This window comes from Salvelinus namaycush, chromosome 4, assembly GCF_016432855.1.
Source record: "Salvelinus namaycush isolate Seneca chromosome 4, SaNama_1.0, whole genome shotgun sequence".
Lineage (NCBI taxonomy): Eukaryota > Metazoa > Chordata > Actinopteri > Salmoniformes > Salmonidae > Salvelinus > Salvelinus namaycush.
In genome coordinates, this window is record NC_052310.1 from 7,068,063 (window position 1) to 7,198,982 (window position 130,920).

Genomic DNA, 130,920 nt, shown 5'->3' on the forward strand with positions numbered 1-130,920 from the left:
GGAACACGGAACAAAGAGAGAATGGGTATGGAAAGAAGATAGGTGGTAAGTGTAGGTAAATTGGACGAGGACAGGAGGTGACTGAAATATTTAGGTGACCACGACCTGTTTACATCACATTACACTATAAAAACATGTTGCAGGCATTGTGTCACTTAGTCAGGGTTGTTTTCTTTAAAAATAACCGGGTTGGGTTGTTGATGATGTGTGACCCAGCGGGTCAGATCAGAAGACTGGAGCCGTAGTTTAGAAGGGGTGTGGCTTTTAGGACATTATTTTTGGCCACCCGTGATAGAAAATATAATTCTGGTTATTCTGTTCTGTTCTTATCACGTTTGTGGCTTTACTAGTGTATAAGTCCCTTAAGAGCTTTAGAGCATATCGTAATTTTGGGATAGATGCCACTTTGTTACAATATGTAAATAGTAACGTTATTAATTTAGTTTAAGAATATGTAATGTGGAAAAATATTAAAGGAGCATTTTAATTTGCACTGTACAAACTTGAAAAGGATAAGTCAACCCAGCATGAAAGGGGATAAAACCACCGAACTGATTCCAACAACCCAACATGTGGAATGAATCATGCAACCCAGACTCAAAAACAAAAACAGCACGTGTTCTATCTAATATTTACCCAACGCTGGGTTACCAAATAACCCAAATCGGTTTGTTTTTAACCCATTGATTTTTTTAGAATGTACCTGGCAGTGATGCAGAGAGGGAACAGCAGGCTACCTGGTTACACATTCACTTCAATTCACTCCTGATGCCTTTCTTCTCAAAGATCAATTATAGGATCAAAAACACACATTTCCTACAACTACATTCATAAACAGTCACCCGTTCTTGCCAGGTAAGTTACTGAGGGGACAACTTGGTCAATAAATATTCTCTGAAACAGTAGGGATTCACCCTAATATAAATACACATAAATAAAGTTACTCCCAACCTCATAACATGCTAGTTTAATAACCATGGAAAATAGAACACTCCAATTGAATTTACAGGATTCTCTCTAAACAGGAAGTAACTGTATCGTACCTCACGTAACCTACGGATCAACGTTAGGGACACCCCGGCTCTCCCCAAACACAAAGATATGAATTTCAAAACCACAAACACTTACTCTGTCAACACAAAGACTTGAACTCATTCTAATTCTGAAGCTCTCACACAATCAACTAAATTGCTCAGAATTCAAAGTCTCTTTGGGATGAAAATGAACCAGGCCTATTGACTCAGCCATGACTGAGGTGAATATAAACATGAGTAATGAACACCAACAGGTAATACCATATCAGCCGATTATTTCCTGTGTGTGTGTGTGTACGGGTGTGTATGGGTGTGTATGTGTACACGTGCGTGTGTATCTTACCCTTCACTGTCATCTCTTGCTAGTGTTCCTGGTGATCATCAGAGCAGCCCAGAACTGAGTGAAGGACAGTTGTGTCTGCAGATGAACCCTCTGATGTTCCACTGGATAGTGGCAGTTGCCCAGGTATGAAAAAGGACTGTTTCTTCTACATTGATAAAGCTTGATGATAAAGTTACTGGTCCCCTTTCCCATGTCAAACACTTGGATTAATTATTAAGGGACAAGGTGACATCACCTTAACTCTCATTTTAATACACCAATGGTGAAACATTGTTTCCATATGTGAACTGTGTGTCTTTATTGCAAACCATGTGAAGGGATGACGTGAGTAATGGGGAACCAATCACTTGTCTCCACAGTGTCTGTGCGTCAGTCACCTCCTCCTAGGGGGAGATTGTTCTCTCCCCTAGTTCAAGGTGGAAACTAAGTGACAACAAATGTCCTAACTTCTTAGTGCTGAACAAAACAAGTTATTTCTATTTTGGGCCCAAGGTCTGGCACAGGATGTGTGGGGTTGGGGTTTGGAACCATTGTACGTCATATCTGAAGTTGCACCAATCCTGACCTATCCTGAGATAGCTTCTGGGTTATATACTAACTCCACTCAGGGGGCTCTCACTCAACCACCTGCGGGGGAGGGGCGACCAGCCTCCTTGTTATAACCAGCCTCCTCATAATAAGTATTTTAATAAAAGTAATACCTTGATTGATTGTTAATTTTGCCTCTCCTCATTATTGATTAATAAGGGTAGAATTTCTACCACATTCTTGGCGAGCTTGCCAGGAGGTGTAACTCCACCCGCTGACCGTTCCTGAGGACCTGGGTAAAACTGTGCACAGAAGCCTCCAAATTGAGACCACAGGGAAGCTGCACTCCTGAGGAGGAGCAGACTGAGACCTGCCTAAGGATCCAACAGGAAGACGGGGCGGGTGGATACCACCTCCGAACATAGCATCGAAGGAGAGGTGATATTGGTTAATTTAATCAGTAGGGTCAAGAAAATAATAATATATACACTGCTCAAAAAAATAAAGGGAACACTTAAACAACACAATGTAACTCCAAGTCAATCACACTTCTGTGAAATCAAACTGTCCACTTAGGAAGCAACACTGATTGACAATAAATGTCACATGCTGTTGTGCAAATGGAATAGACAACAGGTGGAAATTATAGGCATTTAGCAAGACACCCCCAATAAAGGAGTGGTTCTGCAGGTGGTGACCACAGACCACTTCTCAGTTCCTATGCTTCCTGGCTGATGTTTTGGTCACTTTTGAATGCTGGCGGTGCTTTCACTCTAGTGGTAGCATGAGACGGAGTCTACAACCCACACAAGTGGCTCAGGTAGTGCAGCTCATCCAGGATGGCACATCAATGCGAGCTGTGGCAAGAAGGTTTGCTGTGTCTGTCAGCATAGTGTCCAGAGCATGGAGGCACTACCAGGAGACAGGCCAGTACATCAGGAGATGTGGAGGAGGCCGTAGGAGGGCAACAACCCAGCAGCAGGACCGCTACCTCCGCCTTTGTGCAAGGAGGAGCAGGAGGAGCACTGCCAGAGCCCTGCAAAATGACCTCCAGCAGGCCACAAAAGTGCATGTGTCTGCTCAAACGGTCAGAAACAGACTCCATGAGGGTGGTATGAGGGCCCGACGTCCACAGGTGGGGGTTGTGCTTACAGCCCAACACCGTGCAGGACGTTTGGCATTTGCCAGAGAACACCAAGACTGGCAAATTCGCCACTGGCGCCCTGTGCTCTTCACAGATGAAAGCAGGTTCACACTGAGCACATGTGACAGACGTGACAGAGTCTGGAGACGCCGTGGAGAACGTTCTGCTGCCTGCAACATCCTCCAGCATGACCGGTTTGGTGGTGGGTCAGTCATGGTGTGGGGTGGCATTTCTTTGGGGGCCGCACAGCCCTCCATGTGCTCGCCAGAGGTAGCCTGACTGCCATTAGGTACCGAGATGAGATCCTCAGACCCCTTGTGAGACCATATGCTGGTGCGGTTGGCCCTGGGTTCCTCCTAATGCAAGACAATGCTAGACCTCATGTGGCTGGAGTGTGTCAGCAGTTCCTGCAAGAGGAAGGCATTGATGCTATGGACTGGCCCGCCCGTTCCCCAGACCTGAATCCAATTGAGCACATCTGGGACATCATGTCTCGCTCCATCCACCAACGCCACGTTGCACCACAGACTGTCCAGGAGTTGGTGGATGCTTTAGTCCAGGTCTGGGAGGAGATCCCTCAGGAGACCATCCGCCACCTCATCAGGAGCATGCCCAGGCGTTGTAGGGAGGTCATACAGGCACGTGGAGGCCACACACACTACTGAGCCTCATTTTGACTTGTTTTAAGGACATTACATCAAAGTTGGATCAGCCTGTAGTGTGGTTTTCCACTTTAATTTTGAGTGTGACTCCAAATCCAGACCTCCATGGGTTGATAAATTTGATTTCCATTGATAATTTTTGTGTGATTTTGTTGTCAGCACATTCAACTATGTAAAGAAAAAAGTATTTAATAAAAATATTTCATTCATTCAGATCTAGGATGTGTTATTTTAGTGTTCCCTTTATTTTTTTGAGCAGTGTATATATTTTTTTGAGGGTACGTTCGGGGCGAGGTCTTCCTTAAGAGGGCCACAGTTGACGTAACTAGCAAGACTGAGTTGAATTGATAAGAGTGTTTAAGTGAGGTATCCTTGGACATAATTGTTAATTAACCAGTTGTGGGGAACCAAAATTTCAGCTCCGTGGTACTGATTTGATCACTGTAGGATCTGGTGAGGTGGTGTGGAGTGAAGGACCAGAGCGTGAGTGCACTCGGCTTGGCGAAGCTCATTGAACGAGGGACCAGAGTACAAATGACAGAGAGCTAAACATTTGTCTCGGTGAAGCTCAATTTATGAATGTAATTAAACAAAATGTTTTGTTGTAAATGAGGTAAACAGGCATGCCCTGGGTTACTATTGGTAGATGTCGTTGTGAGAATTTTGATCTTTATGGAACTTCACCTGAAGTAGAGGTTAGGGAATACAAGGTACAATTTGATTTTTGGGACTGTGTTACATAATTAGATAGGAACACGGGTACTCTGTAGGCAGTTTTGCATATTTGGGTAAATATAAAAGGAGTTGTACCACAGTGGTTGCAATAGGTAACATTCCCGTGTGGAGACAACATCCCGTTCTGGGACTATTGATTAGGCAATACTCTGAGGGTAATATTGGAAACCCTTTACAAGTGACCAGGATTTTGAAATCTCAAAACAGCGCTAACCAGTTTTCCTCGTCTGCCTCATTCGCCTGTGTGATTGTGTTCCTATGTGTGTGTGAATGTGATATGAGAGTTGTGTGAGTGTACAAATAAGTGTTCATCTGAAGTTTCTATAATAACATACAGAAATTAGCAGAATAATAGATTGAAATGTGTGATTTAAATTTGGGTAATACGTTTCGATATATAGCGTTATCCTGGGGTTCCGTCCCCATCACTGCCCATCACAGAATATCATGGGGTAGGGGAAAGTCTATAATTCTGGAAGTCTACAGTTGATGGATTCTGCTGGGAGTGTTTGCAGAGCTGCCGTGAAGCAAGGGGGAATCGTTGAAAATGCACATGGAGTCATTCATTAATATGAGTACCTAAGATTCTAAAGTAATGTATAATCCATGAAAATGTGGAAATGTGACAAATTGTATGTGTGTGTAATCGATTACTAGAGATTTGATGAAGTAATGATGGAACTAAATGATGAATAATATACTAACTTGCGCACCCAGACAGACGTATGGTGGGAAAATAGTTAATACAAGTTTTTTCTGAGTTGGTTCCGTTTATGGATCATTTGATATAAGGTTGAAGCATTATATGACTGTCTAAATACTTATGGGATTTTTTCCGTCCAGGTAATACATTTAGAGAAACTGCCCTTAATGCCTGAAAAATGTATTTTTTTGCAGTAAGAGATGAGTTGCTATATTTATTTTAATAAATCCTTTTCCCATACAGTTACAGTGAATTAAGATGGAATCTCGATGTATACGTCATACAAAGCCAAATTAGGGTTTGCATCAAACTAATTATCTTTGCGGAGCTACTGTGACGTAGTAAAGTAATAGAAATATGTAGCATGAGAAAAGATGATCTGCTTTTATTACAAGGCGCAAGATCTGGTTTTGAGTCAATGGATGTCGATTTCATTTGTTTGGCTGCTATGATAGATCCCGTTTGCGCATGTGGAAATCTCTGTTAAGAAACACTTGACTGGACTTTCAGGCTATTTTCTGGTAAATTGTGTCGGTATTATATGTCAGATGTTAAGACAACAGACCGTTATAATTGGATTACCTACGGGATTTGATTGTCATTTCAATAGCATTGGGCCTATGTTACTGACTGTTTCTGATTGTGATTTCAACTATTGCCATGTTTTTTTTTCTTAGAAAGTTATAGCAGCCATTGATTTGTTTTCAGAAATAAACTGGACGATTTTGCTGCATGCTTAGTTCAATTTTGAACGACCCTTTAATCGCCTGATAATATTAACGATATGGATATGAACTGAATATTTGCTTGTTAAAAAACAATTTGCAAGTGTTTGTTTTATTACCTGTAGCCTGATCCCAAGCGACAGTTACATCTAATGAATATTAATAATAGCGGATAGGCAATTGCGATTGATCTGTGACCATGATCATAGTTGATAACTAAATATGGGTATTCATTATTGCATGATGACAAGGCTACAACAACAATGGATTGATGTTGTGGACAGAAAGAGGCTCTATCATTGTGAACTATTGGCTCCCATCGGAATGTATTTTCCCCCCTTATGAATTTGCCGGATGTATTTTATTTAGCACATTACCGTAGAGCTCCACTATGCCCACGGTGCTGTCCATCAAAAATCATAATCCGTCGACCTCTAATAGAGATTGCATCATCTGTGGATCTCCTAGGGCGGTATGCAAATTGGAGTGGGTCTAGGGTTTCTGGGATAATGGTGTTGATTTGAGCCATGACCAGCCTTTCAAAGCACTTCATGGCTACAGACATGAGTGCTACAGGTCGGTAGTCATTTAGGCAGGTTACCTTGTTGTTCTTTGGCACAGGGACTATGGTGGTGTGCTTGAAACAAGTTGGTATTACAGACTCGGTCAGGGACGAAAATGTCAGTGAAAACACTTGCCAGTTGGTCAGCGCATGCTCGGAGTACACATCCTTGTAATATGTCTGGCCCTGCAGTCTTGTGAATGTTGACTGGTTTAAAGGTCTTACTCACATCGGCTACAGAGAGCGTGCTCACACAGTCGTCTGGAACAGCTGATGCTCTCATGCATGCTTCAGTGTTGCTTGCCTCGTAGCAAGCATATAAGTAATTTAGCTCGTCTGGTAGGCTCGTAACATTAGGAGTTACAGGGACTTCAACAGTTTGCTCCTCCGGTTATTTACATGGAAATGCAAAGAAAATAAAGGCTTTTCAAATTATGAATTTTCCTCCCATCATTTAACAACAGTGTCTTTGTCAGGGTAAGCAAGCAATTGTTTGTATATATTGGGTGTTAAATAACGAGTGGCAGTTGTTTCTAATCCCCGTTTTGTTGAGGCGGCTCTCGAGCATGTCCTGAGCAGGTTACCCCAGACTCCTCTCCCATCCTGGCCTGGTCCCCATCCACTGTCCACTTGGTCAGCTTCTCCACTATCTGTTAGGGCAGGAGGGTATCCTGAGGGTAGGGCAGGCTGGGACGGTGGTGGGGTTTTGTATCATGATAATATATCTGCTATGATCACGATAATTGCTACATTGTGATAATGGCTTTCTCTTGATAACTGAGTGAGCCGTATACATAACCAGGCTGAGAGGTTTCCTGTGAGCCATTATCATGATAAAAATTAAACAATCAAATTCATTAATCATCTGTAACCTTTAACACTTGAGGGTGAGGTCTGGTTCCAGCAGGCTGTACTGGCTGGGCTGGTTGTGTTGGCAGGATTCCATTGGCCTTGCCCATGTCCAAGGCCAGCTTGTTTATTCTGGGGAGCACGATGGTGGCTGGTGGGGATCCAGAGACTCTGCTCTTCTTGCTGGCCAGGCTGGTATTACTAGCCACACACATGGTCATCCTGTGTTTGAGCAGGTGGCTCCCTCCCTCTGCTTGATGGCTTGGAGAGTGAGCCAGTGGGAGACACCAATGGCCTGGGCCACTGCTCAGTTTACTACTCAGGTTGAACCCTTTGGGTGTCTTCCCCCTGATCCAGCCCGAGACATGTCGTAGAGTCATCATGCCTTTCCTACAAGCGATGAGACGGTCCGTGGGTTTGGCTGAGACTGCATCTGTAGACCTGGCTGTAGCTGCTTCCTCTCTAGGCTTTGCCAGCAGCTTACTGGTCCTGTATCGAAAAGACGCCATCTTGACTCTGCCCAGGACCGGGCCAATGTTTTTCCTGTTCAGGCCAATGTTTCCTTCACCATATTGTTGCTCCTTTCACTCGTCCCTGTTCTCCTTTGCCAGACAGGCTTTGAGGTCAATTATTTTTGCTTTCAGCAGCATCATCCGTGATGGGACTTTAGGGCCTTTGGATGTAGCTGAGGTAGCCTCATCCTCCTGCGTCTCCACTGGGGAAGAAGCATTGTTGTCTTTGTCACCTTTCAGAGTCTGGGCTCCTTCCTCTGCTCCACTGGCTTTCAGTTTCCCTTTCTCTCTAATTTAATGGGTTTCTATTGTCACAGGTTTGTCAGCCATCTTGGATTTCAGACCCCTGCTGGGTTGTCAAACTGAGTGGGGAGCCAGGCCCAGCCAATCTGATTGAGTTAACCCACAAAACAGCTTTATTACATAAATGTTTAGATAGATAACTTAATAGACAATTGCACCAGGTCAACCAGAGTCAGTCAGCATTAGGACAGAGTTTGACCTTTGACACCCTGAGCACCACTTGACACACAGGCCATAGGTCAGATCAAGTTTAGCTACTGAACCCATTAGCTACAGGATCACAAAAGTACCATCATAGTTCCTGTACTGTGTAGTGTATTAGCACACAACATAAGACTTGCTACGATTAACTACCAAAGACAAAAATTATTTCAGGTTTTTGTTATTCGGGTATGTTAAAGATTTTAATAATAATTTATAACATTGCAAAAAAAATAAAAACACCCTGCGTGGTTATGTTTGATCTCAGCTTGAAGTCACACTAGCTGTAGATGGACCTAAATGATGTGCCACCTCTATAGGTATTCAGGTGTCGCTGGTGAACGAGGAAGTGGAACGGTGAGAACAGGTGTGTAGAGATTGACAATAGGTGATGACAGACAAGGGAGAGACGGAGGGATGGATAGAATGAAAGAGTAGTGCCTTCTCTTGGAAAGAGATATCATCTGTGCTCTGGAATGCACAGGCTAAGCTCTCCTATTTCTTGCTTCCTTTTCCTCCCCCTCTTCTTCACAGTAAATTCACATCACCTTTTTTTTTCCAGTTGAAGAGCATTATATCTCATCTACAAAACATGCTGAAAATGTTTCACTTATGGAGCAGGTAATTGTGTCAACATTATAAAACAGCATTTGATTGGCTACATGAGTAAACAAATATGCTCTAAACAGCACATTCTGGCAGAACATTATAGTTTATATGGGCCAAGATGCTTTCTGTCATGTTTGAGCTAACTATACATTCTCCCTTCCACCACCATTAGAGAGTGAACGGTATGTTCTTTGAAGGCAGTCCTTATAGGAGATGTTACGTTTCAGCAAAGCGATGGTGACCCAGCCAATCAGTGCTGGTCAATAGTTGATCATTAAAACGCTTGGCTGTGCTTGTATGACAACCGATCCCTACTTTATCCACTTCACCGGCCAGCACCAAACTCACCAGGCTCAGGGTATACCCCCAGGCCATGGCCATCAGATCAGTACCTTGTTGTGAATGTGCCGATTGAGGGGAAGAGAGTCAGAGCAAGGCTTGAATCAGCAACTCTAATGTTCAATCAAGCAGTCAATAAAGTCCAACTTCATAGAAAGGAACAGACATGAACTCTTGTGAAAAAAAACTTGTATTCATTTTCCAGCAGGACATTATGTAGTGTGAAAGTTAGCAATCCAAAAATTAGGGTTCTCATACTCGACCATTCACTACAAAAATATATTCTAGAGACCATAAAAATGCTAAAATACCCAGCATTTCGGAGAAACAGTACCAAAATATTTCCTTGTAAGATCCGACTATAGCAGCCAACCCCCATTAACAAAACAGGCCCAACTGCAGGCCTAGAATCATCATATAGTACATATATATATATATTAAACATTTGACTACAATATCTTAAAATTACATTCCTAAATTACATTATTCAATGCTGTGTTCAAAACAAAGACGTTTAACATGATAAAAATGTAAAACCCTCATAGAAAGTTGTTCCCCTTCCCATTGTGTGCTACACGGTAGTGGACAAGTACCTACGACTATAACTTATAACTGGTTATTACACCTTAACGAGCGGACGGTAGGGGAGGCAAGGAGGGAGGTCAGTTAGCAAAAAAAAAAGCGCTTGGGGAGACATTTACGGCACAGTGGTCTTTCACGACTAGTCTGGTAGTCAGATCAGTTTCTGAGGTTGGCTAAAGCAGGAACAGGGCCCGTTTACACAAGGAATGCCGATCTAAGATCTGTCCATATAATCTTATAAACCTAAACTGATCATCACTCGTACTCAGAGGCTTTGTGGACACGGGCTCTTTTTCTGACTGCCAGGCTGACGTTCTAGGATTAGGTCTGGTTTAAAATGAACTGTTCCGATTCCACAGATACTCAGTGTTTCTCTCTCTCGCCCCAAACAATGTCTTGTCAGCATTAGCAACAAACTACCATGTCAAACAGGTCACTTTTTAAATATTCTTGTTGTTTTCTTGTACAGTTTCCCCCCCCCATCCATCTAGATTGTAGGTCGAATCAAAACAAAAATACTAAAATCACAGGTCAAATTAAAATCACAAATAAAATATGAATAAAAACAAGTCCATTCTTCCTCCCTATATCTCCCCGTCTCCAACCGTGTCTCTCTAGGAGACGAAGGCAAGCGAGGACGTGCCGAGGCAGGGTTGGGATTGGACAAAACAGAGTTCCACAGGTCAGCTTGGGTTCAAATGGTGAAAGGCTGAAGGTCGGAAGGCCGTGAATGGGGTCGGGATGAGGAGAGAGTGGGTGGGTGAGCGAGTAGGGTGTGTTAAATGCAATTATGGCTTGTATGTGAAGGTGTGTGAACTGTGATTGGCTTTGGACAAGCGCGTCAGCGGAATGACCATATCATGACCACTGTGTTGCAGGTGTAGAGGTACCAAGTGTAGGAGGGTATTACAGTACAGTGGTTGGTCTCTAGGCACAGCCGGTGGACCCCCTCTCCATCGCTCTTCTCTCTATATGGGCTCAAATCACACCCTAGTCCTCATACACTACACCACTCGCCCTATATGGGCTTGGTAAAAAGCAGTGCACTACTTGGGGAATAGAGTGCAATTTGGGGCACAGGCAGTGAGTCTTTTTGGGTTAGGGGTGAGGTTTCAGTCTCTGGGGGCTAGGGGTCATGGTTCAGGGGTCAGTAGTGGCAGTATTAGTAGTGTTGGCGTAGTTTGCTAGGCAGACTCCATGATGTCTCATGACCAGGAAGGACTGGCTCAGTCTGAGAGAGAGAGAGAGAACAAGAGATGAGCAAAACAAATGAACAGGGTCAATGCCATCGTCATAACAAATCATCATCATCATCATCATCACCATTGTGATATTCATCATACTGATCCAGACCAGGGTCCAAATACAGATCCAGACCAGGGTCCAAATACCATTTCAGACCAGTGTCCAAATACCATTTCAGACCAGTGTCCAAATATCTCAGTTACTTTGACATAAATTCAAAGTAGGCATTCATTGGCTGAATATTTTAGTGCATTTGGAAATACACTTGGAAAAATGTGAAAACTAAAATACATCGACTAAAATACACTCCCATGCACTAAACCTAGGTAATTGAAAATATACTAAAATATAAACGCAATTTATAAAGTGTTGGTCCCATGTTTCATGAGCTGAAATAAAATATCCCAGAATTGTTCCATATGCAAAATAAGCCTTTTTCATTAAAATTCTGTGCACAAATTTGTTTACATCCCTGTTAGTCAGTATTTCTCCTTTGCCAAGATAATCCATCCACCTGACAGGTGTGGCATATGAACAAGCTGATTAAACAGCATGATGATTACACAGGTGCACCTTGTGATAGACAATAAAAAGCCACTAAAATGTGCAGTTGTCACAACACAATGCCACAGATGTCTTGAGGGAATGTGCAATTGGCATGCTGACTGCAGGAATGTCCACCAGAAATGTTGCCAGACAATTGAATGTTAATTTCTCTACACTGAGCAGCTTCAAAGTCGTTTTAGAGAATTTGGCAGTATGTCCAACCGGCCTCATAACCACACCAGTCCAGGACCTCCACATCTGGGTTCTTACCCTGTGGGATGATGAGACCAACCACCCAGACAGCTGATGAAACTAAGGAGTATTTCTGTAAGCAATAAAGCCCGTTTGTGGGGGAAAACTAATTCTGATTAGCCCGGCCCACCAAGGCCCAACTATAAGCGGTGCCCCTGCCCTGTCATGTGAAATCCATAGATTAGGGTCTAATTTATTTATTTCAAGTGACTGATGTCCTTTATATGAACTGTAACTCAGTAAAAGCTTAACTGTTGCGTTGATATTCTTGTTCGGTATAGTTCTAGGTGTGATTAAATGGTCTTCCTTTCTGCAGACTGGGACAAGTATTGCAGCTTTCATGTGATCTCTGTCTGGTCATGTTTTCATTCATCTCGGTTAACCCAGAACTAAAAGCGTGCGTAATTTGGTCAGATGCTTAGTTATATTTAGGTAGTGTCTGTCAATGAGAGATTACGTTTTCATAAACTCCCTCCCACTGTAGGCTGGCTACATTCATTTAAATGGACTGTTATCCTAGTGGGTCTGTCACAGTCGAGGCCACGGGGCCAGGTTCACAGTGAGGTCACTATAAAATATACATTCAAAATGCTCACTAAAGTACTGCACTGGACCTTTACTAGTCCTGTATTAGAGGACTGACAGCATTCTAACACTGGACCTTCACTAGTCCTGTATTAGAGGACTGACACAGCTGTCTGTAACACTGGGCCTTCACTAGTCCTGTATTAGAGGACTGATATAGCTGTCTGTAACACTGCTTTACTAGTCCTGTATTAGAGGACTGATATAGCTGTCTGTAACACTGCTTTACTAGTCCTGTATTAGAGGACTGACATAGCTGTCTGTAACACTGCTTTACTAGTCCTGTATTAGAGGACTGACATAGCTGTCTGTAACACTGCTTTACTAGTCCTGTATTAGAGGACTGACATAGCTGTCTGTAACACTGCTTTACTAGTCTTGTATTAGAGGACCGACATAGCTGTCTGTAACACTGCTTTACTAGTCCTGTATTAGAGGACTGATATAGCAGTCTGTAACACTGCTTTACTAGTCCTGTATTAGAGGACCGACATAGCTGTCTGTAACACTGCTTTACTAGTCCTGTATTAGAGGACTGACATAGCTGTCTGTAACACTGCTTTACTAGTCCTGTATTAGAGGACCGACATAGCTGTCTAACACGGGCAGAAAATATTATAATATTTGAACCCGGTTCTTTACTGATCATATCAAACTCACCTCCATTGGTCAGCACCTTCCCTCCAGCGAGAGCACTCTTCACATTGTTCTCCAGGAACGTCCTGTAGCAAACACATGAGTACCAACAAAACACATTGGAAGGAGCAGCTAGCCTAGCACTTTAGAGCATTGGGCCAGTAACCTAAAGGTCGCTGGTTCGAATCTCTGAGCTGACTTGGTGAAAGATCTGTCTGTGCCCTTGAGAAAGGCACTTAAATCCTAATTGCTCCTGTAAATCGCTCTGGATAAGAGCATCTGCTAAATGACTCAAATGTACAGTACCAGTCAAAAGTTTGGACACCTACAAAGCTGTCATCGAGGCAAACGGTGGCCACCTTGAAGAATCTCAAATATATTATGATTTGTTTAGCACTTTTTTGGTTACAACATGATTCCATGTGTGTTATTTCATAGTTTCGATGTCTTCACTATTATTCTACAATGTAGAAAATAGTCAAAATAAAGAAAAACCCTGGAATGAGTAGGAGTTGTAAAACTTTTGACTGGTACTGTCAATGTAAAATGTAACGGCTTGTCATGAACACTTGGCTTTCGGGACGAATACTCACGGCTGGTATCCTTCTAGAGATTTCTGGATCTCCTGAAGCACCGCTGTAAGGAACGAACAGGTCAGACCACAGACACACAATGACGATTGACAGTTGCCATGAGTTAAGTTGGTTATGATGAAACGTGCGGTAGGGTGGTCGTGGGTTGCTATGTAACAGACAGAGTTGACAGTTAAAGTCGACACACTTGAATGCGGTTCAGCTGGTGAGATCATGGCAGTAGCAAACATGAAGGTTGCTGGTTCAATCCCCCGCAGTGATCACATCCTAAAACATTGCTGTTGGTTATGGTTATGTTCTGCAGGCTACTCACTCTCGTCATTCAGCAAAGCATGCTCCATCACACGTCTAGCAGAGCCCTCTGTAAACAAACAGCACCACGCAGTCAGCACATCAAGACACGCAGATCGACAACCAGTGTGTGTGTGTGTGTACAAACTGTCATCTTAAACACACATGCAGCAAGCTGATCAAGACACAGAACAAACAGACAGGCTGACAGCCTAACGGAAACCTTCCTACTGTTAGGCACAGACACATGCGCGATGCAGTACTAGTGACATAACTACAGCTAACATTATACTGTAGTTTACATCTTACCCACGTCATCGGTGGCCCGCGTGGAATTTCTGGAATGACAGAAAAAACACAGTTCAGTAAAAAAGTGAAAAGGTTAGTTGAGTGAAAAAGTCAGTCAGAAAACACTGCTTCCAAAAGACGATAGGTAATACCACTAAAGAGAAGCAGTGGGAGTGTACCTGTGCGCCACAGACGGCCCGTCAGGCTGCGCCCGAGGCAGGGTGGTGCTGGGTGTCTGGGAGGGCACCTCCACTAGAGACCTGGGCTCCACCACACAGCGAGCGGACAGAGAGAAACGCTCAAACTCAGACGGAGAGATCAGGTAGAAACCTGGAGAGGAGAAAGAAGCTGAACACATGAAACGGAAAATGCTTGTGAGGTCAAATGGTTGTCTCTCTCTCGTCCTACCCTGTCCGTGTTTGGTGAAGACACAGGATGCGATGCCGCTGACGTCCTCTCTGCGGATACAGGGGTACTGGACCTGCAATTTCACCCCCGGCAACGACACCACGTGGAGGTCTCCCTGATTGGTCAGGACGGTGAGGCCGCTCTCACCATAGTCCTCCGAGCGGCTGCTGCCGAACCAGGCCACGCCCACCCTGCGCACGCGCGAACCATCGATGGCGGTGAGCTTTAACTTCATCTTAGCGCTCACCTTGGGCAGGGTGAACACCTGGAAACAGACAAACATTACATATTCATTTAAAAGTCTTGGAGGACAAAACATTCCGCGGTTCTTTCTCAACCTGTGGCCAAATAAAGTCTCCCCATCAGATGAGTGTGAGTGGGTAAGATGTGTGTGTGTTCTCACCTTAAACTGTTCCTCGGATATGACCAGTAGCTGGTGGCAGCCCTGCATGTCAGCTGAGCGGGCCAGGTCATGTGCCACCTCCAGGGGCTCAGGCAGAGGGGAACCGTGGCCGTCCAACACCACGATGCCCACTACTGGAGCACGGTGCATCAGCTGGATCTCCTTAGCTGAGAGAGAGATGGACGAGAGGAGAGGGTCGAAGGAGGAACGAGGGAGAGAGATGGACGAAGGAGGCACGCGGGAGAGAGATGGACGAGAGGAGAGGTTCGAAGGAGGCACGCGGGAGAGAGATGGACGAGAGGAGAGGTTCGAAGGAGGCACGCGGGAGAGAGATGGACGAGAGGAAAGGTTCGAAGGAGGCACGCGGGAGAGAGATGGACGAGAGGAGAGGTTCGAAGGAGGCACGCGGGAGAGAGATGGACGAGAGGAGAGGTTCGAAGGAGGCACGCGGGAGAGAGATGGACGAGAGGAGAGGTTCAAAGGAGGCACGCGGGAGAGAGATGGACGAGAGGAGAGGTTCGAAGGAGGCACGCGGGAGAGAGATGGACGAGAGGAGAGGTTCGAAGGAGGCACGCGGGAGAGAGATGGACGAGAGGAGAGGTTCGAAGGAGGCACGAGGGAGAGAGATGGACGAGAGGAGAGCTTCGAAGGAGGCACGAGGGAGAGAGATGGACGAGAGGAGAGCTTCGAAGGAGGCACGCGGGAGAGAGATGGACGAGAGGAGAGGTTCGAAGGAGGCACGAGGGAGAGAGATGGACGAGAGGAGAGGTTCGAAGGAGGCACGAGGGAGAGAGATGGACGAAGGAGGAACGCGGGAGAGAGATGGACGAGAGGAGAGGTTCGAAGGAGGCACGCGGGAGAGAGATGGACGAAGGAGGCACGCGGGAGAGAGATGGACGAGAGGAGAGGTTCGAAGGAGGCACGCGGGAGAGAGATGGACGAGAGGAGAGGTTCGAAGGAGGCACGAGGGAGAGAGATGGACGAGAGGAGAGGTTCGAAGGAGGCACGAGGGAGAGAGATGGACGAGAGGAGAGGTTCGAAGGAGGCACGCGGGAGAGAGATGGACGAAGGAGGCACGCGGGAGAGAGATGGACGAGAGGAGAGGTTCGAAGGAGGCACGCGGGAGAGAGGTGGACGAGAGGAGAGGTTCGAAGGAGGCACGAGGGAGAGAGGTGGACGAGAGGAGAGGTTCGAAGGAGGCACGCGGGAGAGAGATGGACGAGAGGAGAGGTTCGAAGGAGGCACGCGGGAGAGAGATGGACGAGAGGAGAGGTTCGAAGGAGGCACGCGGGAGAGAGATGGACGAGAGGAGAGGTTCGAAGGAGGCACGCGGGAGAGAGATGGACGAGAGGAGAGGTTCGAAGGAGGCACGCGGGAGAGAGATGGACGAGAGGAGAGGTTCGAAGGAGGCACGCGGGAGAGAGATGGACGAGAGGAGAGGTTCGAAGGAGGCACGCGGGAGAGAGATGGACGAGAGGAGAGGTTCGAAGGAGGCACGAGGGAGAGAGATGGACGAGAGGAGAGCTTCGAAGGAGGCACGAGGGAGAGAGATGGACGAGAGGAGAGCTTCGAAGGAGGCACGAGGGAGAGAGATGGACGAGAGGAGAGCTTCGAAGGAGGCACGCGGGAGAGAGATGGACGAGAGGAGAGGTTCGAAGGAGGCACGAGGGGAGAGAGATGGACGAAGGAGGCACGCGGGAGAGAGATGGACGAGAGGAGAGGTTCGAAGGAGGCACGCGGGAGAGAGATGGATGAAGGAGGCACGCGGGAGAGAGATGGACGAGAGGAGAGGTTCGAAGGAGGCACGCGGGAGAGAGATGGACGAAGGAGGCACGCGGGAGAGAGATGGACGAGAGGAGAGGTTCGAAGGAGGCACGAGGGAGAGAGATGGACGAGAGGAGAGGTTCGAAGGAGGCACGCGGGAGAGAGATGGACGAGAGGAGAGGTTCGAAGGAGGCACGCGGGAGAGAGATGGACGAAGGAGGCACGAGGGAGAGAGATGGACGGGAGGAGAGGTTCGAAGGAGGCACGCGGGAGAGAGATGGACGAAGGAGGCACGCGGGAGAGAGATGGACGAGAGGAGAGGTTCGAAGGAGGCACGCGGGAGAGAGATGGACGAGAGGAGAGGTTCGAAGGAGGCACGAGGGAGAGAGGTGGACGAGAGGAGAGGTTCGAAGGAGGCACGAGGGAGAGAGATGGACGAGAGGAGAGGTTCGAAGGAGGCACGCGGGAGAGAGATGGACGAAGGAGGCACGCGGGAGAGAGATGGACGAGAGGAGAGGTTCGAAGGAGGCACGCGGGAGAGAGATGGACGAGAGGAGAGGGTCGAAGGAGGCACGCGGGAGAGAGGTGGACGAGAGGAGAGGTTCGAAGGAGGCACGAGGGAGAGAGGTGGACGAGAGGAGAGGTTCGAAGGAGGCACGCGGGAGAGAGATGGACGAGAGGAGAGGTTCGAAGGAGGCACGCGGGAGAGAGATGGACGAGAGGAGAGCTTCGAAGGAGGCACGCGGGAGAGAGATGGACGAGAGGAGAGGTTCGAAGGAGGCACGCGGGAGAGAGATGGACGAGAGGAGAGGTTCGAAGGAGGCACGCGGGAGAGAGATGGACGAGAGGAGAGGTTCGAAGGAGGCACGCGGGAGAGAGATGGACGAGAGGAGAGGTTCGAAGGAGGCACAAGGGAGAGAGATGGACGAGAGGAGAGCTTCGAAGGAGGCACGAGGGAGAGAGATGGACGAGAGGAGAGCTTCGAAGGAGGCACGCGGGAGAGAGATGGACGAGAGGAGAGGTTCGAAGGAGGCACGAGGGGAGAGAGATGGACGAAGGAGGCACGCGGGAGAGAGATGGACGAGAGGAGAGGTTCGAAGGAGGCACGCGGGAGAGAGATGGATGAAGGAGGCACGCGGGAGAGAGATGGACGAGAGGAGAGGTTCGAAGGAGGCACGCGGGAGAGAGATGGACGAAGGAGGCACGCAGGAGAGAGATGGACGAGAGGAGAGGTTCGAAGGAGGCACGAGGGAGAGAGATGGACGAGAGGAGAGGTTCGAAGGAGGCACGCGGGAGAGAGATGGACGAGAGGAGAGGTTCGAAGGAGGCACGCGGGAGAGAGATGGACGAAGGAGGCACGAGGGAGAGAGATGGACGGGAGGAGAGGTTCGAAGGAGGCACGCGGGAGAGAGATGGACGAAGGAGGCACGCGGGAGAGAGATGGACGAGAGGAGAGGTTCGAAGGAGGCACGCGGGAGAGAGGTGGACGAGAGGAGAGGGTCGAAGGAGGCACGAGGGAGAGAGGTGGACGAGAGGAGAGGTTCGAAGGAGGCACGAGGGAGAGAGGTGGACGAGAGGAGAGGTTCGAAGGAGGCACGAGGGAGAGAGGTGGACGAGAGGAGAGGTTCGAAGGAGGCACGCGGGAGAGAGGTGGACGAGAGGAGAGGTTCGAAGGAGGCACGCGGGAGAGAGGTGGACGAGAGGAGAGGTTCGACGGAGGCACGCGGGAGAGAGGTGGACGAGAGGAGAGGTTCGACGGAGGCACGCGGGAGAGAGGTGGACGAGAGGAGAGGTTCGACGGAGGCACGCGGGAGAGAGGTGGACGAGAGGAGAGGGTCGACGGAGGCACGAGAGGAGAGGGTCGACGGAGGCACGAGAGGAGAGGGTCGACGGAGGCACGAGAGGAGAGGGTCGACGGAGGCACGAGAGGAGAGGGTCGACGGAGACACGAGAGGAGAGGGTCGACGGAGGCACGAGAGGAGAGGGTCGACGGAGGCACGAGAGGAGAGGGTCGACGGAGGCACGAGAGGAGAGATGAACGAGAGGGTCGAAGGAGGCACGAGAGGAGAGGGTCGAAGGAGGCACGAGGGAGAGATGAACGAGAGGGTCGAAGGAGGCACGAGGGAGAGAGATGAACGAGAGGGTCGAAGGAGGCACGAGGGAGAGAGATAGACGAGAGGAGAAAAGGGCATGGCTAAAAATGCATGCTCTCACCAGGGTGGGCGGAGACGGGGTCCTCTGCTCTGCGTTCCACAGGCGGTAGGCGGAGCTGGTAGGCTAATACCGAGCCCCCATTGGTCCCTGCCCAGAGAGAGGGCGTGTGATGGGAGCCTATAGGAGGAGAGAGGAATGAGCAATATGAGACATCACAAACATTAAATACCTCAAGGTCTGTGTGTGTGTATATGTATGTGTATGTGTGTGTGTGTGTGTGTCTTACTGTCTGAGAGGAAGGTGTCAGCGAAGTACAGCGTGCGAACGAGGCCGGTGAAGGAGTCGTCTGAGGATCGAGCCTCTATCTTTCTCTGAACAGGAGCTAACTCCATCTCTGCTAGCTCAGCCTCCAGACGAGCATTGGCCTCCTGCACCTAGACACAGAGACAGACAGAGAGACAGACAGACAGAGAGACAGACACACAGAGACAGACACACAGACAGACAGACAGACACAGAGACAGACACAGAGACAGACACAGACACACAGAGACAGACACAGAGACAGACACAGAGACAGACACAGAGACAGACACAGAGACAGAGACAGAGACAGAGACAGAGACAGACACAGAGAGACACAGAGAGACACAGACAGACACAGACAGACACAGAGACAGACACAGAGACAGACACAGAGACAGACACAGAGACAGACACAGAGACAGACACAGAGACAGACACAGAGACAGACACAGAGACAGAGACAGACACAGAGACAGACACAGAGACAGACAGAGAGACAGAGGAGCCTGTTTCAGACACTTCCTGGTCTTCAACAACTCTGATCTTTAGGAACTTGGTTCAATAAGGATTCATGCAGTCATGTTTTTTTTATTTTTGTTGTTGTTTACCTTAGCAGCGCTGTTGACGTGGTGTTTGCGTAAAGACACTCGGCTGCGTCTGATCCTCCTGAAGGACTGACGGAGAGACTTCTTAATGCTCTTTACTCTGGACAGAGGCCCTTCCATAGCCAGCTGGTCACTGGGGTTCAGAGTACACCTACAGGAGAGGGTTAACACACAGTAGTCTATATCCCACCTCTGCTACCTGCCGTTATATGGAAGACAGACAGGCAGAAAGATGCAGAAACACTCTTACCTGACGAGGACGGTGTTTTTCTGCTGGTAGTCGTAGAGTCCGAAGCCGTGGCTGGTCCCGAAGGTCACTAGTTTCCACTCAGAGTGCAGGGTGAGGGCGGTGACCACGGCCGGAGGCTGACACTGGACCAGGGCAAAGGGCTGGAATCCTGGGGGGAACATCACCGGCTCCTCCTTCACCTCCAGACGCGTGTGGCCCTGATAGGGACAGATGTGTAACGTTCTATAACGTTTCTGTAACCCAATGTATTGATCACTCATTGTCTTTATGCTCAATGAAATCCAATTAAATCAAAGATTGTTATAACGTAATGATGTTTACCTTCCAGCGGAAGCCCTCCTGTCCCTGTAACAGGTCAGCTACCGTGGCTTCCACCGTCTGTTCCGCTGCCTCATCATTCAGCTCTAACACCAGGATCTACAGAGGGAGAGGTCAGACAGACAGTCACTGTTCTGTTGTTAATGACAGATAGAGAAGACTTCCCCCTGATGATCCAGTGCTCTATAAAGGATGGGAGACCACTTTCATTAGTTATCATATTACATTATAGGAGAGCTATGCAGACATGCAGACTGGGTCAGGAAAATGGGTCCTTCACTGAATGTGTGACTGTCCGTGAGCCAAATAGCCCCAGGAAAAGATTGGCATGGGGAACGAAGACCTAGTGCCAAAGAAAGTTGGAAATGAAGACAACAGCAGCAGTAATGCCCACATATGGCCACCAGAGGGAGTAGTGGTTGGTTTTCCCCTGGTCAACTCACCTGTCCAGCGGTGCCAGCTACAGTCAGGTAACCGCTGTATTTACACAGGTGGATCTTCTGAACGCCCAGGCGAGGGTCGTCACTGTACGGGTCAAAACAACCCACCTGGGGGGGACAAAAAGAGGCAAGAGGGACATATTTAATACATCATCTCAGGGTGTAATTCAGCTGGTTATTCAGTACACACATTTCCTCTAACAAACACACCTTCCTACAGGGACACCATTATGTTATTACACACACATCAGAAGGGTGGTAACTCTGGTTATTTATATATACACCCCCCCCACCTTTCTGAAAGGTGGCCACTCTCCCTCCGTGCCCTGGTTCATGTTGTCATTGGGTTCTGCGTCAGTGAGGAACACCCCTGCCGTGCTCAGCTTGTACATGGGGTACAGACAGACTCCTGACGCATCCCAGAATCGGACCGTACCGTCCTCGTGCCTGGGAGAGAGGGAGGGAGGATATTAGGACACGTTTGTGAGGATTAACAACCAGAGAAACAACATGACTTTGCTTCTACACCTGCATTACTAGCTGTTTGGGGTTTTAGGCTGGGTTTCTGTACAGCACTTCGAGATATTAGCTGATGTACGAAGGGCTATATAAAATAAAATTGATTGATTGATTGATTGACTTTAACCCTTTGAAACCCTGTTCCAGGTCTCCACATAGCAACATTTAACATTGATCCTAACTTGTATTGAAAAGAAACTGATGAGCTGTGAATGTCCACTGACCCTGTGAGAAGTAGGTCTCGCTGAGGAGCGTCGGGAGACAGGTTCTGTCCTCCTGTTATAGGCCACGGCTAGACAGAGGGAGAGAGAAGGGACGGGGGGGAAGAAAGCGGATGAAAAGAGAAGGAGAGAGAGAAGGGACGGGGGGGAGAAAGAGGATGAGAGAGTTCAGTCAATTTGAGCTCCAATTCAGACTGATTTTCTGCTCAGGTGTTTGCATGGGTGCCTGTGTGTGTGGTGCAGGAACTTGCTTGAGCAGTGTGTGTGTGTCACCTACCTTCTTAGAGTAGTGTGTGTTCTGCAGTGCTCCGGCAGACAGGACCCTCTCCCACAGCTTCAGGGGTATAGCAGAGACATGGTGGGAGCAGGTGATGGCCGAGCAGTGGAGAGGGACCAGGTACGGAGTCTGGATGACTGGCCACCCTTCAGTCTGAAGATCTATCACTACCAACTCCTCTTCTACTAAGACCACCAACGCACTGGGGTCGCCTGGACAGAGGGAGAGGGGTTAGACTGGGTGTGTGTGTGTGTGTGTGTGTGTGTGTGTGTCTGTGTGTATCCCCCTGCCTTTCTACCTGTATGGTCTGGTCCGTCTCTGATGACGAAGAAGTCGATGATTCTGGAGGTGAAGTCCAGAGCCACGTGTGTTTTACTGTGGATCACACTGATACAGTGTCTGTCTCCGTAGCTGGCCCGGGGCATGCCGCCACTGAGGAACAGGAACGGAGGCCTGGACACGGAGAAGACCAGATCTTTACACTTGGATTCATGTGGAACAGGTTGACGCAGCGAGAGGAAGGGGACACAGACAAAGGAAAGAAACTCACCCTTGTTCAGTAGGGAGCTGGATGATTTTAGAGATGGCCTTACAGGGGAAGTGGCCTACACAGGAGAGACAAACCGTCCAATCAATCAACTAACCCCTTCAGCATTCAACCAATACCGTCCTCACCCCCGTCGCTGTGTTCTGTGAGGTTCAACAGAGAGGAACAGGACATTGACTTGTGATGCTCCCTTACCGTACGGTACTTCGGACTTCTCCTGTTCGCTCTGTGTCCCCTCCCCGGCCACCATCCAGCGACAGTAGCTCCCGTCGCTATGGGAACTGAGAACATGGCCGCCGTCCTCCGTCCACCACACGCTCTCTAGTTGCTAGAGAGACACACAGCCAAACAGGAAGTCAGGTCCAGAGCCCTCGAGACCCAGACACCAACACAGAGACTCACACTGTACCTGAGTAGCGGGGATGTGTTTGACGGCTGATTGGCGCTCCAGGTCCCAGATGACCATCATGCCTCGTCCGTAGCCAATCAGAACCTGGCGTGGGTTGACAGGATTCTCCTGTAAGGACTCGACATGCTCCAAGCTCCTACGACCTCCATAGTCCTCTGGTAAACTACAGAGGGAGGGAACGACAGGGTTGGGTTTTAGCATCATTATGGGTAGCCTAGTGGTTAGAGCGTTGGACTAGTAACCGAAAGGTTGCTGGATCGAATCCCCGAGCTGACAAGGTAAAAATCTGTCGTTCTGCCCCTGAACAAGGCAGTTAACCCACTGTTCCCCAGGTAGGCCGTCATTGTAAATAATAATTTGTTCTTAACTGAATTGTCTAGTTAAATAAAAGGTTAAATAAAAACATTAAATGGATCAACTATGGTTGTGTACGTGTGTGAGAGAGAATGTCTGGGAGGTATTCACATTAATCAACAGCAGATCTGTTTAGGGGACAAATATTTCCAACTCAGAGAGCCAATAAAAAGGCTGTGTATGTGTGTGTACCTGTTGGTGACATTCTCCAGGCTAATGTTCCTCTCCTCTAGTTCTCTGAAGCCCGGTACCTCCACCACGAACACGTGTCCCCCCTCTGTTCCCAGAAACAACAGGTCCCCAGAGGAGTGGGTCAGCACCGCCGTCACACGAGTCACACTGGGAGGAGCCCTGACGGAGGGAACGAGAGATGGGTACAGTTAACAGGTTGAATCTGTCAAAGACCAAGTTAAAATAGTCTTGAGGTTGAGGCCTTAAAAAAAAGAATTAAAAAAAGTGTATACAGTAGAAGATATAAGAAATAGTAATGTAAAATAAGATATTTAAAGCTACTCCCTCAAATACACAATGGAGAGGCTACGGTATGATAAAACAATGAAAGCCAAATGACCTGCTCTAAAGCGCAGGAGTATGAAGAACAATGTTGTTATAATGGGACTAAAGGAGGATGAAACAAAAGCGATCAGTCGACGGAGGAACAAGTCAAGGAGTTCATGAAACACAAACTCAAGATGACAGACAGGTGGATAGAACTGGCTGACCGTTTGAGTGGCAGAGGGGAGGGAAGGCCCAGTCCCATAGTAGCTATGCTAACTCACTACCAAACGAAGAGAGCCTCGTTTCAACAGGGTAGGGAGCTGAAGAACACACCCCCTTCTCTATTAATGAACAATTTCCCCATGAAATAGTGGAGACGACGACGTGCCCAGTACCCCACTTTAAAAAGGCTCCGAGCAGAGAAGCAGAATGTTCATGGAGTGGTCGATAAACTGTAGGTAAACAACCAAATGTTCATGGAGTGGTCGATAAACTGTAGGTAAACAACCAAATGTTCAAAGACAGGAAGATTCCAACGTGGCTGTGAGTGGCATCTACATCCTGTTGAAGTAGTGCCCCATAAAACACTACCACATTACAATCATGGATTCATTTTTACAAATGTTTTACATTTATATGCATGGACTTGTTTTATTAATGCATTACGGAACCATGGACTTTACAATGAGGTTGGACATATGGGAAAGCGAATTGAGCATGACGGACTTGTTAAAATGTTATTTAGGCAATACGTAACTTTGGACTATATGGACTTAAAAATGTGATTTTGATTCAGGGAAAGCAAAGAAGGGCAAGGCTGACTTTTATAATTAAATGAATTTATAGATTGCACAGGCAGTATATTAGAAATACCAAGGTTGTTTTTTTGGTTTGATATGGCCTAATTGTAGAGATTGGATATATTATGATTATATTATGGCCATTTTTGGCAGATGTGAATCGGAACTAAAATAATTTAAGATAATGTAATAAATATAAAGCATCCCGAGTGGCGCAGCGGTTTAAGGCACTGCGTTGCGAGAGCCTTCACTACACACCCGGGTTTGATCCCAGCTGTATCCTTTTATGGCTAGTGTGATGCGTAACATTTTTACTGGCAATCATTATTGGCTGTTAGAATGGATGTTCCTTTTTGTTGGAATATAACAGGACATAATAAGGATATGAAATATGTCTCTCTGTTGATAGGCAGCGTGCAGGTGATGGACAAAGAACTCTTAATTTTCTCTAATATTTTAGAACAATCGGATCCAGAGAACTGTGCAGGTCGGGCTGACGTGCTTATAGCCAATCGGATCCAGAGAACTGTGCAGGTCGGGCTGACGTGCTTCTAGCCAATCGGATCCAGAGAACTGTGCAGGTCGGGCTGACGTGCTTCTAGCCAATCAGATCCAGAGAACTGTGCAGGTCAGGCTGACGTGCTTATAGCCAATCGGATCCAGAGAACTGTGCAGGTCGGGCTGACGTGCTTATAGCCAATCGGATCCAGAGAACTGTGCAGGTCGGGCTGACGTGCTTCTAGCCAATCAGATCCAGAGAACTGTGCAGGTCGGGCTGACGTGCTTCTAGCCAATCGGATCCAGAGAACTGTGCAGGTCGGGCTGACGTGCTTCTAGCCAATCGGATCCAGAGAACTGTGCAGGTCAGGCTGACGTGCTTATAGCCTTGCCTCTGATTTTCTTAATATGAGCATGAACCTACAATATTGTGCTGTTATTATTTCTAATATAATCTCATTATTTTACTGACTTACCCATCTTATTTGGTTAGTTCTCTTAAAAAGCACCATCAGATATGCAATAGACGTACAGGGCTTTGAACGTGTGAGTGAAGGGTGGCAGTATTGAATGACGTGATCACGGGACTGCCCATATTTCCCTCTGGCCTACGCCAATTGGCAGCCAAGGGTTTGCCTTAGGACGCAAAGGTGCGTCATGATTCAAGGAGATGGTCCGATGGTCTTATTGACAACAAACCTAGATTTTTTTTTTTTTAAACACTTGATTCAACATGGAGTTTTTCAATTTAAATTATTATACAAAATGCTTGCCACCAACAGAATGCTGTATATGCTTTCGGAAAGTATTCAGACCTCTTGACTTGTTACAGGCTTATTCTTTAAAAAAAATCTTCAATCTACACACAATACCCCAATATTAAAAACAAAAATACCTTATTTACATAAGTATTCAGACCCTTTGCTATGAGACTTGAAATTAAGCTCAGGTGCATCCTGTTTCCATTGATCATCCTTGAGATTTGAATGAAATGCACCTGTGGTAAATTCAATTGATTGGACATGATTTGGAAAGGCACACACCTGTCTATAAAAAGGTCCCATAGTTGACAGTGCATGTCAGAGCAAAAATCTAGCTAAGATGTCGAAGGAATTGTCCGTAGAGCTTCAGGGACTAGTCTGAATGTCCTTGAGTGGCCCAGCCAGAGCCTGGACTTGAACCCGATCGAACATCTCTGAAGATACCTACAAATACCTGTGCAGCAACACTCCCCATCCAACCTGAGAGCTTGAGAGGATCTGCAGACAAGAATGGGAAAAACTCCCCAAATACAGGTGTGCCAAGCTTGTAGCATCATACCCAAGAAGACTTGAAGCACCTTTGGCAGTGATTAAAGCCTCAACAAAGTACTGAGTAAAGGGTCTGAATACTTAAGTAAATGTGATATTTCCATTTATTTTTTATAAATTTGCAAAAAAAACAATTTCTGCTTTGTCATTACGGGGTATTGTGTGTAGAATGATAAGGAGAAAAAAAAAACTTAATACATTTTAGAATAAGGCTGTAACCTAACAAAATGGGGAAAAAGTCAAAGGGTCTGAATATTTTCAGAATGCACTGTATATGGGGCATACAACAATCTCAGCTCTGTAGATTTTGCTGATAAGAGACAGAATCACGAGATTATTTATTCTGGTATTGCTTGTATGTAGCTTGTTTCTGGTCACAGGTTCAGGAATGGTATTAAAAAAAACCCCACTACATTCAATTAAAATTAACCTTACTAATAGCAGTGTCGGGCGATTGTCTAAATCAATCAATAATACCTGTAGGAAAGGTTTTCATCTTTAGCTCAGTCTGTGGATACGATTAAAAAGGCTCCAAACTCATGCTAAACATCAAGGAACAATTGAAATATATGGCACATGGAAACCAAACGAGGTCTATGGTGATAGGTGGGACGGGCTGAGAGGTGGGATTAAAGAGCTCATGTTCGGTAGAGTATTATTGTGCTGTGATTGCTATATAGAAAAAGTAACACGTATGTAAAAATGGACGTATATGTAGCAGAAAAGCATTACAAACTAAAACAGGTGTGTCCTCCGAAGACGTCGGGGTGGTGGATGGGTTAGTTAAACTAAAAATAGACTATTTAAGGTGCATACGTGTTTGTCATTGAACGTGTGCATGTCACCATTTTCAATCCGAGTTCTGTGCCTCTCAGTGCGTCTCTTACCATGGCGATCCAACGAGTGTGAGAGAGAAATCAAGTCAGGAAGTGGTGGGGTGTATGTAGTGTGTGTCTCACCCCGGGGGTCCAGTAAGTGTGAAGCGTCCTATCTCCAGCAGCTCAGAGACTCCTTGGTGAGCTCTGAGGGTCCACATGTGGAGACTGTTGTCATCCAACAGAGTGACCAAGTCAACCTATTCAACACAGACCAACCAGGGACGTTGGCCACAGCTTTACTACTAACATTTCCTGCAATGTCAATAGGACCAGTAATGGGAGCACACAGCTATCACATACAGAACATTTTATAGAACTTTAAAAAGTTAGGAGCACAATATAAAGCCTAGGAGCACCAGAATAGCTGTGTAATTGATTGATTTAGCATAATCAGGCCTATATGAATTCTAGTAACTTTTGAAGCAAGTTGTGCTATAAAGACATTTGATTATTAGAAAAAGCTGAAATGTTGAAAGAAAAACCAGTCAATGATATGAGTCATCTGTGGAATATCGGTTTCTACATCCGTACTACCTAGTGACAAGCATGACATTGAACATTCTACACCGTCTCAAGTTAGTGAGTGACGACATGCAAGAGATCAGTCATTCATACCTATGATCATTGATCTCCTAAAATAAGATATGCCCTTTCCTTTCTGTCTGTGATGTTTAGATGTACTGGTAAAGTTACCAGGAAGTTAGCTAGCTAGCTAACAACAATGCTTAAAGTACAGCAGGAAAATACTTTTGAGGTCTGGGGAAGAAAATATTTTTTGGGGAGGGTATAGTTGCCCCATTAATTAAAAAGAAAATATGGCAACTCAAGAGCCTGGAGTTTGGCTGGCAGTGTTTCTGTACTGCATGTACAATAGCAGAGTTAGCAAAACAAAAGACCACCCGATTGAAACAAATCATCACGATATCATATCATTCTGCCAGGTAAGCCAACGTTGCAGTTCTAATTTGGAAAGTTTTCTGGGAACGCCTTTAGAAATGACTGGCTGGCTACACTAAGTCGTAGACAGAGGGATTCCCATGCCGTCACGTCTTCATAAAGTTACAAGAAATACAAACATCACCGATGCCTTCTTTAATATTCTTTACATGTACGCTTTTTTCTCCAGGGCACTCAAACAACGGCCCAGTGAAAACTATTACTATCTGGGAGATCTCTCTTCCTGGTCGACACTGGTGCTCCTAAAATAAAATGTCAGGTCGCATAGAAAGTGATTTTTTTCAGTAACAGGTGTGAATGGAGGATGAGATAAGGGGTTGCCACAGCACTCTTCAGGCCTGTACAGTAGGTGTGTGTGTGGAGCAGACACTCACCTGCTGTGGTAAGAAGTGGACCTGTGTGACGGCAGCGTTCTCATCATGTAGACCCATGAACTCTACACCTGGAGCCCCATAACTGACCTCGGGTTAAAGAACACACACACGAAACATGCCCCCCCCCACACACATACACCTGAAACATGCCCCCCCCCACACACACCTGAAACATGCCCCCCCCCCCCCCCCCCCCACACACCTGAAACATGCCCCCCCCCCCCCACACACCTGAAACATGCCCCCCCCCCCACACACCTGAAACATGCCCCCCCCCCACACACCTGAAACATGCCCCCCCCCCACACACCTGAAACATGCCCCCCCCCACACACCTGAAACATGCCCCCCCCCCACACATACACCTGAAACATGCCCCCCCCACACACATACACCTGAAACATGCCCCCCCCACACACATACACCTGAAACATGCCCCCCCCACACACATACACCTGAAACATGCCCCCCCCACACACATACACCTGAAACATGCCCCCCCCACACACATACACCTGAAGCATGCCCCCCCCCACACACACACACACCTGAAGCATGCCCCCCCCACACACACACCTGAAGCATGCCCCCCCCACACACACACCTGAAGCATGCCCCCCCCACACACACACCTGAAGCATAACCCCCCCCCCCACACACACACCTGAAGCATGCCACCCCACACACACACCTGAAGCATGCCACCCCACACACACACCTGAAGCATGCCACCCCACACACACACCTGAAGCATGCCACCCCACACACACACCTGAAGCATGCCACCCCACACACACACCTGAAGCATGCCACCCCACACACACACCTGAAGCATGCCACCCCACACACACACCTGAAGCATGCCACCCCACACACACACCTGAAGCATGCCACCCCACACACACACCTGAAGCATGCCACCCCACACACACACCTGAAGCATGCCACCCCACACACACACCTGAAGCATGCCCCCACACACACACCTGAAGCATGCCCCCACACACACACCTGAAGCATGCCCCCCCCCCCCCATACACACACACACACCTGAAGCATGCCCCCCCCCCCATACACACCTGAAGCATTCATACTTACACACGTGTTTCCTTTACTACACTGTATTGAAAGGGTCCACATGCATCTACAGAAAGAGATGGGCTGTTCTGGCTGCCCTGCCATTGGCTAATATTACATTTATTCATAGAATTTGTTTTGTGTTAGAACCGAACAATGTGCCCCATTGTGTGACTGGAGAGTTATAATGACGGGTTATCGTAGGGAATGAATGGGGATAGCGTGCCGACTGGTTCTACACGGTCAATGAGCACGATTGTGTCAGATGAATCAAAACGCACTAAAAACAGAGACACAGAAACACACCATTGTGCCTGTCTGGTACAGTCAGGGCTGAGCAATAGCCTGGAAAAATAACTCCACACAAATACACACTAACCACAGACAGCTAAAGCAGAGGGTAACGGAGACAAACTGGGTCAAAAATGTTGACGCTTAAATGTTGCACTCTTACACAGCCAGCCAGCCAGCCAGCCAGCCAGCCAGCCAGCCAGCCAGCCAGCCAGCCAGCCAGCAAGCCAGCCAGCCAGCCAGCCAGCAAGCCAGCCAGCAAGCCAGCCAGCAAGCCAGCACTCTCCCTCTGAGTGTCTATTGAAGGATACAGTTTGATGGCGCCGGAGCGTGTGCCGATGGCCAGGAGCTGTAGACTGGGACTGAAGACCAGAGCACTGGGCTGGTGGGGAAAACCATGTTCCACCGTCTATGGGGGAGAGGGAGAGAGGGGGGGAGAGAGAGAGGGGTGAGAGAAGAGAAAGGAGAGAAAAAAAGGGGGAAATAGCAAGAAAGAGGAGAGAAAATTAGAGGGGGAGAGAGAGGAAAGCGAGGAGAGGGAGAGAGAAATCTATTGGGTGAAATACCATCACAGCAGAAAGATGTGACCTGTTGCCAGAGAAGAGCAACCACCATTTTATATACAAGTCATATTTATGTTTAGTTATTTCCCCTTTTGTACTTCAACTATTTGCACATTGTTACAACACTGTATATAGCCAGTATATGACAATAGAAATGTCTATTCCTTTTACATTTTTGTGAGTGTAATCTTTACTGGTTATTTAGGATTGTTTATTTCACTTGCTTAGGCAATGTTAACATATGTTTCCCATGTAAATATAGCCCTTTGAATTGAGAGAAGTTATAGAAACTGGCAGGACAAATCAACTGACAATTGTCTGGAATTGGGACCATAATCTGATCTCTGATCTCTACAATAAGGTTGACTCTGTTCCGGCTCTTACCTTGTTGAACCCATAGAGCTCCTGTTTGATCCGATCTCTGTGGGACTCCTGTCCATGTCTCCTAAACCTCTTCATTCTCACTGGAATCTGAGGAGCACACAGGCTCAACCACTACACCGCTACAGAGGGAAGGCAGAGTGAGAGGGACAGAGGGAGAGAGGGAAGGCAGAGTGAGAGGGACAGAGATTAGAGGTATAAAGGGAAGTATAATAGCCTAGCAAACAACAGTCTCCACTCCCCATCTGAGGAACGTGGACGAGAGATAAAGAGAACATAACACTTCCTGGAGGGAAAAAAAGTAACTAAGGAAACAGCAACGAGGAAGTGAAGACTAACAGCTGGGGCTCCTGGAAAAACATGGCTCAGGTGGTGTGTGTAGGCCACTGACAGAGATGAGAGAAAGGAATTCCACAGGCGGAGCATGGCCTACTCTCCTGATCGCTCTGTGGTCCACACACACACACACACACCGCCTCCTACACTGCCTGAGGGGGAAGGGCTAGACACAGACAAGAGCTAGGGGTCAGGGAGAGACCATTGTTCTGCAACACACAGACATTGACGAAAACACCTGTCACACAGACAAGAGGTTTCATCAGATAGAAAGAGGGAAAAACATTTGATGATTAACATTTGCAGAACGTTTAGGGCGTAACGAACCATGACCCGATCACAACCCTTTGAAAGTAAAACTCCTGTAGACAGTTTAAACCGCTGGACCTCATTGTGCCGGGAAGATGAAGAAAGAGTATTGACAGCTTTCTCTTAATCTCGACACATACCACTACATTTCCTAAGCCCCATGGCGTGAAGGAGAGAGGCTTTACGCACAGGTTGGTCAGACAATACTTCAGAGGTCTAATGTCTTCGTCTAGTGGTCTGACTGAACTCAATCCAGGGCTCTAATGTCTTCGTCTAGTGGTCTGACTGAACTCAACCCAGGGGTCTAATGTCTTCGTCTAGTGGTCTGACTGAACTCAACCCAGGGGTCTAATGTCTTCGTCTAGTAGTCTGACTGAACTCAACCCAGGGGTCTAAGGCTCAGAGAGTCTAGTGGTCTGACTGAACTCAACCCAGTGGTCTAAGGCTCAGAGAGTCTAGTGGTCTGACTGAACTCAACCCAGTGGTCTAAGGTTCAGGGAGTCTAGTGGTCTGACTGAACTCAACCCAGTGGTCTAATGTCTTCATCTAGTGGTCTGACTGAACTCAACCCAGGGGTCTAATGTCTTCGTCTAGTAGTCTGACTGAACTCAACCCAGTGGTCTAAGGCTCAGAGAGTCTAGTAGTCTGACTGAACTCAACCCAGTGGTCTAAGGCTCAGAGAGTCTAGTGGTCTGACTGAACTCAACCTCAAAGCTGTGTCTCCCTGGGTGACGACAAGAATGTCCCCCTCAAAAGACCCATAAAAAAAACCTACACAAAACAGGCTAGTGTTTCAGGTCTGTATGACGATCAAGTTTTTTTTTTTTTTTTTTTTTTTTTTTAAATGGGAAAACTAGACTTACAGAAAAATGACAAATGATAATATTGTAGACCGGGATTAAAGTTATTTTCCGTCTTGGCCGACTCAGCCGTCTCATTTTGAGTCGAGACGAGAGACATACTTTTGATATTATTAACACCCTGATATCAGCTGCAGAACGCTGTTAGTCATTAGGCGTGTGAGGGATTATGGGGTAGTGCAGGCCTGACTCACGCCCTCACTAAGTAAACTTCCTCATTTGGATCCGGCAGACGCAGTGGGATGAAGAAGTGGTGCGTAGTAAGGATTTGGGGAGGCTAAACTGAGCCGAGATCTGGATCAAAGAAATAGGCTACATTGATTCATTTGAATAGAAGAGAGGCGATGCTTTAACATGGAATGACTATGATTCCATGTTACATTTTGTGTAGAATTTGCAAGGACCACGTGCGTTCTAGTTCTACCGGCTATTGTGTTCCTCTGTGTGTTCTCCAGTAGAGCAGCAGGGCCAGCAGGATGTCCTAACGTAGGCTGGGTGGAAAAGCAGGACCTTGGTTTCAGCATATGACCACCACCTTGGTCAGTCACCCCCTAAAGCGGTGCTTAGGCTGATGCCAACAGACTCAAGGGAGGACATACCCTACATCACCAGAAGAAACACTCGCCAACTACGTGGTGAATAACTTTAGGCTTTCAACCAGTGTGACGGCAAGGCCTACCCAGTAATTAAACACTAGGCTCCCGTTGGAGCAGAGCAGTCGGTGCCGTTTAAGATGAGGACCATTCTTATTTTTATGACCATGGCAGCATATTACAGCAAATTCCATTCACTTAACGTCAATAGGTTCAGGCTACTACATGATACTAGATTTTCCCTATACCCACCATGAGGTTCCTACAACCTAGCCTATGGAAGGGGGGTGTATTGAAGTCAATGTACCCAGAGGACAGAAGCTAGCTGTCCTCCGGCTACACCATGGTGCTTCCCTACAGAGTGCTGTTGAGGCTACTGTAGATCATTGCAAAACAGTGTGTTGAGTATAGTTTTATCTAAAAGGGATAGCTTTCAAACATTTCCCTATTTTTATGAAATTCACTGAGGATGAGTCCTCCCCTTCCTCCTCTGATGAGCGTCCATTGGAACAGAGTAATGTTCCGAACGGTCAATTCTGCCTCTTTCTCCCACAGCTTTTTTACAGTAGGGTGGGAAAATGTGGCAAACTGAAAATGAGTGACTTCTTCAAGGCTACAGTATAGATACAGGAATCATGTGCACGTAAGTCACACATGACATATCCCAACAGACCTACACTTCCACTCACATCACTGTAGACAGTATTCGGGCCGTCAGGGGGAAGTATCTGTTCCTTACAAGGTCAGGGCCAGACACTAAGTAGGAAACATCCCCGTTGTCAGTGAGTGGACAACAAAGCCATTCTATTAGACTAACAGTGAAATCAGACATGGATTTTCCCAGGAATTCCTGATGGACAGTGCAAATGGAAATGCGTTGAGAAATAGGTACACAGACAGGCGTGTCACATCGTCACACACAGAGCAACTCTGCCAGGGCTGCTAAGCATTTAGTCACTATTTGATTATCATCATCAGCGTTGTAGAAGAGCAAGGCAGGGTTCTCCAGACGGGGGGGGGGGGGGTACACTGCCTGCCCTCCAGGACATCTACAGCCTCCGGTGTCACAGGAAGACCAAGAAGATCATCAGCCACCTGAGCCACGGCCTGTTCACCCTGCTACCCTCTTGAAGGAGAGACAGTACAGGTGCATCAAAGCTGGGACCGAGAGACTTCAGCTTCTATCACCAGGCCATCAGACTGTTAAACAGTCCCCTCTAGCTGGCCTCTGCACAGTACCCTGCCCTGAACCTTAGAGACTACTTTGCCCTATGTACATAGTTATTGAACACTGGTCACCCGTTTACATACCATTTCACCCAATGTACTTGTATATACTGTATTCTAGTCATGGCTCATCCTATATAAACTGATTTTTGTATTTTTCTGGATTGTGTGTGTAGTTTTTTTTTACTGCACCGTTGGAGCTTGAAACTAGTATTGTGCTGCACCAAAACAACATCTGCAAATGCGTACGTGACCAATAAACTGTCATAATAAATTCACACCAATGTCAATAAAGCTTCATAGTCTTGTACATCCTTGACCAACAATGAGAGCAGCGTTGTTTTAAAGAGAGACTGTCCCTAACAAGCAACGTTTTGAAAACAGCCTGGGGGCATCGATATTAATGTTATTCGAGTCACATTTTACTACAAAGTGTAAATAGGATAATTTTGGTCGTAGTCTCACCCCCCCCCCCCAAAATAAATTGAGATTTGCGAGATCATTAGAAGAAGAAAAACATGGTGTCACAGAATGAAGGGTACCGCAACCGTTTTCCTTGGGTTGGGTTTATTTCAATCCTGCCCACAGCTGGCAGCATGGAAATCACCACAAATTCAGAGTGCAGCTGCACACGACCTGATCGTAATACCCATGGTCAATTTGGTTTGACATTCAATATCCCTATGGGGCTCGTTAGGGACCATCAATAAATTACACAATGCACGAGACAATTCCCTTAACCTAAAACCAACTATAAAAATTGGGGCCAAGCTTCCTGCCATTCAGGACCTATATACTAGGGGGTGTCAGAGAAAGTCAAAAAAAATTGTCAGACTCCAGTCACCCAAGTCATAGACTGTTCTCTCTGCTACCGCACGGCAAGCGGTACCAGAGTGCCAAGTCTGGGACCAAAAGGCTCCTTAACAGCTTCTACCCCCAAGCCATAAGACTGCTGAACAATTAATCAAATGGCCACCGGACTATTTACATTAAGACACCACCACATCAACACCATCTCAAAGTAGCCAAGTCAAAATCCATGGATATTTTATATCAACTTTCTTTTGAAATACCTAAATGGACCGTAAATGAACTCAGTACAAACCATCACCCTCATGAACTTAAGGAAATCCCAAATATCATGAATATATTGGAACTAGTGGATATATGGAGGCTTAAATATTCTGACCTAGTTGAATATACAGTCGTGGCCAAAAATATTGGCACCCTTGCACTTTTTTCAAATAATGCACTATTTCTTCCAGAAATCTATTGAAATTAAAACATATTTTGATATCCACATATGCATGTCTTCGGTATGCAGTTGAACAAAAAAAATAAAAAGTGAATAATTTACTAAAGCTTAGCTAATTCCACAAAGAAATCCTAAAATGGCCAGGACAATATTATTGGCACCTTCTAGAAGTAGTTTGAAAGAATTATATTTCAAGCAGGTGATTCTCATTTACTTTGGAATTGAACTCACCTGTGGTAAGTTGCAGGTGCCTGCAATATAAAAATCACTCATTCAACCAGTTTGAAAAGGGGAAAAGAACTCATTCTCCTGATTTGTGTCACTGTGTGTACCGCAATGAGCATGGAGAAAATTCTCTAGGTCAGACTCAAGACTGTCCATGCTTGGTCCAATCTCAAGGCTACAAGTCCATCTCCAGAGACCTTGGTGCTCCTGTTTCCACCATACATAATGTTATCAACAAGGTTAAGGCCCATGCCACTGTAGCCAGCCTCACTGGATGTGGCCCAAAGAGAAAACTTGATGGAAGAATGCAGTGAAGGATTGTTCATATGGTGGAGAAAGCACCTCAGTCAACTGCCACACAGATTCAAGCTGACCTTCAGACACAAGGTATGCCAGTTTCAAATCGCACCATCCATCGCCAACTCAATGAAAGGGGGTTATATGGTAGAAGACCCAGGAGGACCCCACTACTGACAGAGACATAAGTCCTAACTGCAATTTCAAAATCCTTCTGGGAGTATGTCCTGTGGACAGCCCAAATTAGAGTTTTTTGGTAAAACACACCATCTCTATGTTTACAGAAAACAAAATGAAGCTTTCAAAGAAAATAACACCTTCCCTAGAGTCAAACATGGAGGTTCAGTGATGTTTTGGGGTTGCTTTGCTGCCTTTGGCACTGAGTACCTTGAACTTGTGCATGGCATCATGAAATCAGGTGAATACCAAGGTATTGTGGAACGCAATGTCAGACCCAGTGTCAGAAAGCTGGGTCTCCGTCGAAGGTCATGAGTCTTCCAGCAGGACAATGACCTCAAACACACTTCAAAAAGCACCCAGGAACGGCTCAAGACAAAACACTGGACTGTTCAGCATTGAGCCCAGATCTAAATCCCATTGAAAACTTGTGGAGAGATCTGAAAACAGCAGTTAGGAGAAGGAACCCTTCTAATCTGGGAGAACTAGAGCAGAAGAGGAGTGGGCCAAACTGCCAGTACAGAGGTGCAGGAAGCTCATTGATGGTTTTGGGAAGCACTTGATTGCAGTTATTTTGACCAAAGGCTGTGCTACCAAATATTTAGTCTAGGGTGTCAATTGTCAATGCTATGTTTATTTTCTGATTTAAATGGACATATTAAGTTCTGAATCAAAAAGATTCTGTAATATTAACAGCGAAATAAAGAATTGTGGAGACCAAAAACACTGTTCAATTTCAACTTATTTTTTGGGAAAAGTGTGAGTTACTTGAAAAAAGTAATAAATATTTTTGGCCACGACTGTACATGGAGGCTCAATCAAGCTCGTCATCTTGACTACTTTTAAGTCATTCTCGCTGGCACTAAAAGTTTAAAAAGTGTTGATAGGGAACCGAATGTGGACGGACAATCAAATAATTGGCATATACATTACTCTTACAGAATGTCCACGTAGACGACGGTATTGGAAATTGAAGCCTATTGGACGATAACTTGTTTTTAAGCAGGATAAACAGAATAAATTATAAATGACTCCCCCCCCCCACATAATAGGTACAGCAGATACCCCAATCATATGGGCCTAGAGAACATACAATTCAATCATTTTTTAAACAAAAGCCATTTTAGGTCAAAAGAGTTCATATTCACAAAGGAAATAGATGGACTAATGGTACAGATAGATAGCAATACAAAACTACCAGGAGGCACAGAATATGTTAGGAGGAAAAATTTAAAGAAATGAAGGAACTTATTCAAGAAAGATCCAAGTGTAATATCTTATTAAAAAAAATAAAGTGAACTGGATGGAATATGGGGAAAATACAACAAATATTTTTTTTATCTTCAACATAGAAATGCTACCAAAAAGTATTTAATAAAACTTGTTACAAATGGCGGAGTCACCCATGCGTCACCAAACAATAGTTTGAAAGAGGCAGCAAAGTACTTAGAGCATATGTTTTTGCTTCAGCCTCCTCCATTAGCCAAAGTTAAATTGTTTAATAGAAGAAAGAAAATCCTTACAATGTAAAATTAACAGCTGTACAGAAAGACTCATGTGAAGGCCAAATTACAGAGGAGAAACTTCTTGATGCAAATAAAGCTTTTAAGTCCATAAACTCCAGGCCTGGATGGCATACCAGTACAGGTATATCAAACCTTTTTTGATGTACTCAGACGACCATTATTAGGATGTTTTAACCACTCCTATAAAAATGGTAGATTATCAGATATTGGAGGCACCTTAAACTTTAGTGTTGTGATAAAAAAAGCTAAATGCATAGCGCATATATTAATAATTTAAAAAAAGGTATTGTTGGATATTATTCATCCTAAAATCGGAGTTAAAAATAGTTTTTTTTTTTTTTTACATAGACGATACATTGGAGATAATATAAGACAATAACTGGAAAAATAGAACACTGAAATATCTGGGAAACCAGGCCTGGTATTCATAGCTGGCTTTGAAAAGGCTTTTGATAAAGTAGATCTGGAATTTATATATTAATGTCTGGAATATTTCAATTGGAGAGTTTATACAATGGGTTCAAGTTATGAATAGTAACCCTAGGTGTAAAATTGTAAATAATGGCTACTTCTCAGAAAGTATTAGCCTGTCAAGAGGAGTAAAACAAGGTGGTCCACTATCGATCGGCATATCTATTTATTATGGCCATTGAAATGTAACCTATTAAAAAATCTGATCCAACAATAATATCAAGGGGCTAGAAATCCAGGGCTTAAACAAAAAGGTGTCATTGTACGCTGATGATTCATGTTCTTTTAAATCCACAATTTAGATCCTGCCACAGCCTCAGAGGATCGAGACCATTTTAGTGATAATGTCTCACCCCATGTTCAAGAATGGTCCTTTTCCCTTTATTCAGATTACAACCTCTCACTTTCGGTTATTTGAAAATCTCTAGTTTTTAAATAAGCCATAGAAAGTTTATTAGTAATTTGACAGTCCCTAACTAGCCCCAGAGAGGCTATCCATTGTCAAACCAACTTTGCCATGGTCCCACATCAGCCAGCTGAAGCTAATTGGCGAAAGAAGTTTGCTTCAAGACCTAGTTAGGCTGTTAACGAGTTATCCAGAAGGGTGGGTGACTGTACTGTTCTGGCAGAGTGTATTTTCAAACACTTGTGAACACACCCACATTAAACCACCCTCCAAAGTTATGGCCATGGCCGCTGTACTTCTTAATGACCAAACCCAAAAACGAGGCCAAATCAGGAAGTTCAGCCCCCCACTCTTAAAGGGGGGCTGAACTTCCTGATTTGGCCTCGTTTTTGGGCTTGGTCATTAAGAAGTAATGACCAAGTGCAGGTGATATTGCTGCATCTTATGACTCTTTGGGTTGGGCAGAATGCTTATTTTCATATCGGAGCAGCATGTGTAGAGTCTGCAGTCACTAGGGCAACGGGCCTGCCTTATCTGCTTGGAGAAGATGGGGGGGAAGCAGACAGGCGGAGAACAGAGAGAAAAACTAAAGATCAAGATAGGAGTGGCAGCTGTACAGACAAGTCATCCAAAGGGCTTTGAACTTCTCAAACACGGCGGAAAGCCAACAATATGGTGCCGTCACCTTATTAATTCATCCGCATACTTAGATAACGAGCAAGTTCAACTTAGGGAACGCTGAATTCTGCATTTTTCCACGCAGGAAACAAAGAACGTAATAGAAATATCTTGCAGCGTTTTATTAACGCAGATCTAAAATGGTTCTTATGGTAATTTCTGCTCGGCATCACTCATTTTGTGCTTCAGTTTCACTTCACTCGGATGACAATTAACGAACGTGCATTCTAACAGCAGACAGTGCTGACTGGTGTGTAGCTACTTTTCTCTTGGTGTAGCCAAGACGCAAGATTAACTTGAAGCAAAACAATAGGAAATGTAGTTCACTACATTCCTTCTATGGTAAACATACGAAACATGACGGTAATGCATTGTTTTTTGAAAAACATACCTTGCTTTTTCATTTACTTGTGTGGCTGCTAGCCAAATAGTGTTGCACTTCTTTTAACTGATGAATTCTGCTGTTTTCTGCCAAATGTGTCTCAATGTATTTTCTGTGAAGGCAAACTATAGTTGGACGTCCATGATCACGCTATTGAAGCAAAATAAAAAATCTTTCCTTTCAATATAAAAAGCGACTCATCAATACACAGCTGGACTCACCTGCTCCCGCTTTCTCCCGTTGTGCAATTTACAAACACATGACTGGCTCAACTTCAAATAAAGTGACAGGTGAAATGAAGAACGCGATCTGCTTTCTCTAACATATTGCGCAAGTTGATTGCAGGTATTTACTTAAAGTAGCAACAAATATTCAAATGTATTGAGAAACGTCAAATAAATTGATTCAATGGTACTGAATACCATTTATTTTTATTTTTTTTAAACCTTTTTTTAACTAGGAAAGTCAGTTAAGAACAAATTCTTATATTCATTGACGGCCTAGGAACAGTTGCCTTGTTCAGGGGCAGAACGACAGATTTTTACCTCGTGAATTCGGGGATTCGACCTTGCAACCTTTCAGTTACAAGTCCAACGCTCTAACCACTAGGCTACCTGCCGCGGTATACACGGAACACCGCCCAAGCCTAATGACTAAGACAAAATTAATATTAAATTCTTCTGAAATACTTGGTTACGGGGAAATCACACCCATTCTTGGTTAGTTCGCAATCCCTCAAAACGTGACATCAAATTCCCAGCATTCTATCAACTTGAACCATCAGACAGGTGAGAGATGTCAGAGGGAGAAAAAAATACACACTAACGTGTCTGGACAGGGCACCAACACTGCCCGTAAACTAGGCTAAATAACATACTACTACTACTAGAGCCCCGTCTTGAAAACAACATAGCTGGCATTCTGCTTCAGACCAAGTTGCCAGGAAATGCCTGCCATCTTAAATATTCTACTTATATTCTTATGCAATCGCCAGCTATGTCAGGGCTTTAAATTTAAAATATCCTACTAATATGTTACTTCCATGGAACAGTCTCATGAGTCAAAACAAATAGTTGATCAAACCAGAAGAGGGAAATTATGTCCCTTGTTATAAGTGTGGCTAGAAAACTAAAATGAGCCACACACACACACACACACACACACACACACACACACACACACACACACAACCTGTCTGACAAGTGCAGGAATCAACAATACAGTCGAGGTGAATTACCTGTGTTGGCAAGAAAACACCTCTCCCGTCCTCCTCCCAATCCCTTCCCTCGCTCACAGCATAAAGGAGGTGCTCTCCCTCAGTGTCAGTTACCCTCTCCTGACCCCTCTTCTCGAAGAAAGAGGGGGGCTTTTAGAGTCTCACTGACCCTTATAAAAATGTAGTCACGCTTCTTGGTGAAATTGCAAATAGACTCTTAACCGTCGGCCTGAGAAGCCAGAAGAGCGCAGGGCGGAACATTTAGTCGGCCTGCATGAGCATTACATCCAAACATCAGAGAGAGAAAGGGGAAGGCAGCTGCCTGTGTGAAGCGAGTACAGTCTGAACCATAGTCCCTCATTGCAGGGCTATTCTTAGTGATGACTCGACTCCCACTCACTCACTTCACAGTCAGCATGAACTGATGTGGCCTGCATGTTCCAATACGGTAGAAACATATTGCCTTGGTTGAGGTAGAGTAGGCCTAATCACTGATCTGACGAGGTTGAATAGGTGAAACCAACAACGCCATGAGAACCTTTATTTCAAGGGTAACTGGATCAAGGAACAATGCGTTCACTGGGACCCTGTACCACAGCAGTGAGAGGCTGCTCTTCTCGCCGTGTCAGTCTAAGGACAGAAACAAGATAATGTCTGGGTGTGGTCGGCAGGAAGTCAGACAGCGCCGCTCAACCCCTCTTTCCGGTAATCACAGTTCACAAATTGGCCATGTTGCGGTATGGTGACAATGCTACTAGCTGTATTAATGCTCATAACCTACTGTGTGGAGTAGAGTGCACACTGACATTATCATCCCCTTGAGGGATGTTTGATGGTGTTATAATGCATCAAGCGAAGCGTTTCAACAGACTGGGTAGCGTAGGCCTACAGAGTCTTGACTATAGACAGAGGAATTACAGTCCTCCCAACCAAAGAATACGTTACCTTGTCTAGTTGCTCATCTTTTACAGTTGGCCTACTTTCTGACGCTTTAGTTCGCTACCTAGAATGGCACCTAGAGGCTTTAGTAAAACAAGGGAGGTATGTTCACAGCAACTCTACTTCCTCTCATGTCTCACTGGCTAACCACAGACAACTTCTCCTGCGAGGTAAACGGTTCCACATTGGCAAACAGGAGTCAGCCTAACTAGGACAGTCTACGGTATGTGGGCTTAACCAGCCACCGACAGAACATAGGACTTTCAACCTGAGTTTCCCCAACCGCACAAGGGCAACAGGCCCTCATAGGTTTACAAGCTAAAACATGACCCTATCAAGCCTGTGTGGTAAGGGAGTGCGCCTAGGCCACTCGACACAGGCTTGATAGGGTCATGTTTTAGCTTGTAAACCTATGAGGGCCTGTTGTTGCCCTTGTGCGGTTGGGGAAACTCAGGTTGAAAGTTTAAGTTAGACAGGTGAGATTTGGAGAATTTGTTTGGAGAATGAAAGTGGTCACTGGTTCGTCAGTTGCTCATTGTTTTGTAAACTTGCTGTATCTGTCCATCATTTTATGCTTTCCTGTCATTCAACACTTGGCTAAGTAGTAAGCACCCATATCGTGGTCTATAGAGCTACTCTAATGAAAACAAACAGCCATAGAGATTCGATCTCTAGGTTTCCTTGGCTTTCCTTATCAAGACTGATCTACATTTTGTGAGAGGCGGTTGTTTTGATTGGAGAGTTAGCCTCATTTCAGGTCGAAGTTTATCATGTCCCAACAGCTGTGGTATGCTGGGAACAAAGGGGTGTTGTTTGGCTAGCACAGCTGCAGGTGGGAATGAAGGAGTGGGCAGTGCCAGTGGACTGTCTGTCCTTTAGTGGTAGCCTGTCTGTCCTAGTCTTTTTTCCCCATGCATAGAAACCTATAGAAGCTAAATTATTTAGGCGGGGGGGGGGGGGGGGGGCAATAGAGCAAGGTGAGGAGTGAGGTACACCATGTCGTAGTGGTAGGAAAACACTGGCATGTCCAAAGGAACAGCAAGCTTGACTCATTGAGTAAATAGTTGACACCTGTAAAACCCATTAAAAAAAAATAGAAATGAGTGCAAATTAATTACTGCATATTTGCATAGGTTTAATAGAACTGCAAACAGATGACAGGCAGTTGACAGACTGACTCACTGTCCTATGAATACAATCGTAGGTATTCTCACTGTTACCAGAGCCAAGAATAAAGTGACGGTCATGTTTGAACCAAAACAGTCCTATGGTATGGACATTGGTCTTGAGGGCAAGATTGTTGTAATTTTGGTCATGAATTAATCCAAGTCACAACTCCATGCCCCCCCCCCCTCCCAAAACAGACAATTACTCATTGATGAAACCCTACTCTAACGGCGACTCAAAACTATCTCAACCTGTGAGCCGGAGAGACACGCCTTGCTCCTTAGTCCCTACCAACTCCTACTCTTTCCTTAAAATACATTTAAAAAACAAGATCAGCTTTAAAAATATCTTTGTCAGTTCTTCCCTCATGATACAAAATCAGTTATTAGCATAATTTCTAGTTACTTTTTAAACTAGATTCATATCATACATCACATTCACATATACAGTACCAGTCAAAAGTTGACACCTAGTCATTAAAGGGTTTTTATTTTGACAATTTTTTACATTGCAAAATAATAGTGAAGACATCAAAACTATGAAATAACACATATGGAATCATGTAGTAACCAAAAAAAGTGTTAAACAAAACATCTATAAAATAGCCCTAACACAGCCTGGAAGTGTGTTGGTTGGTCATTGTCCTGTTGAAAAACAAATGACAGTCCCACTAAACACAAACCAGATGGGATGGCATGTCACTGTGGGAGCAATGCTGGTTAAGTGTGCCTTTAAATTCTAAATAATTCACTGACAGTGTCACCAGCAAAGCACCATCACACCTCCTCCACACTTCATGGTGGGAACCACACATGTGGAGATCATCCGTTCACCTACTCTGCATCTCACAAAGACACGGCGGTTGAAACCCAAAATCTCAAATTTGGACTAATCAGACCAAAGGACAGATTTCCACTGGTCTATGATTTCCATTGCTCATGTTTCTTGCCCAAGCAAGTCTCTTCTTATTGGTGTCCTTTAGTAGTGGTTTCTTTGCAGCAATTCAACCATGAAGGCCTGATTCACACAGTCTCCTCTGAACAATTGATGTTGTGATATGTCTGTTATTTGAACTCTGTGAAGCATTTATTTGGGCTGCAATCTGAGGTGCAGGTAACTAATGAACTTATCCTCTGCAGCAGATTTAACTCGGTCTTCCCTTCCTGTGGTGGTCCTCATGAGAGCCAGTTTCATCATGGCGCTGGATGGTTTTTGCGACTGCATTAGAAGAAACTTTCAAAATTAGGCTTGGATCACAGTCAGCGTTCCAATTCATTACAAAGGTGTTCGATGGGGTTGAGGTCAGGGCTCTGTGCAGGTCAATCAAGTTCTTCCACACCAATTTCGACAATCCCTTTCTGTATGGAGCTCGCTTTGTGCACGAGGACACTGTCATGCTGAAACAGGAAATGGCCTTCCCCAACCTGTTGCCACAAAGTTGGAAGCACAGAATCATCTAGAATGTCATTGCATGCTGTAGCGTTAAGATTTTCCTTCACTGTAACTAAGGGGCCTCGCTCAAACCATGAAAAACAGCCCTAAACCATTATTCCTCCTCCAAACTTTACAGTTGTCACTATGCATTCGGGCAGGTAGGGTTCTCCTGGCATCTGCAAAACCCAGAGTTGTCCGTTGGAATGACAGATGGTGAAGTGCAATTCATCACTCCAGAGAAGGCATTTCTACTGCGCCAGAGTCCAAATGGCAGTGAGCTTAACACCACTCCAGCCGACATTTGGCATTGCGCATGGTGATCTTAGGCTTGTGTGCGGCTGCTCGGCCATGGAAACCCATTTCATGAAGCTCCTGCTGAACAGTTATTGTGCCGATGTTGCTTCTAGAGGCAGTTTGGAACTTGGTCGTGAGTGTTGCAACCGAGGACAGACAATATTTACACGCTACAGCACTCGGTGGTCCCGTTCTGTGAGCTTGTGTGGCCTACCACTTCGCAGCTGAGTTGTTCTTGCTCCAAGACATTTCCACTTCACAATAACAGTGCTTACAGTTGACTGGGGAAGCTCTAGCAGGGCAGACATTTTACAAACTGACTTGTTGGAAAGGTCACATCCTAGGACAGTATCACGTTGAAATTCACAACTCTTCAGTAAGGCCAGTCTACTGTCAATGTTTCTATATTGAGATTGCAAGGATGTGTGCTTGATTGTATACACCTGTCAGCAACGGAAATAGACGAATCCACTGCTTTGAAGGGGTTTCCACATACTTGTGTGTATGTATATATAGCTATATATTAAATCAAAAGTCAAGAACTTCCCATCAGCAAGCTGACTAAACGTGAATTGTTTGTGATGGCGAGTTTGTTTAGTTATTTCACTAGCCAATTAAACTCAAAGGCACGATTTAGCCCATCGTAAACCGTGGAGTTGAGTTTAGTCGGCTACTAACTAGTTATTTCACCAACTTGTGCAGCAAATAAGTTAGATGGCCAATTTGCTTGTTAGCCAACAGCTGCTTGTTTCAGTCCCTTGTATATAAAAGTAAAGATTATGATTTCATATGCGTTTAAGGTTTACAGACCCTTTCCTTCCTGGACATTGAATGGAATTAATGGCTTGGCAGCGGTTAACCAACAACACTCAAGCTAACCTAGCTAAAGTTAGTTAGCCAGCTAGTTAACCATTCATCACATGATGCTAGTTGGCAAATCAAGAGAACGTGACTTACTAGCTAGCTAGTTTAACCAGCTAGTTAGCATGTACCCGTGTTATCCGAGTCCCTTAGCTACAATATATACGTTGACTTAAACTCAAACAGTAGCTGGCAATTCATCTTTCCCATCATATTTTGATAACATAACTAGCTGTCTAGTTAGTTATTTGGCTAGCTAACGACAGGCTACATCACCTGTAGAAGCGACACTCCTCTTTTGCTCGGGCCCTTCGAAACTCACCTTACTCCGAACGTGTCCACTATGCTTTCACCCGCTAATTCACAACGCTTGGTCGGCGTCCAGTTGCCACGTCTCGACTTCCCTAATCAATAAAAAACCGAATCAGAATCCAAAGCACGTCGTCGGCTTGTCTTGAAATACGTTAACTCAGATCCTGTGTTTGTTTGGTAGCTATTCCACTTTTCTTTCCTTAGCCCAGCCAAGGCAGCCTCGATGTTTCCTGACGATGCCCCTGACCCACAGAGTGCAACTTGACTGGCTAGCCTCCTCTGAGTAACTCCTCCTTTCACCTCCCCTTCCGGGATACGAATCAGCAGGGGAGGGGGGCATGAGCAAAGAAATAGGTTTGGCTCCAAATGTAATATAAAAAAAAAAGAAATTTCCCCAAATACATTTTCGGATGTTGCATGAAGTTATAAGGTCTCAAACTCATTCTGAAGTTTAGAAGATTGTTTATTTTTGTAGATTTGCCTTATTTATAGTGGAACAATCATCCTATATTTATGGCACTTTTCTAATTGTACAAAACAACATTATTACAGTCTTTCAGATGCAACCACAAGAGATGATACTTTACTTGATTTAGTGCTTGGCAATTACTAGCTGTATTAATATCATGATAGTTTAAGGCACTCTGAAGAAAAGTCTTACAATAGATTGCTTTACCTGCTCATTTCGCCCCCACAGGATTGATTAAACATTGCTACATAAGCAAACAAAATATCATAGAAAAATCAATAGGAATGTGTTTTTTTTTTTTTTTGCGATGAAGTTGTACATAATGGAAAAATGTAGTGTTTGCTCTTCATAGACTCATGACCCGAGCTCCTTGTGAGGGAGTTGTGATGTAGAAAGTTGGGGATCCACTGTATCGCTCCTGTAGAGAGAAATCCAAAGCTAATGAGTTAATTGATTTGCTTTTGAGTTCATTCAAAATACTGAAAACAGTAATGTAAGGATAAAAGTGAGGCCATCATCACCCTATTGCTTGCACATACATGTTTCCTTCAGGATCTGCAAACAAAGCTGCATTGGGGACTGAGTAGATGGATAAGAGGAAGAGACTAGCTGTTTTCCAACCAGGCATCTTTCCTCTTCCATACTAATATTTTCCTCACATACTTCCTCCTTCCTCCGTTCTAAAATTACACATCACATCCCCCTTCCTCCTACAGTACAGTACTGACAAAATGTCAGTACAGACGCCCTATCCCATCTGGACAAGAGGAATACCTAGTTGAGAATGCTGTTCATTGACTACAGCTCAGCATTCAACACCATAGTACCCTCCAAGCTCATCATTAAGCTCGAGGCCCTGGGTCTGAACCCCGCCCTGTATAAGTGGGTCCTGACCTTCCTGATGGGCCGCCCCCAGGTGGTGAAGGTAGGAAACAACATCTCCACTTCGCTGATCCTCAACACTGGGGCCCCACAAGGGTGCGTGCTCAGCATGCATGCCTCCAACTCAATTATCAAGTTTGCAGACGACACAACAGTAGTAGGCCTGACTACCAACAATGACGAGACAGCCTACAGGGAGGAGGTGAGGGCCCTGAGTGTGTGGTGCAAGGAAAATAACCTCTTACTCAACGTCAACAAAACAAAGGAGCTGATCGTGGACTTCAGGAAACAGCAGAGGGAGCACCCCCCTATCCACATCGAAGGGACAGCAGTGGAGAAGTTGGAAAACTTGAAGTTCCTCGGCGTACACATCACGGACAAACTGAAATCGTCCACCCACACAGCCAGTGCGGGGAAGAAGGCGCAAAAGCGCCTCAGGAGGCTGAAGAAATGTGGCTTGGCACCTAAAACCCTCAAACTTTTACAGATGAACAATTGAGAGCATCCTGTTGGGCTGTATCACCGCCTGGTACGGCAACTGCACCGCCCGCAACCGCAGGGCTCTCCAGAGGGAGGTGCGGTCTGCCCAACGCATCACTAGGGGCAAACTACCTGCCCTCCAGGAAGGCCAAAAAGATGTCACAGGAAGGCCAAAAAGATCATCAAGGACAACAACCACCCGAGCCACTGCCTGTTCACCCCGCTATCATCTAGAAGGCGAGATCAGTACAGGTGCATCATAGCTGGGACCAACAGACTGAAAAACAGCTTCTATCTCAAGGCCATCAGACTGTTAAATAGCAATCACTAGCACATTAGAGGCTGCTGCCCTTTATACAGTTGAAGTCGGAAGTTTACATACACCTTAGCCAAATACATTTATACACACCTTTTCACAATTGCTGACTTTTAATCCATGTAAAAAATCCCTGTCTTAGGTCAGTTAGGATCACCACTTTATTTTAAGAATGTGAAATGTCAGAATAATAGTAGAGAGAATGATTTATTTCAGCTTTGATATCTTTCATCACATTCTCAATGGGTCAGAAGTTTACATACACTCAATTGGTATTTGGTAGCATTGCCTTTAAATTGTTTAACTTGGGTCAAATGTTTCGGGTAGCCTTCCACAAGCTTCCCACAATAAGTTGGTCAATTTTGGCCCATTCCTCTTGACAAAGCTGGTGTAACTGAGTCAGGTTTGTAGGCCTCCTTGCTCGCACACGCTTTTTCAGTTCTCCCCACAAAATTTCTATGGGATTGAGGTCAGGGCTTTGTGAAGGCCATTCTAATACCTTGACTTTGTTGTCCTTAAGCCATTTTGCCACAACTTTGGAAGTATGCTTAGGGTCATTGTCCATTTGGAAAAGACATTTGCAACCAAGCTTTAACTTTCTGACTGATGTCTTGAGATGTTGCTTCAATATATCCACATAATTTTCCATCCTCATGATGTCATCTATTTTGTGAAGTGCACATGTCCCTCCTGCAGCAAAGCACCCTCATAACATGATACTGCAACCCACGTGCTTCCCGGTTGGGATGGTGTTCTTTGGCTTGCAAGCCTCCCCCTTTTTCCTCCAAACATAACAATGGTCATTATGGCCAAACGGTTCTATTTTTGTTTCATCAAACCAGAGGATATTTCTCCAAAAGTACGAACTTTGTCCCCATGTGCAGTTGCAAACTGTAGTCTGGCTTTTTAATGGGGGTGTTGGAGCAGTGGCTTCTTCCTTGCTGGGCGGCCTTTCAGATTATGTCGATATAGAACTCGTTTTACTGTGGATATAGATACTCGTGCACCTGTTTCCTCCAGCATCTTCACAAGGTCCTTTGCTGTTGTTCTGGGATTGACTTGCAGTTTTCGCACCAAGTACGTTCCTCTCTAGGAGACAGAACGCGTCTCCTTCCTGAGCGGTATGATGGCTGCGTGGTCCCATGATGTTTATACTTGCATACTATTGTTTGTACAGATGAATGTGGTACCTTCAGGCGTTTGGAAATTGCTCCCAAGGATGAACCAGACTTGTGGAGGTCTACAATTCTTTTTCTGAGGTCTTGGCTGATTTCTTTTGATTTTCCCATGATGTCAAGCAAAGAGGCACTGAGTTTGAAGGTAGGCCTCGAAATACATCCACAGGTACACCTCCAATTGACTCAAATGATGTCAATTAGCCTATCAGAAGCTTCTTAAGCCATCATTTTCTGGAATTTTCCAAGCTGTTTAAAGGCACAGTCAACTTAGTGTATGTAAACTTCTGACCCACTGGAATTGTGATACGGTGAAATAATCTGTCTGTAAACAACTGTTGGAAAAATTACTTGTGTCATGCACAAAGTAGATGTCCTAAATGACTTGCCAAAACTATGGTTTGTTAAAAAGAAATTTGTGGAGTGGTTGAAAACAAGTTTTAATGACTCCAACCCAAGTTCAACTACAGAGACTTGAAATCACTGGCCACTTTAATAATGGAACACTAGTCACTTTAATAATGTTTACATATTTAGCATTACTCATCTCATATGTATATACTGTATTCTATTCTACTGTATCTCAGTCTGTCGCGCCGACATTGCTCGTCCAAATATTGATATATTCTTTATTCTTTTACTTTAGATTTATGTGTATTGTTGTGAATTTCTTAGATATTACTTGTTAGATCTTACTGCACTGTTGGAGCTAGAAACACAAGTATTTCGCTACACCCGGAATAACATCTGCTAAACACGTATGTGACCAATAACATCTGATAAATATGTTTATGTGACCAATACCATCTGATAAATATGTGTATGTGACCAATACCATCTGATAAATATGTGTATGTGACCAATACCATCTGATAAATATGTGTATGTGACCAATACCATCTGATAAATATGTGTATGTGACCAATACCATCTGATAAATATGTGTATGTGACCAATACCATCTGATAAATATGTGTATGTGACCAATACCATCTGATAAATATGTGTATGTGACCAATACCATCTGATAAATATGTGTATGTGACCAATACCATCTGATAAATATGTGTATGTGACCAATACCATCTGATAAATATGTGTATGTGACCAATACCATCTGATAAATATGTGTATGTGACCAATACCATCTGATAAATATGTGTATGTGACCAATACCATCTGATAAATATGTGTATGTGACCAATACCATCTGATAAATATGTGTATGTGACCCATAACATCTGCTACAAATGTGTATGTGACCCATAACACGTGTATGTGACCCATAACATCTGCTAAACACGTGTATGTGACCCATAACATCTGCTAAACACGTGTATGTGACCAATAACATCTGCTAAATATGTGTATGTGACCAATAACATTTGATTTGAGGAACTTGAACCAGTCTGACTGATAGGGGGTTCAGGGAGAAATACCTTTTCATTTAGTAGTGTTTATTAAATTGATGAGCTGAAAACATATCTACAGACGGGTCAGTTTATTACACTGTTACACTGTTTTACAAAACAGTACCAACAAATGTACTCTGTGGAATGGTCGGATCACCCCTCCTACCAACGCAGCACACTCTCTCACAGACAATCCACAAACTAACACACCCTGTCTCCGTCTCTCTCTTTAAGAAATGCACTGATCATCAACAGGATGAGCAGACAACCATTCCTTATTGTTGGGGACAGGGTCTATTCTGTAAAACCAGATGAAGGCCTACCCTACAGTTTAGAACAGACTCCACAGCAGGGCTACTGAGGTCAGAGTTCGTTAGAGGGTTCAGATGGCAGGATCAGTCTCAGCTTCACATCAAAGAGAGGATTGTAAACATTATAGATCGACCTTTCCAATGTTAGTAAAGTCTGTTAGTTATAGACCATTCATAAGCAGTAATTTTCAGTAGATTGGAAACAATATAGGGTGACCTTTGTTATTCTAGTAAGTCTATGACTGGTGGTTCAGTGGTGAGCTGGAATGAGCTATATCACTACCGTACAAGCTGTAGAGTACGGCAGTTCAAAATGTCCATGGGGTCAGGGGTCACTGAGTCGACCCTAAAACCCTCCGCCAGAGACATCGTCAGCAGCTCCTCCACAAACCCGCGCATGTCTTTGACCTCACAGGGGCTGCGGCGCGGGATGATGACATCACAGAGGTCCCCAGAGTGGGTCTGTGTGGCCCAAGAGTCCGAGACGACGAGTCCTCGGTACTGCTGTTTCTCATACTGGTCCTGGGGAAGTTCGTCTGGCCGGGGAACCCACTCCAGTTTGAGCCGGTTGTGGCGCTGGTCACTGGGGAGGGGGGAGGTAGGACCCTGGGTGGTACGGTAGGAGAAACGCTCACAGAGGAGAACCAGAAAGGCACGCCAGGTACAGAAGATTTCGGCGGTGAGGATGCGCACTGAGCATGTGCGGAGTTCATAGTTCTCGGGAGCACGGCGTAGGTTGAAGTGTAGCACACGCACCTGAAATGAGAACGACAGGTTGATGCTGAAGTGCTAATGTGGAGGCACACCCACGTTCCACATTAACCAACCCACATGCACACACGCATGCTTACACTACAACGCTAGCAAACACGCAAATAAATACACACACACACCTGGCAGTCCACATCCACCAGCAGCATGGCTCCTCTGGGTGCGTCTCTCAGGCTGAGCGGTCCGGCCTCGACGCGCCGCCGTATCTCATCCAGTAGGGGGCGTATCTGGAAGAAATCTGCCTCCCTCCTCAGCAGCCTCATCTCAGAGAACCCCTCCGGCAGATCCAGGGAGCTGGAACGCAGGAAGTTCAGGATATAGCGGAAAACTTTCCCATCGCGGTCGATGAACACATTTCCCCGTTTGTCCCGGAGCGTGGAGATCTGTCCGGTGAACATAGCCCCCAGCATGGAGTCTTGGTAGCGTGTCAGAGTGTCCAGGGTCGTGGTGTAGATCTCCCCGCCAACGTTGAGAGACACAGGGTCCGACAGGGAGTTACTGTTGCTGTCCGGGGAGTTTAGGTTCAGCATCCTCAGGCACTGAGACGACCTCTGCTCAGGTTAGAACACTCTGGATTGGAAGTGGTGGAACTCTTGTGGAACACTCCTGTTTTTGTCTCTTTCTATGGAATGCAGTGCTGTTTCAAGTGTCTTTTGTATCCTGAAGACACTTTCGTTTCAGAGGTGGAAGGTCGAATCTGTATCTGGGATATGAGCGACTCACAAAAAGACCCAAGAATGATGAGAAGACAAAAAGATCTGAAAATATAGTCTCAGTGGGTCTGGAAGCTGGATCTGTAAAAAGCCGGTGTTCTGCGCAGGTCGATTTTATCTATCAGTAGTTCTGTTTCTTCATGGTCTTGTGCTGTTTAGGATTCCTGTCAGTGAGCCGAGGCCTGGCTAGTTGCATAAGGCTGTTTGTTTCAGAGCTGCTGGCAGCGGGAGACGGGAGAGAAGGACAGCGAGGCGACCGGACTCGAATGCTAATAAAGGGACGCTGCTAGCTTTTATTCTCCTGCCGTAACCCATACTCAGTGCTCTCACACACACAGACAGGGGTGCGTGCACAAACACACACACACACACACACTCTCTCTCTCAGGGCTGTCCGGGCAAGACACAGCCCAGGGACCGAGCAGTTTGTCTTAAAGTGACAGAAGAGATTCTAAAAGCACTTTTATCCACAGTGATTAGTTTGGGCAAGCTTGTCACCATGTCCCCTTCACACAGTGTGTGTGTCAAATAAAATGTTATTGGTCACATACTCATATTTAGCAGATGTTATTGCGGGTGTAGCGAAATGCTTGTGTTCCTAGCTCCAACAGTGCAGTAGTATCTAACAATTCACCTGCCGTGTGTGTGTGTGTGTGTTCTTCCTCACCTGTATGTTCTGCATGGTCCTGTCTATGGCTTCAGCCTGCAGTAGTGTGACAGTACATCCTCCAAACCCTCCCCCTGTCATCCTGCTGCCAAACACACCCTCCACCTCCATGGCTGCAGACACCAGCTCATCCAGCTCCTTGCAGCTCACTTCAAACAAGTCCCTGACAGTAGGGAACACATTACCGAGGGATGCATTTCTATCATGGTTTTCATGCATTAAAAAAATATTCGGGACATTAATACATTGACTGCATTGAGGATTTCTTTGAGGGTGGTCTCTATTCACCTGAGTGAGTTGTGGCTTTCCACCATGAGTTTGCCAAACTCTTTGTATTCCCCTTTCTTCAGGGACTCTGCTGCCTGGGCCGTCCGCGCTATCTCCTCGATTACATGACGAGCCCTTCGATAGGTCTCATTGTCCAATCGGCTCTTAGCATCTGGAACAATGGGGGGGATCACAAGAAATATCAGGACACAATGATTGTATTAGACTAGAACATCCTCTCGTTCTTACCCTCCAGGTCCTTCAGTGTGGCATCTCTCAGGCTGGCCTTTTCCAAGATGGCAGCTGCCTCCTCACACTGTCGTCGTCTGCTAGGGTACTCGCTGCCCGTCAGAGAATGCTTCACGTTCGAGTTACTGATGAGGATGACAAGGCCTGGGTCTGACAGAGGGACAGGAGTGGCCTCCAGGGACCTGGGCGGACAACAGCAGCGTATTACACAGTAAAAAGACAGTAACAATCCTTTTAAGTACAGTGTTAGCATTACTTTACCATGAGCCTATAGCCTTTAGCATTAGCCATAACACTTGAGCCTATAACCAGGCCTGTTACCTGCAGTCTATGAGTAGTGCATGAGCCTCCCTGCCCAGCACGGAGACAAACTGGTCCATGATGCCGCAGGGCACACCTGCATGGGTGTGTTCTGCCTTCTGGCACGCCACTGCCTTCGCCACCTTGTCCCCGTCATCTGAGGAGGGTAGTGGGATGGCATTATGACATGTAGCCTCACTCACAGACTATTGGATGTCACCCAAATATAGTCCACTCACCTGGCTTGAGCTGCTGTAGGAATGTGTACATGGCTACCTCTAGAGAGGCTGAGCTGGACAGACCGCCCCCTAGAGGGACACTACTGGCTATCACTGCCCTGAACCCTGGGACTGGAGGAGCTGAAGGGAGGGATGGGGAGAGAGAGCGGACGGAGAGAGACAGAGAGATAGAGATATAGAGCGGGGGAAACAGAGAGAGAGAGGGGGGAGACAGAGAGTGAGAGGTATAGAGAGGGAGAGAGAGAGAGAGGGGGGAGACAGAGTGAAAGATATATATAGAGAGAGGGGGGAGACAGAGAGTGAGAGAAAGGGGGGAGAGAGAGAGACAGAGAGTGACACAACACATCACATTTCAACAGGACTCATGATGTGACACATGAGGTATTGCTTTCCATTCACCTCTGTAGTGCTGCACCACTCCTTTGACATAATTGGCCCAGCTGGGTTTCCCAGGAGACAGAGGAGCCTTGTCATTGGGCAAGTCAAAGTCCACTCTCCTGGGCTCCTCCACATCTTTAGCAGCAGTAATGATGGAGGCACTCTGGCCAGAGGTCCTACTGCCAACCACCACCGTCACCATGGGCAGAGCCTGGCACAAGGATGAAAGAGATACCGCATTGGAGATATGTGACTGACTGATGAGTGCTTCTGGGCTGGGGATCTGTAAAACCATGTTCACTAAATAGTACCCGCAAAACACCACTGTTGACGTTGAGACTGAAGAGGCGACTCTGGGATGCTGGCCTTCTAGGTAGAGTTGCAAAGAAAAAGTAATATCTCAGACTGGCCAATAAAAATAAAAGAGTAAGATGGGCAAGAGAACACAGACACTGAACAGAGGAACTCTGCCTAGAAGGCCAGCATCCCGGGTACAATTTAATGAAGCTGCCAGTTTAGGACTTGTGAGGCGTCTGTTTCTCAAACTAGACACTAATGTACTTGTCCTCTTGCTCAGTTGTGCACCGGGGCCTCACTGCTCTTTCTATTCTAGTTAGAGCCAGTTTGCGCTGTTCTATGAAGGGAGTAGTACACAGCATTGTACGAGATCTTCAGTTTCTTGGCAATTTCTCACATGGAATAGCCTTCATTTCTCAGAACAAGAATAGACTGACATGTTTCAGAAGAAAGTTCTTTGTTTCTGGCCATTTTGAGCCTGTAATCGAACCCACAAATGCTGATGCTCCCGATACTCAACTAGTCTAAAAAAGGCCAGTTTTATTGCTTCTTAAATCAGCACAACCGTTTTCAGCTGTGCTAACATAATTGCAAAAGGGTTTCTAATGATCAATTAGCCTTTTAAAATGATAAACTTGAATTAGCTAACACAACTTGCCATTGGAACACAGGAGTAATGGTTGCTGATAATGGGCCTCTCTACGCCTATGTAGATATTCCATTAAACAATCAGCCGTTTCCAGCTACAATAGTCATTTACAACATTAACAATGTCTACACTGTATTTTTGATCAATTTGATGTTATTTTCATGGATATTTTTTTTTCTTTACTTTCAAAAACAAGGACATTTCTAAGTGACCCCAAACTTCTGAACTGTAGTGTCCATCTCCAATGTCTCCTTTGCTTCTGGGCTGGGGATCTGTAAAGCCTGTAAATGTACATCTCCAATGTCTCCTGACCTACATACAATGACCCTGTACTAATCAAATAATAACCACAAACAGTACCAGTCAAAAGTGTGGACACACCACCTCATTTAAGGTTTTTTCTTTATTTTTTACATTGTAGAATAATAGTGTAGACATCAAAACTATGAAATAACACATATTATGGAATCATGTAGTAAACTAAAAAAAGTGATAAGCTAATCAACATATATTTGAGATTCTTCAAAGTAGCCACCCTTTGCCTTGATGACCGCTTTGCAAACTCTTGGCATTCTCTCAACCACCTTCATGAGGTAGTCACCTGGAATGCATTTCAATTAACACATGTGCCTTGTTAAATGTTAATTTGTGAAATGTCTTTCCTTCTTAATGCATTTGAGCCAATCAGTTGTATTGTGACAAGGTAGGGGTGGTATACAGAAGATAGCCCTATTTGGTAAAAGACCAAGTCCATATTATGGCAAGAACAGCTCAAATAAGCAAAGAGAAGCGACAGTCCATCATTACTGAAAGACATGAAGGTCAGTCAATCCGGAACATTTCAAGATCTTTTAAAGTTTCTTCAAGTGCAGTCGCAAAAACCATCAAGTGCTATGATGAAACTGGTTCTCATGAGGACCGCCACAGGAAAGAAAGACCCAGAGTTACCTCTGCTGCAGAGGATAAGTTCATTAGAGTTACCAGCCTCAGATTGCAACCTAAATAAAGTTCAAGTAACATCTCAAAACTGTTTAGAGGACACTGCATGAATCAGGCCTTTATGGTCAGATTGCTGCAAAGAAACCACTACTATAGGACACCAAAGAAGAGAATTGATTGGGCCAAGAAACACGAGCAATGGACATTAGATCGGTGGAAATCTGTCCTTTGGTCTGATGAGTCCAAATTTGAGATGGTTGGTTCCAACCGCGTTGTCTTTGTGAGATGCAGAGTAGGTAGACGGATAATCTCATGTGTGGTTACCACCGTGATGCATGGAGGAGGAGGAGGTGTGATGTTTTGGGGGTGCTTTGCTGGTGACACTGTCTGTGATTTATTTAGAATTCAAGGCACACTTAACCAGCATGGCTACCACAGCATTCTGCAGCGATATGCAATCCCATCTGGTTTGCGCTTGAGCCTGCCTGCCCAGCACAAACTATCATTTGTTTTTCAACAGGACTACGACCCAAAACACACCTCCAGGCTGTGTAAGAGCTATTTGACCAAGGAGAGTGATGGAGTGCTGCATCAGATGACCTGAACTCCACAATCACCTGACCTCAACCCATTTGAGATGGTTTGGGATGATGCATCCAACAAGTGCTCAGCATATGTGGGAACTCCTTTAAGACTGTTGGAAAAGTATTCCTCATGAAGCTGGTTGAGAGACTGCCAAGAGTGTCATCAAGACAAAGGGTGGCTACTTTGAAGAATCTCAAATATATTTTGATTTGTTTAACACTTTTTTGGTTACTACATGATTCCCTATGTGTTATGTCATTGTTTTGACGTGTTCACTAATAGTCTACAATGTAGAATAATAAAATAAAAAAAATGAAGAAATTAAAGAAAAACCCATGAATGATTAGGTGTATCCAAACTTTTGACTGGTACTGTACTTCAGCTGTCAATGCAAATGGCAGGGATTTCATGAATCTGTGCACCCAGTGTGTACTGGACTATATAAGTGACACTTTACAGTCCTAAATAAACAACCATTGATATCATAAACACAACTTTCATGACATTATTACCATAGGGAGGACGAATCCTTGGTTGTAGTCGATGTGCTCCCCTATCAGGTTGACCCTGCCTGGGGCACACACTGCCACCTGTGGACCATCTCCCCCGAAGCTCTGCTCGTACACACGTCGAGCCTCGGCAACCAACTCGGACACACTCGGGACTGGACTGGCCATGAATGGAGCAGACGAGTAGAGTAGACAAATCACGAATTCAGAGTCCAAAATCCAGCAGCAGCACTTTGTAATCTTCAACCATTAGAATCTTACGTGAGGTTCTAAGTTTGAGATACCGTTTGAATCACGATAAATAATAGTGTATTACAAGTTTTAAAAACGAATAAACCTTTCTTGGAGTTGGATTAACGTTACAATAAGATTGTGATAAAATGACATGTGTCAGCTGACTCACTTCCTGAATTGGGCTGGTTTGTTTTTACCCTACGATTGGCTTAGAAAGGTCACATGACACTGTCAGCTGCGTCCCTTCCCTAAAACCAATGTACAAGGAAATAGACAACGTTTCATTGAAATGACTAGTAAACGTCTATAATACAAAATACATTGGACAAGGGTGGATTTTTTTCCGGTGAAATAGATTGTGACAAACAGCGCATGGAAACGCTTTTTATGTACAAATATTTTAATGAATAATCATCATGTCGAAGTCATTGGACTCACGTAATGCTATGTTAAATTGTTCTCGCTACAACCATCCCTTTTTATGTAGAATGCGCATATCTTTTTGTGCTAATGTTATACTTTTCGCTTAAAAATGTTTCAACTAGTGGATGAAATCTAGCCATTGATAAATAACAGGCCCAGTACTGTAAACTTTTGCAGTGGTGTAAATCTAGTACTCAAAACTTCCGTTGTGAAAAAAGCTGGGGGATTAGCTCAAATGGTAGAGCGCTCGCTTAGCATGCGAGAGGTAGCGGGATCGATGCCCGCATCCTCCAATACTTTTCGCAGCAACTCCCGAGATATTAAAGGCAACGTGTATACATATCCAATATTTGTGTAGTGAATATTTATTATCCAATACAATGCATGTTCAACACGTTTCCATGCCTTCCCTCGATCTCTCAGTAGAGGGCGGTATGTTCTCATCCAACTAGAGATAACTGTCAAAATAAAGGAAACACTTGAGTAAATGAGGGATAAAAAGCATATTGTCACTGCACTCTATACTCCTCTGTAAATTGGTCATCTCTGTATACACGTCACAAGACCCACTGGTTGATGCTTATTTATAAAACCCTCTTAGGCCTCACTCCCCCCTATCTGAGATATCTACTGCAGCCCTCATCCTCAGCATACAACACCCGTTCTGCCAGTCGCATTCTGTTAAAGGTCCCCAAAGTACACACATCCCTGGTCCTTCTCTTTTCAGTTTGGTGCAGCTAGCGACTGGAACGAGCTGCAACAAACACTCAAACTGGACAGTTTTATATCAATCTCTTCATTCAAAGACTCAATCATGGACACTCTTACTGACAGTTGTGAATCCTTTGCGTGATGTATTGTTGTCTCTACCTTCTTGACCTTTGTGCTGTTTGACTGTGCCCAATAATGTTTGTACCATGTTTTGTTGCTACCATGTTGTTGTTATGTTGTGTTGCTACCATGTTGTGTTGTCATGTGTTGCTGCCTTGCTATGTTGTTGTCTTAGGTCTCTCTTTATGTAGTGTTGTGTTGTCTCTCTTTATGTAGTGTTGTGGTGTCTCTCTTGTCTTGATGTGTGTTTTGTCCTATATTTATATTTTTAAATCCAGGCCCGGCCCCGCAGGAGGCCTTTTGCCTTTTGGTAAGCCGTCATTGTAAATAAGAATTTGTTCTTAACTGACTTGCCTAGTTAAATAAAGGTTAAATAAATAAAATAAATATTGAAAGCAGGTGCTTCCACATAGGTGTGGTTCCTTAATTAAGTAATTAAAACATAACAACACCATGCTTGGGGTCATGCATAAAACTGGCTACAATGGCTAGAAGAAGCGATCTCAGTGATTTTGAAAGAGGGGTCTCAACGGAGCATAGGGGGTTTAAGTAAAAATACTTTAAAGTACTACTTAAGTTGTTATTGGGGGTATCTGTACTTTAAAGTACTACTTCAGTTGTTATTGGGGGTATCTGTACTTTAAAGTACTACTTCAGTTGTTATTGGGGGTATCTGTACTTTAAAGTACTACTTCAGTTGTTATTGGGGGTATCTGTACTTTAAAGTACTACTTCAGTTGTTATTGGGGGTATCTGTACTTTAAAGTACTACTTCAGTTGTTATTGGGGGTATCTGTACTTTAAAGTACTACTTCAGTTGTTATTGGGGGTATCTGTACTTTAAAGTACTACTTCAGTTGTTATTGGGGGTATCTGTACTTTAAAGTACTACTTAAGTTGTTATTGGGGGTATCTGTACTTTAAAGTACTACTTAAGTTGTTATTGGGGGTATCTGTACTTTAAAGTACTACTTAAGTTGTTATTGGGGGTATCTGTACTTTACTTTACGATTTATATTTTTGACAATTTTTACTTCACTACATTCCTAAAGACACGTATGTACTTTTTACTTCATACAATTTTCCTGACACTCAAAAGTACTCGTTACATTATGAATGGCTAGAATGACAGGAAAATGGTCCAATTCACGCACGTATCAAGAGAACATCCCTGGTCATCCCTATTGCCTCTGATCTGGCGGACTCACTAAACACACATGCTTTGTTTGTCTGTGTTGGATTGTGCCCCTGGATATCCGTGAATAAAAAAACAAGAAAATGTTGCCAACTGTAGAGCCTGTGCAATTTCAACCAGTGTTGATCATTCAGGCCAATATCAAGTGTATTTTTTTTATTATAAACAATGACCAACCCTTCAAAGATGTATGATTTAAAGTCGGAAGTTATTGCACAAAATAAACAAATAATATAAATTCAAGGAGATGGAGAAAAGGAGAGAGAAGGGAGGAGAAGTGCTGAAATTAGGTCCCATTGCTATGGAGATGTCTCACCATTGCTATGATGTCTGGAATGCTAAAGCCACACACACACACACACACACACACACGCACGCACGCACGCACGCACGCACACACAGTCTGTACGGGGTGACTAAAAATAGCTTGCGCCATCCGCATAGGGAAGGTGAGGGAACGTTCCAACACTGTGGTCTGGACCTGTTTCACCTGGAGACCGACAACACAGGTAAATACTGTAGTCTCGCATTGCCAGACTTCATAGTCTCATATTCACTCTCCTACTGGAACACAAGGAAAGCAGAAGATTGAGGCTTTAGGTAGTACTATTTCAAATAGGTAACACGACAATACCTATTAGTGTGTGTGTGTGCTGGGTCGTAGTACGTGCAGCATGCGGTGGTGTGGGACCCTCAGTCAGACCTTCTGTTCTACACCCCCAGCCCAGAACGTCTTCCCGCAGCCATGCCTTGGCATCATCCCTGGGTCCTTCCCGTCTGCCTCTAGAGGAAGAAAGCCCTGATAAAACTACCCCCCCCCCCCCCCCCCCCCCACCCTCAACTCCCTCCCCTCCTCCTCTGCACGTGTGGGTCCATCCCAATCCCTGTCTGACCTGCCTCCAGATCACAGTTACAGCCACAGTCACAACCTGCAAGCCAATGTCATAACCCTGTCTGGTGTGTGTGTGAAAACATCTAAAACAGCTCTGTTGTCTCTCACGGTGTTTCAGAGGAGGACCTGCTGAGGCCTATAGCAGCAGACACAGGAGTGTCCGACAGTCCCTCAACATCAGACAGTGGCTGCTACTCCCCCGGGAACACACGTAAGACCTGCCTGACCAGTACACTCCAGACCTAAGCTCTAGACATACAGTATCTTGCCCTGACTATATGCTCCCAACATATTTCCTGCAATGAACATATGCTGTACCGTTTATATTGATGGTTTAATTCTTGACATTGATCATCTAACTCCCTTCCTCTCCTCAATCTTTTAACCCCATTACCCCTCTCTCCTGCCCTCCCTCCATCAATCCCTCCCTCCCTCGCATTTGCAGCTCCTACTCCGAGTCTGCCTTTCTCCAACCTCACCCACACCCACCCAGAGACACCCACCTCTCTGAGGCAACAAAGCCCACCCACAGGAGCTCTGGCCTGGGCGTGGGCACCAGGCCTTCCAGGTGTCCTGGAGCCAGCCAGTTTCCTAGACATTTAGGCAGACACTCAGGGAAATCTCACTCGGCTGATACAGCTCAGAGGCCCCCCCAGGCATCTAGTGGAGGTGGAAGTGATCAACATGAAGGCCCTGGAGTGAGGTGCAGGGCAAACCTGGATCGCAGAGGGCCCTGAGACAGACAGAGATTGAGAGAGAGAGAGAGAAATGGAGAGAGACTGACATAGATTAAAGTGCCTACTACTATGGGTATATAGTGTATGAACCTTTAAGGTTCCACTAAGCTATGAAGTGTGTACTATACTTCAAGATACAAGTTTTCCCACTGTTGTTTACCCATTTATTAATGCTTCTGCGTTTGAGCTTTGCACCCTCTTGGCATTCTCTCAACCAACTTCACCTGGAATGCTTTTCCAACAGTCTTGAAGGAGTTCCCACATATGCTGAACACTTGTTGGCTGCTTTTCCTTCAGTCTTCGGTCGAACTCATCCCAAACCATCTCAAATGGGTTGAGGTCGGGGGATTGTGGGGGCCAGGTCATCTGATGCAGCACTCCATCACTCTCCTTTTTGGACAAATAGCCCTTACACAGCCGAGAGGTGTGTTGGATCATTGTTCTGTTGAAAAACAAATTATAGTCTCACTAAGTGCAGATGACAGTCCCACACCAGATGGGATGGCGTATCGCTGGAGAATGCTGTGGTAACCATGCTGGTTAAGTGTGCCTTGAATTCTAAATAAATCACTGACAGTGTCACCAGCAAAGCACCCCCACAGCATCACACCTCCTCCTCCATGCTTCAAGGAGGGAACCACACACGCAGAGATCATCCGTTCGCCTACTCTGCGTCTCACAAAGACACGGCGGTTGGAACCAAAAATCTCAAATTTGGACTAATCAGACCAACGGACTGATTTTCACCAGTCTAATGTCCATTGCTCGTGTTTCTTTGCCCAATCAAGCCTCTTTCTTTCTTATTTGTGTCCTTTAGCAGTGGTTTCTTTGCAGCAATTCGACCATGAAGGCCTGATTCATGCAGTCTCCTCTGAACAGTTGATGTTGAGATGTGTCTGTGACTTGAACTCTGTGAAGCATTTATTTGGGCTGCAACCTGAGGCTGGTAACTCTAATGAACTTATCCTTTGCATCAGAGGTAACTCTGGGTCTTCCTTTCCTGTGACGGTCCTCAAGATAGCTAGTTTCATAATAGTGCTTGGTGGTTTTGCGATTGCACTTGAAGAAACTTTAAAAGTTCTTGACATTTTCCAGATTGACTGACCTTCATGTCTTTCAGTAATGATGGACTGACATTTCTCTTTGCTTATTTGAGGTGTTCTTGCCATAACATGGACTTGGTCTTTTACCAAATAGGGCTATCTTCTGTATACCACCCATACCTTGTCACAATACAACTGATTGGCTGAAACGCATTAAGAAGGAAAGAAATTCCACAAATGACCTTTTAACATGGCACACGTGTTATTTGAAATGCATTCCAGGTGACTACCTCATGAAGCTGGTTGAGAGAATGCAAAGAGTTTGCAAAGCTGTCATCAAAATATATTTCGATTTGTTTAACACTTATAGTGTAACACTTATAACACTTAACACAAGCTATAGTTTTGGCAAGTCGGTTAGGACATCTACTTTGTGCATGACACAAGTAATTTTTCCAACAATTGTTTACAGACAGATTATTTCACTTATAATTCACTGTATCATAATTCCAGTGGGTCAGAAGTTTACATACACTAAGTTGACTCTGCCTTTAAACAGCTTGGAAAATTCCATTAAAGGATGTCATGGCTTTAGAAGTTTCTGATAGGCTAATTGACATCATTTGAGTCAATTGGAGGTGTACCTGTTGATGTATTTCAAGGCCTACCTTCAAACTCAGTGCCACTTTGCTTGACATCATGGGAAATCTAAAGAAATCAGCCAAGACCTCAGAAAAGAATTGTAGACCTCCACAAGTCTGGTTCATCCTTGGGAGCAATTTACAAATGCCTGAAGGTACCACGTTCATCTGTACAAACAATAGTACGCAAGTATAAACACCATAGGACCATGCAGCCATCATACCGCTCAGGAAGGAGACACATTCTACCTCCTAGAGAGGAACGTACTTTGGTGTGAAAAGTGCAAGTCAATCCCAGAACAACAGCAAAGGACCTTGTGAAGATGCTGGAGGAAACAGGTACAAAAGTATCTATAGCCACAGTAAAACGAGTCCTATATCGACATAACCTGAAAGGCCGCTCAGCAAGGAAGAAGCCACTGCTCCAAAACCGCCATAAAAAAGCCAGACTACAGTTTGCAACTGCACATGGGGACAAAGATCGTACTTTTTGTATAAATGTCGTCTGGTCTGATGGAACAAAAACAGAACTGTTTTGCCGTAATGACCATCGTTATGTTTGGAGGAAAAAGGGGGAGGCTTGCAAGCCGAAGAACACCATCCCAACCGTGAAGCACGGGGTGGCAGCATCATGTTGTGGGGGTGCTTTGCTGCAGGAGGGACAGGTGCACTTCACAAAATAGATGGCATCATGGGGTATGAACAATTATGTGGATATATTGAAGCAACATCTCAAGACATCAGCCAGGAAGTTAAAGCTTAGTCGCAAATGGGTCTTCCAAATGGACAATGACCCCAAGCATACTTCCAAAGTTGTGGCAAAAAGGACAACAAAGTCAAGGTATTAGAGTGACCTTCACAAAGCCCTGACCTCAATCCTATGGAAAATTAGTGGGCAGAACTGAAAAAGCTTGTGCGAGCAAGGCGAACTACAAACCTGACTCAGTTACACCAGCTCTGTCAGGAAGAATAGGTCAAAATTCACCCAACTCATTGTGGGAAGCTTGTGGAAGGCTACCTGAAACGTTTGACCTAAATTAAACAATTTAAAGTCAGTGCTACCAAATACACTCAATTAGAATGTAAACTTCTGACCCACTGGGAATGTGATGAAAGAAATAAAAGCTGAAATAAATCATTCTCTCTACTATTATTCTGACATTTCACATTCTTAAAATAAAGTGGTGATCCTAACTGACCTAAAACAGGGCAGTTTTACTAGGATTAAATGTCAGGAATTGTGAAAAACTGAGTTTAAATGTATTTGGCTAAGGTGTATGTAAACTTCTGACTTCAACTGTACATATTTGGGGGGCTGGGGTTGTTTACCTTTTACTTCTTGTGTATCTATCGTATAAAACATATTTGAATAGAGGAGTATTTTTTACATCTCAAAGGACCATGACATGTATATTTTTGTTGCTGATCAATAAAGACATACGGCCACTTGGCCCAGAAGTAACGTTGTGTTTTGTGTTGAATGCCCTTTTTATTTTCTATTTGAAACATATAGTGACATTCATCTTTAAATAATCCCCAATATATTTGTTAACATTGTGAATGTTCTTATAAATGTGCCATGTCAGTTCATGAAATAATCCCTGGTTGATTGACATCGTATCTTATCAGAGGTACTGTCACGTCCTGACCATAGTGCTTATGTGTTTTGCTTGTTTTAGTGTTGGTCAGGACGTGAGCTGGGTGGGCATTCTATGTTGTGTGTCTAGTTTGTCTGTTTCTGTGTTCAGCCTAATATGGTTCTCAATCAGAGGCAGCTGTCAATCGTTGTCCCTGATTGAGAATCATATATAGGTGGCTTGTTTTGTGTTGGGGATTGTGGGTGATTGTCTTCTGTCTTTGTGTTCTGCACCAGATAGGACTGTTTCGGTTTTCACATTTCTTGTTTTGTTGTTTGTAGTGTTCTACTATATTCTTTATTAAATCATGTTGAACACTAGCCGCGCTGCGTGTTGGTCCTCTCCTTCATCCCAGGAATAAAACCGTTACAGGTACAGTAGCCTTAATAAGGCTGCCTAATCCAAAAGTTAACTTCTCTGCGCTACGGATCCCTTTTACGGGAACACTTTCCTAAACAACCGCTAGAATTGCAGGGCGCCAAATGCATAAATATGACTAAAAATATTTATAATCATGCAATCACAAGTGAAATATACCAAAACACAGCTTAGCTTGTTGTTAATCCACCTATCGTGTCAGATTTTGAAAATATGCTTTACAGCGAAAGAAATTTAAGCTTTTGTGAGTGTATCAATCAATGCTACAACAGCTAGCCCCAAATTAGCATGGTCATGAAAGTCAGAAAAGCAATAAAATGAATCGCTTACCTTTGATAATCTTCAGATGTTTGCACTCACGAGACTCCCAGTTACACAATAAATGTTCTTTTTGTTCGATAAATATTACTTTTATAACAAAAAAACGCCATTTGGGTTCCGCGTTATGTTGAGAACTACAGCCTCGTTCCGGTCCTGAAAGAAAGATGAAAATTCCCAAACGTATCAGATTAAAAAATATTACTAAAAATATTTATAATCATGCAATCACAAGTGAAATATACCAAACCACAGCTTAGCTTGTTGTTAATCCACCTATCGTGTCAGATTTAGAAAATCTACTTTACAGCGAAAGAAATCCAAGCTTTTGTGAGTGTAGCAATCAATACTAGAACAGTTAGCCTTATATTAGCTTGGTTAGCTTGGTCACGAAAGTCAGAAAAGCAATAAAATGAATCGCTTACCTTTGATAATCTTCGGATGTTTGCATTCACGAGACTCCCAGTTACACAATAATGTTATTTTTGTTCGATAAATATTACTTTTATAACAAATAAACGCCATTTGGGTTGCGCATTATGTTCAGAAAACCAAAGCCTTGTTCCGTTCGACAAATTCCAAAAAGTATCCGTAATGGTCGTAGAAACATGTCAAATGTTTTTTATAATCAATCCTCAGGTTGTTTTTAACAAACATAATCGATAATATTTCAACCGGACCATAACCTATTCATTAACCTCTAATTCCTCCCAAACCCGGATCCGGGAGCACCCCCATCAGTAAAAAAGCTGACTAGCATAGCCTAGCATAGCGTCACAAGTAAATACTAGCATCTAAATATCATTAAATCACAAGTCCAAGACACCAGATGAAAGATACACATCTTGTGAATCCAGCCATCATTTCTGATTTTTTAAATGTTTTACAGGGAAGACACAATATGTAAATCTATTAGCTAACCACATTAGCAAAAGACACCACTTTTTTACTCCACCATTTTTTTACTCCATCAGTAGCTATCACAAATTCGACCAAATAAAGATATAAATAGCCACTAACCAAGAAACAACTTCATCAGATGACAGTCTGATAACATATTTATTGTATAGCATATGTTTTGTTAGAAAAATGTGCATATTTCAGGTATAAATCATAGTTTACCATTGCAGCCACCATCACAACTCTCACCAAAGCGACTAGAATAACTACAGAGAGCAACGTGTATTACCTAATTACTCATCATAAAACATTTCTTAAAAATACACAGCGTACAGCAAATGAAAGACACAGATCTTGTGAATCCAGCCAATATTTCAGATTTTTTAAGTGTTTTACAGCGAAAACACAATATATCGTTATATTAGCTTACCACAATAGCCAGAAACACAACACCATTTACCAGCAGCAAAGGTTAGCGATCGTAACAAACAGGCAAAAGATATATAATTTTTGACTAACCTTGATATTCTTCATCAGATGACAGTCCTGTAACATCATATTACACAATGCATATAGGGTTTGTTCGAAAATGTGCATATTTAGCGGCACAAATCGTGGTTATACAATGTGATTAGTGGCCAAAACTTCAAGCAATCTGTCCGGCGCCATCTTGGAGAGGCACCTATTCTAATCGATAAGTAATCATAAACTTGACTAAAAAAATACATGTTGGACAGCAAATGAAAGATACATTAGTTCTTAATGCAACCGCTGTGTTAGATTTTTAAAATTAACGTTACTGCGCAATACAGCGTGCGCTAAAGCGAGACCGCACCGAAATTCATGGCGGAATTATTATTTGACATTTGTCAACATAAATACGAATTAACAGCATAAAGACTGCTTACTATTTGCTGAGCTTCCATCCGAATCTTGGGCAAGGTGTCCTTTCTCCAGAACAATCGTCTTTTGGTTGAAAGATGTCCTCTTCTCCTGTCGAAATAGCCGCTAACGTTAGCTATGTGCCGGAAAGGTGTCCAACTCCTGATAGCGCGTCACAAAGAAATCCCAGAAAATCGCAATAAACTGATATAAACTGCTATAAGTCGGTTTAAATTAACTACCTTATGATGTCTTTAACAACTATAACGAATAAAAACATGACCGGAGATATAGAACTGCTAAAACGAAAGCTTTGCAGGACGCCATTGTGATGTCCCTCTTGCGCCAGGCGCCCCGTTGAAAAGAACGGTACTTCCGTTCCATGAGCTTATATAGGGCCCCAGATGGTGCAATCCACTCCATTCAAATTCTCACCGCTTACTGACATCTAGAGGAAGGCGTATGCAGTGCACGTAGCCCCATAGCTTATATGGGGACTTATAAACTGACCCTAGAACAGGGACCTCGATTTCAGAAATCTCACTTCCTGACAGGAAATGTGCTGCAGAATGAGTTCTGTTTCACTCAGAGAAATAATTCAAACGGTTTTAGAAACTAGAGAGTGTTTTCTATCCAATAGTAATAATAATATGCATATTGTACGAGCAAGAATTGAGTACGAGGCAGTTTAATTTGGGAACGAAATTATTACAAAGTGCAAATAGCACCCCCTATATATTTTCTCAGGTTTTCGCCTGCAGAATAAGTATTGTTATACTCACAGACAATATTTTGACAGTAGTTTTGGAAACTTTGGAGTGTTTTCTATCCTAATCTGTAAATTATATGCATATTCTACGATCTGGGCCAGAGAAAATGTCCGTTTACCTTGGGAACATTATTTGAAGAAAAAATAAATTCTGACCCCTAGCGCTAAGATGTTAATCATGTGAGGGAAAAGTGTGCTGATAGGAGGGTATTTGCAAGTGGGGACCTTTACTTTATATCACTGAGTCAACACAAGTCATCTCATCTCCTAGAGAGAAGTCTGGCAGGTTAGCCATTATATGATTAGAACTGGCACTTTTCAACAGTATACACACATTACTGTAATGTAGCCGTTGGAACCAACATACTGTACATTTCCGAGGTAATCGTCAGATTGACATTGTCTCGAGGTCATCCATTATTTCACCATTACTTATCATGGCAGGTGCAAACTCTCTTATCGTAGCGATAAAGGAATGCAGAGTTAGAACTGTGGACCGTCTGTATATAAGACAACACACACAGGTCTCAGATCACTCATCCACAGGCATCTACAGGTGAGTCTGGTTCCTCTCAATGGTCTCTACCTTGCTTGGTTTGCGCTGAGCAAAAGAACTGCAATACATTGCGTTTGATGGGTTGATTGACGAATTGCTTCTTGGCACAGGTGAACGAGTTCTACAGGTGACAACATAGCAGACCAGACATCGCATCATGAAGTGGGCTATCGTTCTGTGTGCCGTGGTGGCACTCTCCGAATGCATCATCCAGTACGTTAATCCTGCTATACCCCTGTTATACGCCTACTATACTCCTGCTGTACTCCTGCTATACCCCTACAATACTCCTGCTGTACTCCTGCTATACCCCTGTTATACGCCTACTATACTCCTGCTGTACTCCTGCTATACCCCTGTTATACTCCCACTATACTCCTGCTATACCCCTGTTATACTCATGTTATACTCCTACTATACTCCTGCTGTACTCCTGCTATACCCCTACAATACTCCTGCTGTACTCCTGCTATACCCCTGTTATACGCCTACTATACTCCTGCTGTACTCCTGCTATACCCCTTTTATACTCCCACTATACTCCTGCTATACCCCTGTTATACTCATGTTATACTCCTACTATACTCCTGCTGTACTCCTGCTATACCCCTGTTATACTCCTGGTATACTCCTGCTGTACTCCTGTTATACTCCTACTATACTCCTGCTGTACTCCTGTTAAACTCCTGCTATACCCCTGTTATACTCCTGGTATACTCCTGCTGTACTCCTGCTATACCCCTGTTATACGCCTACTATACTCCTGCTGTACTCCTGCTATACCCCTGTTATACTCCTACTATACTCCTGCTGTACTCCTGCTATACCCCTGTTATACGCCTACTATACTCCCGCTGTACTCCCACTATACTCCCGGTATACTCCTGCTATACCCCTGTTATACCGCTGCTATACTCCTGCTATTCTCTTGTTATACTCACGCTATACTACTGCTGTACTCCTTTATACGCCTGCTATACTCCTACTATTCTCCGGTTATACTCCCACTATTCTCCTGTTATACCCCTACTATACTCCTGCTATACTCCTGCTATACTCCGGCTATACTCCTACTATACTCCCGCTGTACGTCTACTATACCTCTGCTGCACTCCTGCTATTCTCATGTTATACACCAGCCATACTCCCGATATACTCCTGCTATACTCCCGCTATACTCCCGCCACACTCCTGCTGTGCTCCTGCTATACTTCTGCTATACTCCTGCGGTGCTCCTGCTGTGCTCCTACTATACTCACGCTATTCTCCTGCTATACCCCGGCTATACTCCTGCTATGCTCCTGCTATACTCCTGCTATACTCCTATATTTACATTACACTACAGATCAGAAGGCAGTGAAAGGTATAATGCCCAAAATGTGTGAATGATTTGAATAGTCACACACAGTTGTTTAGCCTATGCTGCCATAACGTTTATTGCAATGGTTTGACCAGAAGGTCTTGGACCTTTGACCAGAAACGTTCTGTAACTGAGCTGCTTGCCTAACCGGACTTCTCCTCCTCCACAGGGTGCCGCTGATCAAGGGGAAGAGTGCCAGGGAGAGCCTGGAGGAGCAGGGTCTGTGGAATGAGTACAGAGGGAAGTTCCCTTTCAACCCCACCAGGTTTGACGACCAGAACCTATATGTCTCCAGCGAGCAGATGACCAACGACGCTGATGTAAGCATGAGAATGGAAAGCACTTTCCACTTTCCACTGTGTGAGGCAGCAGAGAAGGCTGAAGCACCTCTTTTGGCCTCTTCTTCCTAAATGAATTTTTGATCCACCAGGAGAACTTTAGTTTGAAATCAACAATTCGATTACTGATGACCTTTAGGTATTCTGGTGTCATGCAGCTAATTCTTATAATATCATAGGGTAGGGGGAGGTATTTATTAATACAAATCATTATTTCATTATTTGATCTTCTCTAGTTGGCTTATTTTGGAGTGATCTCCATTGGAACTCCTCCTCAGTCCTTCACTGTCATCTTTGACACTGGCTCATCCAACCTGTGGATTCCCTCCGTCTACTGCAGCAGCGCAGCTTGCGGTATGTAACACACACACATGCACAAACACACACACACACGCACAAACACACACACACAAACACTCCCAGGCTAATCGTGTCTCCCCTCCTTCCAGCCAACCACAACAGGTTCAACCCCAGTTTGTCCTCTACCTTCAAGAATGCTGGGAAGAGCCTGTCCATCCAATACGGCACTGGCAGTATGACTGGCTTCGAGGGCTTCGACACCGTTGTGGTAAGGAACAGAATTCAACGAAACAACATGAGGACTGGAAACATTGTGTAGGTTTCAGTACTATCTCAAATATTCTCCTCTTCTTCCTTCTTCCTCTCTCCTCTTCTTCTCCTCCACGTCCTCCTCTTCCTGGTCCTCTGTAGGTGGGTGGGATCCCTGTGAAGAACCAGATCTTTGGGCTGAGTCAATCGGAGGCTCCCTTCATGGCTCATATGAAGGCTGATGGTATCCTGGGTCTGGCTTACCCCCGCCTGGCAGCCTCTCAGGCCACACCAGTCTTTGACAACATGATGACCCAGCATCTCGTCAACCAGGACATGTTCTCTGTCTACCTGACTCGGTGAGTGGTCAGAGTGGAGGTCAACCAGGGCTGTGTCTGAAATGGAACCCTATTCCCTATATAGTTTGTTATACTTTTGACCAGAGCCACATGGCTCCCACATACCATCATGGCTTGGCAGACATGGAACTATGAACTGACGCAACTCTCCCTCTCTCTGCCTCTCCTCTCTCTCTCTCTCTCTCTCTCTCTCTCTCTCTCTCTCTCTCTCTCTCTCTCTCTCTCTCTCTCCCTCTCTCTCGCTCTCTCTCTCTCCCCCCCTCTCTCCCCCTCCCCCCCCTCTCTCCCCCCCTCTCTCCCTCTCTCCCCCTCTCTCCCTCTCTCTCTCCCTCTCCCCCCCCCCTCTCCCCCCCTCTCTCCTTCTCTCCCCCCCTCTCTCCCTCTCTCTCTCTGTTGTCGTCCATCTCCAGTAACTCTGCGGTAGGTAGCATGGTGACCTTCGGAGGCGTTGACCCCAACCACTACCAAGGCCAGATCGCATGGATCCCCCTGTCCTCTCAGATGTACTGGCAGATCACCGTCGACAGGTACTGTTGCAGTTACAGAAGGTTTTATAGGGTTATAAATGGTTATTAATGGGTTATATAATCCTATGATACTGGTTGATGAAGTGGTTCAGTACAGTTCTCAAGCAGCCATCTCCTCCTGATCTGTGTATATCTGTGTGTCCATTGCAGTGTGACTGTGAACGGCCAGATTGTGGCCTGTAACGGCGGCTGCCAGGCTATCGTGGACACCGGCACCTCTAATATTGTGGGACCTCAGGCCGACATCTCCAGCATGGCTCGTGCTGTGGGAGCCCACTCCGCCAACGGAGACGTAAGTCAAATAATATTGTTTTGGTGATGTGTCACAAAGAGCCAGGCATAATGTTGTGTAAATGATTTGTTCCCATCACCACTACTGACATAACTCAACAAGAACCAGAAAATAACTCACACAGTCTACCTCACAAAGCAAACGCTGTTTAATTCATCGTCTCTCTCTCCTCTCATACCTCTCTCTCCTCTCATACCTCTCTCTCCTCTCATACCTCTCTCCTCTCATACCTCTCTCTCCTCTCATACCTCTCTCTCCTCTCATACCTCTCTCTCCTCTCATACCTCTCTCTCCTCTCATACCTCTCTCCTCTCATACATCTCTCTCCTCTCATACCTCTCTCTCCTCTCATACCTCTCTCTCCTCTCATACCTCTCTCTCCTCTCATAACTCTCTCTCCTCTCATACCTCTCTCTCCTCTCATACCTCTCTCTCCTCTCATACCTCTCTCTCCTCTCATACCTCTCTCTCCTCTCATACCTCTCTCTCCTCTCATACCTCTATTTGTCTCTCTCTCTTTTCAGAATGTGGTGAACTGTAACAACGTCAACAACATGCCAGCGATGGTCTTCCACATCCACGGACAGGCCTTCACTCTCCCAGCCTCCACCTACGTCCGCCAGGTGTGTGTGTGTGTGTGTGTCTGTGGTGTGTGTAGATCTTACGTAGCCATGAAGTGACCGTAACATTGTTTTGACTAGTTCTCTGTCTCTCTGCCACCCGTACAGTCCACCTACTATGGCTGCCGCACCGGTCTCCAGTCTAGTAACTCCGACCTGTGGATTCTGGGTGACATCTTCATCCGACAGTACTATTCCATCTTCAGCAGAGCCCAGAACATGGTGGGTCTGGCCCTGGCTAGATAATCCAACACAGATCAACAATGTATCCCGTGACGCCATATGAACAACAAAATGAGCGTATCTCTCCAGTGCAATCGTATCTATTCTAAAGCTATGTTTGAGTAGTTTGTGATAGGAAGTGATTGTGCTCTATGTCTATAATTGTTATTAGTTCATCCAAAAGAATAAAACGGAGTCTTAGCACGATGAGTGGTCAGATGGTCTTGTTTGGTTCATTCGTGCTGTGATTATGAATAAAGCACACACTGCATAATCAATCTGAAAACATAAAACTATGTCTATGCATCTATTCACTTCCTTTCCTGTAGTGCCACCTTGTGGTCAAATATGTGACTACTCCTATGGCCCTGAACTCTGTGCCAAAACTGGCAGAGTTGGTTGGAGAGTTGGACTTGCTGTGTCAAGCAAAAGTAGGCAACCAGTCCACTGAGCCAGCCAGTCCTTTGACAATGACAAGGCACATTGGATTATGGATGTTAATACTCTCAAGGACACGGTCGTCGCTTTGCCCAGCTCTCTGCTAAGTACCACTCTCCTGAGAGGTGACAAGCTGCACAGCCAATGATTTAAAAATACACTCGATCAGTGGTTCCCCAACTTTTTATAGTCCCGTACCTCTTCAAACATTCAACCTCCAGCTGCCTACCCCCTCCAGCACCAGGGTCAGCGCACTCTCAATGTTGTTTTTTGCCATCATTGTAAGCCTGCCACACACACACTATACAATACATTTATTAAACATAAGAATGAGTGTGAGTTTTTTGTCACAACCCGGTTCGTGGGAAGTGACAAAGAGCTCTTATAGTACCAAGGCACAAATAATAATATAATAATCAATAATTTTGCTCTTTATTTAACCATCTTACATATAATATTGTGAATAACTCACCACAGGTTAATGAGAAGGGTGTGCTTGAAAGGATGCACATAACTCTGCAATGTTGGGTTGTATTGGAGAGAGTCTCAGTCTTAAATCATTTTCAACACACATTCTGTGCCCGTATTTAGTTTTCATGCTAGTGAGGGCCGAGAATCCACTCTCACATAGGTACGTGGTTGCAAAGGGCATCAGTGTCTTAACAGCGCGATTTGCCAAGGCAGGAAACTCTGAGCGCAGCCCAATCCAGTAATCTGGCAGTGGCTTCTGGTTAAATTAAATAAAAATTTCACAGAACCGCTTGTTGCAATTTCGATGAGCCTTCCTTGTTCAGATATCAGTAAGTGGACTGGAGGCAGGGCATGAAAGGCATAACGAATCCAGGGGTTTGTGTTATCTGTTTCAGGAAAGTACCTGCGTAATTGCTCACCCAACTGACTCAGGTGCTTCGCTATATCACATTTGACATTGTCTGTAAGCTTGAGTTCATTTGCACACAAAAAATCATACAATGATGGACCTGTGTGTTGTCCTTGTTGATGCAGACAGAGAAGAGCTCCAACTTCTTAATCATAGCCTCAATTTTGTTCCGCACATTGGATATAGTTGCGGAGAGTCCCTGTAATCCTAGATTCAGATCATTCAGGTGAGAAAAAACATCACCCAGATTGGCCAGTCGTGTGAGAAACTTGTCATCATGCAAGCGGTCAGACAAGTGAAAATGATGGTCAGTAAAGAAAACTTTAAGCTCGTCTCTCAATTTAAAAAAATGTGACAATACTTTGCCCCTTGATAACCAGCACACTTCTGTATGTTGTAAAAGCGTTGCATAGCTCAGAAAATACACGAGAGTTCAGGGTCCTTAAAATAAACATCCTGGGCCTCCCGGGTGGCGCAGTGGTCTAGGGCACTGCATCGCAGTGCTAGCTGCGCCACCAGAGTCTCTGGGTTCGCGCCCAGGCTCTGTCGCAGCCGGTCGCGACCGGGAGGTCCGTGGGGCGACGCACAATTGGCATAGCGTCGTTAGGGAGGGTTTGGCCGGTAGGGATATCCTTGTCTCATCGCGCTCCAGCGACTCCTGTGGCGGGCCAGGCGCAGTGCGCGCTAACCAAGGGGGCCAGGTACACGGTGTTTCCTCCGACACAGTGGTGCGGCTGGCTTCCGGGTTGGAGGCGCGCTGTGTTAAAGAAGCAGTGCGGCTTGGTTGGGTTGTGCTTCGGAGGACGCATGGCTTTCGACCTTCGTCTCTCCCGAGCCCGTACGGGAGTTGTAGCGATGAGACAAGATAGTAATTACTAGCGATTGGATACCACGAAAATTGGGGAGAAAATGGGATAAAATGTAATAAAAAAAAAAAAAAAAAAAAAAAAAAAACATCCTTAAAGTGTAATTGTAACTTTAAAATGATATTATGTGAGCTAACATTAAAAGAAGCATCCTTAAAGTCTAATTTCTAGGAAGTACTAATGGTACTGTCCGCATTCATACACAGGTGCTTTTTCAAAGCCTATGTCAAATACTCCAGTGACTGTAATTGGCTCCAATTAGTTTAATTGGCTCCGATGAGTTAATTGGATCCAATGAATGTAATTGGCTTCAATTAGTTTAATTGGCTCCAATGAGTTTAATTGGCTCCAATGCCTGTAATTGACTCCAATGAGTGTAATTGGCTCCAATGAGTGTAATTGACTCCAATGGGTGTAAATGGCACCAATGAGTGTAATTGACTCCAATGTGTGTAATTGACTCCAATTTGTTTAATTGGCTCCAATGAGTTTAATTGACTCCAATGAGTGTAATTGGCGCCAATGAGTGTAATTGACTCCAATGAGCGTAATTGACTCCAATGAGTGTAATTGGCACCAATGAGTGTAATTGATGCCAATGAGCGTAATTGACTCCAATGTGTGTAATCGACTCCAATGAGTGTAATTGGTGCAGCGTGGTGAGCGTACATTACTTTTATTTAGGAATGACGCCAACAAAACAATAAACAATACAAAAACGACCGTGAAGCTTAAGGGCTATAGTGCCACAAACAAAGACAACTTCCCACACTAAAGGAGGGAAAAAGGGATACCTAAGTATGGTTCCCAATCAGAGACAACAATAGACAGCTGTCCCTGATTGAGAACTATACCCGGCCAAAACATAGAAACACAAAATCACAGAAAACAAAACATAGAATGCCCACCCCAAATCACACCCTGACCAAACCAAAAGGAGACATAAAAAGGCTCTCTAAGGTCAAAAAAAGGCTCCCCCCCCCCAAAGGTGCGGACTCCGGCTGCAAAACCTGACCCTATAGGGGAGGGTCTGGGTGGGCATCTATCCGCGGTGGCGGCTCAGGTGCGGGACGCAGACCCCGCTCCACCACTGGCTCACCCCACTTTGGTGGCACCTCTGGTGCGGGGACCCTCGTCGCCGACCCCGGATTGGGCACCCTCGTTGCGGGCCCCGGACTGGGCACCCTCGTTGCGGGCCCCGGACTGGGGACCGTCGCTGGGGGCTACGGACTGGGGACCGTCGCTCGGGGCTCTGGACTGGAGAACGTCACTGGAGGCTCCGATCTGGAGAACGTCGCTGGAGGCTCCAGACTGGAGGCCGTCGCTGGAGGCTTCGGACTGGAGGCCGTCGCTGGAGGCTCCGGACTGGAGACCGTCGCTGGAGGCTCCGGACTGGAGGCCGTCGCTGGAGGCTCCTGACTGGAGGCCGTCGTGGGAGGCTTCGTGCCATGACTCCTCACTGGAGGCTTCGTGCCATGGATCATCACTGGAGGCTTCTTGCCATGGATCATCACTGGAGGCTTCTTGCCATGGATCATCACTGGAGTGAATGTATGGAAACGTATGGGCAGTCTGGTACATGGAGCTGCCACAGGGCTCACCAGGCTGGGGAGACATACAGGAGGCCTGGTTCTTTTAGCAGCCACAGGACTCACCAGGCTGGGGAGACATACTGGAGGCTTGGTTCTTGGCGCTGGCACCGGATACACTGGGCCGTGGAGGCGCATTGGAGGTCTCGAGCGCAGAGCTGGCGCAACCCGTTCTGGCTGGATGCCCACTTCCACCCGGCAAATGCGGGACGCTGGCACAGAGCACACCGGCCTGTGAATGCTCACTCGAGACACCGTGCGCATCACCCCATAACACAGTGCCTGACCAGTCACATGCTCCCCACTGTAAGCACTGGGAGTTGGCTCAGGTCTAAACTCCGACTCCGCCAATCTCCCCTTGTGCCCCTCCCAAATTTTGGGGGGAGCTGCCTCTCGGGCTTCCGTGACCGGGTCTTGTCCCCTGCCATTCTCTCCTCCCCGGTCCAGCTCGTACTCCAGGATGGCACACGCTGCTAGGTCCCTTGGTGGTGGGTAGTTCTGTCACGGCCGATGCTGGAAGAAGCGGACCAAGGTGCAGCGTGGTGAGCATACATTACTTTTATTTAGGAATGACGCCAACAAAATAATAAACAATACAAAAACGACCGTGAAGCTTAAGGGCTATAGTGCCACAAACAAAGACAACTTCCCACACTAAAGGAGGGAAAAGGGCTCCCTAAGTATGGTTCCCAATCAGAGACAACGATAGACAGCTGTCCTTGATTGAGAACAATACCCGGCCAAAACATAGAAACACAAAATCATAGAAAACAAAACATAGAATGCCCACCCCAAATCACACCCTGACCAAACCAAAAAGAGACATAAAAAGGCTCTCTAAGGTCAGGGCGTGACATCATTGCTATGGAGATGACTCTCACCATTGCTATGATGTCTGGAATGCTAAACACACACACACACACACACACACACACACACACACACACACACACACACACACACACACACACACACACACACACACACACACACACACACACACACACACACAGACAGTCTTGTACAGCTAACCTTGTGGGGACATACAATTCAGTCCCATTCAAAATCCTATTTTCCCTAACCCCTAACCCTAAACCTAACCCTAATCCTAACCCGTACTCTCACCCTAACCTTAACCTTAACCTTAACCCTAACCCTAACCCTAACCCTAACCCAAAAATCCTAAACTTTTTCCTAACCCTAAACCTATCCCTAGCTCCTAACCTTAATATTTAACTTAATTCTAACCCTAACACTAATTCTAACCTTAACCCTAAACCCCCTAGAAATAGCACAACGTGTGTGTGTGTGTGTGTGTGTGTGTGTGTGTGTGTGTGTGTGTGGACGTGTTTAACTATTCTTGTGGGGACCAGATGTCCCTACAAGAATAGTAAACGAACAAAAAGTTGACCTTGTGGGGACTAACAAAATGTCTCCAGCTGGTCAACTTTTTGTTCGTTTACTATTCTTGTAGGGACTTCTGGTCCCCACAAGAATAGTTAAACACGTCCACACACACACACACACACACACACACACACACACACACACACACACACACACACACACACACACACACACACACACACACACACACACACACACACACACACACACACACACACACACACAATTGACAGCCCTGAGTGGGAGTGAAGGGGAGCAGAAGCGAGATCAGTCTGTACGGGGTGACTAAAAACAGCTTGCGCCACCCGCAGAGGGAAGTTGAGGGAACGTTCCAACACTGTGGTCTGGACCTGTTTCACCTGGAGACCGACAACACAGGTAAATACTGTAGTCTCGCATTGCCAGACTTCATAGTCTCATATTCACTCTCCTACTGGAACACAAGGAAAGCAGAAGATTGAGGCTTTAGGTAGTACTATTTCAAATAGGTAACACGACAATACCTATTAGTGTGTGTGTGTCCTGGGTCGTAGTACGTGCAGCATGCGGTGGTGTGGGACCCTCAGTCAGACCTTCTGTTCTACACCCCCAGCCCAGAACGTCTTCCCGCAGCCATGCCTTGGCATCATCCCTGGGTCCTTCCCGTCTGCCTCTCGAGGAAGAAAGCCCTGATGAAGCTACGCCTCACCCCCCCCCCCCCCCCCCCCCCCCCCCACCCTCAACTCCCTCCCCTGCACGTGTGGGTCCATCCCAATATCCCTGTCTGACCTGCCTCCAGACCCCAGCTACAGCCACAGTCACAACCTGCAAGCCAATGTCCTAACCCTGTCTGGTGTGTGTGTGAAAACATCTAAAACAGCTCTGTTGTCTCTCATGGTGTTTCAGAGGAGGACCTGCTGAGGCCTATAGCAGCAGACACAGGAGTGTCCGACAGTCCCTCAACATCAGACAGTGGCTGCTACTCCCTCGGGAACACACGTAAGACCTGCCTGACCAGTACACTCCAGACCTAAGCTCTAGACATACAGTATCTTGCCCTGACTATATGCTCCCAACATATTTCCTGCAATGAACATATGCTGTACCGTTTATATTTATGGTTTTATTCTTGACATTGATCATCTAACTCCCTTCCTCTCCTCAATCTTTTAACCCCATTACCCCTCTCTCCTGCCCTCCCTCCCTCCATCAATCCCTCCCTCCCTCCCTCGCATTTGCAGCTCCTACTCCGAGTCTGCCTTTCTCCAACCTCACCCACACCCACCCAGAGACACCCACCTCTCTGAGGCAACAAAGCCCACCCACAGGAGCTCTGGCCTGGGCGTGGGTACCAGACCTTCCAGGTGTCCTGGAGCCAGCCAGTTTCCTAGACATTTAGGCAGACACTCAGGGACCTCTCACTCGGCTGATACAGCTCAGAAGCCCCCCCAGGCATCTAGTGGAGGTGGAAGTGATCAACATGAAGGCCCTGGAGTGAGGTGCAGGGCAAACCTGGATCGCAGAGGGCCCTGAGACAGACAGAGATTGAGAGAGAGAGAGAGAAATGGAGAGAGACTGACATAGATTAAAGTGCCTACTACTATGGGTATATAATGTATGAACCTTTACGGTTTCACTAAGCTATGAAGTGTCTACTATACTTCAAGATACAAGTTTTCCCACTGTTGTTTACCCATTTATTAATGCTTCTGCGTTTGAATTTCTACATATGTATGATGAGATTTTTTACCTATTTACTAGTGCTTCTGCATTAGAAATTCTACATACGTACAGTACCAGTCTGGACACACCTACTCAATCAAGGGTTTTTCTTTATTTTTACTATTTTCTACATTGTAGAATAATAGTGAAGACATCAAAACTATGAAATTACACATATGGAATCATGTAGTAACCAAAATAGTGTTAAACAAATAGTAGCCACCCTTTGCCTTGATGACAGCTTTGCACCCTCTTGGCATTCTCTCAACCAGCTTCACCTGGAATGCTTTTCCAACAGTCTTGAAGGAGTTCCCACATATGCTGAGCACTTGTTGGCTGCTTTTCCTTCACTCTGCGGTCGAACTCATCCCAAACCATCTCAAATGGGTTGAGGTCGGGTGATTGTGGGGGCCAGGTCATCTGATGCAGCACTCCATCACTCTCCTAATTTTGGTCAAATAGCCCTTACACAGCCGAGAGGTGTGTTGGATCATTGTACCAAATAGGGCTATCTTCTGTATACCACCCATACCTTGTCACAATACAACTGATTGGCTGAAACGCATTAAGAAGGAAAGAAATTCCACAAAGGACATTTTAACATGGCACACGTGTTATTTGAAATGCATTCCAGGTGACTACCTCATGAAGCTGGTTGAGAGAATGCCAAGAGATTGCAAAGCTGTCATCAAAATATATTTAGATTTGTTTAACACTTGTAGTGTAACACTTATAACACTTAACACAAACTATAGTTTTGGCAAGTCGGTTAGGACATCTACTTTGTGCATGACACAAGTAATTTTTCCAACAATTGTTTACAGACAGATTATTTCACTTATAATTCACTGTATCATAATTCCAGTGGGTCAGAAGTTTACATACACTAAGTTGACTGTGCCTTTAAACAGCTTGGAAAATTCCATTAAAGGATGTCATGGCTTTAGAAGATTCTGATAGGCTAATTGACATCATTTGAGTCAATTGGAGGTGTACCTGTGGACGTATTTCAAGGCCTACCTTCAAACTCAGTGCCTCTTTGCTTGACATCATGGGAAATCTAAAGAAATCAGCCAAGACCTCAGAAAATAATTGAATTTTGTGAAGTGCACCTGTCCCTCCTGCAGCAAAGCACCCCCACAACATGATGCTGCCACCCCGTGCTTCACGGTTGGGATGGTGTTCTTCGGCTTTGTCACGTTCCTGACCTATTTATGTTAGTTTGTTATGTGTGTTAGTTGGTCAGGACGTGAGGTTGGGTGGGCATTCTATGTTTTCTGTTTCTGTGTTGGTTTTGGGTTGCCTGGTATGGCTCTTAATTAGAGGCAGGTGTTTGGCGTTCCTCTAATTAAGAGTCATATTTAGGTAGGCGTTGTCACAGTGTTCGTTGTGGGTGATTGTCTTCCGTGTCTGTGTAATTGTTTGCACCATACGGGACTGTTACGGTTTGTTCGGTTTGTGTAGTCTAATTGTCCTATTCGTGCGTTCTTCTTGTTTTATGTAAGTTCGTCGTTTAGGTCTGTCTACACCGTTTGTTGTTTTTGTTAGTTTAGTCAAGTTCGTGTTTTCGTTAAATAAAATTATGTCATTTCACTACGCTGCGCCTTGGTTCCCTCAATACTCCTCCTCTTCAGATGAAGAGGAGGAGGACTGCCGTTACAGAATCACCCACCAAGAATCCAGAACCAAGCAGCGTAATTTGGAGCAACGGGGAAGTATACAGGACTTATGGAGTTGGGAGCAAATATTTAACGGAGAAGGACCATGGGCAAAAGTGAATCACCGTCCATGGGAACAGCTGGAGGCAGCTCGGAGAGTGGAGGAAAAGAGAGAGAGGAACCGGAGTTATGAGGGAACGCGTCTTGCACGGAAGCCCAAAAAGCCCGTGAGTAACACCCAAAAATTTCTTGGGGGGGGGCTAAGAGGTAGTGGGCCAAGGGCAGGTAGTAGACCTGCGCCCACTTCCCAGGCTTACCGTGGAGAGCGGGAGTACGGGCAGGCGCCGTGTTACGCAGTAGAGCGCACGGTGTCTCCTGTACGAGTGCATAGCCCAGTGCGGGTTATTCCACCTCCCCGCACTGGTAGGGCTAGATTGGGCATTGAGCCAGGTGTCATGAGGCCGGCTCAACGCGTCTGGTCTCCAGTGCGTCTCCTCGGGCCGGCATACATGGCACCTGCCTTACGCATGGTTTCCCCGGTTCGCCTACATAGCCCGGTGCGGGTTATTCCACCTCCCCGCACTGGTCGGGCAACCGGGAGCATTCAACCAGGTAAGGTTGGGCAGGCTCAATGCTCAAGAGAGCCAGTACGCCTCCACGGTCCGGTATTTCCGGCGCCACCTCCCCGCCCCAGCCTAGTACCTACAGTGCCTACACTACGCACTAGGCTACCAGTGCGTCTCCTGAGCCCTGTTCCTCCTCCACGCACTCTCCCTGTAGTGCGTGTATCCAGGCCGGTGCCACCAGTGCCGGTACCACGCACTAAGCCTCCTGTGCGTCTCCAGAGCCCTGTACACACTGTTTCTTCTCCCCCTACTAATCCTGATGTGCTTGCCCTCAGGCCGGTGCCACCAGTGCCGGTACCACGCACCAGGTATAGAGGAGGCTTTGAGAGTCCAGTGTGCCCTGTCCCTGCTCCCCGCACTAGTATGAAGGTGCGTATCCTTAGCCCGGTGCCTCCAGTTCCGGCACCACGCACCAGGTCTACAGTGCGCCTTATCCGGCCAGAGCCATCCGTCTCACCAGCGCCATCTGAGCCATCCGTCTCCCCAGCGCCATCTGAGCCATCCGTCTCCCCAGCGCCATCTGAGCCATCCGTCTCCCCAGCGCCGTCTGAGCCATCCGTCTGCAATGAGCCTGCAAAGCCGCCCGTTTGCCATGAGCCTGCAAAGCCGCCCGTCTGCCATGAGCCTACAGAGCCGTCCGCCAGACAGGAGCCGCTAGAGCCGCCCGCCAGACAGGAGCCGCTAGAGCCGCCCGTCAGACAGGATCTGCCAGAGCCGCCCGTCAGACAGGATCTGCCAGAGCCGCCAACCAGACAGGATCTGCCAGAGCCGCCAACCAGACAGGATCAGCCAGAGCCGTCAGAGAGCCATGAGCGTCGAGAGCCGTCAGCCTGCCATGAGCGTCGAGAGCCGTCAGCCAGCCATGAGCGTCGAGAGCCGTCAGCCAGCCATGAGCGTCGAGAGCCGTCAGCCAGCCATGAGCGTCGAGAGCCGTCAGCCAGCCATGAGCGTCGAGAGCCGTCAGCCAGCCATGAGCGTCGAGAGCCGTCAGCCAGCCATGAGCGTCGAGAGCCGTCAGCCAGCCATGAGCGTCGAGAGCCGTCAGCCAGCCATGAGCGTCGAGAGCCGTCAGCCAGCCATGAGCGTCGAGAGCCGTCAGCCAGCCATGAGCGTCGAGAGCCGTCAGCCTGCCATGAGCGTCCAGATTCGTCAGTCAGCCATGAGCTGCCCTTCAGCCAGAAACGGCTATATACCCAGAACTGCCCCTCAGTCCAGAGCTGTCTCTCTGTCCGGAGCTGCCTTTCAGTCCGGAGTTGCCCCTCTATTATGATCTCCCTCTCTATCTTGATCTACCTCTTTATTCTTATCTATCCCTCTGTCTTGATTTATCCCTCTGTCCCGGTGCTGTCTCTGTCATGGATGTTACAAAGAGGATTTTGTGGGATATGGGTGGACATTTTTAGGGGTAGATGGAGGTTGGGATTGACTATGGTGGGGTGGGGACCTCGCCCGGAGCCTGAGCCACCACCGTGGTCAGATGCCCACCCAGACCCTCCCCTAGACTTTGTGCTGGTGCGCCCGGAGTTCGCACCTTATGGGGGGGGTTATGTCACGTTCCTGACCTATTTATGTTAGTTTGTTATGTGTGTTAGTTGGTCAGGACGTGAGGTTGGGTGGGCATTCTATGTTTTCTGTTTCTGTGTTGGTTTTGGGTTGCCTGGTATGGCTCTTAATTAGAGGCAGGTGTTTGGCGTTCCTCTAATTAAGAGTCATATTTAGGTAGGCGTTGTCACAGTGTTCGTTGTGGGTGATTGTCTTCCGTGTCTGTGTAATTGTTTGCACCATACGGGACTGTTACGGTTTGTTCGGTTTGTGTAGTCTAATTGTCCTATTCGTGCGTTCTTCTTGTTTTATGTAAGTTCGTCGTTTAGGTCTGTCTACACCGTTTGTTGTTTTTGTTAGTTTAGTCAAGTTCGTGTTTTCGTTAAATAAAATTATGTCATTTCACTACGCTGCGCCTTGGTTCCCTCAATACTCCTCCTCTTCAGATGAAGAGGAGGAGGACTGCCGTTACAGGCTTGCAAGCCTCCCCCTTTTTCTTCCAAACATGTAAGTTGAGTGTAAGTTCATTAAGAGTTAATTGCACCTCAGATTGCAGCCCAAATAAATGCATCACAGAGTTCAAGTCACAGACACATCTTAACATCAACTGTTCAGAGGAGACTGCGTGAATCAGGCCTTCATGGTCGAATTGCTGCAAAGAAACCACTGCTAAAGGACACCAATAAGAAAAAGAGGCTTTATTGGGCCAAGAAACACAAGCAATGGACATTAGATCGGTGAAAATCAGTCCGTTGGTCTGATTTTCTCAAATTTGAGATTCATTGGCGTCAATTACACTCATTGGTGCCAATTACACTCATTGGATTCAATTACGGTCATTGGAGTCAATTACGCCCTTGGAGTCAGTTACACTCATTGGAGTCAATTACACTCATTGGCACCAATTACACTCATTGGAGTCAATTACACTCATTGGAGTCAATTACACTCATTGGAGTCAATTACACTCATTGGCACCAATTACACTCATTGGAGCCAATTGCACTCATTGTCGCCAATTACACACATTGGAGTCAATTACACTCATTGTAGTCAGTTACACTCATTGGAGTCAATTACACTCATTGGCACCAATTACACTCATTGGAGTCAATTACACACATTGGACACAATTAAACTAACTGAAGCCAATTACACTCATTGGATCCAATTACACTCATTGAGGCTAATTATACTCATTGGAGCCAATTACACTCATTGGAGCCAATTAAACTAATTGAAGCCAATTACATTCATTAGATCCAATTAAACTCATTGGAGCCAATTCAACTCATTTGAGCCAATTAAACTAATTGAAGCCAATTACACTCATTGGATCCAATTAAACTCATTGGAGCCAATTAAACTCATTTGAGCCAATTAAACTAATTGAAGCCAATTAAACTCATCGGAGCCAATTAAACTCATCGGAGCCAATTAAACTAATTGGAGCCAATTACAGTCACTGGAGTATTTGACATAGGCTTTGAAAAAGCACCTGTGTATGAATGGGGACAGTACCATTAGTACTTCCTAGAAATTAGACTTTAAGGATGCTTATTTTAATGTTATCTCACATAATATAATTTTAAAGTTACAATTACACTTTAAGGATGTTTATTTTAAGGACCCTGAACTCTCGTGTATTTTCTGAGCTATGCAACGCTTTTACAACATACAGAAGTGTGCTGGTTGTCAAGGGGCAAAGTATTGTCACATTTTTTAAATCGAGAGACGAGCTTAAAGTTTTCTTTACTGACCATCATTTTCACTTGTCTGACCGCTTGCATGATGACAAGTGTCTCACACGACTGGCCTATCTGGGTGATGTTATTTCTCACCTGTATGATCTGAATCTAGGATTACAGGGACTCTCCGCAACTATATCCAATGTGCGGAACAAAATTGAGGCTATGACTAAGAAGTTGGAGCTCTTCTCTGTCTGCATTAACAAGGACAACACACAGGTCTTTCCTTCATTGTATGATTTTTTGTGTGCAAATGAACTCAAGCTTACGGACAATGTCAAATGTGATAAGCGGTTCTGTGAAATTTTTATTTAATTTAACCAGAAGCCACTGCCAGATTACTGGATTGGGCTGCGCTCAGAGTTTCCTTCCTTGGCAAATCGCGCTGTTAAGACACTGATGCCCTTTGCAGCCACGTACCTATGTGAGAGTGGATTCTCGGCCCTCACTAGCATGAAAACTAAATACGGGCACAGACTGTGTGTGGAAAATGATTTAAGACTGAGACTCTCTCCAATACAACCCAACATTGCAGAGTTATGTGCATCCTTTCAAGCACACCCTTCTCATTAACCTGTTGTGAGTTATTCACAATTTTATATGTAAGATGGTTAAATAAAGAGCAAAATTATTGATTATTATATTATTATTTGTGCCTTGGTCATATAAGAGCTCTTTGTCACTTCCCACGAGCCGGGTTGTGACAAAAAACTCACACTCATTCTTATGTTTAATAAATGTTTCGTATAGTGTGTGTGTGTGGCAGGCTTAAAATGATGGCAAAAAAACAACATTGAGAGTGCGCTGACCCTGGTGCTGGAGGGGGTAGGCAGCTGGAGTTGAATGTTTGAAGGGGTACGGGACTATAAAAAGTTGGGGAACCACTGATCGAGTGTATATTTAAATCATTGGCTGTGCGGCTTGTCACCTCTCAGGAGAGTGGTACTTAGCAGAGAGCTGGGCAAAGCGACGACCGTGTCCTTGAGAGTATTAACATCCATAATCCAATGTGCCTTGTCATTGTCAAAGGACTGGCTGGCTCAGTGGAGTGGTTGCCTACTTTTGCTTGACACAGCAAGTTCAACTCTCCAACCAACTCAGAGTTTGAGTTTGAGGCCATAGAGTTTGAGGCCATAGGAGCAGTCACATAATTGGCCACATGGTGGCACTACAGGAAAGGAAGTGAATAGATGCATAGACATAGTTTTATGTTTTCAGATTGATTATGCAGTGCGTGCTTTATTCATAATCACAACACGAATGAACCAAACAAGACCATCTGACCACTCATCGTGCTAAGACTCCGTTTTATTCTTTTGGATGAACTAATAACAATTATAGACATAGAGCACAATCACTTCCTATCACAAACTACTCAAACATAGCTTTAGAATAGATACGATTGCACTGGAGAGATACGCTCATTTTGTTGTTCATATGGCGTCACAGGATACATTGTTGATCTGTGTTCGATTATCTAGCCAGGGCCAGACCCACCATGTTCTGGGCTCTGCTGAAGATGGAATAGTACTGTCGGATGAAGATGTCACCCAGAATCCACAGGTCCGAGTTACTAGAATGGAGACCGGTGCGGCAGCCATAGTAGGTGGACTGTACGGGTGGCAGAGAGACAGAGAACTAGTCAAAACAATGTTACGGTCACTTCATGGCTACGTAAGATCTACACACACCACAGACACACACACACACACACACACACACACACACACACACACACACACACACACACACACACACACACACACACACACACACAGACACACACACACACACACACACACACACACACACACACACACACACACACACACACACACACACACACACACACACACACACACACACACACCTGGCGGACGTAGGTGGAGGCTGGGAGAGTGAAGGCCTGTCCGTGGATGTGGAAGACCATCGCTGGCATGTTGTTGATGTTGTTACAGTTCACCACATTCTGAAAAGAGAGAGAGACAAATAGAGGTATGAGAGGAGAGAGAGGTATGAGAGGAGAGAGAGGTATGAGAGGAGAGAGAGGTATGAGAGGAGAGAAAGGTAGGAGAGGAGAGAGAGGTATGAGAGGAGAGAGAGGTATGAGAGGAGAGAGAGGTATGAGAGGAGAGAGAGGTATGAGAGGAGAGAGAGGTAGGAGAGGAGAGAGAGGTATGTGAGGAGAGAGAGGTAGGAGAGAAGAGAGAGGTATGAGAGGAGAGATAGGTATGAGAGGAGAGAGAGGTATGAGAGGAGAGAGAGGTATGAGAGGAGAGAGAGGTATGAGAGGAGAGAGAGGTATGAGAGGAGAGAGAGGTAGGAGAGGAGAGAGAGGTAGGAGAGGAGAGAGAGGTATGCGAGGAGAGAGAGGTAGGAGAGGAGAGAGAGGTAGGAGAGGAGAGAGAGGTATGAGAGGAGAGAGAGACGATGAATTAAACAGCGTTTGCTTTGTGAGGTAGACTGTGTGAGTTATTTTCTGGTTCTTGTTGAGTTATGTCAGTAGTGGTGATGGGAACAAATCATTTACACAACATTATGCCTGGTTCTTTGTGACACATCACCAAAACAATATTATATGACTTACGTCTCCGTTGGCGGAGTGGGCTCCCACAGCACGAGCCATGCTGGAGATGTCGGCCTGAGGTCCCACAATATCAGAGGTGCCGGTGTCCACGATAGCCTGGCAGCCGCCGTTACAGGCCACAATCTGGCCGTTCACAGTCACACTGCAACGGACACACAGATATTCACAGATCAGGAGGAGATGGCTGCTTGAGAACTGTACTGAACCACTTCATCAACCAGTATCATAGGATTATATAACCCATTAATAACCATTTATAACCCTATAAAACCTTCTGTAACTGCAACAGTACCTGTCGACGGTGATCTGCCAGTACATCTGAGAGGACAGGGGGATCCATGCGATCTGGCCTTGGTAGTGGTTGGGGTCAACGCCTCCGAAGGTCACCATGCTACCTACCGCAGAGTTACTGGAGATGGACGACAACAGAGAGAGAGAGGGAGAGAGGGGGGGAGAGAGGGAGAGAGGGGGGGGGGGGTGAGAGGGAGAGAGGGGGGAGAGTGGGGGGAGGGGGGAAGGGGGGAGAGGGGGAGGGGGGAGGGGGGAGAGGGGGAGAGAGGGGGGAGAGTGGGGGGAGGGGGGGAGGGGGAAGGGGGAAGGGGGAGGGGGGAGGGGGGGAGAGAGAGAGAGAGGGGGGGAGAGGGGGGAGAGAGAGAGAGAGAGAGAGAGAGAGAGAGAGAGAGAGAGAGAGAGAGAGAGAGAGAGAGAGAGAGAGGTTGCGTCAGTTCATAGTTCCATGTCTGCCAAGCCATGATGGTATGTGGGAGCCATGTGGCTCTGGTCAAAAGAATAACAAACTATATAGGGAATAGGGTTCCATTTCAGACACAGCCCTGGTTGACCTCCACTCTGACCACTCACCGAGTCAGGTAGACAGAGAACATGTCCTGGTTGACGAGATGCTGGGTCATCATGTTGTCAAAGACTGGTGTGGCCTGAGAGGCTGCCAGGCGGGGGTAAGCCAGACCCAGGATACCATCAGCCTTCATATGAGCCATGAAGGGAGCCTCCGATTGACTCAGCCCAAAGATCTGGTTCTTCACAGGGATCCCACCCACCTACAGAGGACCAGGAAGAGGAGGACGTGGAGGAGAAGAAGAGGAGAGAGGAAGAAGGAAGAAGAGGAGAATATTTGAGATAGTACTGAAACCTACACAATGTTTCCAGTCCTCATGTTGTTTCGTTGAATTCTGTTCCTTACCACAACGGTGTCGAAGCCCTCGAAGCCAGTCATACTGCCAGTGCCGTATTGGATGGACAGGCTCTTCCCAGCATTCTTGAAGGTAGAGGACAAACTGGGGTTGAACCTGTTGTGGTTGGCTGGAAGGAGGGGAGACACGATTAGCCTGGGTGTTTGTGTGTGTGTGTTTGTGCGTGTGTGTGTTTGTGCGTGTGTGTGTGTGTTACAAACCGCAAGCTGCGCTGCTGCAGTAGACGGAGGGAATCCACAGGTTGGATGAGCCAGTGTCAAAGATGACAGTGAAGGACTGAGGAGGAGTTCCAATGGAGATCACTCCAAAATAAGCCAACTAGAGAAGATCAAATAATGAAATACTGATTTGTATTAATAAATACCTCCCCCTACCCTATGATATTATAAGAATTAGCTGCATGACACCAGAATACCTAAAGGTCATCAGTAATCGAATTGTTGATTTCAAACTAAAGTTCTCCTGGTGGATCAATAATTCATTTAGGAAGAAGAGGCCAAAAGAGGTGCTTCAGCCTTCTCTGCTGCCTCACACAGTGGAAAGTGGAAAGTGCTTTCCATTCTCATGCTTACATCAGCGTCGTTGGTCATCTGCTCGCTGGAGACATATAGGTTCTGGTCGTCAAACCTGGTGGGGTTGAAAGGGAACTTCCCTCTGTACTCATTCCACAGACCCTGCTCCTCCAGGCTCTCCCTGGCACTCTTCCCCTTGATCAGCGGCACCCTGTGGAGGAGGAGAAGTCCGGTTAGGCAAGCAGCTCAGTTACAGAAAGTTTCTGGTCAAAGGTCCAAGACCTTCTGGTCAAACCATTGCAATAAACGTTATGGCAGCATAGGCTAAACAACTGTGTGTGACTATTCAAGTCATTCACTCATTTTGGGGCATTATACCTTTCACTGCCTTCTGATCTGTAGTGTAATGTAAATATAGGAGTATAGCAGGAGCATAGCAGGAGTATAGCCGGGGTATAGCAAGAGAATAGCAGGAGTATAGCCAGAGTATAGCAGGAGTATAACATGGGAATAGCGTGAGTATAGCATGAGTATAGTAGGAGTACAGCTGGAGTGTAGCGAGCGTATAACAAGAGAATAGCAGGAGTATAGCAGGAGTATAGCGGGAGTATAGCAGGAGTATAACAGGAGTATAACAGGAGTATAACAGGGGTATAGCAGGAGTATAACATGAGTATAACAGGAGTATAACAGGAGTATTACGGGAGTATAGCAGGATTAACGTACTGGATGATGCATTCGGAGAGTGCCACCACGGCACACAGAACGATAGCCCACTTCATGATGCGATGTCTGGTCTGCTATGTTGTCACCTGTAGAACTCGTTCACCTGTGCCAAGAAGCAATTCGTCAATCAACCCATCAAACGCAATGTATTGCAGTTCTTTTGCTCAGCGCAAACCAAGCAAGGTAGAGACCATTGAGAGGAACCAGACTCACCTGTAGATGCCTGTGGATGAGTGATCTGAGACCTGTGTGTGTTGTCTTATATACAGACGGTCCACAGTTCTAACTCTGCATTCCTTTATCGCTACGATAAGAGAGTTTGCACCTGCCCTGATAAGTAATGGTGAAATAATGGATGACCTCGAGACAATGTCAATCTGACGATTACCTCGGAAATGTACAGTATGTTGGTTCCAACGGCTACATTACAGTAATGTGTGTATACTGTTGAAAGTGCCAGTTCTAATCATATAATGGCTAACCTGCCAGACTTCTCTCTAGGAGATGAGATGACTTGTGTTGACTCAGTGATATAAAGTAAAGGTCCCCACTTGCAAATACCCTCCTATCAGCACACTTTTCCCTCACATGATTAACATCTTAGCGCTAGGGGTCAGAATTTCTTTTTTCTTAAAATAATGTTCCCAAGGTAAACGGACATTTTCTCTGGCCCAGATCGTAGAATATGCATATAATTTACAGATTAGGATAGAAAACACTCCAACGTTTCCAAAACTACTGTCAAAATATTGTCTGTGAGTATAACAATACTTATTCTGCAGGCGAAAACCTGAGAAAATATATAGGGGGTGCTATTTGCACTTTGTAATAATTTCGTTCCCAAATTAAACTGCCTCGTACTCAATTCTTGCTCGTACAATATGCATATTATTATTACTATTGGATAGAAAACACTCTCTAGTTTCTAAAACCGTTTGAATTATTTCTCTGAGTGAAACAGAACTCATTCTGCAGCACATTTCCTGTCAGGAAGTGAGATTTCTGAAATCGAGGTCCCTGTTCTAGGGTCAGTTTATAAGTCCCCATATAAGCTATGGGGCTACGTGCACTGCATACGCCTTCCTCTAGATGTCAGTAAGCGGTGAGAATTTGAATGGAGTGGATTGCACCATCTGGGGCCCTATATAAGCTCATGGAACGGAAGTACCGTTCTTTTCAACGGGGCGCCTGGCGCAAGAGGGACATCACAATGGCGTCCTGCAAAGCTTTCGTTTTAGCAGTTCTATATCTCCGGTCATGTTTTTATTTGTTATAGTTGTTAAAGACATCATAAGGTAGTTAATTTAAACCGACTTATAGCAGTTTATATCAGTTTATTGCGATTTTCTGGGATTTCTTTGTGACGCGCTATCAGGAGTTGGACACCTTTCCGGCACATAGCTAACGTTAGCGGCTATTTCGACAGGAGAAGAGGACATCTTTCAACCAAAAGACGATTGTTCTGGAGAAAGGACACCTTGCCCAAGATTCTGATGGAAGCTCAGCAAATAGTAAGCAGTCTTTATGCTGTTAATTCGTATTTATGTTGACAAATGTCAAATAATAATTCCGCCATGAATTTCGGTGCGGTCTCGCTTTAGCGCACGCTGTATTGCGCAGTAACGTTAATTTTAAAAATCTAACACAGCGGTTGCATTAAGAACTAATGTATCTTTCATTTGCTGTCCAACATGTATTTTTTTAGTCAAGTTTATGATTACTTATCGATTAGAATAGGTGCCTCTCCAAGATGGCGCCGGACAGATTGCTTGAAGTTTTGGCCACTAATCACATTGTATAACCACGATTTGTGCTGCTAAATATGCACATTTTCGAACAAACCCTATATGCATTGTGTAATATGATGTTACAGGACTGTCATCTGATGAAGAATATCAAGGTTAGTCAAAAATTATATATCTTTTGCCTGTTTGTTACGATCGCTAACCTTTGCTGCTGGTAAATGGTGTTGTGTTTCTGGCTATTGTGGTAAGCTAATATAATGCTATATTGTGTTTTCGCTGTAAAACACTTAAAAAATCTGAAATATTGGCTGGATTCACAAGATCTGTGTCTTTCATTTGCTGTACGCTGTGTATTTTTAAGAAATGTTTTATGATGAGTAATTAGGTAATACACGTTGCTCTCTGTAGTTATTCTAGTCGCTTTGGTGAGAGTTGTGATGGTGGCTGCAATGGTAAACTATGATTTATACCTGAAATATGCAAATTTTTCTAACAAAACATATGCTATACAATAAATATGTTATCAGACTGTCATCTGATGAAGTTGTTTCTTGGTTAGTGGCTATTTATATCTTTATTTGGTCGAATTTGTGATAGCTACTGATGGAGTAAAAAAATGGTGGAGTAAAAAAGTGGTGTCTTTTGCTAATGTGGTTAGCTAATAGATTTACATATTGTGTCTTCCCTGTAAAACATTTAAAAAATCAGAAATGATGGCTGGATTCACAAGATGTGTATCTTTCATCTGGTGTCTTGGACTTGTGATTTAATGATATTTAGATGCTAGTATTTACTTGTGACGCTATGCTAGGCTATGCTAGTCAGCTTTTTTACTGATGGGGGTGCTCCCGGATCCGGGTTTGGGAGGAATTAGAGGTTAATGAATAGGTTATGGTCCGGTTGAAATATTATCGATTATGTTTGTTAAAAACAACCTGAGGATTGATTATAAAAAACATTTGACATGTTTCTACGACCATTACGGATACTTTTTGGAATTTGTCGAACGGAACAAGGCTTTGGTTTTCTGAACATAATGCGCAACCCAAATGGCGTTTATTTGTTATAAAAGTAATATTTATCGAACAAAAATAACATTATTGTGTAACTGGGAGTCTCGTGAATGCAAACATCCGAAGATTATCAAAGGTAAGCGATTCATTTTATTGCTTTTCTGACTTTCGTGACCAAGCTAACCAAGCTAATATAAGGCTAACTGTTCTAGTATTGATTGCTACACTCACAAAAGCTTGGATTTCTTTCGCTGTAAAGTAGATTTTCTAAATCTGACACGATAGGTGGATTAACAACAAGCTAAGCTGTGGTTTGGTATATTTCACTTGTGATTGCATGATTATAAATATTTTTAGTAATATTTTTTAATCTGATACGTTTGGGAATTTTCATCTTTCTTTCAGGACCGGAACGAGGCTGTAGTTCTCAACATAACGCGGAACCCAAATGGCGTTTTTTTGTTATAAAAGTAATATTTATCGAACAAAAAGAACATTTATTGTGTAACTGGGAGTCTCGTGAGTGCAAACATCTGAAGATTATCAAAGGTAAGCGATTCATTTTATTGCTTTTCTGACTTTCGTGACCAAGCTAACCAAGCTAATATAAGGCTAACTGTTCTAGTATTGATTGCTACACTCACAAAAGCTTGGATTTCTTTCGCTGTAAAGCATATTTTCAAAATCTGACACGATAGGTGGATTAACAACAAGCTAAGCTGTGTTTTGGTATATTTCACTTGTGATTGCATGATTATAAATATTTTTAGTCATATTTATGCATTTGGCGCCCTGCAATTCTAGCGGTTGTTTAGGAAAGTGTTCCCGTAAAAGGGATCCGTAGCGCAGAGAAGTTAACTTTTGGATTAGGCAGCCTTATTAAGGCTACTGTACCTGTAACGGTTTTATTCCTGGGATGAAGGAGAGGACCAACACGCAGCGCGGCTAGTGTTCAACATGATTTAATAAAGAATATAGTAGAACACTACAAACAACAAAACAAGAAATGTGAAAACCGAAACAGTCCTATCTGGTGCAGAACACAAAGACAGAAGACAATCACCCACAATCCCCAACACAAAACAAGCCACCTATATATGATTCTCAATCAGGGACAACGATTGACAGCTGCCTCTGATTGAGAACCATATTAGGCTGAACACAGAAACAGACAAACTAGACACACAACATAGAATGCCCACCCAGCTCACGTCCTGACCAACACTAAAACAAGCAAAACACATAAGCACTATGGTCAGGACGTGACAGTACCTCTGATAAGATACGATGTCAATCAACCAGGGATTATTTCATGAACTGACATGGCACATTTATAAGAACATTCACAATGTTAACAAATATATTGGGGATTATTTAAAGATGAATGTCACTATATGTTTCAAATAGAAAATAAAAAGGGCATTCAACACAAAACACAACGTTACTTCTGGGCCAAGTGGCCGTATGTCTTTATTGATCAGCAACAAAAATATACATGTCATGGTCCTTTGAGATGTAAAAAATACTCCTCTATTCAAATATGTTTTATACGATAGATACACAAGAAGTAAAAGGTAAACAACCCCAGCCCCCCAAATATGTACAGTTGAAGTCAGAAGTTTACATACACCTTAGCCAAATACATTTAAACTCAGTTTTTCACAATTCCTGACATTTAATCCTAGTAAAACTGCCCTGTTTTAGGTCAGTTAGGATCACCACTTTATTTTAAGAATGTGAAATGTCAGAATAATAGTAGAGAGAATGATTTATTTCAGCTTTTATTTCTTTCATCACATTCCCAGTGGGTCAGAAGTTTACATTCTAATTGAGTGTATTTGGTAGCACTGACTTTAAATTGTTTAATTTAGGTCAAACGTTTCAGGTAGCCTTCCACAAGCTTCCCACAATGAGTTGGGTGAATTTTGACCTATTCTTCCTGACAGAGCTGGTGTAACTGAGTCAGGTTTGTAGTTCTCCTTGCTCGCACAAGCTTTTTCAGTTCTGCCCACTAATTTTCCATAGGATTGAGGTCAGGGCTTTGTGAAGGTCACTCTAATACCTTGACTTTGTTGTCCTTTTTGCCACAACTTTGGAAGTATGCTTGGGGTCATTGTCCATTTGGAAGACCCATTTGCGACTAAGCTTTAACTTCCTGGCTGATGTCTTGAGATGTTGCTTCAATATATCCACATAATTGTTCATACCCCATGATGCCATCTATTTTGTGAAGTGCACCTGTCCCTCCTGCAGCAAAGCACCCCCACAACATGATGCTGCCACCCCGTGCTTCACGGTTGGGATGGTGTTCTTCGGCTTGCAAGCCTCCCCCTTTTTCCTCCAAACATAACGATGGTCATTACGGCAAAACAGTTCTGTTTTTGTTCCATCAGACCAGACGACATTTCTACAAAAAGTACGATCTTTGTCCCCATGTGCAGTTGCAAACTGTAGTCTGGCTTTTTTATGGCGGTTTTGGAGCAGTGGCTTCTTCCTTGCTGAGCGGCCTTTCAGGTTATGTCGATATAGGACTCGTTTTACTGTGGCTATAGACTTTTGTACCTGTTTCCTCCAGCATCTTCACAAGGTCCTTTGCTGTTGTTCTGGGATTGACTTGCACTTTTCACACCAAAGTACGTTCCTCTCTAGGAGGTAGAATGTGTCTCCTTCCTGAGCGGTATGATGGCTGCATGGTCCTATGGTGTTTATACTTGCGTACTATTGTTTGTACAGATGAACGTGGTACCTTCAGGCATTTGTAAATTGCTCCCAAGGATGAACCAGACTTGTGGAGGTCTACAATTCTTTTCTGAGGTCTTGGCTGATTTCTTTAGATTTCCCATGATGTCAAGCAAAGTGGCACTGAGTTTGAAGGTAGGCCTTGAAATACATCAACAGGTACACCTCCAATTGACTCAAATGATGTCAATTAGCCTATCAGAAACTTCTAAAGCCATGACATCCTTTAATGGAATTTTCCAAGCTGTTTAAAGGCAGAGTCAACTTAGTGTATGTAAACTTCTGACCCACTGGAATTATGATACAGTGAATTATAAGTGAAATAATCTGTCTGTAAACAATTGTTGGAAAAATTACTTGTGTCATGCACAAAGTAGATGTCCTAACCGACTTGCCAAAACTATAGCTTGTGTTAAGTGTTATAAGTGTTACACTATAAGTGTTAAACAAATCGAAATATATTTTGATGACAGCTTTGCAAACTCTTTGCATTCTCTCAACCAGCTTCATGAGGTAGTCACCTGGAATGCATTTCAAATAACACGTGTGCCATGTTAAAAGGTCATTTGTGGAATTTCTTTCCTTCTTAATGCGTTTCAGCCAATCAGTTGTATTGTGACAAGGTATGGGTGGTATACAGAAGATAGCCCTATTTGGTAAAAGACCAAGTCCATGTTATGGCAAGAACACCTCAAATAAGCAAAGAGAAATGTCAGTCCATCATTACTGAAAGACATGAAGGTCAGTCAATCTGGAAAATGTCAAGAACTTTTAAAGTTTCTTCAAGTGCAATCGCAAAACCACCAAGCACTATTATGAAACTAGCTATCTTGAGGACCGTCACAGGAAAGGAAGACCCAGAGTTACCTCTGATGCAAAGGATAAGTTCATTAGAGTTACCAGCCTCAGGTTGCAGCCCAAATAAATGCTTCACAGAGTTCAAGTCACAGACACATCTCAACATCAACTGTTCAGAGGAGACTGCATGAATCAGGCCTTCATGGTCGAATTGCTGCAAAGAAACCACTGCTAAAGGACACAAATAAGAAAGAAAGAGGCTTGATTGGGCAAAGAAACACGAGCAATGGACATTAGACTGGTGAAAATCAGTCCGTTGGTCTGATTAGTCCAAATTTGAGATTTTTGGTTCCAACCGCCGTGTCTTTGTGAGACGCAGAGTAGGCGAACGGATGATCTCTGCGTGTGTGGTTCCCTCCTTGAAGCATGGAGGAGGAGGTGTGATGCTGTGGGGGTGCTTTGCTGGTGACACTGTCAGTGATTTATTTAGAATTCAAGGCACACTTAACCAGCATGGTTACCACAGCATTCTCCAGCGATACGCCATCCCATCTGGTGTGGGACTGTCATCTGCACTTAGTGAGACTATAATTTGTTTTTCAACAGAACAATGATCCAACACACCTCTCGGCTGTGTAAGGGCTATTTGTCCAAAAAGGAGAGTGATGGAGTGCTGCATCAGATGACCTGGCCCCCACAATCCCCCGACCTCAACCCATTTGAGCTGGTTTGGGATGAGTTCGACCGAAGACTGAAGGAAAAGCAGCCAACAAGTGTTCAGCATATGTGGGAACTCCTTCAAGACTGTTGGAAAAGCATTCCAGGTGAAGTTGGTTGAGAGAATGCCAAGAGGGTGCAAAGCTCAAACGCAGAAGCATTAATAAATGGGTAAACAACAGTGGGAAAACTTGTATCTTGAAGTATAGTACACACTTCATAGCTTAGTGGAACCTAAAAGGTTCATACACTATATACCCATAGTAGTAGGCACTTTAATCTATGTCAGTCTCTCTCCATTTCTCTCTCTCTCTCTCAATCTCTGTCTGTCTCAGGGCCCTCTGCGATCCAGGTTTGCCCTGCACCTCACTCCAGGGCCTTCATGTTGATCACTTCCACCTCCACTAGATGCCTGGGGGGGCCTCTGAGCTGTATCAGCCGAGTGAGATTTCCCTGAGTGTCTGCCTAAATGTCTAGGAAACTGGCTGGCTCCAGGACACCTGGAAGGCCTGGTGCCCACGCCCAGGCCAGAGCTCCTGTGGGTGGGCTTTGTTGCCTCAGAGAGGTGGGTGTCTCTGGGTGGGTGTGGGTGAGGTTGGAGAAAGGCAGACTCGGAGTAGGAGCTGCAAATGCGAGGGAGGGAGGGATTGATGGAGGGAGGGCAGGAGAGAGGGGTAATGGGGTTAAAAGATTGAGGAGAGGAAGGGAGTTAGATGATCAATGTCAAGAATAAAACCATAAATATAAACGGTACAGCATATGTTCATTGCAGGAAATATGTTGGGAGCATATAGTCAGGGCAAGATACTGTATGTCTAGAGCTTAGATCTGGAGTGTACTGGTCAGGCAGGTCTTACGTGTGTTCCCGGGGGAGTAGCAGCCACTGTCTGATGTTGAGGGACTGTCGGACACTCCTGTGTCTGCTGCTATAGGGCTCAGCAGGTCCTCCTCTGAAACACCGTGAGAGACAACAGAGCTGTTTTAGATGTTTTCACACACACACCAGACAGGGTTAGGACATTGGCTTGCAGGTTGTGACTGTGGCTGTAACTGTGATCTGGAGGCAGGTCAGACAGGGATTGGGATGGACCCACACGTGCAGAGGAGGAGGGGAGGGAGTTGAGGGTGGGGGGGGTGGGGGGGGGGGGGGGGGGTGAGGCGTAGTTTTATCAGGGCTTTCTTCCTCTAGAGGCAGACGGGAAGGACCCAGGGATGATGCCAAGGCATGGCTGCGGGAAGACGTTCTGGGCTGGGGGTGTAGAACAGAAGGTCTGACTGAGGGTCCCACACCACCGCATGCTGCACGTACTACGACCCAGGACACACACACACTAATAGGTATTGTCGTGTTACCTATTTGAAATAGTACTACCTAAAGCCTCAATCTTCTGCTTTCCTTGTGTTCCAGTAGGAGAGTGAATATGAGACTATGAAGTCTGGCAATGCACGACTACAGTATTTACCTGTGTTGTCGGTCTCCAGGTGAAACAGGTCCAGATCACAGTGTTGGAACGTTCCCTCACCTTCCCTCTGCGGGTGGCGCAAGCTGTGTAACGGCTGTCGTCGGTGGAAGAAGGTAAGGACCAAGGTGCAGCGTGGTAAGTGTTCATGATATTTAATAATAATCAAAACTGAACACTGAATAACAAAACAACAAAGAAACAACCGAAAACAGGTCTGTCTGGTGCAGACACACAAAGACTGAAAATAACCACCCACAAAACCCAACAGAAAACAGGGTACCTAAATATGGTTCCCAATCAGGGACAACAATTGACAGGCCAAACACAGAAATAGAAAATCATAGAAAAACTAACATAGACAACCCACCCAACTCATGCCCTGACCATACTAAAACAAAAGACAAAACAAAGGACTAAGGTCAGAACGTGACAAGCTGTTTTTAGTCACCCCGTACAGACGGATCTCGCTTCTGTTCCCCTTCACTCCCACTCAGGGCTGTCAATTGTGTGTGTGTGTGTGTGTGTGTGTGTGTGTGTGTGTGTGTGTGTGTGTGTGTGTGTGTGTGTGTGTGTGTGTGTGTGTGTGTGTGTGTGTGTGTGTGTGTGTGTGTGTGTGTGTGTGTGTGTGTGTGTGTTTAGCATTCCAGACATCATAGCAATGGTGAGAGACATCTCCATAGCAATGATGTCACGCCCTGACCTTAGAGAGCCTTTTTATGTCTCTTTTTGGTTTGGTCAGGGTGTGATTTGGGGTGGGCATTCTATGTTTTGTTTTCTATGATTTTGTGTTTCTATGTTTTGGCCGGGTATTGTTCTCAATCAGGGACAGCTGTCTATCGTTGTCTCTGATTGGGAACCATACTTAGGTATCCCTTTTTCCCTCCTTTAGTGTGGGAAGTTGTCTTTGTTTGTGGCACTATAGCCCTTAAGCTTCACGGTCGTTTTTGTATTGTTTATTGTTTTGTTGGTGTCATTCCTAAATAAAAGTAATGTACGCTCACCACGCTGCACCAATTACACTCATTGGAGTCGATTACACACATTGGAGTCAATTACGCTCATTGGAGTCAATTACGCTCATTGGAGTCGATTACACACATTGGAGTCAATTACGCTCATTGGAGTCGATTACACACATTGGAGTCAATTACGCTCATTGGAGTCGATTACACTCATTGGAGTCGATTACACACATTGGAGTCAATTACACACATTGGAGTCAATTACGCTCATTGGAGTCAATTACGCTCATTGGAGTCAATTACGCTCATTGGAGTCAATTACGCTCATTGGAGTCGATTACACACATTGGAGTCAATTACACACATTGGATTCAATTACGCTCATTGGAGACGATTACACTCATTGGAGTCGATTACACACAATGGAGTCAATTACGCTCATTGGAGTCAATTACACACATTGGAGTCAATTACACTCATTGGAGTCGATTACACACATTGGAGTCAATTACGCTCATTGGAGTCGATTACACACATTGGAGTCAATTACACACATTGGAGTCAATTACTCTCATTGGCGTCAATTACACTCATTGGTGCCAAATACACTCATTGGAGTCAATTACACTCATTGGAGTCAATTACACTCATTGGAGTCGATTACACACATTGGAGTCAATTACACACATTGGAGTCAATTACGCTCATTGGCGTCAATTACACTCATTGGCACCAATTACACACATTGGAGTCAATTACACTCATTGGAGTCAGTTACACTCATTGGAGTCAATTACACTCATTGGCACCAATTACACTCATTGGAGTCAATTACAGACATTGGAGCCAATTACACTCATTGAGGCCAATTAAACTCATTGGAGCCAACTACACTCATTGGAGCCAATTAAACTAATTGAAGCCAATTACATTCATTGGATCCAATTAACTCATCGGAGCCAATTAAACTAATTGGAGCCAATTACAGTCACTGGAGTATTTGACATAGCCTTTGAAAAAGCACCTGTGTATGAATGCGGACAGTACCATTAGTACTTCCTAGAAATTAGACTTTAAGGATGCTTCTTTTAATGTTAGCTCACATAATATAATTTTAAACTTACAATTACACTTTAAGGATGTTTATTTTAAGGACCCTGAACTCTCGTGTATTTTCTGAGCTATGCAACGCTTTTACAACATACAGAAGTGTGCTGGTTATCAAGGGGCAAAGTATTGTCACATTTTTTTAAATTGAGAGACGAGCTTAAAGTTTTCTTTACTGACCATCATTTTCACTTGTCTGACCGCTTGCATGATGACAAGTTTCTCACACGACTGGCCAATCTGGGTGATGTTTTTTCTCACCTGAATGATCTGAATCTAGGATTACAGGGACTCTCCGCAACTATATCCAATGTGCGGAACAAAATTGAGGCTATGATTAAGAAGTTGGAGCTCTTCTCTGTCTGCATCAACAAGGACAACACACAGGTCAATCATTGTATGATTTTTTGTGTGCAAATGAACTCAAGCTTACAGACAATGTCAAATGTGATATAGCGAAGCACCTGAGTCAGTTGGGTGCGAAATTACGCAGGTACTTTCCTGAAACGGAAAACACAAACCACTGGATTCGTTATGCCTTTCATGCCCTGCCTCCAGTCCACTTACTGATATCTGAACAAGGAAGGCTCATCGAAATTGCAACAAGCGGTTCTGTGAAATTTTCATTTAATTTAACCAGAAGCCACTGCCAGATTACTGGATTGGGCTGCGCTCAGAGTTTCCTGCCTTGGCAAATCGCGCTGTTAAGACACTGATGCCCTTTGCAACCACGTACCTATGTGAGAGTGGATTCTCGGCCCTCACTAGCATGAAAACTAAATATGGGCACAGACTGTGTGTGGAAAATGATTTAAGACTGAGACTCTCTCCAATACAACCCAACATTGCAGAGTTATGTGCATCCTTTCAAGCACACCCTTCTCATTAACCTGTGGGGAGTTATTCACAATTTTATATGTAAGATGGTTAAATAAAGAGCAAAATTATTGATTATTATATTATTATTTGTGCCTTGGTACTATAAGAGCTCTTTGTCACTTCCCACGAACCGGGTTGTGACAAAAAACTCCCACTCATTCTTATGTTTAATAAATGTATTGTATAGTGTGTGTGTGGCAGGCTTACAATGATGGCAAAAAACAACATTGAGAGTGCGCTGACCCTGGTGCTGGAGGGGTAGGCAGCTGGAGGTTGAATGTTTGAAGAGGTACGGGACTATAAAAAGTTGGGGAACCACTGATCGAGTGTATTTTTAAATCATTGGCTGTGCAGCTTGTCACCTCTCAGGAGAGTGGTACTTAGCAGAGAGCTGGGCAAAGCGACGACCGTGTCCTTGAGAGTATTAAAATCCATAATCCAATGTGCCTTGTCATTGTCAAAGGACTGGCTGGCTCAGTGGACTGGTTGCCTACTTTTGCTTGACACAGCAAGTCCAACTCTCCAACCAACTCTGTCAGTTTTGGCACAGAGTTCGGGGCCATAGGAGTAGTCACATAATTGACCACAAGGTGGAACTACAGGAAGTGAATAGATGCATAGACATAGTTTTATGTTTTCAGATTGATTATGCAGTGTGTGCTTTATTCATAATCACAGCACAAATGAACCAAACAAGATCATCTGACCACTCATCGTGCTAAGACTCCGTTTTATTCTTTTGGATGAACTAATAACAATTATAGACATAGAGCACAATCACTTCCTATCACAAACTACTCAAACATAGCTTTAGAATAGATACGATTGCACTGGAGAGATACGCTCATTTTGTTGTTCATATGGCGTCACAGGATACATTGTTGATCTGTGTTGGATTATCTAGCCAGGGCCAGACCCACCATGTTCTGGGCTCTGCTGAAGATGGAATAGTACTGTCGGATGAAGATGTCACCCAGAATCCACAGGTCGGAGTTACTAGACTGGAGACCGGTGCGGCAGCCATAGTAGGTGGACTGTACGGGTGGCAGAGAGACAGAGAACTAGTCAAAACAATGTTACGGTCACTTCATGGCTACGTAAGATCTACACACACCACAGACACACACACACACACACACACACACACACACACACACACACACACACACACACACACACCTGGCGGACGTAGGTGGAGGCTGGGAGAGTGAAGGCCTGTCCGTGGATGTGGAAGACCATCGCTGGCATGTTGTTGACGTTGTTACAGTTCACCACATTCTGAAAAGAGAGAGAGACAAATAGAGGTATGAGAGGAGAGAGAGGTATGAGAGGAGAGAGAGGTATGAGAGGAGAGAGAGGTATGAGAGGAGAGAGGTATGAGAGGAGAGAGAGGTATGAGAGGAGAGAGAGGTATGAGAGGAGAGAGAGGTATGAGAGGAGAGAGATGTATGAGAGGAGAGAGGTATGAGAGGAGAGAGAGGTATGAGAGGAGAGAGAGGTATGAGAGGAGAGAGAGGTATGAGAGGAGAGAGAGGTATGAGAGGAGAGAGGTATGAGAGGAGAGAGAGGTATGAGAGGAGAGAGAGGTATGAGAGGAGAGAGAGACGATGAATTAAACAGCGTTTGCTTTGTGAGGTAGACTGTGTGAGTTATTTTCTGGTTCTTGTTGAGTTATGTCAGTAGTGGTGATGGGAACAAATCATTTACACAACATTATGCCTGGCTCTTTGTGACACATCACCAAAACAATATTATATGACTTACGTCTCCGTTGGCGGAGTGGGCTCCCACAGCACGAGCCATGCTGGAGATGTCGGCCTGAGGTCCCACAATATTAGAGGTGCCGGTGTCCACGATAGCCTGGCAGCCGCCGTTACAGGCCACAATCTGGCCGTTCACAGTCACACTGCAATGGACACACAGATATACACAGATCAGGAGGAGATGGCTGCTTGAGAACTGTACTGAACCACTTCATCAACCAGTATCATAGGATTATATAACCCATTAATAACCATTTATAACCCTATAAAACCTTCTGTAACTGCAACAGTACCTGTCGACGGTGATCTGCCAGTACATCTGAGAGGACAGGGGGATCCATGCGATCTGGCCTTGGTAGTGGTTGGGGTCAACGCCGCCGAAGGTCACCATGCTACCTACCGCAGAGTTACTGGAGATGGACGACAACAGAGAGAGAGAGGGAGAGAGGGGGGGAGAGAGGGAGAGAGGGGGGGAGAGGGGGGGGGAGAGGGAGAGAGAGAGGGAGAGAGGGGGAGAGAGGGAGAGAGGGGGGGAGAGAGGGGGGAGGGGGAGAGAGGGGGGGAGAGAGAGAGAGCGAGAGAGAGGGAGAGAGAGAGAGAGAGAGAGAGAGAGAGAGAGAGAGAGAGAGAGAGAGAGAGAGAGAGAGAGAGAGAGGAGAGGCAGAGAGAGGGAGAGAGAAGTTACGTCAGTTCATAGTTCCATGTCTGCCAAGCCATGATGGTATGTGGGAGCCATGTGGCTCTGGTCAAAAGTATAACAAACTATATAGGGAATAGGGTTCCATTTCAGACACAGCCCTGGTTGACCTCCACTCTGACCACTCACCGAGTCAGGTAGACAGAGAACATGTCCTGGTTGACGAGATGCTGGGTCATCATGTTGTCAAAGACTGGTGTGGCCTGAGAGGCTGCCAGGCCGGGATAAGCCAGACCCAGGATACCATCAGCCTTCATATGAGCCATGAAGGGAGCCTCCGATTGACTCAGCCCAAAGATCTGGTTCTTCACAGGGATCCCACCCACCTACAGAGGACCAGGAAGAGGAGGACGTGGAGGAGAAGAAGAGGAGAGAGGAAGAAGGAAGAAGAGGAGAATATTTGAGATAGTACTGAAACCTACACAATGTTTCCAGTCCTCATGTTGTTTCGTTGAATTCTGTTCCTTACCACAACGGTGTCGAAGCCCTCGAAGCCAGTCATACTGCCAGTGCCGTATTGGATGGACAGGCTCTTCCCAGCATTCTTGAAGGTAGAGGACAAACTGGGGTTGAACCTGTTGTGGTTGGCTGGAAGGAGGGAAGACACGATTAGCCTGGGTGTTTGTGTGTGTGTGTTTGTGCGTGTGTGTGTTTGTGCGTGTGTGTGTGTGTTTGTGCGTGTGTGTGTGTGTGTTTGTGCGTGTGTGTATTACAAACCGCAAGCTGCGCTGCTGCAGTAGACGGAGGGAATCCACAGGTTGGATGAGCCAGTGTCAAAGATGACAGTGAAGGACTGAGGAGGAGTTCCAATGGAGATCACTCCAAAATAAGCCAACTAGAGAAGATCAAATAATGAAATAATGATTTGTATTGATTAATACCTCCCCATACCCTATGATATTATAAGAATTAGCTACATGACACCAGAATACCTAAAGGGCATCAGTAATCGAATTGTTGATTTCAAACTAAAGTTCTCCTGGTGGATCAATAATTCATTTAGGAAGAAGAGGCCAAAAGAGGTGCTTCAGCCTTCTCTGCTGCCTCACACAGTGGAAAGTGGAAAGTGCTTTCCATTCTCATGCTTACATCAGCGTCGTTGGTCATCTGCTCGCTGGAGACATATAGGTTCTGGTCGTCAAACCTGGTGGGGTTGAAAGGGAACTTCCCTCTGTACTCATTCCACAGACCCTGCTCCTCCAGGCTCTCCCTGGCACTCTTCCCCTTGATCAGCGGCACCCTGTGGAGGAGGAGAAGTCCGGTTAGGCAAGCAGCTCAGTTACAGAAAGTTTCTGGTCAAAGGTCCAAGACCTTCTGGTCAAACCATTGCAATAAACGTTATGGCAGCATAGGCTAAACAACTGTGTGTGGCTATTCCAATCATTCACTCATTTTGGGCATTATACCTTTCACTGCCTTCTAATCTGTAGTGTAATGTAAATATAGCAGTATAGCAGGAGTATAGCAGGAGTATAGCAGGAAAATAGCAGGAGTATAGCCGGGGTATAGCAGGAGAATAGCATGAGTATAGTAGGAGTACAGCAGGAGCACCGCAGGAGTATAGCAGGAGTATAGCAGGAGTACAGCGGGAGTATGGCGGGAGTATGGCGGGAGTATAGCGGGAGTCTAGCGGGAGTATAGCGGGAGTATAGCGGGGGTATGGCGGGTGTATAACAGGAGAATAGCATGAGTACAGCCGGAGTATAGTAGGCGTACAATGGGAGTAAATTGGGAGTATAGCCAGAGTATAGCAGGAGTATAGCACGAGTATAGTATGAGTCTAACGGGGGTGTAGCCAGAGTATAGCAGGAGTATAGCCAGAGTATAGCGGGAGTATAACAGGGGTATAGCATGAGTATAGCGGGAGTATAGTAGGAGTACAGCAGGAGTATAGTAGGCGTATAACAGGGGTATAGCAGGAGTACAGCAGGAGCACAGCAGGAGTATAACAGGAGTATAACATGAGTATAACAGGAGTATAGTAGGATTAACTTACTGGATGATGCATTCGGAGAGTGCCACCACGGCACACAGAACGATAGCCCACTTCATGATGCGATGTCTGGTCTGCTCAGCTGTCACCTATAGAACTCGTTCACCTGTGCCAAGAAGCAATTCGTCAATCAACCCATCAAACGCAATGTATTGCAGTTCTTTTGCTCAGCGCAAACCAAGCAAGGTAGAGACCATTGAGAGGAACCAGACTCACCTGTAGATGCCTGTGGATGAGTGATCTGAGACGTGTGTGTGTTGTCTTATATACAGACGGTCCACAGTTCTAACTCTGCACTCCTTTATCGCTACGATAAGAGAGTTTGCACCTGCCATGATAAGTAATGGTGAAATAATGGATGACCTCGAGACAATGTCAATCTGACGATTACCTGGGAAATGTACAGTATGTTGGTTCCAACGGCTACATTACAGTAATGTGTGTATACTGTTGAAAAGTGCCAGTTCTAATCATATAATGGCTAACCTGCCAGACTTCTCTCTAGGAGATGAGATGACTTGTGTTGACTCAGTGATATAAAGTAAAGGTCCCCACTTGCAAATACCCTCCTATCAGTACACTTTTCCCTCACACGATTACTTAACTTTTGGATTAGGCAGCCTTATTAACCTGTTTGGGCTGCAGGGGCAGTATTGAGTAGCCGGATAAAAGGTGTCCATTTCAAACGGCCTCGTACTCAATTCTTGCTCGTACAATATGCATATTATTATTACTATTGGATAGAAAACACTCTCTAGTTTCTAAAACCGTTTGAATTATATCTGTGAGTAAAACAGAACTCATTTTGCAGCAAACTTCCTGACAGGAAGTGGAAAATCTGAAATCGATGCTCTGTTCTAGGGCCTGCCTATAAATGTGCTTGATATATATCAGTATACATGCACTTCATACGTCTTCCACTAGATGTCGACAGGCAGTGAGAGAAGACATTGAGTGTATAACTTGATCTGGGGTCGAATAAATGCTCTTTGTATGACGTGTCACCAGTTTCCTGTTTTCTGGAGAGCGCGTGAAGGGACCTGGTTTTGCCCTCTGTACAGCTGTCGTTATAGACGACTAATATCTCCGGCTTTGATTTTATTTGATACATGTGACAATATCATCGTAAAGTATGTTTTTTCAATATAGTTTTATTAGATTATTGAAATTTTTTCGGGACGTTAGGCGTGTTGCGTTGTCTACGTTTGTTCACGAAGGAGATTTTAGCGCCACTTTGCTAGCTTTCCGTGCTAATTGACTGGAGAAGAGGACATTCTAAATCCAAACAACGATTGTTCCCGACAAAGGACCCCTTGTACAACATTCTGATGAAAGATCATCAAAAGTAGGACCCATTTTATGATGTTATTTCATATATCTGTCGAACATGTTGTACTAGTAGTTTGCGGCCAGGTTTTGGGCACGCTCTCGCCATAACGTAAACTGCATATCGTAATAAAGTTATTTTTAGAATTCTAACACGGTGATTGCATTAAGAACTAGTGTATCTATCATTTCCTATACAACATGTATTTTTTTGTTATGTTTATGAATAGTTATTTGGTCAGAATATGTGAGTGTCAGAAAAATATCCGGACGTTGTGGGAAAAAGATGCTACGTTAGCACAATGTATAACCACTGATTTCAGCTCTAAATATGCACATTTTCGAACAAAACATAAGTGTATGTATAACCTGATGTTATAGGACTGTCATCTGATGAAGCTTATCAAAGTTAGTCAAAAATTATATATCTTTTGCTGGTTTGTTACGATCGCTAACTTTTGCTGTTGGGGAATGGCTTGTGTTTCTGGCTATTGTGGTAAGCTAATATAATGCTATATTGTGTTTTCGCTGTAAAACACTTAAGAAATCGGAAATATTGGCTGGAATCACAAGATGCCTGTCTTTCATTTGCTGTACACCATGTATTTTTCAGAAATGTTTTATGATGAGTATTTAGGTATTTGACGTTGGTGTCTGTAATTACTCTGGCTGCTTCGGTGCCATTTCTGACGGTAGCTGTGATGGTAGCTGCAATGTAAAACTGATTTATAGCTCAAATATGCACATTTTTCTAACAAAACATAGATTTTTTGAATAACATGTTATAAGACTGTCATCTGATGAAGTTGTTTCTTGGTTAGTTTGGTTGGTTCTTGGTTAGTTAGGTTGGTTTTGTGCATGCTACCTGTGCTGTGAAAAATGTCTGTCCTTTTTTGTATTTGGTGGTGAGCTAACATAAATATACGTGGTGTTTTCGCTGTAAAACATTTAAAAAATCGGACATGTTGGCTGGATTCACAAGATGTTTATCTTTCAAATGCTGTATTGGACTTGTTAATGTGTGAAAGTTAAATATTTCAAAAAAATATATTTTGAATTTCGCGCCCTGCACTTGAAGTGGCTGTTGTCATATTGTGCCCGGCTTCGGGCTTGCAGCCAGAAGAAGTTAACCTCTTGGAAATAGGGGGCGCCATTTCAAATCAAATCAAATCAAATTGTATTTGTCACATACACATGGTTAGCAGATGTTAATGCGAGTGTGGCGAAATGCTTGTGCTTCTAGTTCCGACAATGCAGTAATAACCAACAAGTAATCTAACCTAATAATTCCACAACTACTACCTTATACACACAAGTGTAAAGGGATTAAGAATATGTACATAAAGATATATGAATTAGTGATGGTACAGAACGGCATAGGCAAGATGCAGTAGATGGTATAGTGTACAGTCTATACATATGAGATGAGTAATGTAGGGTATGTAAACATATAAAAGTGGCATAGTTTAAAGTGGCTAGTGATACATGTATTACATAAAGATGGCAAGATGCAGTAGATAATATAGAGTACAGTATATACATATACATATGAGATGAGTAATGTAGGGTATGTAAACATTATATTAAGTGGCATTGTTTAAAGTTGCTAGTGATACATTTTTACATAATTTCCATCAATTCCCATTATTAAAGTGGCTGGAGTTGAGTCAGTATGTTGGCAGCGGCCACTAAATGTTAGTGGTGGCTGTTTAACAGTCTGATGGCCTTGAGATAGAAGCTGTTTTTCAGTCTCTCGGTCCCCGCATTGATGCACCTGTACTGACCTCGCCTTCTGGATGATAGCGGGGTGAACAGGCAGTGGCTCGGGTGGTTGTTGTCCTTGATGATCTTTATGGCCTTCCTGTGACATCGGGTGGTGTAGGTGTCCTGGAGGGCAGGTAGTTTGCCCCCGGTGATGCGTTGTGCAGACCTCACTACCCTCTGGAGAGCCTTACGGTTGTGGGCGGAGCAGTTGCCGTACCAGGCGGTGATACAGCCCGACAGGATGCTCTCGATTGTGCATCTGTAGAAGTTTGTGAGTGCTTTTGGTGACAAGCCGAATTTCTTCAGCCTCCTGAGGTTGAAGAGGCGCTGGTGCGCCTTCTTCACAACGCTGTCTGTGTGGGTGGACCAATTCAGTTTGTCCGTGATGTGTACACCGAGGAACTTAAAACTTTCCACTTTCTCCACTACTGTCCCGTCGATGTGGATAGGGGGGTGCTCCCTCTGCTGTTTCCTGAAGTCCACAATCATCTCCTTTGTTTTGTTGACGTTGAGTGTGAGGTTATTTTCCTGACACCACACTCCGAGGGCCCTCACCTCCTCCCTGTAGGCCGTCTCGTCGTTGTTGGTAATCAAGCCTACCACTGTAGTGTCATCCGCAAACTTGATGATTGAGTTGGAGGCGTGCATGGCCACGCAGTCGTGGGTGAACAGGGAGTACAGGAGAGGGCTCAGAACGCACCCTTGTGGGGCCCCAGTGTTGAGGATCAGAGGGGTGGAGATGTTGTTACCTACCCTCACCACCTGGGGGTGGCCCGTCAGGAAGTCCAGGACCCAGTTGCACAGGGCGGGGTCGAGACCCAGGGTCTCGAGCTTGATGACGAGTTTGGAGGGTACTATGGTGTTAAATGCTGAGCTGTAGTCAATTCCCAACTGTAGTTTTTTCCCATTTCCACTTTGGGAAAAAATAGTGCCCAAATTAAACGGCCTCGTACTCTGTTCTAGATCATATGATATGCATATTATTATTACTATTGGATAGAAAACACTCTGAAGTTTCTAAAACTGTTTGAATTATATCTGTGAGTAAAACAGAACTCATTTGGCAGGCAAACTTCCAAACAGGAAGTGAAAATTCTGAAATGGGTCTCTCTGAAGGGCTGCTCCTATTCAATTGCCTTGTATTTATGGTTATGTATGCACTTCATACGCCTTCCACTAGATGTCAACAGGCAGTAGAATGTTGAATGAGGTGTCTAGCCTGATGTGGGACCGAATGAGAGCTTTTGGAGTGACAGGTCAGCCATATTGGGAGTATTTTGCTGCGCACCTGGGAGCACCATATAATTTTCTGCAATGCGTTAGGTAGACACGAAGAAATGCTCCGTCTGGGACGTTATTGGATACATATGAGAAAAACATCCTAAAGATGGATTTTCAACTGAGTTTGACCAGTTTATTCGACTTTTATTATGACTTTTGGAATTTTTCGTTCCATGCGCCAAACATTCATGGACACGTGAGCACCATTATGCTAGCCAAAGTTGCTAATTCGACAGAAGAAATGGACATTCTAAAACAAAACAACGATTTATTGTGGACTCCTGGCACTGCATTCTGATGAAAGTTCATCAAAGGTAAGAGAATATTTATGATGTTATTTCGTATTATTGTTGAATATGTTTACTCCAACATGGCGGAGAATGGCTGAGCGCTGTCTCAGATTATTGTATGCTGTGCTTTTTACTAAAGTAATTTTTTTTAAATCTAACACAGCGGTTGCATTAACCTGTACTGCTCTGGCGTTCCGCCAGCGGAACTCCTCCCACATTCCACTGAAAAGGCAGAGCGCGAAATTCAAAATATATTTTTTAGAAATATTTAACTTTCACACATTAACAAGTCCAATACAGCAAATGAAAGGTACACATCTTGTGAATCCAGCCAACATGTCCGATTTTTAAAATGTTTTACAGCGAAAACAGCATGTATATTTATGTTAGCTCACCACCAAATACAAAAAAGGACAGACATTTTTCACAGCACAGGTAGCATGCACAAAGCCAACCTAACTAACCAAGAACCAACCAAACTAACCAACAAACAACTTCATCAGATGACAGTCTTATAACATGTTATTCAATAAATCTATGTTTTGTTCGAAAAATTTGCATATTTCAGGTATAAATCATAGTTTACATTGCAGCTACAATCAGAAATTGCACCGAAAGCAGACATAATAATTACAGACACCAACGCCAAATACCTAAATACTCATCATAAAACATTTCTGAAAAATACATGGTGTACAGCAAATGAAAGACAGGCATCTTGTGATTCCAGCCAATATTTCCGATTTATTAAGTGTTTTACAGCGAAAACACAATATAGCGTTATATTAGCTTACCACAATAGCCAGAAACACAAGCCATTTCCCAGCAGCAAAAGTTAGCGATCGTAACAAACCAGTAAAATATATATAATTTTTGACTAACCTTGGTAAGGTTCATCAGATGACAGTCCTATAACATCAGGTTATACATACACTTATGTTTTGTTCGAAAATGTGCATATTTAGAGCTGAAATCAGTGGTTATACATTGTGCTAACGTAGCTACTTTTTCCCACAACGTCCGGATTTTTTTCTGACACTTTTTCTGACACACATATTCTGACCAAATAGCTATTCATAAACATAACTAAAAAATACATGTTGTATAGGAAATGATAGATACACTAGTTCTTAATGCAATCGCCGTGTTAGAATTCTAAAAAATAACTTCATTACCACATAAGGCTTACGTTATGGCGACCGAGTGCCCAAAACCTGGGCGCAAAACTAATAGTACACAGTTCGACAGATATATGAAATAACATCCTAAAATGGGTCCTACTTTTGCTGATCTTCCATCAGAATGTTGTACAAGGTGTCCTTTGTCAAGAACAATCGTTGTTTGGATTTAGAACGTCCTTTTTCCCTCTTGAATTAGCAAGCGCACTAGCCAAGTGGCGCGAAGCTCTCCTTTCTGAACAAAGGCACACAATGCAACACGCCTAACGTCCCGAATAAATTTCAAAAATCTAATAAAACTATATTGAAAAAACATACTTTACGATGATATTGTCACATGTATCAAATAAAATCAAAGCCGGAGATAGTAGTCGCCTATAACGAAAGCTTTTCAGAAGGCAAATCCAGGTCCAACCTCGCGCCTTCCTGAAAACAGGAAATGGGTGACACGTCATTCCAAGAGGATTCATTCCACTTCAGACCAAGATAAACACTCAATTTCTTCTCTCACTGCGTCTTGACATCCAGGGGAAGGTGTATGACGTGCATGTATACTAATACGTATCATGCCCATTTATAGGCAGGACCTAGAAGAGAGCATCGATTTCAGATTTTCCACTTCCTGGTCAGGAAGTTTGTGCCAAATTAGTTCTGTTTTACTCACAGATATAATTCAAACGGTTTTAGAAACTAGAGTGTTTTCTATCCAATAGTAATAATAATATGCATATTGTATGAGCAAGAATTGAGTACGAGGCCGTTTAAATTGGGCACGTTTTTCCCCCAAAGTGAAAACAGCGCCCTCTGTCCTCAACAGGTTTTAAGAACCAGTGTATCTTTAATTATATATCCAACATGTATTTTTCAGCAAAGTTTATGAGTTTTTCTGTTAGATTACGTGACTCTCCAAAATTTCTCCGGACAATTTGTAGCATTTTTGCGCCATGTTCACAATGTAAAACCAGGATTTGTAGCTATATGCACATTGCATAAAATATGCACATTGCATATGCATAAAATATGCACATTTTCGAACAAAACATAAATGTATTGTATAACATGATGTTATAAGACTGTCATCTGATGAAGTTGTTCAAAGGTTAGTGATTATTTTTATCTCTATTTGTGGGTTTTGTGAAAGCTATCTTTGCGGTGAAAAAATGGCGTTGTGTTTTGGGCTATTGTGGTGAGCTAACATAAATATATGTTGTGTTTTCGATGTAAAACATTTAAAAAATCAGACATGTTGGCTGGATTCACAAGATGTTTATCTTTCATTTGCTGTATTGGACTTGTGATTTCATGAAATTATATTATATGATATTCCCTGTGGCGCTAGGCTAGGCTATGCTAGTCAGCGTTTCTGATGAGGAGGATACCGGATCTGGGAGGGTGGGTCGGTAGAGGTTTTAAGGCTACTGTACCTCTGATAAGATACGATGTCAATCAGCCAGGGATTATTTCATGAACTGACATGACACATTTATAAGAACATTCACAATGTTAACAAATATCTTGGGGATTATTTAAAGATGAATGTCACTATATGTTTCAAATAGAAAATAAAAAGGGCATTCAACACAAAACACGTTACTTCAGGGCCAAGTGGCCGTATGTCTTCATTGATCAGCAACAAAAATATACATGTCATGGTCTTTTGAGATTTAAAAAATACTCCTCTATTCAAATATGTTTTATACGATAGATACACAAGAAGTAAAAGGTAAACAACCCCAGCCCCCCAAATATGTACAGTTGAAGTCAGAAGTTTACATACACCTTAGCCAAATACATTTAACCTGTTTGGGCTGCAGGGGCAGTATTGAGTAGCCGGATAAAAGGTGCCCATTTCAAACGGCCTCGTACTCAATTCTTGCTCGTACAATATGCATATTATTATTACTATTGGATAGAAAACACTCTCTAGTTTCTAAAACCGTTTGAATTATATCTGTGAGTAAAACAGAACTCATTTTGCAGCAAACTTCCTGACAGGAAGTGGAAAATCTGAAATCGATGCTCTGTTCTAGGGCCTGCCTATAAATGTCCTTGATATATATCAGTATACATGCACTTCATACGTCTTCCACTAGATGTCGACAGGCAGTGAGAGAAGAAGTGGAGTGTATAACTTGATCTGGGGTCGAATAAATGCTCTTTGTATGACGTGTCACCAGTTTCCTGTTTTCTGGAGAGCGCGTGAAGGGACCTGGTTTTGCCTTCTGTACAGGTGTCGTTATAGACGACTAATATCTCCGGCTTTGATTTTATTTGATACATGTGACAATATCATCGTAAAGTATGTTTTTTCAATATAGTTTTATTAGATTATTGAAATTTTTTCGGGACGTTAGGCGTGTTGCTTTGTCTACGTTTGTTCACGAAGGAGATTTTAGCGCCACTTTGCTAGCTTTCCGTGCTAATTGGGCACGCTCTCGCCATAACGTAAACTGCATATCGTAATGAAGTTATTTTTAGAATTCTAACACGGCGATTGCATTAAGAACTAGTGTATCTATCATTTCCTATACAACATGTATTTTTTTGTTATGTTTATGAATAGTTATTTGGTCAGAATATGTGAGTGTCAGAAAAATATCCAGACGTTGTGGGAAAAAGATGCTACGTTAGCACAATGTATAACCACTGATTTCAGCTCTAAATATGCACATTTTCGAACAAAACATAAGTGTATGTATAACCTGATGTTATAGGACTGTCATCTGATGAAGCTTATCAAGGTTAATCAAAAATTATATATCTTTTGCTGGTTTGTTACGATCGCTAACTTTTGCTGCTGGGGAATGGCTTGTGTTTCTGGCTATTGTGGTAAGCTAATATAATGCTATATTGTGTTTTCGCTGTAAAACACTTAAGAAATCGGAAATATTGGCTGGAATCACAAGATGCCTGTCTTTCATTTGCTGTACACCATGTATTTTTCAGAAATGTTTTATGATGAGTATTTAGGTATTTGACGTTGGTGTCTGTAATTACTCTGGCTGCTTCGGTGCCATTTCTGACGGTAGCTGTGATGGTAGCTGCAATGTAAAACTGATTTATAGCTCAAATATGCACATTTTTCGAACAAAACATAGATTTTTTGAATAACATGTTATAAGACTGTCATCTGATGAAGTTGTTTCTTGGTTAGTTTGGTTGGTTCTTGGTTAGTTAGGTTGGTTTTGTGCATGCTACCTGTGCTGTGAAAAATGTCTGTCCTTTTTTGTATTTGGTGGTGAGCTAACATAAATATACGTGGTGTTTTCGCTGTAAAACATTTAAAAAATCGGACATGTTGGCTGGATTCACAAGATGTTTATCTTTCAAATGCTGTATTGGACTTGTTAATGTGTGAAAGTTAAATATTTCTAAAAAATATATTTTGAATTTCGCGCCCTGCACTTGAAGTGGCTGTTGTCATATTGTGCCCGGCTTCGGGCTTCCAGCCAGAAGAAGTTAAACTCAGTTTTTCACAATTCCTGACATTTAATCCGAGTAAAACTGCCCTGTTTTAGGTCAGTTAGGATCACCACTTTATTTTAAGAATGTGAAATGTCAGAATAATAGTAGAGAGAATTATTTATTTCAGCTTTTATTTCTTTCATCACATTCCCAGTGGGTCAGAAGTTTACATACTAATTGAGTGTATTTGGTAGCACTGACTTTAAATTGTTTAATTTAGGTCAAACATTTCAGGTAGCCTTCCACAAGCTTCCCACAATGAGTTGGGTGAATTTTGACCTATTCTTCCTGACAGAGCTGGTGTAACTGAGTCAGATTTGTAGTTCTCCTTGCTCGCACAAGCTTTTTCAGTTCTGCCCTCTAATTTTCCATAGGATTGAGGTCAGGGCTTTGTGAAGGCCACTCTAATACCTTGACTTTGTTGTCCTTTTTGCCACAACTTTGGAAGTATGCTTGGGGTCATTGTCCATTTGGAAGACCCATTTGCGACCAAGCTTTAACTTCCTGGCTGATGTCTTGAGATGTTGCTTCAATATATGCACATCATTTTTCATTCCCCATGATGACATCTATTTTGTGAAGTGCACCTGTCCCTCCTGCAGCAAAGCACCCCAACAACATGATGCTGCCACCCCGTGCTTCACGGTTGGGATGGTGTTCTTCGGCTTGCAAGCCTCAACCTTTTTCCTCCAAACATAACGATGGTCATTACGGCAAAACAGTTCTGTTTTTGTTCCATCAGACCAGACGACATTTATACAAAAAGTACGATCTTTGTCCCCATGTGCAGTTGCAAACTGTAGTCTGGCTTTTTTATGGCGGTTTTGGAGCAGTGGCTTCTTCCTTGCTGAGCGGCCTTTCAGGTTATGTCGATATAGGACTCGTTTTACTGTGGCTATAGATACTTTTGTACCTGTTTCCTCCAGCATCTTCACAAGGTCCTTTGCTGTTGTTCTAGGATTGACTTGCACTTTTCACACCAAAGTACGTTCCTCTCTAGGAGGTAGAATGTGTCTCCTTCCTGAGCGGTATGATGGCTGCATGGTCCTATGGTGTTTATACTTGCGTACTATTGTTTGTACAGATGAACGTGGTACCTTCAGGCATTTGTAAATTGCTCCCAAGGATGAACCAGACTTGTGGAGGTCTACAATTATTTTCTGAGGTCTTGGCTGATTTCTTTAGATTTCCCATGATGTCAAGCAAAGAGGCACTGAGTTTGAAGGTAGGCCTTGAAATACATCCACAGGTTTACCTCCAATTGACTCAAATTATGTCAATTAGCCTATCAGAAACTTCTAAAGCCATGACATCCTTTAATGGAATTTTCCAAGCTGTTTAAAGTCACAGTCAACTTAGTGTATGCAAACTTCTGACCCACTGGAATTATGATACAGTGAATTATAAGTGAAATAATCTGTCTGTAAACAATTGTTGGAAAAATTACTTGTGTCATGCACAAAGTAGATGTCCTAACCGACTTGCCAAAACTATAGTTTGTGTTACGTGTTATAAGTGTTACACTATAAGTGTTAAACAAATCGAAATATATTTTGATGACAGCTTTGCAAACTCTTGGCATTCTCTCAACCAGCTTCATGAGGTAATCACCTGGAATGCATTTCAAATAACACGTGTGCCATGTTAAAAGGTCATTTGTGGAATTTCTTTCCTTCTTAATGAGTTTCAGCCATTCAGTTGTATTGTGACAAGGTATGGGTGGTATACAGAAGATAGCCCTATTTGGTAAAAGACCAAGTCCATATTATGGCAAGAACACCTCAAATAAGCAAAGAGAAATGTCAGTCCATCATTACTGAAAGACATGAAGGTCAGTCAATCTGCAAAATGTCAAGAACTTTTAAAGTTTCTTCAAGCGCAATCGCAAAACCATCAAGCACTATGATGAAACTAGCTCTCTTGAGGACCGTCACAGGAAAGGAAGACCCAGAGTTACCTCTAATGCAAAGGATAAGTTCATTAGAGTTACCAGCCTCAGGTTGCAGCCCAAATAAATGCTTCACAGAGTTCAAGTCACAGACATATCTCAACATCAACTGTTCAGAGGAGACTGCATGAATCAGGCCTTCATGGTCGAATTGCTGCAAATAAACCACTGCTTAAGGACACAAATAAGAAAAAAGAGGCTTGATTGGGCCAAGAAACACGAGCAATGGACATTAGACTGGTGAAAATCAGTCCGTTGGTCTGATTAGTCCAAATTTGAGATTTTTGGTTCCAACCGCCGTGTCTTTGTGAGACGCAGAGTAGGCGAACGGATGATCTCTGCGTGTGTGGTTCCCTCCTTGAAGCATGGAGGAGGAGGTGTGATGCTGTGGGGGTGCTTTGCTGGTGACACTGTCAGTGATTTATTTAGAATTCAAGGCACACTTAACCAGCATTCTCCAGCGATACGCCATCCCATCTGGTGTGGGACTGTCATCTGCACTTAGTGGGACTATAATTTGTTTTTCAACAGAACAATGATCCAACACACCTCTCGGCTGTGTAAGGGCTATTTGACCAAAAAGGAGAGTGATGGAGTGCTGCATCAGATGACCTGGCCCCCACAATCACCCGACCTCAACCCATTTGAGATGGTTTGGGATGAGTTCGACCGCAGAGTGAAGGAAAAGCAGCCAACAAGTGCTCAGCATATGTGGGAACTCCTTCAAGACTGTTGGAAAAGCATTCCAGGTGAAGCTGGTTGAGAGAATGCCAAGAGGGTGCAAAGCTGTTATCAAGGCAAAGGGTGGCTACTATTTGTTTAACACTATTTTGGTTACTACATGATTCCATATGTGTAATTTCATAGTTTTGATGTCTTCACTATTATTCTACAATGTAGAAAATAGTAAAAATAAAGAAAAACCCTTGATTGAGTAGGTGTGTCCAGACTGGTACTGTACGTATGTAGAATTTCTAATGCAGAAGCACTAGTAAATAGGTAAAAAATCTCATCATACATATGTAGAATTTCAAACGCAGAAGCATTAATAAATGGGTAAACAACAGTGGGAAAACTTGTATCTTGAAGTATAGTACACACTTCATAGCTTAGTGGAACCTTAAAGGTTCATACACTATATACCCATAGTAGTAGGCACTTTAATCTATGTCAGTCTCTCTCCATTTCTCTCTCTCTCTCTCAATCTCTGTCTGTCTCAGGGCCCTCTGCGATCCAGGTTTGCCCTGCACCTCACTCCAGGGCCTTCATGTTGATCACTTCCACCTCCACTAGATGCCTGGGGGGGCTTCTGAGCTGTATCAGCCGAGTGAGAGCTTCCTGAGTGTCTGCCTAAATGTCTAGGAAACTGGCTGGCTCCAGGACACCTGGAAGGCCTGGTGCCCACGCCCAGGCCAGAGCTCCTGTGGGTGGGCTTTGTTGCCTCAGAGAGGTGGGTGTCTCTGGGTGGGTGTGGGTGAGGTTGGAGAAAGGCAGACTCGGAGTAGGAGCTGCAAATGCGAGGGAGGGAGGGAGGGATTGATGGAGGGAGGGAGGGCAGGAGAGAGGGGCAATGGGGTTAAAAGATTGAGGAGAGGAAGGGAGTTAGATGATCAATGTCAAGAATTAAACCATAAATATAAACGGTACAGCATATGTTCATTGCAGGAAATATGTTGGGAGCATATAGTCAGGGCCAGATACTGTATGTCTAGAGCTTAGGTCTGGAGTGTACTGGTCAGGCAGGTCTTACGTGTGTTCCCGAGGGAGTAGCAGCCACTGTCTGATGTTGAGGGACTGTCGGACACTCCTGTGTCTGCTGCTATAGGCCTCAGCAGGTCCTCCTCTGAAACACCATGAGAGACAACAGAGCTGTTTTAGATGTTTTCACACACACACCAGACAGGGTTAGGACATTGGCTTGCAGGTTGTGACTGTGGCTGTAGCTGGGGTCTGGATGCAGGTCAGACAGGGATTGGGATGGACCCACACGTACTGAGGAGGAGGGGAGGGAGTTGAGGGTGGGGGGGGGGGGGGGGGGGGGGGGGTGAGGCGTAGCTTCATTAGGGCTTTCTTCCTCGAGAGGCAGACGGGAAGGACCCAGGGATGATGCCAAGGCATGGCAGCGCGACGAAGTTCTGGGCTGGGGGTGTAGAACAGAAGGTCTGACTGAGGGTCCCACACCACCGCATGCTGCACGTACTACGACCCAGGACACACACACACTAATAGGTATTGTCGTGTTACCTATTTGAAATAGTACTACCTAAAGCCTCAATCTTCTGCTTTCCTTGTGTTCCAGTAGGAGAGTGAATATGAGACTATGAAGTCTGGCAATGCGAGACTACAGTATTTACCTGTGTTGTCGGTCTCCAGGTGAAACAGGTCCAGACCACAGTGTTGGAACGTTCCCTCACCTTCCCTCTGCGGGTGGCGCAAGCTGTTTTTTAGTCACCCCGTACAGACTGATCTCGCTTCTGCTCCCCTTCACTCGCACTCAGGGCTGTCAATTGTGTGTGTGTGTGTGTGTGTGTGTGTGTGTGTGTGTGTGTGTGTGTGTGTGTGTGTGTGTGTGTGTGTGTGTGTGTGTGTGTGTGGACGTTTTTAACTATTCTTGTGGGGACCAGAAGTCCCTACAAGAATAGTAAACGAACAAAAAGTTGACCAGCTGGGGACATTTTGTTAGTCCCCACAAGGGCAAATGCTATTTCTAGGGGGTTTAGGGTTAAGGTTAGAATTAGTGTTAGGGTTAGAATTAAGTTAAATATTAAGGTTAGGAGCTAGGGATAGGTTTAGGGTTAGGAAAAAGTTTAGGATTTTTGGGTTAGGGTTAGGTTTAGGGTTAGGGTTAAGGTTAGGTTAGAGTACGGGTTAGGATTAGGGTTAGGTTTAGGGTTAGGGGTTAGGGAAAATAGGATTTTGAATGGGACTGAATTGTATGTCCCCACAAGGTTAGCTGTACAAGACTGTGTGTGTGTGTGTGTGTGTGTGTGTGTGTGTGTGTGTGTGTGTGTGTGTGTGTGTGTGTGTGTGTGTGTGTGTGTGTGTGTGTGTGTGTGTGTGTGTGTGTGTGTGTGTTTTTAGCATTCCAGACATCATAGCAATGGTGAGAGAAATCTCCATAGCAATGATGTCACGCCCTGACCTTAGAGAGCCTTTTTATGTCTCTTTTTGGTTTGGTCAGGGTGTGATTTGGGGTGGGCATTCTATGTTTTGTTTTCTATGATTTTGTGTTTCTATGTTTTGGCCGGGTATAGTTCTCAATCAGGGACAGCTGTCTATCGTTGTCTCTGATTGGGAACCATACTTAGGTATCCCTTTTTCCCTCCTTTAGTGTGGGAAGTTGTCTTTGTTTGTGGCACTATAGCCCTTAAGCTTCACGGTCGTTTTTGTATTGTTTATTGTTTTGTTGGTGTCATTCCTAAATAAAAGTAATGTACGCTCACCACGCTGCACCAATTACACTCATTGGAGTCGATTACACACATTGGAGTCAATTACGCTCATTGGAGTCAATTACGCTCATTGGAGTCGATTACACACATTGGAGTCAATTACGCTCATTGGAGTCGATTACACACATTGGAGTCGATTACACACATTGGAGTCAATTACACACATTGGAGTCAATTACGCTCATTGGAGTCAATTACGCTCATTGGAGTCAATTACGCTCATTGGAGTCAATTACGCTCATTGGAGTCGATTACACACATTGGAGTCAATTACACACATTGGATTCAATTACGCTCATTGGAGACGATTACACTCATTGGAGTCGATTACACACAATGGAGTCAATTACGCTCATTGGAGTCGATTACACACATTGGAGTCAATTACGCTCATTGGAGTCAATTACGCTCATTGGAGTCGATTACACACATTGGAGTCAATTACGCTCATTGGAGTCGATTACACACATTGGAGTCGATTACACACATTGGAGTCAATTACACACATTGGAGTCAATTACGCTCATTGGAGTCAATTACGCTCATTGGAGTCAATTACGCTCATTGGAGTCAATTACGCTCATTGGAGTCGATTACACACATTGGAGTCAATTACACACATTGGATTCAATTACGCTCATTGGAGACGATTACACTCATTGGAGTCGATTACACACAATGGAGTCAATTACGCTCATTGGAGTCGATTACACACATTGGAGTCAATTACACTCATTGGAGTCGATTACACACATTGGAGTCAATTACGCTCATTGGAGTCGATTACACACATTGGAGTCAATTACACACATTGGAGTCAATTACGCTCATTGGCGTCAATTACACTCATTGGTGCCAAATACACTCATTGGAGTCAATTACACTCATTGGAGTCAATTACACTCATTGGAGTCGATTACACACATTGGAGTCAATTACACACATTGGAGTCAATTACGCTCATTGGCGTCAATTACACTCATTGGTGCCAAATACACTCATTGGAGTCAATTACGCTCATTTGTGTCAATTACACTCATTGGCACCAATTACACACATTGGAGTCAATTACACTCATTGGAGTCAGTTACACTCATTGGAGTCAATTACACTCATTGGCACCAATTACACTCATTGGAGTCAATTACAGACATTGGAGCCAATTACACTCATTGAGGCCAATTAAACTCATTGGAGCCAACTACACTCATTGGAGCCAATTAAACTAATTGAAGCCAATTACATTCATTGGATCCAATTAACTCATCGGAGCCAATTAAACTAATTGGAGCCAATTACAGTCACTGGAGTATTTGACATAGCCTTTGAAAAAGCACCTGTGTATGAACGCGGACAGTACCATTAGTACTTCCTAGAAATTAGACTTTAAGGATGCTTCTTTTAATGTTAGCTCACATAATATAATTTTAAACTTACAATTACACTTTAAGGATGTTTATTTTAAGGACCCTGAACTCTCGTGTATTTTCTGAGCTATGCAACGCTTTTACAACATACAGAAGTGTGCTGGTTATCAAGGGGCAAAGTATTGTCAAAAATGTTTTTAATAAAGAGACGAGCTTAAAGTTTTCTTTACTGACCATCATTTTCACTTGTCTGACCGCTTGCATGATGACAAGTTTCTCACACGACTGGCCAATCTGGGTGATGTTTTTTCTCACCTGAATGATCTGAATCTAGGATTACAGGGACTCTCCGCAACTATATCCAATGTGCGGAACAAAATTGAGGCTATGATTAAGAAGTTGGAGCTCTTCTCTGTCTGCATCAACAAGGACAACACACAGGTCCATCATTGTATGATTTTTTGTGTGCAAATGAACTCAAGCTTACAGACAATGTCAAATGTGATATAGCGAAGCACCTGAGTCAGTTGGGTGAGCAATTACGCAGGTACTTTCCTGAAACAGATAACACAAACCCCTGGATTCGTTATGCCTTTCATGCCCTGCCTCCAGTCCACTTACTGATATCTGAACAAGGAAGGCTCATCGAAATTGCAACAAGCGGTTCTGTGAAATTTTTATTTAATTTAACCAGAAGCCACTGCCAGATTACTGGATTGGGCTGCGCTCAGAGTTTCCTGCCTTGGCAAATCGCGCTGTTAAGACACTGATGCCCTTTGCAACCACGTACCTATGTGAGAGTGGATTCTCGGCCCTCACTAGCATGAAAACTAAATACGGGCACAGAATGTGTGTTGAAAATGATTTAAGACTGAGACTCTCTCCAATACAACCCAACATTGCAGAGTTATGTGCATCCTTTCAAGCACACCCTTCTCATTAACCTGTGGTGAGTTATTCACAATATTATATGTAAGATGGTTAAATAAAGAGCAAAATTATTGATTATTATATTATTATTTGTGCCTTGGTCCTATAAGAGCTCTTTGTCACTTCCCACGAACCGGGTTGTGACAAAAAACTCACACTCATTCTTATGTTTAATAAATGTATTGTATAGTGTGTGTGTGGCAGGCTTACAATGATGGCAAAAAACAACATTGAGAGTGCGCTGACCCTGGTGCTGGAGGGGGTAGGCAGCTGGAGGTTGAATGTTTGAAGAGGTACGGGACTATAAAAAGTTGGGGAACCACTGATCGAGTGTATTTTTAAATCATTGGCTGTGCAGCTTGTCACCTCTCAGGAGAGTGGTACTTAGCAGAGAGCTGGGCAAAGCGACGACCGTGTCCTTGAGAGTATTAACATCCATAATCCAATGTGCCTTGTCATTGTCAAAGGACTGGCTGGCTCAGTGGACTGGTTGCCTACTTTTGCTTGACACAGCAAGTCCAACTCTCCAACCAACTCTGCCAGTTTTGGCACAGAGTTCAGGGCCAAAGGAGTAGTCACATATTTGACCACAAGGTGGCACTACAGGAAAGGAAGTGAATAGATGCATAGACATAGTTTTATGTTTTCAGATTGATTATGCAGTGTGTGCTTTATTCATAATCACAGCACGAATGAACCAAACAAGACCATCTGACCACTCATCGTGCTAAGACTCCGTTTTATTCTTTTGGATGAACTAATAACAATTATAGACATAGAGCACAATCACTTCCTATCACAAACTACTCAAACATAGCTTTAGAATAGATACGATTGCACTGGAGAGATACGCTCATTTTGTTGTTCATATGGCGTCACGGGATACATTGTTGATCTGTGTTGGATTATCTAGCCAGGGCCAGACCCACCATGTTCTGGGCTCTGCTGAAGATGGAATAGTACTGTCGGATGAAGATGTCACCCAGAATCCACAGGTCGGAGTTACTAGACTGGAGACCGGTGCGGCAGCCATAGTAGGTGGACTGTACGGGTGGCAGAGAGACAGAGAACTAGTCAAAACAATGTTACGGTCACTTCATGGCTACGTAAGATCTACACACACCACAGACACACACACACACACACACACACACACACACACACACACACACACACACACCTGGCGGACGTAGGTGGAGGCTGGGAGAGTGAAGGCCTGTCCGTGGATGTGGAAGACCATCGCTGGCATGTTGTTGACGTTGTTACAGTTCACCACATTCTGAAAAGAGAGAGAGACAAATAGAGGTATGAGAGGAGAGAGAGGTATGAGAGGAGAGAGAGGTATGAGAGGAGAGAGAGGTATGAGAGGAGAGAGAGGTATGAGAGGAGAGAGAGGTATGAGAGGAGAGAGGTATGAGAGGAGAGAGAGTTATGAGAGGAGAGAGAGGTATGAGAGGAGAGAGAGGTATGAGAGGAGAGAGAGGTATGAGAGGAGAGAGAGGTATGAGAGGAGAGAGAGGTATGAGAGGAGAGAGAGGTATGAGAGGAGAGAGGTATGAGAGGAGAGAGAGGTATGAGAGGAGAGAGAGGTATGAGAGGAGAGAGAGACGATGAATTAAACAGCGTTTGCTTTGTGAGGTAGACTGTGTGAGTTATTTTCTGGTTCTTGTTGAGTTATGTCAGTAGTGGTGATGGGAACAAATCATTTACACAACATTATGCCTGGCTCTTTGTGACACATCACCAAAACAATATTATATGACTTACGTCTCCGTTGGCGGAGTGGGCTCCCACAGCACGAGCCATGCTGGAGATGTCGGCCTGAGGTCCCACAATATTAGAGGTGCCGGTGTCCACGATAGCCTGGCAGCCGCCGTTACAGGCCACAATCTGGCCGTTCACAGTCACACTGCAATGGACACACAGATATACACAGATCAGGAGGAGATGGCTGCTTGAGAACTGTACTGAACCACTTCATCAACCAGTATCATAGGATTATATAACCCATTAATAACCATTTATAACCCTATAAAACCTTCTGTAACTGCAACAGTACCTGTCGACGGTGATCTGCCAGTACATCTGAGAGGACAGGGGGATCCATGCGATCTGGCCTTGGTAGTGGTTGGGGTCAACGCCTCCGAAGGTCACCATGCTACCTACCGCAGAGTTACTGGAGATGGACGACAACAGAGAGAGAGAGGGAGAGAGGGGGGGAGAGAGGGAGAGAGGGGGGGAGGGGGAGAGAGGGGGGGAGAGAGAGAGAGCGAGAGAGAGGGAGAGAGAGAGAGAGAGAGAGAGAGAGAGAGAGGGGGGAGAAAGAGAGAGAGAGGCAGAGAGAGGGAGAGAGAAGTTGCGTCAGTTCATAGTTCCATGTCTGCCAAGCCATGATGGTATGTGGGAGCCATGTGGCTCTGGTCAAAAGTATAACAAACTATATAGGGAATAGGGTTCCATTTCAGACACAGCCCTGGTTGACCTCCACTCTGACCACTCACCGAGTCAGGTAGACAGAGAACATGTCTTGGTTGACGAGATGCTGGGTCATCATGTTGTCAAAGACTGGTGTGGCCTGAGAGGCTGCCAGGCGGGGGTAAGCCAGACCCAGGATACCATCAGCCTTCATATGAGCCATGAAGGGAGCCTCCGATTGACTCAGCCCAAAGATCTGGTTCTTCACAGGGATCCCACCCACCTACAGAGGACCAGGAAGAGGAGGACGTGGAGGAGAAGAAGAGGAGAGAGGAAGAAGGAAGAAGAGGAGAATATTTGAGATAGTACTGAAACCTACACAATGTTTCCCGTCCTCATGTTGTTTCGTTGAATTCTGTTCCTTACCACAACGGTGTCGAAGCCCTCGAAGCCAGTCATACTGCCAGTGCCGTATTGGATGGACAGGCTCTTCCCAGCATTCTTGAAGGTAGAGGACAAACTGGGGTTGAACCTGTTGTGGTTGGCTGGAAGGAGGGAAGACACGATTAGCCTGGGTGTTTGTGTGTGTGTGTTTGTGCGTGTGTGTGTTTGTGCGTGTGTGTGTGTGTTTGTGCGTGTGTGTGTGTGTTTGTGCGTGTGTGTGTTTGTGCGTGTGTGTGTTACAAACCGCAAGCTGCGCTGCTGCAGTAGACGGAGGGAATCCACAGGTTGGATGAGCCAGTGTCAAAGATGACAGTGAAGGACTGAGGAGGAGTTCCAATGGAGATCACTCCAAAATAAGCCAACTAGAGAAGATCAAATAATGAAATAATGATTTGTATTAATAAATACCTCCCCCTACCCTATGATATTATAAGAATTAGCTGCATGACACCAGAATACCTAAAGGTCATCAGTAATCGAATTGTTGATTTCAAACTAAAGTTCTCCTGGTGGATCAATAATTAATTTAGGAAGAAGAGGCCAAAAGAGGTGCTTCAGCCTTCTCTGCTGCCTCACACAGTGGAAAGTGGAAAGTGCTTTCCATTCTCATGCTTACATCAGCGTCGTTGGTCATCTGCTCGCTGGAGACATATAGGTTCTGGTCGTCAAACCTGGTGGGGTTGAAAGGGAACTTCCCTCTGTACTCATTCCACAGACCCTGCTCCTCCAGGCTCTCCCTGGCACTCTTCCCCTTGATCAGCGGCACCCTGTGGAGGAGGAGAAGTCCGGTTAGGCAAGCAGCTCAGTTACAGAAAGTTTCTGGTCAAAGGTCCAAGACCTTCTGGTCAAACCATTGCAATAAACGTTATGGCAGCATAGGCTAAACAACTGTGTGTGACTATTCAAGTCATTCACTCATTTTGGGCATTATACCTTTCACTGCCTTCTGATCTGTAGTGTAATGTAAATATAGGAGTATAGCAGGAGCATAGCAGGAGTATAGCCGGGGTATAGCAGGAGAATAGCATGAGTATAGTAGGAGCACAGCAGGAGCACCGCAGGAGTATAGCAGAATTATAGCAGGAGCACAGCAGGAGTATGGCGGGAGTATAGAGGGAGTATAGCAGGAGTATATCGGGAGTGTGGCGTGTGTATAATAGGAGAATAGCAGGAGTGCAGCAGGGGTATAGTAGACGTACAGCGGGAGTATAGTAGGAGTATAGCCGGAGTATAGCAGGAGTATAGTAGGGGTATAACAGGAGAATAGTGGGAGTATAACAGGAGAATAGCGTGAGTATAGCAGGCGTATAGTAGGAGTACAGCAGTAGTATAGCGCGAGTATAACAAGAGAATAGCAGGAGTATAGCAGCAGTATAACAGGGGTATAGCAGGAGTATACCGGGAGTATAGTGGGAGTGCAGCGGGAGTATAGTAGGCATATAACAGGAGTATAGCAGGAGTATAACAGGAGTACAGCAGGAGTATAGTAGGAGTATAACAGGGGTATATCAGGAGTACAGCAGGAGTATACCAGGAGTATAACAGGAGTACAGCAGGAGTATAGTAGGAGTATAGCAGGGGTATAGCAGGAGTACAGCAGGAGTATAGCAGGAGTATAACAGGAGTACAGCAGGAGTATAGTAGGAGTATAACAGGGGTATAGCAGGAGTATAGTAGGAGTATAGCAGGGGTATATCAGGAGTACAGCAGGAGTATAACAGGGGTATAGCAGGAGTATAGTAGGAGTATAGCAGGGGTATAGCAGGAGTACAGCAGGAGTATACCAGGAGTATAACAGGGGTATAGCAGGAGTACAGCAGGAGTATAGTAGGCGTATAACAGGGGTATAGCAGGAGTACAGCAGGAGTATACCAGGAGTATAGCAGGAGTATAACAGGAGTACAGCAGGAGTATAGTAGGAGTATAACAGGGGTATAGCAGGAGTATAGTAGGCGTATAACAGGGGTATAGCAGGAGTACAGCAGGAGTATAGTAGGCGTATAACAGGAGTATAGCAGGATTAACGTACTGGATGATGCATTCGGAGAGTGCCACCACGGCACACAGAACGATAGCCCACTTCATGATGCGATGTCTGGTCTGCTCAGCTGTCACCTATAGAACTCGTTCACCTGTGCCAAGAAGCAATTCGTCAATCAACCCATCAAACGCAATGTATTGCAGTTCTTTTGCTCAGCGCAAACCAAGCAAGGTAGAGACCATTGAGAGGAACCAGACTCACCTGTAGATGCCTGTGGATGAGTGATCTGAGACCTGTGTGTGTTGTCTTATATACAGACGGTCCACAGTTCTAACTCTGCACTCCTTTATCGCTACGATAAGAGAGTTTGCACCTGCCATGATAAGTAATGGTGAAATAATGGATGACCTCGAGACAATGTCAATCTGACGATTACCTCGGAAATGTACAGTATGTTGGTTCCAACGGCTACATTACAGTAATGTGTGTATACTGTTGAAAAGTGCCAGTTCTAATCATATAATGGCTAACCTGCCAGACTCCTCTCTAGGAGATGAGATGACTTGTGTTGACTCAGTGATATAAAGTAAAGGTCCCCACTTGCAAATACCCTCCTATCAGTACACTTTTCCCTCACATGATTAACTTTTGGATTAGGCAGCCTTTGTCACGTTCTGACCTTTATTTCCTTTATTTTTGTCTTTATTTAGTATGGTCAGGGCGTGAGTTGGGGTGGGCAGTCTATGTGTGTTTTTCTATGTTGGGGTTTTGAGTTCGGCCTGGTATGGTTCTCAATCAGAGGCAGCTGTCAATCGTTGTCCCTGATTGAGAATCATACTTAGGTAGCCTGGGTTTCACTTTTGGTTTGTGGGTGTTTGTTTCCGTGTGAGTGTTTGTTGCCACACGGTACTGTTTCGGTTTCGTTCATTTCACGTTTATTGTTTTGTATTTTGTAGTGTTCAGTTTATGTCTTTAAATAAACATTATGGACACTTACCACGCTGCATATTGGTCCTCCGATCCTCCTTGTTACTCTTCAAGTAGCATTACAATCCATAGAACCAAAAACAAAATGACACAGTAAGTCATCTGAAACAACAAAAACTCCTAGTCATGTGACCAGCACCTTACCCAGGGTAGAAGCCAATGAGCAATAGAAGCATACCCACGAACATTCACCCTCTACAAGGAATCTAATCAAATTCATTCTGTATAAAAAAGACAGTGTAAAACATTCTGAAAAATAATCAAACAGGTGATGACAAGTTCATAGCAGTACAGTAGGAAGCCAGTACGTAGCCATGCAAATCACTCAACTGTTTGACCTGAAAGTGATTTGTGTCCTAAAATACAGTAGCAGCTCAGTTCATCCTCATAGGAGGAAGAGGAAAGCCGTTACAGCCTTATTAAGGAGGATACCGGATCTGGGAGGGTGGGTCGGTAGAGGTTTTAAGGCTACTGTACCTCTGATAAGATACGATGTCAATCAGCCAGGGATTATTTCATGAACTGACATGACACATTTATAAGAACATTCACAATGTTAACAAATATGTCAGGGATTATTTAAAGATGAATGTCACTATATGTTTCAAATAGAAAATAAAAAGGGCATTCAACACAAAACACAACGTTACTTCAGGGCCAAGTGGCCGTATGTCTTCATTGATCAGCAACAAAAATATACATGTCATGGTCCTTTGAGATTTAAAAAATACTCCTCTATTCAAATATGTTTTATACGATAGATACACAAGAAGTAAAAGGTCAACAACCCCAGTCCCCCAAATATGTACAGTTGAAGTCAGAAGTTTACATACACCTTAGCCAAATACATTTAAACTCAGTTTTTCACAATTCCTGACATTTAATCCTAGTAAAACTGCCCTGTTTTAGGTCAGTTAGGATCACCACTTTATTTTAAGAATGTGAAATGTCAGAATAATAGTAGAGAGAATGATTTATTTCAGCTTTTATTTCTTTCATCACATTCCCAGTGGGTCAGAAGTTTACATACTAATTGAGTGTATTTGGTAGCACTGACTTTAAATTGTTTAACTTAGGTCAAACATTTCAGGTAGCCTTCCACAAGCTTCCCACAATAAGTTTGGTGAATGTTGGCCTATTCCTCCTGACAGAGCTGGTGTAACTGAGTCAGGTTTGTAGTTCTCCTTGCTCGCACAAGCTTTTTCAGTTCTGCCCACTAATATTCCATAGGATTGAGGTCAGGACTTTGTGAAGGCCACTCTAATACCTTGACTTTGTTGTCCTTTTTGCCACAACTTTGGAAGTATGCTTGGGGTCATTGTCCATTTGGAAGACCCATTTGCGACCAAGCTTTAACTTCCTGACTGATGTCTTGAGATGTTGTTTCAATATATCCACATAATTTTTCATTCCATTTTGTGAAGTGCACCTGTCCCTCCTGCAGCAAAGTACCCCCACAACATGATGCTGCCACCCCGTGCTTCACGGTTGGGATGGTGTTCTTCGGCTTGCAAGCCTCCCCCTTTTTCACACGATTAAAATAAACATCCTTAAAGTATTATTGTAACTTTAAAATGATA

At 44.6% G+C, this 130,920-nt stretch overlaps 7 protein-coding genes and 1 non-coding gene across 14 annotated transcripts; 2 read left to right on the forward strand and 6 right to left on the reverse strand.

Moving 5' to 3' along the window:
- Window positions 1-9,421: 9,421 nt before the first annotated feature.
- On the reverse strand, window positions 9,422-46,142 carry LOC120046104 (LLGL scribble cell polarity complex component 2-like). Of its 6 annotated transcripts, none has more exons than XM_038991060.1 (27): window positions 45,845-46,141; window positions 30,873-30,991; window positions 30,237-30,334; window positions 28,558-28,639; window positions 27,308-27,423; window positions 23,435-23,593; window positions 22,889-23,051; window positions 22,675-22,807; window positions 22,483-22,537; window positions 22,231-22,385; window positions 21,933-22,144; window positions 21,659-21,726; window positions 21,209-21,362; window positions 20,919-21,023; window positions 20,479-20,574; window positions 20,158-20,354; window positions 19,911-20,058; window positions 19,283-19,430; window positions 19,057-19,173; window positions 15,079-15,245; window positions 14,676-14,940; window positions 14,447-14,597; window positions 14,289-14,317; window positions 14,002-14,049; window positions 13,689-13,731; window positions 13,120-13,181; window positions 9,422-11,062 (listed from the first exon to the last, which is right to left on the reverse strand). In XM_038991060.1, exons 2-27 carry the CDS (start codon window positions 30,945-30,947, stop codon window positions 11,058-11,060), a joined length of 3,051 nt encoding a protein of 1,016 aa, XP_038846988.1. In that variant the 5' UTR covers window positions 30,948-30,991; window positions 45,845-46,141; the 3' UTR covers window positions 9,422-11,057. The 6 variants fall into 6 exon arrangements, with proteins under 6 accessions (XP_038846988.1, XP_038846985.1, XP_038846989.1 ...); XM_038991057.1 differs by having other exon boundaries at window positions 13,689-13,836; XM_038991061.1 differs by lacking the exon at window positions 14,002-14,049.
- A 450-nt stretch (window positions 46,143-46,592) lies between these two features.
- On the reverse strand, window positions 46,593-57,845 carry galk1 (galactokinase 1). The gene is made up of 8 exons (XM_038991063.1): window positions 57,446-57,845; window positions 54,485-54,674; window positions 54,086-54,205; window positions 53,868-54,003; window positions 53,547-53,728; window positions 53,319-53,469; window positions 53,031-53,193; window positions 46,593-46,721 (listed from the first exon to the last, which is right to left on the reverse strand). The coding sequence occupies exons 1-8, from the start codon at window positions 57,608-57,610 to the stop codon at window positions 46,650-46,652; spliced, it is 1,179 nt and encodes a 392-aa protein (XP_038846991.1). The 5' UTR covers window positions 57,611-57,845; the 3' UTR covers window positions 46,593-46,649.
- LOC120046107 (BTB/POZ domain-containing protein KCTD21-like) lies at window positions 50,573-52,968 on the reverse strand. The gene is made up of 2 exons (XM_038991064.1): window positions 51,773-52,968; window positions 50,573-51,635 (listed from the first exon to the last, which is right to left on the reverse strand). Exons 1-2 carry the CDS (start codon window positions 52,178-52,180, stop codon window positions 51,159-51,161), a joined length of 885 nt encoding a protein of 294 aa, XP_038846992.1. The 5' UTR covers window positions 52,181-52,968; the 3' UTR covers window positions 50,573-51,158.
- Window positions 57,846-58,319: 474 nt separating the features above from the next.
- On the forward strand, window positions 58,320-58,392 carry trnaa-agc. Its single transcript has one exon. It is a non-coding gene; the product is annotated as a tRNA-Ala (tRNA).
- Window positions 58,393-69,035: 10,643 nt separating this feature from the next.
- On the forward strand, window positions 69,036-73,362 carry LOC120045425 (pepsin A-like). Its single transcript, XM_038990304.1, has 9 exons — window positions 69,036-69,091; window positions 70,408-70,558; window positions 70,813-70,930; window positions 71,026-71,144; window positions 71,288-71,484; window positions 71,895-72,011; window positions 72,162-72,303; window positions 72,828-72,926; window positions 73,032-73,362. The coding sequence occupies exons 1-9, from the start codon at window positions 69,036-69,038 to the stop codon at window positions 73,167-73,169; spliced, it is 1,137 nt and encodes a 378-aa protein (XP_038846232.1). The 3' UTR covers window positions 73,170-73,362.
- A 13,711-nt stretch (window positions 73,363-87,073) lies between these two features.
- LOC120045426 (pepsin A-like) lies at window positions 87,074-90,706 on the reverse strand. The gene is made up of 9 exons (XM_038990305.1): window positions 90,637-90,706; window positions 89,971-90,121; window positions 89,599-89,716; window positions 89,389-89,507; window positions 89,049-89,245; window positions 88,480-88,596; window positions 88,188-88,329; window positions 87,471-87,569; window positions 87,074-87,211 (listed from the first exon to the last, which is right to left on the reverse strand). The coding sequence occupies exons 1-9, from the start codon at window positions 90,690-90,692 to the stop codon at window positions 87,074-87,076; spliced, it is 1,137 nt and encodes a 378-aa protein (XP_038846233.1). The 5' UTR covers window positions 90,693-90,706.
- Window positions 90,707-102,938: 12,232 nt separating this feature from the next.
- LOC120045427 (pepsin A-like) lies at window positions 102,939-106,756 on the reverse strand. The gene is made up of 10 exons (XM_038990306.1): window positions 106,729-106,756; window positions 106,516-106,618; window positions 105,609-105,759; window positions 105,237-105,354; window positions 104,989-105,107; window positions 104,649-104,845; window positions 104,116-104,232; window positions 103,824-103,965; window positions 103,239-103,337; window positions 102,939-103,093 (listed from the first exon to the last, which is right to left on the reverse strand). Exons 2-10 carry the CDS (start codon window positions 106,569-106,571, stop codon window positions 102,956-102,958), a joined length of 1,137 nt encoding a protein of 378 aa, XP_038846234.1. The 5' UTR covers window positions 106,572-106,618; window positions 106,729-106,756; the 3' UTR covers window positions 102,939-102,955.
- A 17,469-nt stretch (window positions 106,757-124,225) lies between these two features.
- Window positions 124,226-128,649, reverse strand: LOC120045428 (pepsin A-like). Of its 2 annotated transcripts, XM_038990307.1 has the most exons (10): window positions 128,615-128,649; window positions 128,402-128,504; window positions 126,989-127,139; window positions 126,617-126,734; window positions 126,355-126,473; window positions 126,015-126,211; window positions 125,573-125,689; window positions 125,281-125,422; window positions 124,694-124,792; window positions 124,419-124,556 (listed from the first exon to the last, which is right to left on the reverse strand). In XM_038990307.1, exons 2-10 carry the CDS (start codon window positions 128,455-128,457, stop codon window positions 124,419-124,421), a joined length of 1,137 nt encoding a protein of 378 aa, XP_038846235.1. In that variant the 5' UTR covers window positions 128,458-128,504; window positions 128,615-128,649. The 2 variants fall into 2 exon arrangements, with proteins under 2 accessions (XP_038846236.1, XP_038846235.1); XM_038990308.1 differs by lacking the exon at window positions 128,615-128,649 and having other exon boundaries at window positions 124,226-124,556; window positions 128,402-128,457.
- Window positions 128,650-130,920: the final 2,271 nt, after the last annotated feature.

Bases quoted from the DNA above. Each gene is read 5' to 3' on its own strand.
- LOC120046104 (XM_038991057.1), bottom strand. From the start codon at position 30,947: ATGAAGAGGTTTAGGAGACATGGACAGGAGTCCCACAGAGATCGGATC. The intron at 22,145-22,230 runs GTAGAAAGGCAG...CCCTCTGTCCAG, and splicing joins AGACGGACCAGACCATACAG to GCGACCCCAGTGCGTTGGTG. The intron at 14,050-14,288 runs GTAAGATGTAAA...GTTTGTTTACAG, and splicing joins GCGGGCCACCGATGACGTGG to AGGGCTCTGCTAGACGTGTG.
- LOC120045425 (XM_038990304.1), top strand. From the start codon at position 69,036: ATGAAGTGGGCTATCGTTCTGTGTGCCGTGGTGGCACTCTCCGAATGC. The intron at 69,092-70,407 runs GTACGTTAATCC...CCTCCTCCACAG, and splicing joins CTCTCCGAATGCATCATCCA to GGTGCCGCTGATCAAGGGGA. The intron at 71,145-71,287 runs GTAAGGAACAGA...GGTCCTCTGTAG, and splicing joins AGGGCTTCGACACCGTTGTG to GTGGGTGGGATCCCTGTGAA.
- LOC120045428 (XM_038990308.1), bottom strand. From the start codon at position 128,457: ATGAAGTGGGCTATCGTTCTGTGTGCCGTGGTGGCACTCTCCGAATGC. The intron at 126,735-126,988 runs GTAAGCATGAGA...GATCTTCTCTAG, and splicing joins AGATGACCAACGACGCTGAT to TTGGCTTATTTTGGAGTGAT. The intron at 125,423-125,572 runs GTACTGTTGCAG...TGTCCATTGCAG, and splicing joins TGGCAGATCACCGTCGACAG to TGTGACTGTGAACGGCCAGA.
- galk1 (XM_038991063.1), bottom strand. From the start codon at position 57,610: ATGGCCAGTCCAGTCCCGAGTGTGTCCGAGTTGGTTGCCGAGGCTCGA. The intron at 54,206-54,484 runs GTGAATGGAAAG...CCCTCCCTTCAG, and splicing joins AGTGGTGCAGCACTACAGAG to CTCCTCCAGTCCCAGGGTTC. The intron at 53,729-53,867 runs GTAACAGGCCTG...TTGTCCGCCCAG, and splicing joins GCACTACTCATAGACTGCAG to GTCCCTGGAGGCCACTCCTG.
- LOC120046107 (XM_038991064.1), bottom strand. From the start codon at position 52,180: ATGCTGAACCTAAACTCCCCGGACAGCAACAGTAACTCCCTGTCGGAC. The intron at 51,636-51,772 runs GTGTGTGTGTGT...TTCTCATTTCAG, and splicing joins TGGTGGATGTGGACTGCCAG to GTGCGTGTGCTACACTTCAA.
- LOC120045426 (XM_038990305.1), bottom strand. From the start codon at position 90,692: ATGAAGTGGGCTATCGTTCTGTGTGCCGTGGTGGCACTCTCCGAATGC. The intron at 89,508-89,598 runs GTTTGTAACACA...CCCTCCTTCCAG, and splicing joins CTGCAGCAGCGCAGCTTGCG to CCAACCACAACAGGTTCAAC. The intron at 87,570-88,187 runs GTAAGTCATATA...CTCTCTTTTCAG, and splicing joins CCCACTCCGCCAACGGAGAC to AATGTGGTGAACTGTAACAA.
- LOC120045427 (XM_038990306.1), bottom strand. From the start codon at position 106,571: ATGAAGTGGGCTATCGTTCTGTGTGCCGTGGTGGCACTCTCCGAATGC. The intron at 103,966-104,115 runs GTACTGTTGCAG...TGTCCATTGCAG, and splicing joins TGGCAGATCACCGTCGACAG to TGTGACTGTGAACGGCCAGA. The intron at 103,338-103,823 runs GTAAGTCATATA...CTCTCTTTTCAG, and splicing joins CCCACTCCGCCAACGGAGAC to AATGTGGTGAACTGTAACAA.